At 40.6% G+C, this 144179-nt stretch overlaps 1 long non-coding RNA gene across 2 annotated transcripts; it reads right to left on the bottom strand.

The window, feature by feature from the left end:
- Positions 1–51837: 51837 nt before the first annotated feature.
- On the bottom strand, positions 51838–92209 carry LOC309861260. Of its 2 annotated transcripts, none has more exons than XR_014309830.1 (4): positions 92124–92209; positions 82156–82347; positions 77281–77420; positions 51838–51979 (listed from the first exon to the last, which is right to left on the bottom strand). It is a non-coding gene; the product is annotated as an uncharacterized lncRNA (long non-coding RNA). The 2 variants fall into 2 exon arrangements; XR_014309831.1 differs by having other exon boundaries at positions 77288–77420.
- Positions 92210–144179: the final 51970 nt, after the last annotated feature.

Below are 144179 nucleotides of genomic sequence, written 5' to 3'. Positions count from 1 at the left end.
TATGAATGCAAAAATTCTCAAGATATTAGCCAATAGGATCTAACAAAACATTATAAGGACCATTCACGAAAACCAGTTGGGATTTATTTCTGGGCTGCAAGCGTGGTTCAACATTCTCAAATCAATCAATGTGATACATCACATTAATACAAGAATGGACAAGAAATATATGATCCTCTTAATTGATGCAGAAAAAGCATTTGACAAAATATAGCATACTTTCTTGACTAAAGCTCTCCACAGTGTAGGGATAGAGAGGAAATACCTTAGCAACATAAAATCCAGCAGTGAAAAATCCACAAAGGATATCATTTTTAAAAAGATTTTATTTATTTATTTGACATGCAAAGATCACAGCTAGGCAAAGAAGCAGGCAAAGAGAGAGGAGGAAGCAGATTTGCCACTTAGCAGAGAGCCCAATGTGGGGCTTGATCCCAGGACCTGGGGATCATGGCCTGAGCTGAAGGCAGAGGCCCTAACCCACTGAGCCACCCAGGTGTCCCGGAATGTCATTCTTAATGGAGAAAAACTTAGACCTTTTTCCCTAAGGTCAGGAATATGACAGAGATACCCACACTTACACTGCTGTTCAACATGGAACTAGAAGTTATAGCCTCAGCAGTCAGACGAAATAAAATAAAACGCATTCCAACTGGCAAAGAAGAAATCAAACCTTAACTCTTCACAGATGGCATGATACATTATGTGAAAAATCCAAAACTACTAGAACTCATACAGGAAATCAGCAACATGGCAGAATATAATATCAGTGCACAGAAATCAGTTGCATTTCTATACACATATAATGATAGAGAAGAAAGAGAAATTAAGGAATAAATCCCACTTACAATTGAATCAAAACTCATAAGATACATAGGAATAAACATAACCAAAGAGGTACACGATCTGTATTCAAAAAACTGGAGAACACATATAAAAGAATTTGAGGAAGACACAAAGAAATGGAAAAATATCCATGCTCATGTACTGGAAGAATAAATACTTTTAAAATGTCCATGCTAGAAGTGCCTGGGTGGCTCAATGTGTTGAGCCTCTGCCTTTGGCTCAGGTCATGATCCCAGAGTCCTGGGACTGAGTCCCATATCAGGTTCTCTGCTCAGCAGAGAGCCTGTTTCCCCCTATCTCTGCCTGCCTTTCTGCCTACTTGTGATCTGTATCTGTCAAATAAAATTAAAAAAAAAAAAAAAGTTCATGCTACCAGAGAAATCTGCACATTCAGGGCACTCCTTATAAAAATACCATAGACATTTTTCACAGACCTGGCAGCACAAATAATCCAAAGACAGTATGGAACAAGAAAAGACCCAAATAGTGAGAAGAATGTTGAAGAAGTAAACCAAAGCTGGTGGCATCACAATGCCTAACTTCAAGCTATAATCATCAAAACACAAATATGAAACATCTATTTATTTTATTAGAAAACACTGAAGGTTACAAGTTACATCTCCAATTTTTACTTATTTATTTATTTTTTATGAAATGTGCATTATTTTCTTTGCATTATAAACTAGGAATGTAAAAGCCTAGCCATTCCGCTTTACGTGAAGCTAGAATTTGTGTCCCTTCCTATTTAAATCTGAGCTCATAAACATTAAGTCCAGAGCAATTTATCTTAATCTATAATATTTAGGAAATTTAGCACAGAGACTGATTTATTAAATATTAATATTTAATATTAACAAATAAATAATCATAGTATTTATATATATATTTTTACAAAATGTTGTTATATATATGTATATATATATATATATATACATATACATATATATATATAATTTATTTACTCAAGAGAGATACTGAGAGAACACAGCAGGGAGAGGGACTGAAGGGGAGGGAGAGGGACAAGCAGACTCTCTGCTATGTGGAAAACCTGATTCTGGGCTAGATCCCAGGACTCTGAGATTGTGGCCTGAGCTAAAGTAGGACACATAGTGAACTGAGTCATGCAGGCACCCATGATTATTTAAGTAGATGTAAAAAAAAAATTGTCAAAGTACAGCATCTATTATTGATAAAAACCCTCAACAAAGAAGATTCATAGAGAATATGACTTAGCATAATTAATAGAAATCATCTATTAAAAGCTACAGCTAATATCACTCTCAATGGAGAAAACTGGGAGATTTTCCTCTCTAGTTAAGAATAATATACAGATATCCACTCTTATCGCTATTATTTGGCATAATACTGGAAGTAATAGTCATAACAATTAGAAAACAAAAAGAAATAAAATAAAGGCATGCAATTCATCCAGAAAGAAGCAAAATTTTCACTATTGGCAAATGAAATTTTATATATATTCCACAAGTAGTTGGTGAAAAACTCCATCAAATAGTGACTAGAACTGATGAACAAAATCAGTAGAATGACAGGATGGAAAATCAGTGTGCAAAAATCTGTTGCATTTATATACACCAATGATGAAGCAGCAGAGAGAGAAATTAAGGAATAAATCTCATTTACAATTGTACTCAAATTAATAAAATACATATGAATAAATCTAATGAGATGTGAAACATCTGTACTCTGAAAACTATAAAACACTGATGAAACTGAAGCTGAAACAAATAAATGGAAAGACATTCCATGCTCATGGATGGCAAAAGCAAAGACTGTTAAAATGACTATACTATGCAAAGCAATTTACATATATTTTAATGCAATCTCTATCAAAATGCCAACAGAATTTTTCACAGAGCTAGAAAAGAAAAAACCCTAAACTGTTTTGGGAACAAAAATACTTCCCTAAGATCCACTTTCCTAAACTGAAAAAATTGCTTATGATCTTATCTAATATATTACTGTAATGATTAAATGTGATAATTCATATAAAGTGTTTATTACCATTTCCAGTGTAAAAGAAATATTTATTAAGTTAGTAGCTTTTATTACTATAATGATGATCACCTGGGAATGCACTTTTTAAAATTTATTTATTTTTTTCAGTGTAACAGTTTTCATTGTTTTTGCACCACAGCCAGTGCTCCATGCAATCCATGCCCTCTATAATACCACCCCCTGGTTCCCCCTACCTCCCACCCCCCGCCCCTTCAAAACCTTCAGATTGTTTTGCAGAGTCTATAGTCTCTCATGGTTCACCTCCCCTTCCAATTTCCCTCAACTCCTTTCTCCTCTCCATCTCCCTTTGTCCTCCATGCTATTTGATATACTCCACAAATAAGTGAAACCATATGATAATTGACTCTGCTTGACTTATTTCACTCAGCATAATCTCTTCCAGTCCCACCCATGTTGATATAATACTTGGGTATCCATCCTTTCTAATGGAGGCATAGTACTCCACAGTGTATATGGACCACATCTTCCTTATCTATTTGTCCGTTGAAGAGCATCTTGGTTCTTTCCACAATTTGGTGACCATGGCCATTGCTGCTATAAACATTGGGGTACAGATGGCCCTTCTTTTCACTTCATCTGTATCTTTAGGGCAAATACCCAGGAGTGCAATGGTAGGGTCATAGGGAAGCTCTATTTTTAATTTCTTGAGGAATCTCCACACTGTTCTCCAACGTGGCCACACCAACTTGCATTCCCACCAACAGTGGAAGAGGGTTCCCCTTTCTCCACATCCCCGCCAACACATGTTGTTCCCTGTGTTGCTAATTTTGGCTATTCTAAATGGTGTAAGGTGGTATCTCAATGAGGTTTTAATTTGAAACTCCCGGATGGCTAGTGATGATGAACATTTTTTCATGTGTCTGATAGCCATTTGTATTTCTTCTTTGTAGAAGTGTCTGTTCATATCTTCTGCTCACTTTGTGACATGATTATCTGTTTTGTGTGTGATGAGTTTGAAAACATCTTTATAGATCCTGGATATCAACCATTTGTGTGTACTGTCATTTGCAAATATCTTCTCCCATTCCATGGGTTGCCTCTTCGTCTTGTTGACTGTTTCCTTTGCTGTGCAGAAGTTTTTGATCTTGATGAAGTCCCAAAAGTTCATTTTAGCTTTTGTTTCCTTTGCCTTTAGAGACATATCTTGAAAGAAGTTTCTGTGACTGATATCGAAGAGGTTACTGCCTGTATTCTCCTCTAGCGTTCTGATGGATTTCTGTCTCATGTTGAGGTGTTTTATCCATTTTGAGAATATCTTTGTGTACCGTGTAAGATAATGGCTGAGTTTCATTCTTCTACATATAGCTTTCCAGTTTTCCCAGCACCATTTATTGAAGAGACTGTCTTTTTTCCACTCTATATTTTTTCCTGTTTTGTCAAAGATTATTTGACCATATAGTTGAAGGTCCATATCTGGGCTCTCCACTCTGTTCCACTGGTCTATGTGTTTGCCTTTATGCCATACCATGATGTCTCAGTGATCACAGCTTTGTAGTAAAGCTTAAAATCAGGTAACATGATGCCCCCTGTCTTATTTTTTGTTTTTTCAACATTTCCTTAGCAATTCGGTGTCTCTTATGGTTCATAATACCATTACAATCTACAACTTGTGAAAGTTTTTTTTTTTTCTCCTGCCTGATTTGGATTTGTTTTATTTCTTTTTGTTGTCTGAATTCTGTGACTAGGAAATCCAGTAACGTGTTAAATTAAAAAAAAAAAAAAAGTGGTGAGAGTGGACATGTGCATCTTGTTCCTGACCTTAGGAGAACAATTCTCAGTTGTTTCCCCATTACGATGATGGCAGCTCTGCTTCATTTTTTGATTGTTTATTTGTTTGTTTTTGTTTTTGTTTTCAAGAAGTTCTATTTTATATTGATTAATGTTCCCTCTAAACCTACTAGGTTAACTGTTTTTATCATGCATAGACGTAGTACTTTGTCATTTTTTTCGTTTGTTGAAATGATGATATGGATCTTATCCTTTCTTTTATGATAAGCTGGACCATGTTGATTGATTTGTGAATATTGAAACACACTTAAAACCCAGAAAACATTTTCCAGTGATGGTAGTGAATATTTTTTAAGGTATTGTTAAACTTGCTAGTATTTTACTTGGTTTCTTTCTTTGCTTTTATTTTTATTTTAATTTTTCTAAATTTATGCTCATCAGGGATATTGGCCTCTAGTTCTCTTTTTTAGTACTGTTTTTATCTGTTGTTGTTGTTGTTGTTGTTGTTTTTTAATCTGGGTTATTTTTGCCTCATAGAACAAATTTGGAAGTTTTCCTTTCTCTTCTATTTTTTTGAGAATATTTTTAGGAGAATTGGTATTAACTCTTCTTTTTTTTTTTTTTTAATTACCTGTGAGACCATCTGGCCCTGGACTTTTATTTTATTTTATTTGAATTACTGTTTAAATTATTACCTGATAGTTAGTCCGTTCAAGATTTCTACTTCTTCCTGTTTCAGTTTTGCTGCTCTATAACTTTATAGGAATTTATTCATTTCTTTTTAGGTTGTCCAATTTATTTGCATGTACTTTTTCATAATTTTCTCTTGTAATTGTATTTCTGTTCTGTTGGTAGTTGTTTCCTGATAAGTCTGGCTAGAGATTTATCAATGTTATTGTTTTTTTTGTTTTGTTTTGTTTTTTCATATAAGCTGTCTTGGTTTCAATAATGTGTTCTATTTTTCTTTGTTTGTTTCTTTGTTTGTTTATATATAGTTTATCCTTACTCTTTCTATACTTGTTCTGGATTGGGTTTTCTTTATTTTTCTTTCCCTAGTTCCTTAAGGTGTAAAGTCAGTTTGTTTATTGAAGGTTTCTCACTCTTTTTAAAGTAGGCTGGATTGCTATAAACTTCCCACTTAACACCCCTTTTGCTTCATCCCAGACTTTTTTTTTAAGATTTTATTTATTTATTTGATGGACAGAGGTCACAAGTTTGCAGAGAGGTAGGCAGGGGAGGAGGGAAGCAGACTTCCTGCTGAGCACAGAGCCTGATGTGAGGTTCAATCCAAGGACCCTAAGAAAATGACCTGGGCTGAAGGCAGAGGCTTATCCCACTGAGCCATGCAGGCGCCGCCCCCCCACCCAGATGATTTTGACTGTAATATTTTCATTTTTCCACATACTCTTATTTGTTTTCCCAGTTGTCCCTTCATTGCTTATAAGCATGTTATGTAACCTTGATGTGTTTGTGGTATTTCTAGAATTTTTCTCCTGATGCACTTACAATTTCATACAACTATGTTCAGTTAAGATGCATGATATGACTTGGATCTTTTTTAATTCATCAAAACTCGTTTTGTGGTCTAATATAGAATCTATTCTGGAGAATGTTTCATGTGCATTTGAAAATAATGTGTATTATGCTGTTTTAGGATGGAAAGTTCTAAATACATTTGTTAAATCCTCCCATTCCAGTGTGTCATTGGAGGTATTGTTTCTTTGTTCTTCTGTTCAGAAAATCTGTACACGGATGCAAGAGGGGTGTTAAAGTCCTATACTTTATTGTTATATTATTATTTTATATTAATAATATATACTATACTATTGTACTATTATTATCAATTTAAATATTATATGCATTTGGGTGCTTCTGTGTTAGATGCATAAATATTTATAATTGTTATACCTTTCTTTTTTTAAATTTTTAAATTTTTTTAATTTATTTTCAGCATAACAGTATTCATTATTTTTTCACCACGCCCAGTGCTCCATGCAATCCGTGCCCTCTATAATACCCACTACCTGGTACCCCAACCTCCCACACCCCCGCCACTTCAAACCCCTCAGATTGTTTTTTAGAGTCCATAATCTCTCTTGGTTCACCTCCCCTTCCAATTGTTATACCTTTCTGTTGGATTTTCCTGTTTATGATTTTATACAGTCAGTCCTCATTAATTGTTACAGTTTTTGTTTTAAAGTTTAGTTTCTCCAATATAAATATTGACACTCCAGCTTTCTTTTGGCATATATCTATATCTATATATCTATACCTATATCTGTCTATCTATCTATCTATCTATCTATCTATCTCTCTACTTGCCATATCTTTTTATCCATTCATCATTTGATGGACATTTGGGCTCTTTCCACATTTTGGCATTCTTCACAATGCTGCTATAAACATCAGAGTGCCCAACTGAGCCACCCAGGCGTCCCTTCAATCTGTATTTTTATATATATTGAGTAAGGACCTAGTAGTGCAATGACTGATTCAAAAGGTGGTTCTAGGGGCCTTGGATGGCTCAGTGGGTTAAATCCTCTGTCTCCAGCTCAGGTCATGATTCCAGGGTCCTGGGATCTCTCTGCTCAGCAGGAGCCTGCTTCCTCCTCTCTCTCTCTGCCTGCGTCTCTGCCTACTTATGTTCTCTGTCTGTCGAATAAATAAAATCTTTAAGAAAACAAAACAAAACAAAAATAAATAAATAAATAAAAGGTGGTTCTATGTTTAACTTTTTGAAAAACCTCCATCCTCTTCTCCAGAGTGGCTGCAAAAGTTTGAATTCCCAACAAAAGTGTAAGAAGTTTTTCCTTTCTCTACATCCTTGCCAACAATTGTTTCCTGTGTCTTTAATTTTATCATTATGGCCAGTGTGATGTGCTATCTCATCATGGTTTTACTTATTTATTTATTTATTTGACAGACAGAGATCACAAATAGAGAGAGAAAGAGGAGGAAGCAGGCTCCCCGCAAAGTAGAACGCCTGATGTGGGGCTCGATGCCAGGATCCCAGGATCATGATCTGAGCCAAAGGTAGAGGCTTTAACCCACTGAGCCACCCAAGTGCCCTTCATCATTGTTTTTATTTGTATTTGTCTCATGATGAGTGATTTCAACCATCTTTTCATGTCTTTTAGGCATCTGAGTGTCTTTTATAGAAATCTGTCTATTAAAGTTTTGTGGCCATTACTTAACTGGATTATTCGATTTTTGGATGTTGAGTTGTAAGTTCTTTAAAAATTTGGATACTAACCTTTTCTCAGATAAGTAATTTGCTAGTATCTTTTCCCATTGAATAGTCTGCTTCTTAGTTTGGTAGTTGTTTCCTTTGTTGTGCAGAATCATTTTATCTTAGTGGAGTCCCAATAGTTCATTTTTGTTTGTTTTCCTTGCCTCCATATATGTTTCTAGTAAGATGTTGCTACTGTGAAAGTCAAATTGGTGACTAACTGTGTTCCTCTCCAGGATTTTGATGAATTCCTATCTCACATTGGGATTTTTCATCCATTTTGAATTTATTTTTGTGTCTGGTGTGAGAAAGTGGTTCAATTTCATTCTTCTTCATGTTGCTGTCCTATTTTCCAAACACCATTTGTTGACGAGACTGTCTTTCCTCCAGTGGATATTCTTTCTTGCTTTTTTGAGGATTTAGTTGACCATACAGTTTGGGTTCATTTCTAAGTTTTCTACTGTGGTCCATTTATCTATGTGTCTGTTTTTTTAATTTTTTTTCTAATACTATAGTTTCTTGATGACTACAGCTTTGTAATATATCTTGAAGTCTAGAATAATGATATCTTCAGCTTTCCTTTTCTTTTTTAGGATTGGTTTGGCTATTCAGGGTCTTTTGTTGTTCCACGCAATTCTTAGGAGTGTTTGTTCTAGCTCTGTGATAAAAACTAGTGGTATTTTGATAAGGATTATATTAAATGTGTAGATTGCCTTGAGAGGTAAACAACTCCCAAAAAGAAACCAAAATGTCTTCATATTTGCAAGGATGAAGTCACACTTTCACTATTTGCAGAGGACATGACACTTTATGTATAAATCCCAATAACATACCAAAAAAAAATGCTAGAACTAATACATGAATTCAGAAAGTTGCAGGATATAAAAACAATATACAGAAATGTGTTGTCTTTCTATACACCATTTATGCAGCAGTATAAATGGAAATCATAGAATTCATTCAATTTACAATTGTCCCTCAAACAATAAGATACCTAAGAATAAACCTAACCAAAGGGGAAAATTCCTATAATCTGCAGAAAAACAAACACTTATGAAGGAAATCGAAGAAAACTCACACAGAAATGGAAAAAACATCCCATGCTTAAGGTTTGGAAGAGCACTGGGTATGGTGCATAAACAATGACTTTTGGAACACTGAAAATAAATTTTAAAAAAGTAAATTAAAAAAAAAAGTAAGGATAAACATTGCTTAAATGTCTATACTACCCAAAGCAATCTAGTGATTTGATATATGGTTACCATGAAGTTTGTATATGATGACTTCTATATAGTCTAATGCAGTTGGTGCACATTTAAATTTTAACCCATTCTTCTAACTTCTCCACATTTTAGGTACATGTTATATTCTGTAGCATTTTTTTCTTTTGTTAACTTATTGACTGTTTTTAAAAGATATTCCTGTTTACCGTTTGTGTGTTTCCTACTGAAATACTGTCACTTTTGGTCTCTCCTTTCCACTCAAAGATTCTCTTTTATTATATCACGCAGAGTTGGTTTAATGATCATGAACTCCTTTAGTTTTTGATGTTTGTTGTTTGTTGTTGTTGTTTGGTCTGGGAAATTCTTAATTTCTTCTTCTATTCTGAATGATACCTTGCTGGGTATCAGCAGAGATTTTTTCCTTTCAGCACTGTAAATATATCATGCCACTACTTTCTGGCTTGCATACTTTCTATTAAAAAATATCCTGCTGGGGCACCTGGGTGGTTCAGTGGGTTAAAGCCTCTGTCTTCAGCTCAAGTCATGATCTCAGGGTCTTGGGATTGATCCCTGAGAGCATGATTTGAGCTGAAGACAGAGGTTTTAACCCACTGAACCACCCAGGCACCCCAGCAGATTTTTTAATAGAAAGTATGCAAGCTCTCTGCTCAGAACAAACCCTGCTTCCTCCTCTCTCTCTGCTTGCCTCTCTTCCTACTTGTGGTCTCTTTCTGTCAAATAAATTTTTTAAAAATCTCCTGATGTTTTCCCTTGTAGGATAATGACTTCTTTCATTTCGGTGCTTTCACCTTTTCTTTCTTTATCACAATATTTTGTCATTTTAAATACAATATGTCTTGGTTTAGTCTAATTTTTTATGATTCTGTTGGGAATGCTTTGTCTCCTGGACCTGGATATCTGTTTTCTTCCCCCAGACTAGGGGTATTTTAATCTATTTTCTATTTGAAAACATTTTCTGCTCCCTTTTCTCTCTCTTCTTCTTCCGGGACTCCTATAATACAAATGTTACTACGTCACTGAATTTCCTAAGTATATTCTTGTTTTACATAATTCTTTTCTTTCTCTTTTGTTCAGTTTGACAACATCCATTACTCTTCCTCTAGGCCACTTATTTGTTCTGCTGCATCTTCCACCTTACTGTTCAGTCAAGGGTGTTTCTCATTTTGTTTATGCTATATTTTTTCTTATTTCTGTGTGAAGGATCTCACTGATGTCTTAACTCCTTTACAGGTCCACTGAGTATCCTTATGTTCATTGTTTTAAATTCTCTATCAGGCATATTACTTATTCTTCTTTTGCTGAGATCACTAGCCATGGATTTGTCTTGTTCTTTAATTTGAGATCAATTTCTCTGTCTCCTCACTTATTCTGCCTGTCTCTGTTTCTCTGTGTTAAGAAAGTCAATTATGTCTCCCCCTCTTGAAAGTAGTGACTTTATGATAAAGAGTTCCTGTACTGCCTTGCAGTGCAATGTTGCCTGCTCATTAGAATTTGACACTTCAGGAGAGTAACATATATGTGTTGCTTATTGACTTTTATTGTGTTAGTCACTTTTTCTTTCAGAGCAATTATCTGCACTGACTCTTTGCCTTTTGTCCACTGTACCAGCTTTCTGAATTATTAGTGGGATCCAGGCAGATCACGTCCAAGGGAGTGTGCCTGCCAGGGAATGTTGGAGCAGGGGTTAGCACAATTTGCCCTCGGCCACCCGTCTTATGCCTGATCCCCCAAAGTATTGCAGCAGTTGGGAGTGGGAGTTGAATGGCTGTGTAACTGAGGATAAAAAGATTGATATGACATGTGACTTCAGTTTGGGGCATGTGGTTGGGCATGGTGCAGTGGCAGCTTTACCTGGCAGCTGGGAACAGAATGTGATGGGAGCTCAGAGAGAATGACTAGGCACAGCATGTGAGAGTGAGCATAGAAGGTTCCTGCCACTCTGCACCTGGTAGCTGGGCACAGCAAATGGTTATGGTGGCTCAGTGCATCCTATGGCGGGGTGTAGAATATGGCAACATGTGTGCACCTTAAGAAGAATGTGACTTAGAGAACAGCTATGCATCTGGCCACTGGGCAGATCATTCAAGGCTCTGATAGAGTTTTCCCAGAGCCCAGTACCTATATTAGAAGACTTGTAGTGACCAAGTCCTCATATGAACTATTGGATATGGTACACAGCTGGCAGGCTAGGTAGGAAATGTTTCCTAACTCGTGAAGATGACTCTGTGTTTTTCCTGAGTAGCGCAGGAAAAAATGATGACTGCTGTCTCACTTGTTTAAATAGAAACCATTTAAATCAACTTGAATGCTATGCATTTAAATCATCTTTATGTATGTAGTGTACACTAATACAATTTTTTCTAACATAGTGAAAAACTCTATTATCAGTTGTAAAATAGAATATAATGTAGATCCATTTACAAAAACATTTAGTAACAATTTTTGCTTGAGTTATCACATAATGTGAACAATTTAAGAGCTTATGTGAAAATATTTTTCAATTTTATGATTATATGATCCAATTTTTTTAATTTATTTTTTTTCCGTGTTCCAAAACTCATTGTTTATGCACCACACCAAGTGATCCCTGCAATATGTGCCTTCCTTAATACCCACTACTAGACTTACCCATCCCCTGACTCCCTTCCATCCAAAACCCTAAGTACGTTTCTCAGAGTCCACAGTTTCTCGTGGTTTGTGTCCCCATCCAATTTCTCCAATTAATGTTTTCTATCCTTCTCCTAATGTTTTAATGTTATTGTCTTGTCTTTCTCCTAATGTTAATCCTTATGTTCCACAGTTAAGAAAAGACATATGATAATTGACTTTCTCGACTTGACTTATTTCACTCAACATAATCTCCTCCAGTTCTGTCTGTATGGGTACAAAAGTTGGGCCTTCATCCTTTCTGATGGAAGCATAATACTCCATAGTATATATGGACCACATCTTCCTTATCCATCCATCAGTTGAAGGGCATCTTTGTTCTTTCCACAGTTTGACGACTATGGCCATTGCTGCTATGAACACTGGGATACAGATGGATGGAGACAAGATGGCGGGGAAGTAGAAGGCACTGTTTCAACTGGTCCCCTAGAATAAGATGATTATCTAACAAGGAACTCTGATCACCCATGAAATCAGCCTGAGATTAGAATTATACACTTCTGCATCTCTACAGGAGCAAAAGACACCAGTGGACAGCTAAAGCAGAGTGAGAACATCGGACTGATATCAGAAGATAAACAAAAGGGAGAGGGAACCACCAGAAGTGACCCAATGGAAAGTAATATCCTAGTACGAGAATGCCCAGTGATTGGAGACCAGAATTAACTTGGAGTCTGGTTGAAAGGACTAAAAAAAGAACAGAAGATTTTAAGGGGAAATTGGTGGAATCAGGAGGTTAGGGAGGGGGCTTAAACCCACAGACCCAGGATAGCCACCACTGGCTATGAGTCAGAGAGGGTGTGGTGAAGAAGTCAGACATTGTTCCCTGAGCTACTGGAGTATGTGAGAGTGTCTGTGTAGCAGCACACATGAAAAAGTCTGGTGTGGACGCCAGTGCGCACTCTCTAGAACCACAGCCTTTTGCACTCTGCACATGTGCTGTGCTACTACGGTCTGAGTCATGCCCTCCCTGAGTCACACCCTCCCCTGAGAGAGGTCAGCGCAGGTGCTAACTTGTGCTCTCTAAGACCATACAGATTTATATGCATCAACTGAGAGGGCCACGTGGTTCTCCTCTCTTCTTTTATTGATGCATTATATCAGTGATTGATTTGTCAATTTTGAACAGTGTTGCAACACAGGATAAATCGCACCTGGTTATGGTGGTTAATCTTTCTAATGTACTGTTAGATCCTATTAGCTAGGATCTTGTTGAGAAATTTGGAATCCATTTTCATCAGGGATATTGGTCTAAAATCCTCCATTTTTAGGGTCTTTTCATGGTTTGGGAATCAGGTTAATGCTGGGTTCAGAGAAAGAGTCTGGAAGTTATCCTTTGGTTTATAATTTTTGAAACAGGTTCAGGAAAATACATTATCATATAAAGATATATAATTTTTATATATCTAAAATATATAAATATTATGTATATATTTATATATAAGTATTTATTTTATTTATTTATATATATTTATTTATTTATTTATATACACACATTTATGTGTATATGTATATATACATATATTTATATTTATATACATATTTATATGTATATGTATATTTATTTATATGTATATAAATATACATATTTATTTATATGTATATATTTATATACAAGTACATATTTATAATATACTATAAATTACAATATTAAGTATAAATATTATAATATTTAAAATACTATTTATATATTATATAAATATAAATTATATAAATATTATATAAATATATATATGAATTTATAAATATTTATATATAAATTATATAAATATTATATAAATATATAAATTATATAAATTTATATTTATATATATATTATATAATATATATATAATTTATATATGAATTTTTATATATAATTTATATATAAATATAATTTACATATAAATTATATATCTTATTTATACATATATATTTATATATAAATTATATAAATATTGTATAAAATATATAAATTATATAAATTTATATATTTAAATATATATAATATAATATAATTTATATATGATTTATATATAAATATAATTTATATATGATTTATATATAATTTATAAAATAATAAATTATCATATAGAGAATAAGTACAATATTTATTCTTTGAATTTTTGGTAGAATTCCTCTGGGAACCCATCAGGTCCTTGGCTCTTGTTTTTTAGGAGGTTTTGATTACTGCTTCAATCTCATTACTAGATACTCCTCTATTCAGGTGGTCAATTTCTTCATGATTCAGTCTTAGAAGCTTATAGGTTTTCAGGAATATATCCATTTTTTCTAGGGTGCTTAACTTATTGGCATATAACTGTTGATAAATATTCCTGATGATCTTACTGATTCTTTTTTTTTTTATTCAGGTATAATTAACATATATATTTATATTAGTTTCAGGTGTACAGTATGATGATCAACAATTTTATGCATTACTTAGTGCTCAGTACAATAAGAATACTCTTTTTTTTTTGGGGGGGGGAGGCTTGCCAAGAATCTGGGAGGAACCAATGGTTGTCTTGGTTTTCCCTTAGGCCTGACTCTTTCTTTATTTTTTTTATTTTATTTTTTTAATTTTTTCAATTTATTTATTTTCAGGAAAACAGTTTTTATTATTTTTTCACCACACCCAGTGCTCCATACAATCCGTGCCCTTTATAATACCCACCACTTGGTACCCCAACCTCCCATCCCCCGCCACTTCAAACCCCTCAGATTGTTTTTCAGAGACAATAGTCTCTTGTGATTCACCTCCCCTTCCAATTTACCCCAATTCCCTTCTCCTCTCTAACACCCATTTTCCTCCATGATATTTGTTATGCTCCACAAATAAGTGAAACCGTAGGATAATTGAATCTCTCTGCTTGACCTATTTCACTCAGTATAATCTTTTCCATTCTTTCAAAGAATCAGCCTCTAGTTTCATTCATGTGTTCTACTGTATCTCTTGTTTCTATCTCATTGATCTCTACTCTAATCTTGATTATTTCACTTGTGCATAGAATCGGCTTAATTTGTTGTTGATTTTCCAGTTCTCTAAAGTGTAAAGAGAGTTGGTGTATTCAGGATTTTTCAGTTTATGTTAGTGAGGCTTGGATGGCTATGTATTTTTCTTAGGACTGACTTTGTCATATCTCATGGGTTTTGAACTAATGTGTCTTCCTTCTCATTGAGTGCCTTGAATTGCTTAAGTTCTTTGATTTCCTGGTTGATCCAAGCATTATTGTTCATGATGGTCTTTAGTTTCCAAGAATTTAAATTCCTTACAAACTTTTTCTTGTGGATGAGTTCCAGTTTTAAAAAACTGTGGCTTGAGAAAATGAGGGAATAAACTCAGTCTTTTGCTATAGTTGAGCCCTGATTTGTGACTCAGTATGTGGTGAATTGTGATGAAAGTTTCATGTGCAATTGAGAAGAATGAGTATTCCTTTGTTTTAGGTTGGAATGATTTGTATATATCTATGAGGTCCATCTCATCCACTGTGTCATTGAAAGCTCTTGTTTCTTTGATGATTTTCTGCTTTAGGTGATATGCCTATTGCTGAGGGTGGCTTGCTAATATCTCCTATAATTAATGTATTCTTATCAATATAACTCTTTAATTGTATTAACTGTTGTGTTATGTAGTTGGCTGCTTCATTTTTAGCTCCTAAATGTTTACAATTATTTGATATTCTTGGTGGATAGACACTTTAATAATGATGTACTGTCCTTCTGTATCTCTAACTATAGTCATTAGCTAAATACCTAATTTATTTGATATGAGAATTGCTATCACAGCTTTCTTTTGAGGCCCGTTGCCAAGAAAGATGGTTCTCCATCCCTTTAATTTCAGTCTGGATGTATCCTTTGGCCAAAAATGTGTCTTTTTTAGATAGCATATGGAAAGGTCTATTGTTTTATCAATTTTGCAACCCGTGCTGTTTTATGGGAGCATTTAGGCCAGTCTCATTGATAGTGATTATTGAAACATACCATTTCTTTGACATCATGTTGCCTGTGAAGTCTTTGTTTTTATACTTTGTCTATGTAAATTTCTGTTATATGTCACTCTTGGGTTATTTCTTCTTTTGTAAAACCCTCCTTAATATTTCTTGAAGTGCCCACTTGGTGGTCACATACCCTTTTAAAACTTGCACATCTTGGAAGCTCATTATCACACTATCCATTCTGAATGTCAACCTTGATGGATAAAGTATTCTTGGCTGCATGTTCTTCTCGTTTAGTGGCCTGAATATATCTTGCCAGCCCTTCCTGTCTTGCCAGGTTTCTATGGACAGGCCTGAAGTTATTCTGATGGTCTTTCCTCTGTAGGTAAGAAATCACTTATCCATTGGTACCACTAGGATCTCTTGTCTGAAATTATAACTCATGAATTACACAATGAAGTGTCTCAAGGTGTTTCTAGACTCAATGATCCTGGGGGGTGTCCTTACTGCCTCTAAGACACAAACACTTGTTCCAATCCTCAGATTGGGAAATTTTCTTTCTTTCTTTTTAAGATTTTTTTTCTTTTTTTAAATGAATTTTTTTCAGCATAACAGTATTCATTATTTTTGCACCACACCCAGTGCTCCATGCAATCCGTTCCCTCTATAATACCCACCACCTGGTACCCCGACCTCCCACCCCCGCCCCTTCAAATACCTCAGATTGATTTTCAGAGTCCATAGTCTCTCATGGTTCACCTCCTCTTCCAATTTCCCCCAACTTCCTTCTCCTCTCTAACTCCCCATGTCCTCCATGCTATTGTTATGCTCCACAAATAAGTGAAACCATATGATAATTGACTCACTCTGCTTGACTTATTTCACTCAACATAATCTCTTCCAGTCCCGTCCATGTTGCTACAAAAGTTGGGTATTCATCCTTTCTGATGGAGGCATAATTCTCCACAGTGTATATGGACCATATCTTCCTTATCCATTCATCCGTTGAAGGGCATCTTGGTTCTTTCCACAGTTTGGCAACCGTGGCCATTGCTGCTATAAACATTGGGGTATAGATGGCCCTTCTTTTCACTGCATCTGTGTCTTTGTGGTAAATACCCAGGAGTGCAATTGCAGGGTCATAGAGAAGTTCTATTTTTAATTTGAGGAATCTCCACACTGTTCTCTCCAAAGTGGCTGCACCAACTTGCATTCCCACAAACAGTGTAAGAGGGTTCCCCTTTCTCCACATCCCCTCCAACACATGTTGTTTCATGTCATGCTAATTTTGGCCATTCTAACTGGTGTATGATGATATCTCAATGTGGTTTTAATTTGAAACTCCCTGAGAGCTAGTGATGATGAATATTTTTTCATGTGTCTCACAGCCATTTGTATGTCTTCATTGGCGAAGTGTCTGTTCATATCTTCTGCCCATTTTTTGATATGCTTGTCTGTTTTGTGTGTGTTGAGTTTGAGGAGTTCCTTATAGACACTGGATATCAACCTTTAGTCTGTACAGTCATTTGCAAATATCTTCTCCCATTCTATGGATTCCCTTTTTGTTTTGTTGACTGTTTCTTTTGTTGTGCAGAAGCTTTTGATGTTGATGATGTCCCAAAAGTTCATTTTCGCTTTTGTTTCCTTTGCCTTTGGAGACATATCTTGAAAGAAGTTGCTGTGGCTGGTATCAAAGAGATTACTGCCTATGTTCTCCTCTAGGATTCTGACGGATTCCTGTCTCACGTTGAGGTCTTTTATCCATTTTCAGTTTATCTTTGTGTGCAGTGTAAGAGAATTCTCTAGTTTCAATCTTCTACATATAACTCACCAGTTTTCTCAACACCATTTATTGAAGAGACTGTCTTTTTTCAACTGTATATTTTTTTCCGGGTTTGTCAAAGATTATTTGACCATAGAGTTGAGGGTCCATATCTGGGACCTCTACTCTGTTCCCCGGGTCTATGTGTCTGTTTTTAGGCCAGTACCATGCTGTCTTGGTGATCACAGCTTTGCAGTAAAGCTTGAAATCAGGAAACGTGATGTACCCTGTTTTATGTTAGTTTTTCAACATTTCCTTAGAGATTCGGGGTCTCTTCTGATTCCACACACATTTTTGGATTATTTGTTCCAGCTCTTTGAAGAATACCCGTGGAATTTTGATTGGAATGCCATTAAAAGTATACATTGCTCTGGGCAATATAGACATTTTAACAATGTTTATTCTTTTGATCCAAGAAGGAATGGTCTTCCATTTTTTGTATCTTCTTCAATTTCTTTCATGACTTTTCTGTAGTTCTTTGAGTACAGATCCTTTACCTCTTTGGTTAGGTTTATTCCCAGGTATCTTATGGTTCTTGATGCTATAGTCAATGGAAGCTATTCTCTAAATTTCATTTCTGTATTTTCATTGTTAGTGTACAAGAAAGCCACTGATTTCTGTAAATTGACTTTGTATCCTGCCACATTGCTGAATTGTTGTATGAATTCTAGTAGATTGGGGGTAGGTCTTTTGGGTTTTCCATATAAAGAATCATGTCATCTGCAAAGAGAGAGAGTTTGACTTCTTCATTACCAATTTGGATACCTTTTATTTCTCTTTGTTGTCTGATTGCTGTTGATAGGACTACTAATACTATGTGGAACAAGATTGGTGAGAGTGGGCATCCTTGTCGTGTTCCTGATCTCAATGGGAAGGCTGCAAGCTTTTTCCCATTGAAGATGATATTTTCTGTGGGTCTTTCATAGATAGATTTGATGAAGTTCTGGAATGTTCCCTCTATCCCCATACTTTGAAGCATTATAATCAGGAACGGATGCTGGATTTTGTCAAATGCTTTTTCTGCATCAATTGAGAGGACCATGTGGTTCTTCTCTCTTCCTTATTAATTTGTTCTATCACATTGATTGATTTGTGAATGTTGAACCATCCTTGTTGCCCAGGAATGAATCCCACCTGTTCATGGTGGATACTCTTTTTAATGTCCTATTGGACCCTGTTTGCTAGGATCTTGTTGAGAATCTTAGCATCCATATTCATCAGTGATATTGGTCTGAAATTCTCCTTTTCAGTAGGGTCTTTGCCTGGTTTGGGGATCAGGGAAATGCTGGCTTCATAGAAAGAGTCTGGAAGTTTTCCTTCTGCTTTCATTTTTTGAAAGAGTTTCAGGAGAATAGGAGTTATTTCTTCTTTGAAAGTTTGGTAGAATTCCCCAGGGAATCGGTCAGATCCTGGGCTCTTGTTTTTGGGAGGTTTTTGATCACTGCTTCAATCTCGTTACTAGACACTGGTCTATTCAGGTTGTCAATTTCTTCCTGGTTCAATTTCAGAAATTCATAGTATTTCAGGAATGCATCCATTTCATCTAGGTTGCTTAGATTATTGGTATATAACTGTTGATAATAACTTCTGATGATTATTTCTATTTCTTTGGTATTCATTGTGATCAATCCCTTTTCATTCATAATCTTATGAATTTGAGCTTTCTCTCTTTTCTTTTGGATTACTGTGTCCACTGGTTTATCAATATTATTGTTTCTTTTTAAAAAAACTACTTCTAGTTTCATTGATACATTCTACTGTATCTCTGGTTTCTACCTCATTGATCTCAGCTCTAATCTTTATGTTTTCCCTTCTTTTGTGTGGAGTGGTTTGATTTGTCGGTGATTCTCCATTTCTTTAAGGTATAGAGAGAGCTGGTGTGTTCTGGATTTTTCAATTTTTTTGAGGAAGGTTTGGTTGGCTATGTATTTCCCCCTTGGGACCGTCTTTGCTGTATCTCATAGGTTTTAGACCGAAGTGTCTTCATTGTCATTGGTTTCCATGAATTGTTTCAGTTCTTCCTTGATTTCCTGGTTGATTCAAGCACTCTTAAGCAAGGTGGTCTTTAGTTTCCAAGTCTTTGTGTTCCTTCTGAACTTTTCTTGTGATTGATCTCCACTTTCAAAGCATTGTGATCTGAAAATATGCAGGGAATAATCTCAGTCTTTTGGTATCAGTTGAGTCCTGATTTGTGATCCAGTATGTGGTGTATTCTGGAGAAGGTTCCATGTGCACTTGAGAAGAATGAGTATTCTGTACTTTTAGGGTGGAATGTTCTGTATATATCTATGAGGTCCATCTGGTCCAATGTGTCATTCAATGCTCTTGTTTCTTTATTGATTTTCTGCTTCCATGATCTGTCTATTTCTGAGAGAGGCATGTTAAGATATCCAACATTAGTGTATTCATATCAACATGACTCTTTATTTTGATTAACAGTTTTCTTATGTAATTGGCTGCCCCCATATTGGGGGCATAGATATTTACAATTGTTAGATCATCTTGGTGGATAGTCCCTTTAAGAATGATGTATTTTCCTTCTGTATCTTTGACTACAGTTTTTAGTTTAAAATCTAATTTGTCTGATATGAGAATCACTACCCCGACCTTCTTTTGAGGCCCATTGGAATGAAAGATGCTTCTCCATCCCTTCACTTTCAGTCTTGTTGTATCATTAGGTTCAAAATGGGTCTCTTGTAGACAGCATATGGATAAGACCTCTCGTTTTATCCATTCAGCCACCCTGTGCCATTTTATGGGCACATTTAGGCCATTCACATTGAGAGAAACTATTGATAAATATGTATTTATTGACATCGTGTTACCTTTGAAGACTTTCTTCCTGTAGATTGTCTGTATATTTCTGTTCAATATTATTCTTAGGCTTTTTCTTCTTTTATAGAACCCCCCTCAATATTTCCTGCAGTGTATACTTGGTCGTTGCATGGTCTTTTAAGCCTTTCCGATCTTGGAGACTCTTTATCTCTCCATCCATTTTGAATGTCAGTCTTGCTGGATAAAGTATTCATGGCTGCATGTTCTTCTTATTCATTGCTCTGAATATATCTTGACAGCCCTTTCTGGCTTGCCAGGTCTCTGTGGACAGGTCTGACGTTATTCTGATGGGCTTTCCTCTGTATGTAAGGGGCTTATTTGTCCTAGCTGCTTTCAAGAGGTTCTGCCTACAATTATAATTCTTCATTCTTACTATTGGGTGTCTCCAGGACTTTCGAGAATCTGTAATCTTCGGGGGAAACTGTTCAGCCACTAGTACATGAGTGCTGGTTCTATTCATGAGATTCATAAAATTTTCAAGAAGGACTTGTGCCACTATATCTTCTAGAATTCTTTCTTTTTCCTCCCCTTCAGGGATTCCAATAATTCTGATGTTGGAACGTTTCATTGTATCACTTATTTCCCTGATTCTGTTTTCATGGCTTCTAAGCTGTTTGTTCTAGGCTTCCTCCTAATCTTTTCTCTCTATCTGTCTGTACTTCAGATCACTAAATTCTATCTTCTGTGTCAGTTACCCTAGCTTTGAGAGAGTATAGATTAGATTGGAACTCATTGAAAGCATTGTGAAGCTCATGCCTGGTAGCTTTCAGCTCCTCCCTAACACTGAAAACATGATCTCTGGTCGTTTTCAGTTTGGCCCTAATCAATTCCATTTGGTCACCCATGGCTTTCTCTAACCTCACTATTGCTTGGATAATTTTTAGCCTGAATTCTCTTTTGCACATATTGTCTATGGTGATAGCTGTTAGCTCTGTTGCAGAAGACCCATAACTCTGTATTTTTCTTCTGTTGAGCATTCCTCCTCCTAGTCATTTTGGTGAGAGATGGCTGAATGGGTACAGCTGGATGTATCGACCGTGGTGCAGTAAAAGTGCACCCTGGAATGCTTCTGATGTTCCCCACCCGAATATGAGAAAAAAGAAAAGAAAAAGAAAAAAAGAGAGACTGAGACAGGAACGAAAAGTGAGGTAAAAGAGAAGGTTCAGCCCAAATGGTCCCCGAGGTAAGATTTATGAAGTATACAAACAAAAAGAGACAAATAAAAGACTGAGAAAAGTATATGACAACAGAAAAAAATATATATTTGTAAATAAAGTAAGAACCTCGTCATAAAGAACCCCAAGTGTAAGATTTATATACTATCAGGACACACACAAAAACACAGAAACACTGGTGGAAGAAAACGGTGGAAGAGTGGTTATAAATTCTCAGTGTGGGTGAGGAAGGTTGTTTTTATTCTTCCTGGATGTATCTTGATATCTTTGTTTAATGACTCAACTTTCCTAAGATTAAGGGGGGATTAAGAATTGGTTTACGGGGCGCCTGGTTGGCTCAGTGGGTTAAGCCACTGCCTTTGGCTCAGGTCATGATCTCAGGGTCCTGGGATCTAGTCCCTCATCTGGCTCTCTGCTCAGTGGGGAGCCTGCTTCCTCTTCTCTCTCTCTCTCTCTGCCTGCCTCTCTGCCAACTTGTGATCTCTGTCTGTCAAATAAAATAAAAAAATCTTATAAAATAAATGAATTGGTTTACCTATAGGGGTAGCATTAATTGGGGAAGGGGATTACCTTGAAGTTTAACTCTATATGAATATTAGAAAATAAAAATTAAATAAAGGAATAAACTAGACTAAACTAAAATTTAAAAAAAAAGAAATTTAAAAGGTAAAAATGCAAAAGGAAAACACAGGTGTATGTATCAAAATGTTCAGTTTACAAGGTTATTATGGAATTTGATGTACTGGACATCTCACTGTGATGGTAAACAGGTTAAAAACTATCTATATAATAATAAAACATTATCTATATAAAAAATGAGCCAGAATAGTGGGAACGAATTAATAATAAAAATTGTCCTATGAAGTAGTGGAGGTTGTTCTCTTGTCATCTTTTTTTTTTTTTTTCCTTTCTTGTTTGGTTTTTTGGGGGAAGGGCCTGCCAAGTGGGTTTTCAGTCAATGATGTTTTTGAGTTAAGTCCTCCTGCTGCCCTCAAGGGGGTGGGCTCTGAGGAAACTGGTTTTTTCAGGCTTTTTTCTCTGAAGGCTTTTTTATTTGTTCACTTTGTTTTTCTCCCTTGCCTTGACCGCTTTTGATGATTTTTGTAGGTTTAGAGGAAAGCAAACTGCACCCTGGCATCCCTCTCAGAGACAAGCCTCAGTCTGGCTGCAGAGCCCAATAAATATTCCCTTGGCTGCTGGCAGAGCAGGTTCCCAATCATGGTCTCTGGGGACTCAGGATTTTTTGCTTGTACCCAAAACCATGGCAGCGGAGGCTGTCTGTGCAGTTCCAGACTGCCAGAGAGGTTCCAAGCAGAGATTGCACAATGAGATTTTCCCGCTGGCCCAGGCTGGAAGTGCCTAGTCTTTCTGGGTCCTAGAGCACCTCTCTCAGGGAAGGGTGCGGGGTGTGACTCGGACTCTGGTGGCATGGCAGGGCACTCGCGTGGGGACTGCAAAAGGCTGTGCTTCTGTTGGCTGACAAGGCTCCCAGCCCCTCATGGGAGCCGGGCCCCATGCGCTCTCAGGCACACTGTTGGTTCAGGGACCAAGACCTGGTTTCTCTGCACTCTCTCTGGCTCTGTGCCAGGGGTGGCTGTCCTGGGTCTGGGGACCTAAGCCCCTGTCTCTAATACCCCAATTCCCACATTTTACCCCTGGTGATCCTTTGCTCTTTTTGAGTGCTTTCTACCAGACTCGGGAGATAATGCTGGTCCCCAGATGCAGGGCACTCTCGTATTGGGATATTTCTTTCCAATGAGTCCCCTCTGGTGGCTCCCTCCCCCTTTTGTTTATCTTCTGATATCAGTCCGACTTTCCCACTCCGCATTACCTGCCAACTGGTGTCTTCTGATCCAGTAGAGATCCAGACATGTATAATTCTGATCTCAGGCTGATTTCGTGGGTGATCTGAGTTCTTTGGAAGGTAATCGGCTCACTTTAGGGTATAAATTGAAAGGGCGCCTCCTCCTACTTCCCTGCCATCTTGTCTCCAACCTCTCTTTTTAAGATTTTATTTATTTATTTGACAGACAGAAATCACAAGTAAGCAGAGAGAGAGTGAGGAATGGAAGCAGGCTCCCTGCTCAGCAGAGAGCTTGATGCGGGACTTGATCCCAGAACCCTGGATCTTGACCTGAGCTGAAGTCAGAGGCTTTATCACACTGAGCCACCCAGGCAACACTGGGTAAAGTTTAATCTAGAATTTGTTTGACTATATCTTCTAGTTTTATTTCTTTCTCCACAACTGCCCCCCCCCGGGATCTCAATAATTCTGATGTAGGAATTATTGACATTTCATGATGTAATTATAGCATGATGTATCTCCCTAGTTCTATTTTCATGGCTTCTAAGCTGTTTGTTCCAGGCCTCCTCCTGATCCTTTTTCTTTATCAGTTTGTGTTCTAGATCACTAATTTTTTAAAGATTTTATTTATTTATTTATTTGACAGAGATCACAAGTAGGCAGAGAGGCAGCCAAAGACAGAGAGGGGGGAAGCAGGCTCTCCACTGAGCAGAGGGCCCAATGCAGAGCTCAATTCCAGTACCCTGGGATCCTGACCTGAGCCAAAGGCAGAGGCTTTAACCCACTGAGCCAGTGAGACGCCCCATAGATCACTAATTTTATCTTCTGCTTCAGGTACTCAGGTTGTTAGAGTATTTAGATTAGATAGGATCTCATTGATAGCATTTTTTAACTTCTTCCAGATTAGCTCTCACTTCTGTTCTCAGATATTCTATGTTGTTCACAGTTGCACTAATGATCTTCTCCAACCAAACCATTGCCTGTATAATTGTTACCCTGAGTTCCCTTTCTAACATGTTATGTATGACCATATCCAGTAGTTCTCTGGCGGGCCATGGTCTCTGAATTTTTCCTCTGTTGGGGTCCCTCCTCATAGTCATTTTGGTGAGAGGTGGTTTAGAGAATGTATAGCTGAATATACCAACCATAGTCCAGGTAAGGAAAGTCCTGGAAAATTTCAGAGCAGTTACAAGTCACCTCCAAAAAGAAAGAAACAGAGAAAAAAATGCGGGAAAGAGGAAAAAAAGAGAGAGGGGGAGAAAAAAAAAACAGCCAAAATGATCCCCAAAAGAAAGATTTATAAGGAAAAAAAAAAAAAACGTAAAAAAACGACAAAAGTGAAAGATAAGGAAAAAAAAAAAAAAGAAAAAAAAAACTCAGCCAAAATGAAGATTTATATAGTACCAGAATAAAAACAAATACACAGAAACACTGACAGAAGAATAAGATGGGAAGGTGATTATAAATCCTCAATGTGAATGATGAAGGATATTTCAGTTCTTCCTGAACTTCCTTCTTATTTTTTTAATGACTCAAATTTACAGAGATAAAGGGAAATTAAAACTTGTTTATCTATAGAGTAGTATTGAATAGGGAAATAGGATTACTGTGAAGCCCATATACATAGGTATTTTTTTTTAATTTTTTCAAATTATTTCTTTTCAGAAAAACAGAATTCATTATTTTTTAACAACACCCAGTGTCCATGCAATCTGTGCCCTCTATAATACCCACAACCTGGCACCCCAACCTCCCACATCCCTGCATCAAACCCATCAGATTGTTTTTCAGAGTCCATAGTCTCTCATGATTCACCTCCCCTTCCAATTTACCCCAACTCCCTTCTCTCTAACACCCCTTGTCCTCCATGATATTTGTTATGATCCACAAATAAGTGAAACCATATGATAACTGACTCTCTCTGCGTGACTGATTTCACTCAGCATAATCTCTACCAGTCCCGTCCATGTTGCTACAAAAGTTGGGTATTCATCCTTTCTGATGGAGGCATAATACTCCATAGTGTATATGGACCACATCTTCCTTATCCATTCGTCCGTTGAAGGGCATCTTGGTTTATTCCATAGTTTGGCGACCGTGGCCATAGCTGCTATAAACATTGGGGTACAGATGGCCCTTCTTTTCACATCTGTATCTTTGGGGTAAATACCCAGGAGTGCAATTGCAGGGTCATAGGTAAGCTCTATTTTTAATTTCTTGAGGAAACTCCAGACTGTTCTCCAAAGAGGCTGCACCATCTTACATTCCCACCAAAAGTGGAAGAGGGTCCCCCTTTCTCCAGGACCTCTCCAGAACATGTTGTTTCCTGTTTTGTTAATTTTGGCCATTCTAACTGGTATAAGGTGATATATCAATGTGGTTTTAGTTTGAATCTCCCTGAGGGCTAATAATAATGAACATTTTTTATGTGTCTGATAGCCATTTGTATGTCTTCATTGGAGAAGTGTCTGTTCATATCTTCTTCCCATTTTTTGATATGTTTACCTGTTTCGTGTGTGTTGAGTTTGAGTTCATTATAGATCCTGGATATCAACCTTTTGTCTGTATTGTCATTTGCAAGTATCTTCTCCCATTCCGTGGGTAGCCTCTTTGTTTTTTTGACTGTTTCCTTTGCTGTGCAGAAGCTTTTGATTTTGATGAAGTCCCAAAAGTTTGTTTTTGCTTTTGTTTCCTTTGCGTTTGGAGACATATCTTGAAAGAAGTTGCTGAGGCTGATATCAAAGAGATTACTGCCTATGTTCGCCTCTAGGATTCCGATGGATACCTGTCTCACATTGAGGTCTTTTATCTATTTCAAGTTTATCTTTGAGTATGGTGTAAAAGAATGGTCGAGTTTCATTCTTCTACATATAGCTGTCCAGTTTTCCCAGCACCATTTATTGAAGAGACTGTCTTTTTTCCACTGTATATTTTTTCCTGTTTTGTCGAAGATTAATTGACCATAGAGTTGAGGGTCCATATCGGGGCTTTCTACTCTGTTCCACTGGTCTATGTGTCTGTTTTTATTCCAGTACCATGTTGTCTTGGTGATCACAGCTTTGTAATAAAGCTCAACATCAAGTAACGTGATGCCCCCAGCTTTATTTTTGTTTTTCAACATTTCGTTAGCGATTCGGGGTCTCTTCTGATTCTGTACAAATATTTGGATTATTTGCTCCAGCTCTTTGAAGCATACCAGTGGAATTTTTGTCGGAATGGCATTAAAAGTATACATTGCTCTAGGCAGTATAGACATTTTAACAATGTTTATTCTTCCGATCCAAGAGCATGGAATGGTCTTCCATCTTTTTGTGTCTTCTTCAATTTCTTTCATGAGTGTTCTGTAGTTCCTCGAGTACAGATCCTTTACCTCTTTGGTTAGGTTTATTCCCAGGTATCTTATGGTTCTTGGTGCTAGAGTAAATGGAATCGATTCTCTAATTCTCTTTCTGTATTTTCATTGTTAGTGTATAAGAAAGCCACTGATTTCTGCACATTGACATTGTATCCAGCCACGTTACTGAAGTGCTGTATGAGTTCTAGTAGTTTGGGGGTGGAGTCTTTTGGATTTAACATATAAATAATCATGTCATCTGCGAAGAGAGAGAGTTTTACTCCTTCATTACCAATTTGGATACCTTTTTTTTCTCTTTGTTGTCTGATTGCTGTTGCTAGGATTTCTAATACTATGTTGAACAAGAGTGGTGAAAGTGGGCATCCTTGTCTTGTTCCTGATCTCTAAGGGAAGGCTGAAAGCTTTTTCCCATTGAGGATGATATTTGCTGTGGGTCTTTTATAGATAGATTTGATGAGGTTCAGGAATGTTCCCTCTATCCCTATATTTTGAAGCATTTTAATCAGAAACGGATGCTGGATTTTGTCAAATGTCTTTTCTGCATCAATTGAGAGGACCATGTGGTTCTTCTCTCTTCTCATATTAATTTGTTGTATCACATTGATTGATTTGCAAATGTTGAACCATCCTTGTAGCCCAGGGATTAATCCCACCTGATCATGGTGGATAATCTTTTTAATGCGCTGTTGGATCCGGTTTGCTAAGATCTTGTTGAGAATCGTAGCATCCATATTAATCAGTGATATTGGTCTAAAATTCTCCTTTTTGGTAGGGTCTTTGCCTGGTTTGGGGATCAGGTAAATCTGGCTTCATAGAAAGAGTCTGAAAGTTTTCCTTCTGCTTCAATTTTTTGAAACAGCTTCAGGAGAATAAGTCTTATTTCTCCTTTGAAGGTTTAGTAGAATTCCCCAGAGAATCTGTCAGGTCCTGGGCAATTGTTTTTTGGGAGGTTTTTGATCACTGCTTCAATCTCGTTTTTAGATATCATTATATTCAGGTTGTCGATTTCTTCCTGGTTCAATTTTGGTAGATTATATTTTTCCAGCAATGCATCCATTTTATCTAGTTTGCTAAGCTTACTGACATATAACTGTTGATAATAACTTCTGATGACTGTTTCTACTTCCTTGGTGTTAGTTGTGATCTCTCCCTTTTCATTCATAATTTAATGAATTTGGGCGCTCTCTCTTTTCTTTTGGATTAGTGTGGCCAATGGTTTATCGATCTTATTGATTCTTTCAGAAAACCCGCTTCTAGTTTCCTTGATACGTTCTCCTGTATCTCTGGTTTCTACCTGATTGATCCCAGCTGTAATCTTGATGATTTCCCTTCTTATGTGTGGAATTGGTTTGATTTGTTTTTCATTCTCTAGTTCTATAAGGTGTAGAGACAGCTGGTATGTTCTGGATTTTTCAATTTTTTTGAGAGAGGCTTGGATGGCTATGTATTCCCCCTTAGGACCGCCTTTGATGTATCCCATAGGTTTTGGACCAAAGTGTCTTCATTGTCATTGGTTTCCATGAATTTTTTTCAGTTCTTCTTTGATCTCCTGGTTGATCCAAGCATTCTTAAGCAAGGTGGTCTTTAGCTTCCAGGTGTTTGAGTTCCTTCTGAACTTTTCCTTGTGATTGAGGTCCACTTTCAAAGCATTGTGATCTGAGAATATGCAAGGAATCATCTCAGTCTTTTGGTATCAGTTGAGTCCTGATCTGTGTCCCAGTATGTGGTCTATTCTGGAGAAGGTTCTATGTGCACTTGAGAAGAATGAGTATTCTGTAGTTTTAGGGTGGAATGTTCTGTATATATCTATGAGGTCCATCTGGTCCAATGTTTCATTCAATGCTCTTGTTTCTTTATTGATTTTCTGCTTCGAGGATCTGTCTAATTCTGAGAGAGGCGTGTTAAGATCTCCTATGATTAGTGTATTCATATCAATATGACTCTTTATCTTGATTAACAGTTTTCTTAAGTAATTGGCTGCTCCCATATTGGGAGCATAGATATTTACAATTGTTAGATCATCTTGGTGGATAGTCCCTTTAAGGATTATGTAGGGTCCTTTTGTATCTCTGACTACAGTCTTAATTTGAAGTCTAATTTATCTGATATGAGAATCGCTACCCCAACCTTCTTTTGAGGCCCATTGGCATGAAAGATGCTTCTCTATCCCTTCACTTTCAGTCTGCGTGTATCTTCCGGTTCAAAATGGGTCTCTTGTAGACAGCATATGGATGGGTCCTTTCATTTTATCCAATCTGCAACCTTATGGCATTTTATGGGTGCATTTAGGCCATTCACATTGAGTGTGATTATTGATAGATACGTTTTTATTGACATCGAGTAACCCCTGAAGTCTTTCTTTCTGTAGACTGTCTCTATATTTCTGTTTAATGCCGTTCTTGGGATTTTTCTTCTTTTATAAAACCCCCCTTAATATTTCCTGCAGTGTCGGCCCAGTGGTTGCATAGTCTTTTAAGCCTTGCCGGTCTTGAAAACTCTTTATCTCTCCATCCATTTTGAATATCAGTCTTGATGGATAAAGTATTCTTGGCTGCATGTTCTTCTCATTTAGTGCCCTGAATATATCTTGCCAGCCTTTTCTGGTTGCCAGGTCTCTGTGGACAGGTGTGATGTTATTCTGATGGGCTTCCCTCTGTAAGTAAGGAGCCTCTTTGCCCTGGTGGCTTTCAAGAGATTATACCTACAAGTATAATTTCTCAATTTGACTATCAGGTGTCATTATGTTTTTTTGGAAAGTATAATCTTTGGTTGAGACCGTTCAGCCTCTAGTACATGAACGCTGGTTCCATTCACGAGATTGGGTAAATTTTCATGAATGACTTGTTCCACTATATCTTCTAAACTTCTCTCTTTCTCCTCCCCTTCAGGGATTCCAATAATTCTGACATTGTAATGCTTCATGGCATCATTTATTTCCCTGATTCTGTTTTCATGGTTTCTAAGCTGTTTGTTTCAGGTTTCCTCCTGATCCTTTCTCTCTATCTATTTGTCTTCCAGATCACTAATTCTATCTTCTCTCTCAGTTACCCTAGCTTTGAGAGAGTTTAGTTTAGATTGGAACTCATTTTGAGCATTGTGAACCTCCTCCCTGGTAGCTTTAAGCTCCTACCTAATATTGTGAACATCTTGTGTGGTCGTTTTCAGTTTGGCCCTAATCAATTCTGTTTGGTCATCCATGGCTTTCTCCAACCTAGCTATTGCCTGGAAAATTGTTAGCCTGAATTTTCTTTCCTACATATTGTCTATGTTGATAGCTGTTAGCTCTGTTGCAGAAGGTCCATCCTCTGTGTTTTTCTTCTGTTGGGCATTCCTCCTCCTAGTCATTTTGGTGAGAGATGACTGAACAGATGTTGCTGGATGTATCAACTGTGGTGGAGTCAAGGTGCAGCCTGGAACACTTCTGAGCAATCAGGATTCCCCAGCTAAACGAGAGACAAAAGAAAAGAAAAAGAAAAAAAAAAAGAAGAAAAAAAAAGAGATAGAGAGACAGGAAAGAAAGGGAAGATGAAAAAGAAGGTTCAGCCCAGATGGGCCCCAAGGTAAGATTTATAAAGTAGACAAACAAAAAGTGATAAAAAGACTGATACAAGTATATGACAAGAGAAAAAATGTATATATATATGCAAATAAAGAAAGAATTTCATCAAAAAGAACCACAAGTGTAAAATTTATATGCTATCAGGACAAACACAAAAATACAGAGAAACACTGGTGGAAGAAAATGGGAGAGTTCTTATAAATCCTCGTGTGCGAGGAAGGTTGTTTTGATTCTTCCTGAATTTATCTTGATATCTTTGTTAAAGGACTCAACTTTCCTAAGATAAAGGGGATTAAAAATTTGTTTACCGGGGGAGGAGTCAAGATGGCGGAGAAGTAGCAAGCTGAGACTGCTTCAGCTAGCCGGAGATCAGCTAGATAGCTTATCTAAAGATTGCAAACAAGCAGACCGAAGAGAAGAAGAACAGCAATTCTGGAAACAGAAAAACAACTGCTTTCTGAAAGGTGTTTTCTTTTTTTAAAAAAAAAATTTTTTTCTTTTCTTTTTTTTTTCTTTCTTTCTTTTTAAACCTCTTTTTATCCCCTTTCTCCCCACTCACGATTTTGGATCTCTTCTAATTTAGTTAAAACATATTTTTCTGGGGTTGTTGCCACCCTTTTAGTATTTTACTTGCCCCTTCATTTACTCTTATCTGGCCAAAATGACAAGACGTAAAAATTCAACGCAAAAAAAAGAACAAGAGGCAGTACCGAAGGCTAGGGACCTAATCAATACAGACATCGGTAATATGTCAGATCTAGAGTTCAGAATGACAATTCTCAAGGTTCTAGCCGGGCTCAAAAAAGGCATGGAAGATATTAGAGAAACCCTCTCGAGAGATATAAAAGCCCTTTCTGGAGAAATAAAAGAACTAAAATCTAACCAAGTTGAAATCAAAAAAGCTATTAATGAGGTGCAATCAAAAATGGAGGCTCTGGGCGCCTGGGTGGCTCAGTGGTTAAGCCGCTGCCTTCGGCTCAGGTCATGGTCTCAGGGTCCTGGGATCGAGTCCCGCATCGGGCTCTCTGCTCAGCAGGGAGCCTGCTTCCCTCTCTCTTTCTCTGCCTGCCTCTCCGACTACTTGTGATTTCTCTCTGTCAAATAAATAAATAAAAATCTTAAAAAAAAAAAATGGAGGCTCTAACTGCTAGGATAAATGAGGCAGAAGAAAGAATTAGTGATATAGAAGACCAAATGACAGAGAATAAAGAAGCTGAGCAAAAGAGGGACAAACAGCTACTGGACCACGAGGGGAGAATTCGAGAGATAAGTGACACCATAAGATGAAACAACATTAGAATAATTGGGATTCCAGAAGAAGAAGAAAGAGAGAGGGGAGCAGAAGGTATACTGGAGAGAATTATTGGGGAGAATTTCCCCAATATGGCAAAGGGAACGAGCATCAAAATTCAGGAGGTTCAGAGAACGCCCCTCAAAATCAATAAGAATAGGCCCACACCCCGTCACCTAATAATAAAATTTACAAGTCTCAGTGACAAAGAGAAAATCCTGAAAGCAGCCCGGGAAAAGAAGTCTGTAACATACAATGGTAAAAATATTAGATTGGCAGCTGACTTATCCACAGAGACCTGGCAGGCCAGAAAGAGTTGGCATGATATTTTTAGAGCACTAAACGAGAAAAACATGCAGCCCAGAATACTATATCCAGCTAGGCTATCATTGAAAATAGAAGGAGAGATTAAAAGCTTCCAGGACAAACAAACAAAAGCCCAGGGCCAGATGGCTTCCCGGGGGAATTCTACCAAACATTTAAAGAAGAACTAATTCCTATTCTCCTGAAACTGTTCCAAAAAATAGAAATGGAAGGAAAACTTCCAAACTCATTTTATGAGGCCAGCATCACCTTGATCCCAAAACCAGATAAGGATCCCACCAAAAAAGAGAGCTATAGACCGATATCCTTGATGAACACAGATGCGAAAATACTCAACAAAATACTAGCCAATAGGATTCAACAGTACATTAAAAAGATTATTCACCACGACCAAGTGGGATTTATTCCAGGGCTGCAAGGTTGGTTCAACATCCGCAAATCAGTCAATGTGATAGAACACATCAATAAAAGAAAGAACAAGAACCATATGATACTCTCAATAGATGCTGAAAAAGCATTTGACAAAGTACAGCATCCCTTCCTGATCAAAACTCTTCAAAGTGTAGGGATAGAGGGCACATACCTCAATATCATCAAAGCCATCTATGAAAAACCCACCGCAAATATCATTCTCAATGGAGAAAAACTGAAAGCTTTTCCACTAAGGTCAGGAACACGGCAGGGATGTCCATTATCACCACTGCTATTCAACATAGTACTAGAGGTCCTAGCCTCAGCAATCAGACAACAAAAGGAAATTAAAGGCATCCAAATCGGCAAAGAAGAAGTCAAATTATCACTCTTCACAGATGAAATGATACTATATGTGGAAAACCCAAAAGACTCCACTCCAAAACTGCTAGAACTTATACAGGAATTCAGTAAAGTGTCAGGATATAAAATCAATGCACAGAAATCAGTTGCATTTCTCTACACCAACAGCAAGACAGAAGAAAGAGATATTAAGGAGTCAATCCCATTTACAATTGCATCCAAAACCATAAGATACCTAGGAATAAACCTAACCAAAGAGACACAGAATCTATACTCAGAAAACTATAAAGTACTCATGAAAGAAATTGAGGAAGACACAAAGAAATGGAAAAATGTTCCATGCTCCTGGATTGGAAGAATAAATATTGTGAAAATGTCTATGCTACCTAAAGCAATCTACACATTTAATGCAATTCCTATCAAAGTACCATCCATCTTTTTCAAAGAAATGGAACAAATAATTCTAAAATTTATATGGAACCAGAAAAGACCTCGAATAGCCAAAGGGATATTGAAAAAGAAAGCCAACGTTGGTGGCATCACAATTCCGGACTTCAAGCTCAATTACAAAGCTGTCATCATCAAGACAGCATGGTACTGGCACAAAAACAGACACATAGATCAATGGAACAGAATAGAGAGCCCAGAAATAGACCCTCAAATCTATGGTCAACTCATCTTCGACAAAGCAGGAAAGAATGTCCAATGGAAAAAAGACAGCCTCTTCAATAAATGGTGCTGGGAAAATTGGACAGCCACATGCAGAAAAATGAAATTGGACCATTTCCTTACACCACACACAAAAATAGACTCAAAATGGATGAAGGACCTCAATGTGCGAAAGGAATCCATCAAAATCCTTGAGGAGAACACAGGCAGCAACCTCTTCGACCTCTGCCGCAGCAACATCTTCCTAGGAACAACGCAAAAGGCAAGGGAAGCAAGGGCAAAAATGAACTATTGGGATTTCATCAAGATCAAAAGCTTTTGCACAGCAAAGGAAACAGTTAACAAAATCAAAAGACAACTGACAGAATGGGAGAAGATATTTGCAAACGACATATCAGATAAAGGACTAGTGTCCAGAATCTATAAAGAACTTAGCAAACTCAACACCCAAAGAACAAATAATCCAATCAAGAAATGGGCAGAGGACATGAACAGACATTTCTGCAAAGAAGACATCCAGATGGCCAACAGACACATGAAAAAGTGCTCCATATCACTAGGCATCAGGGAAATACAAATCAAAACCACAATGAGATATCACCTCACACCAGTTAGAATGGCTAAAATCAACAAGTCAGGAAATGACAAATGCTGGCGAGGATGTGGAGAAAGGGGAACCCTCCTACACTGTTGGTGGGAACGCAAGCTGGTGCAGCCACTCTGGAAAACAGCATGGAGGTTCCTCAGAATGTTGAAAATAGAACTGCCCTATGACCCAGCAATTGCACTATTGGGTATTTACCCTAAAAATACAAATGTAGTGATCCAAAGGGGCACATGCACCCGAATGTTTATAGCAGCAATGTCCACAATAGCCAAACTATGGAAAGAACCTAGATGTCCATCCACAGATGAATGGATCAAGAAGATGTGGTATATATACACAATGGAATACTATGCAGCCATCAAAAGAAATGAAGTCTTGCCATTTGCGACAACATGGATGGAACTAGAGCGTATCATGCTTAGCGAAATAAGTCAAGCAGAGAAAGACAACTATCATATGATCTCCCTGATATGAGGAAGTGGTGATGCAACATGGAGGCTTAAGTGGGTAGGAGAAGAATAAATGAAACAAGATGGGATTGGGAGGGAGACAAACCATAAGTGACTCTTAATCTCACAAAACAAACTGAGGGTTGCTGGGGGGAGGGGGTTTTGGAGAAGGGGGTGGGATTATGGACATTGGGGAGGGTATGTGCTTTGTTGAGTGCTGTGAAGTGTGTAAACCTGGTGATTCACAGACCTGTACCCCTGGGGATAAAAATATATGTTTATAAAAAATAAAAAGTTAAAAAAAAAATTTGTTTACCTATAGGGGTAGTATTGATTGGGGGAAGGGGATTACTTTGAATTTTAACTCTATATGAATATTAGAGGATAAAAATAAAAAGGAATCAACTAGACTAAACTAAAATAAAATTTTAAAAAAGGAATTCAAAAAATAAAAATGCAAATGAAAAACATAGGTGTATGTATCAAAAAGTTCAAGTTAGAAAGTATTATGAAATTTGGTGTACTGTACAACTCGCTGTGATGGTAAATATGTTTAAAAAATTACCTATGTGTTAAAAAGAAAAAAATGAACCAGAATAGTGGGAACGAGTGAACAATACAAGTTTTCCTATGAAGTAGTAGTTGTTCTCTTGTAGTCCTTTTTTGTTTTTTCCTCTTTTTTTTTTCTTTCTTGGTTTGTTTTCTGGGGGAGGGGCCTGCTATGTGGGTTGTCAGTCAATAATGTTTCCTGAGTTAAGTCCTCACGCCCCCCTCAAGGAGGTGGGCTCTGAAGAAACTGGTTTTTCGGGCTTTTGTTCTCTGGTGGTTTTTATACTTGTTCACTTTTTTTTTCTCTCACCTTGACCGCCTTTGATGGTTTTTGTAGTTTTAGAGGAAAACAAACCACACCCTGATCTCCCTCTCAGAGAGAAGCCTCAGTCTGGGTGTAGAGCCTAAATAAGTCCCCCCTTGGCCCCTGGCAGAGCAGGTTCCAAGTTGTAGTCCCAAAGCCAAGGCAGTGTCAGCTGTCTGGGAGCTCCCGACTGCCAGAGAGGTTCCAAGCAGCAATCGCACACTGAGATTTTGCCACTGGCCTGGGCTGGGAGTGCTCGGCTTGTGTGCACCTCTTTCAGAGGCGGCTATGGGTTGTGTGCACATCTCGGGCACTGAGAATGGGGCGCTGGTCTGTAAGCCAGGCTGGGCTTTTTCGCACCTCTGTCAGGGGCGAGTTTTGGGCACAGGGCTTAGGCTTTGAAACAATGGCAGGGGTCAGAGAACGCCTTTGTAACTCAGGGGAGCATGAGGGACATGCACCTGTATCTCAATCTTTGTGGTAGGGCTCGCGCTTTCTGCCAACCGGCGTGGCTCCCATCCCCTCACAGGAACTAGAACCCACGCATTCTCTGCAAATTAGGGACCAAGAGCTTGTTTCTCCGCGGCACTCTCTCTGCCTCAGTGCCAGGGGAGGCTGTCCTGGGACCGGGGACTTAAGCCCCTATCCTAGCCGCCCCGATTCCCACAATCTCCCCCACAATCCTTTGCTCTTTTGGAGTGCTTTCAACCAGTCTCCAAGTTAATGCTGATCCCCAGACGCAGGGCACTCTCACTCTTATTGGGGTATTACTTTCCATCTGGTCACCTCTTGTGGCTCCCTTCCCCTTTTGTTTATCTTCTGATATCAGTCCACCATTCCCACTCAGCTTTACCTGCCCACTGACGTCTTATGCCCCTGTAGAGATCCAGACATGTATAATTCTGATCTCAGGCTGATTTCATGGGTGATCGGAGTTCTTTGGTAGGTAATCAGCTCACTTTGGGGTACGGGCTGAAAAGGCACCTCCTCCTACTCCCCCACCATCTTGTCCCCCTATTCTCCATAGGTACATTTAAAAAAAAGAAAAAGAAAAAGAAAAAGAAACACAGGAATATGTATGAAAAAAGTTCTAGTTAAAAAGTTATTATGGAATATGGTATATTATACCTCTAGTTGTAATGGTAAAAGTCAGTTGAAAAAATTATAAGCAATAATCTTGAGAACAAATATTAAAAAATTGTTTCTATGAAATATATAGGTTTTAGGGCAATACTGGAAGCTTAATGTATAGTTTCACCCTGGTGTTGTTGTTTTAGTTTTATGGGGACACTGAGGTGGTTGTCCTCTTGTTCTCCTAGCTTGTCTTCTGGGGGAAGAACCTGCCATATTGTTTTTCTGTCAATCTTTAGGGCTGATTCACCCTGCCCCCTATCAAAGGGCTTGGCTCTGTGGAAACCGGTTTTTCAGGCTTTTGTTCTCTGGAGGTTTTTGTTTTTTGGTGGCTTTTTGCTGTTTTTCTTAGGTTTAGTGGAAAGTAAACTGTCTGCACTCAGAAATCTGCCTTGGAAAGAAGCCTCAGTCTTCTCCCCTCTGGTTGGTCCAGAACACACGGACTCCCCTTCTGCAAATCTGCTGAACACCACAATATCTCACAGGTATCGTGCACTCCCAGCCACTGTCTCAGTGGTTGTCTGGGGCTCTCACTTGTCTCTACACCCCCGTGCCACTAAAACCTTGAATGATATTGATCCAGAGAGCCTGATTCTGGTTACTGCCATTGCCAATACTTCTGTCTGGATTCCAGACCCATACCAGGTGCACTGACACACAGTGGCCATGCAGGTCCTGAAACGGTGCAAGCCACGGTATCCTGACTGGAGTCCATGATTGGTTCCCTCAGGTGTGGGCTGGGTGTGCTCAGACCCCATGACTTTGCAGGTCTCAGAAGGGTGTGGGCCTAGAAACCACTAGCTGTCACCACATCAGGATCTCTCATGTGTGGGTGGTAGTGTGCCCAGCCTGAGAGGTGGTGTAAGCAGTGGAAAGCCAGGGGCTCAGAGATGACAGACTGGAGGCCCTGTCGAATTATTTCTGGCACGGGTAGTCTGGCATGGGTGCCAGTGGTGACTGTCCTGGGACCATGGGCTTAGGCCCTTGCTCATGACTGCCCGATTCCACCAGTTGCTCCTTAAGATCTTTTGCTCTTTTTTATTGCTTTTAACCAGGCTCCAAGTAAATGCTGGTCCCCAATGACACTGCAATTTTGTATTGGTGTATTACTCTCCAATATGTTGCTTCTGGTGGCTCCCTTCCCCTTATGTTTATCCTCCAATATCAGTCTGAGCTTTCCCACTCTGCTTTACCTCTCCACTGGTATGTTATGCCCCATAGACATCCAGAAGTGTATAATCTTACATCTCAGGCTGATTCAATGGATGTTCAGAGTGTTCTGCTAGAAATTTAGCTTACTTTAGGGGACTAGCTGAAACAGGGTCTCCTACTTCTCTACCATCTTGCCCCTCCTCCCACTTGAAATTATTTTAAACATCAGTTCTTTTAGAACGTCTCTTGTAGGAGGTCCTTGGACTGCTTAGAGAACACTCTGATGTTAGAAAGCTGGGAAAAAAAAATCAACCCTTATTAATTCATTAATATGTGTGGTGCACTATGATGTGGGTTTACACACATTATTTCATGTAATATTTACAACCACATTGAGACCTTAAATGTTAGAAAGTAAGGGAATGTAGTATAAATGCATGACATTGAGCTTTCCATTGCCAAAGCAACTATTAGAAGCCATCAATCTTGAATAAACAAATTGCCAGCTTTCTGATAAAACCATTAGCTAAACAACTATAAAAGGAACAAAACTGCCCCTTGAGGTCCCCCATTTAGAAGGCCCTGAGTAACTTAAACAACTGGTCACTTGACTGACCCCACATTTCACTTATCCTTACTTACATCCATCTTTTTAATTTCCTAGTAAATAGTAAACCCAGACTACCTATGTACTTTACACTTAACTCCAAAAAATCAGAGCCTTACCCCACACACTCCTCATTGTATGTATGTGTTAGACATAGAGGATACTGGAATTGAGAATGTGTTCTGGGTCTGTTAGTAAGGAATTAGAATTTTAAACTGATAGTGACATGCATATGACTAGAGAACACCAAATATAAGTTTGTAGGGACTTCCCAAAATGACCTTGCCTAAGGCCATGCAACAAGGATGTTGGGATTACAAACACACTGAAATACTATGTAATGTTGAATTTTAATATATTAAGGAATATCTATTGAATGTACACTGTCATATAATAATATTTTATATTGACAATTCAACAAATTAAGATGGAGTTCCACAAATACAAAATATATAATTGTTGAAGGTAGTAAAATACAAAGGTGTTGGTTTATATGATGGAGGGTATGATCTTGGCTTAGATGAGTTAATCAGGGAACTTAAAGAAGGGAAGAGAAGCAAGAGAATACAAGACATTAATCAAAAGAAGACATGATATGGAGCATAACAAAAAGCATGGAGGACATGGAGAGTTAGAGAGAAGGGGGTTGGGGTAAATTGGAAGGGGAGGTGAATCATGAGAGACTATGGACTCTGAAAAACAATCTGAGGGGTTTGAAGTGGCGGGGGGGATGGGAGGTTGGGGTATCAGGTGGGGGGTATTATAGAGGGCACGGATTTCATGGAGCACTGGGTGTGGTGAAAAAATAATGATACTGTTATGCTGAAAATAAATAAATTTTAAAATTTTTTTTAAAAAATAAAAAAAAATTAAAAAATAAAAAAAAAATGAAATTGATCTGTGAAAAAAAGACATGATATGGAGTAAAAAACAATGTGAGATAAATTGTTGAACAAAATATTTTAATATAAATTGTTAGTGTAGATTTGGGGGCAATACCTGGTTTAAATTTTATTTTAATTGGTAATATTAAATAATATAAATCTAAAATATTTTCAAAATAAATTTAAATTTTAAAAACTGTGAAATTGCTCAAACTTAAAACTTCTCACTATCAAGGTCTTTTTTTTAAAATTTCCAGTTGTAGACTCAATATTTACTTTATAGTAAGACTTTACATTGCCCTGCAGCATACTGCAGTACCTTCTAATACCAAGTTTCAATCCCCTCCTCATGATTATTTTTCTACAAAATATAATATCATTTATGGATCCTAGAGAATACAAAATATAAGCAGGAAATGCTAGATCATTTTGTAGGATCAAATGAACCTTAATATTTTAATTTAACAATTCTTTTCAATTCATTAAGATTGGAAACCTCATATAACATGAGGATATTTCCAGCATAATATGAGCTCTAGTGCTGTTTTATTATTATTAGTCAACTTTGTTTTGCTTGCCTGTGTCTTTTGCTGGTACATCCCACACATGTTTTGAGATCCATTTAAAAAGCCAAATTCCTCTTCAAATATACTGGATCACTTCCTATTCATGAATGAATTTCCCCTACATCTATCTTCTTTAATCTTAATGTGTTTTAAAAATCATATTTAATATATCCCAGTACTGAATTGATAAAAACTATTATGTGACTTTATAGATTTAATTTTGTCAATATTCCTTTTATAAATTATAGCCTGAATGAATAATACTCTTTGTTGTTGTCTTTCAGACATGGTATTTCACAATCTTACCCATGGTGTGTATTTCCAATAATTAAAAAAAAAAAAGCCACATCGTTCAATTTTATAGAAAATTGGCATGTAGAGTCTTAGAGGAGTTATATAATCTGCCTGAAAACTTACAGGATAAGCTTTTAAACCCAGGACTGTTTGACTCAAGAATCATGATCAGCAGCAATATTCCAGGGGGTGAGCTCTAACAGTATTGGTCACTGGTAGACCAGAATGATGAGACGTATACATAACCCATTCCAAAATACCATGGACATATAAACTGAGAAAAAACTTACCTATGAAATAATGTCACACTGACAGGGGTTTAGCAACCAAGTGATTCCAATACACTCCCTCACAGAGTTTTTATGAAAACTACATTAGATATTTCATGGAAAGTGCTTTGAACCTCCTCTGCAAAAGTCAGAACTATATAAATCTGTCACTCATTTTTTGTTGTTGTTAAAATGAAGTTATCTTTATTTTATCACTATTTATTATTATCAACATAGGGATTCGGGGACTGTAGTGTCAATGATTGGTCACATAAAGGTAATTAAGAGCATGGCTTGTTTATATATTTTTAGAGCCCATGGTGAAATGAAAAGGTAGAGTAACTTGTTCTAAAAATAGTAAAAAGCAAGTGGCATTTAAAGTATTAATACATAAACACTTTTCCCCATTTTTTCTTATTTCTCAGTCATTTTTATTTTTTTATTCTTTTAAAGATTTTATTTATTTATTTGACAGAGAGAGATCACAAATAGGCAGAGAGGCAGGCAGAAAGAGAGGAGGAAGCAGGCCCCCTGCTGAGAGAGCCCGATGCGGGATTCGATCCCAGGACCCTGAGATCCTGACCTGAGCCGAAGGCAGCGGCTTAACCCACCGAGCCACCCAGGCGCCCCTTTCAGTCATTTTTAATACATTTGTTGTTGAATGTCCTTAAGGATAAATTTAAACTTTAAGTTTTTAACATGAATCTCACTGTTTATCTTAATATTGTGGAGAAATATTTTTTCATAGTTACAGTAAATCTGTTTCTATTTTTTAAGTTTTAATTTCAGTTAGTGAATATACAGTGTTATATTATTTCAGGTGTATAATATCATAATTCGAAAAGTCCATACATCACTTGGTGTTCTTTACAAATGCATTCTTTAATTCTGATTACCTATTTCACTCACCTCATCCAACACACCCACCTCCCAAATAGTAGCCATCAGTTTGTTTTCTATAATTAAGAATCTTCTCTTGGCTTGTTTTTCTATCTCTCTATTCTTCTTTATTTTTTTCTTTTTAAGTTCCACATAAGTGTGAAATCATAGGCTATTTGGATTTCTCTGACTTATTTTGCTTAGTATAATAGTCTTTAGTTTCACCCATGTAATTGTATTTTTTTAAGATTTTTTTTTAAGATCACAAGTAGGAAGAGAGGCAGACAGAGAGAGGGAGGGGGAAGCAGGCTCCCTGCTGAGCAGAGAGCCCAATATGGGGCTTGATCCCAGGACCCTGAGATCATGACCTGAGCCAAAGGCAGAGGCTTTAACACACTGAGCCACCCAGGCGCCCCACACCCATGTAATTGTAAATGGTATGATTTCATTCTTTTAATGTCAAGTAATATTCCATTATATATTCATTAATCAATTCATGGACATATGGACACTTGGGATGTTTCATATCTTAGCTATTGCAAATAATGTGGCTATAAAAGTAGGGGTGCCTATATCCATTTGAATTAATATCTTTGTATTTTTTGGGTAACTACCCAATAGTGTGATTGCTCTATAAGAGGATAGATCTATTTTTAACTTTTTGAGGAACCTCCATACTCTTTTCCAGAGTGGTTGCACTTGTTTGCATTCCTAGCAACAGTGCAAAAGGACACGTTTTTCTGCACGTCCTCAACAGCACCAGTTTTGTGTGTGTGTGTTGTTGATTTTAACCATTCTGACAGCTGTGAAGTGATATCACATATTAGTTTTAATTTTCATTTCCTTTTTGATGAGTGATGTTGAACATCCTACCATATATCTGTTGGTCATCTTGATGTTTTCTGTGGACAAATGTCTATTCATGTCTTTTGCCCATTTTTAAATTGGATTACTTGTGTTTTTTGTTTTGTTTTGTTTTCTAAGTTCTTTATATATTTTAGACATTAACCCTTCATCAGATTATTTGTAAATATCTTCTCACATTCCAAAAGTTGACTTTTAATTTTGTTGGTTGTTTTCTTTGCTGTGAAAATGTTTTTAATTTTGATGTAGTCACAATAGTTTTGTCCTGTTATTTTTTTTAAAGATTTTATTTATTTGACAGACAGAGATCACAAGTAGGCAGAGAGGAAGGCAGAAAGAGAGGAAGGGAAGCAGGCTCCCTGCTGAGCAGATAGCCTGATGCAGGTCTTGATTCCAGGGTCCTGGGATGACCTGATCCTAAGGCAGAGGCTTTAACCCACTGAGCCACCCAGGGGCCACTTGTCTTGTTATTTTAGAAAATTTTAATCATTATATTATCTCATTCTATTTTATTTTTCTTTCATCCAAATTTACATTTACATTCCAGTTATTAACATATAGTGTAACATTTGTTTCAGGTAGAGAATTTAGTGATTTATCACTTACATACAACACTCAGTGCCCAACACAACAACTGTCTTCCTTAATATACATCACTTATTAAATCCATCCCCTGCCCACCTTCCATCCAGTAATCATCTGTTTGATTTCTGTAGTTAAGTCTGTTTCTTGGTTTGCTTCTCTTTTTCCCCTATAGGCATTTGTTTTCTTTCTCAAATTCCACACATGAGTGAAATCATGTGGCATTTGTCTTTCCCTGATGGACTAATTTTGTTTAGCATAATACTATCTAGCTTCATCCAGGACATTACAAATGACAAGATTTCATTTTTTATGTCTGAGTAATATTCCACTACAATATTCCATTGCATTCCTATATATATATAGGAATGTATATGTATATATACATACCATATGTTCCTTATCCATTCATAAGTTGATTGACACATTCTTGCCATAATTTAGCTCTTGTTGATAGTGGTAATATAAATATCAGGATGCATGTATACATTTCAATTAGAATTTTTGTATATTTGGGTAAATACCTAGTAGTGTAATTGTTGAATCAGAGGGTAGTTCTATGGCTAATATTTTGAGCAACTTCCATACAGTTTTGAAGTGGGTTCACAGTTTGCATTACCATTAACAGTTAAGAGGATTTTCTTTTCTCCACAGGCTTTCCAACAAAAGTTATTTCCTGTGTTGTTAATATACCTATTATGTCAGGCGAGAAGGGATATCTCATTGTATTTTTGATTTGTAATTCCCTGATAATCAGTGATGTTCGGCATCTTTTCCATCTTTAGGACTTCTTTAGAAAAATGTCTATTTATGTCTTCTTCCCATTTTTAAATGCACTGTTTGTTTCGGGGGCATTGATATTGATAGTTTCTTTACATGTTTAGGTTATTAACCCTTTCTCAGGCATGTAGTTTGAAAATATCTTCTGCCATTCTAAAGAGCATCTTGTAGTTTCGTTGATTATTCCTTTTGCTGTGCAGAATATTTTCATTTTGATGAGGTCCCAATAATTTATTTTTGCCTTTGTTTCCTTTCCATAAGGAGACATAGGATTTGCTAGGGTTGCTGTCTAAAACGTTACTGACTGTACTATCCTCTAGGATTTTGATGGTTTCCTGTCTCAAATTTAGGTCAGTTCTCCATATTTTTCCCCTCACTTTTTAAATTTAAATTTGATTAGCCAAGTTATAGTACATCATTTTTTTTTAATATACTGTTCAGTAATTTATTGTTTCAGCATAATACTCAGTGTTCAGAGTGCCTGGGTGGCTCAGTGGGTTAAGCCTCTGCCTTTGGCTCAGGTCATGTTCTCAGGGTCCTGTGATCAAGCACCACATTGGGTTCTTTGCTCGGCAGGGAGACTGCTTCTTTCCCCACCCGCCGCCTGATTCTCTGCCTACTTGTGATTTATGTTAAATAAATAAAATCTTTAAAAAAATATATTCAGGGCTCATCATATCATGTGCCCTCTCTAATGCCAACATCTAGTTACCACATCCCTCCAACCACCTACCTTTCAAAATACTTAGTTTGATTCCTGGAATCAAAATTTTCATATGGTTTGCCTCACTATCTGATTTCTTACCACCCAGGTTCCTGCCTCACCCCTATTGTCCTCTGCACTATACTTTATGTACCACATATGAGTGAAACCATATGATAATTGTTTTTCTGATTGACATTTCACTTACACAATCCCCTCCAGTTCCATCCCTGTTGATGTAAATGTTAGATAGGCATTGTTTTGATGGCTGTGTAATATTCCATTTTATATATAATCCACATATTTTTTTATCTATTCATCCATTGAAGGACATCTTGACTCCTTACACAGTTTGGCTGTTGTGGAGATTGCTGCCATGAACATTGGGGTTCATATGCCCTTTCTTTTAAATACCCAATAGTACAATTTTGGGGTAAATACCCAATAGTACAATTTCTTTCTCATAAGGTAGTTTGATTTTTAACATCTTGAGCAACCTTCATAATGTTTTCCAGAGTTGCTGTACCAGCTTGCATTCCCACCAACAGTGTAAGAGTGTTCCCCTTTCTCCACTTCCTCACCAACATTTTTTGTTCCATGACTTGTTAATTTTTGTCATTCTAACTGGTAAGTTTGTGTCTCATTGTGATTTTGATTTGTATTTCCCTCATGGCTAATGATACAGAGTATTTTTTCATGTGTTTTTTGGTCATTTGTATGTCTTTTCTGGAGAAGAGTCTTTTCATGTCATCTGGCCATTTTCTTTAAATTAAATTTATTTATTTTCAGCATAACAGTATTCATTATTTTTTCACCACACCCAGTGCTTCATGCCATCCGTTCCCTCTATAATAGCCCCCATCTGGTACCCCAACCTCCCACCTCCCCGCCACTTCAAACCCCTCAGATTGTTTTTCAGAGTCCATAATCTCTCATGATTCACCTCCTCTTCCAATTTCCCCCAACTCCCTTCTCCTCTCTAACTCCCCATGTCCTCCATGCTATTTGTTATGGCCATTTTTTGACTGGATTATTTTTTGAGTGTTGAGTTTGAGAAGTTCATTATAGACTTGGATACCAGCCCTTTATCTGATATGTTATTTGCAAATGTCTTCTCCCGTTCTGTTGGTTGCCTTTTAGTTTTGTTGATTGTTTCCTTTGCCATGCAAGAAACTTTTTTATCTTGATGAAGTCTCAATAGTTCATATTTGCTTTTGTTTCACTTGCCTTTAGAGACTTATCTTGCAAGAAGTTGCTTTTTTCAAATTTGAAGAGTGTACTTCCTGTGTTCTCCTCTAGAGTTTTGTTAGATTTCTGTCTCACAATGAAATTGTTCATCAATTTTATTTATCTGTGTATGGTGTAAGAGAATTTTCCAGTTTCATTCTTCTCCATGTGGCTGTACAATTTACCCAGCACCATTTATTGAAAAGACTGCTTTCTGTTTATTTGGTTGGTTTTGTTTACATTGGATAATCTCTTCTACTTTGTCGAAGATTTGGCTATAGAGTTGATGGTCCATTTCCGGGCACTCTGTTCTGTTCCATTGATCTGTGTGTCTGTGTTTGTGCCAGTAACAACAAGTGCCAGCCTTGGTCACTATAGCTTTGTAATATAGTGATGTCTGGAATAGCGATGCCTCCAGTTTTGCTTGTTCTTTCTATTTTTCTTTTAAAGATTTTATTTATTTATTTGAGAGACAGAGATTACAAGTAGGCAGAGAGGCAGTCAAAGAGAGAAGGGGGGAAGCAGGCTCCTTGCTGAGCAAAGAGCCCAATGTGTGGCTTTATCTCAAGACCCTGAGATCTTGACCTGAGCTGAAGGCAGAGGCTTAACACACTGAACCACCAGGCATCCCCCAGCTTTTCTTTCTCAAGATTGCTTTGTCTCTTTGGAGTCTTTTGTTGTGCCATACAAATTTTAGTATTGTTCTACTTCTGAGAAAAATGCTTGTGGTGTTTTGATAGTGATTGCATTAAATGTGTATTATGCTTTGTGTATAAAAGATTAAATATTTTTTTCTCCTAATCCATTTTCTCAGAGTATAGAAATTTTACCTTTTGTTGAGGTTTATTCCTAGGTACCTTACAGTTTTGGGTGCAATATTTTTAATTATAATTTTTATGTACTTTTCACAGTAAGGTATTGTCAATCAAGTGAAATTTGTGAAAAAAGTACTCCAATATCTGATGCATGTACTTATGGCTCCTAAGAATTCCTAAGCTGGGTTAATGGGGTCATTTTATGAATCCCATACTTCAAAATGACTTGAGTCCAGTGAAATCTCATTAAGATTAAATTATTTCAGGGATACTAAATGGTTTTCTTTTTCTCTTTTTTCTCTTTCTTTCTTTCTTTTTTTATGTTTATTTAGCCAACATATAGTACATCAGATTTCTGATGTAGTGATCAGCGATTCATTAGTTGTTCAGAGCACTGAACACTCAGTGCTCATCACTACATGTGCCCTTCTTAATACCCATCACCAAGCTACTAAATCCCCTACCATCCTCCCTTCTGTAACCCTCAGTTTGTTCCCAGGAGTCCAGACTCTCTCATGATTTGTCTCACTCTCTGATTTCCTCCCATTCAGTTTTCCCTCCTTTCTCCTATGGTCCTTAATGCTACTCTTTCTATTCCATATATGAATGAAACCATATGATAACTGTCTTTCTCTGCTTGACTAGTTTCACTTAGCGTAATATCTCCATTTCACCCATGTCAATGCAAAAGGTAAATACTCATCCTTTCTGTTGGCTGAGTAATATTCCATTATATATATGTACCATATATTTATTCATTCATCTGTTGAAGAACATCTATGTTTTGGATGCAATTTAAAATCAGATTGATTCTGGTTTTTTTTTCTACCATTTAATTTTTGTATAAAAATGAAAAAGATTTCTCTATGTTGATTTTGTACCATGTGACTTTACTCAATATTTTACTTTTGTTAATGGGCAGAAGACATGAATAGACATTTTTCCAAAGAAGACATAGAGATGCATAAGAGACACATAAAAAGATGTTCAACATCACTTATCATCAGTGAAAGAAAAATCAAAACTGCATTGAGATATCATTTCATACCTGTCAAAATGGCTAAAAACAACAGGAAAAAAAAAACAGATGTTGAAAAAGATATGGAGGAAGAGGAACCATCTTACATTGATGATGAGAATGCATAGTGGAGCTGCCACTATCAGAAATAGTATGAAGTTTCCTCAAAAAGTTAAAAATGAAACTATCCTATTTATGGCCCAACAATTGCACTACTAGATATTTACCCAGAAGATTAAAAAAAAAATACGGTTTTGAAGGAACACATACAACCTGATATATATTGCAGCATTATCAACTATACCCTAATTATGGAAAGAGTCTAAATGCCCATCAGTTGATGAATTGGTAAAGATATCACATATACATACAATGGAATTTTACTCAGCCATAAAAAAGGATGAGATTTTTGTCATTTATGAAGGTGTTGATGGAGCTCCAGTGTATTAAGCCAAGAAAATAAGTCATTCAGAGAAAGAAAATACCATATTTGCAATTCAATAAGCAAAACAGATAAATATAGGGAAAGAACACAAGCAAAAAAGAAAAAAGACAGAGGGTTGGTGAAAGGGAGGTGGGTGCAGGGATGAGTGATGGGGATTAAAGAGGGCACTGAATATTTACAAGCAAGTTATGAATTATCAAATTTTACCTCAGAAATTAATCTTACACCTTATTTTAAATAAAAACCTGAAACATAAAAAGGAATAATTTCATAGTGTATAAAAGTCTAAGTATTTTTTTTTTAATTTGAATGCTTTATTTAATTCTAGTTTCTTCTTGTTTACAGTGTTCTTGAGAAAAGTCAAATGTAATATCTTCGTGTGTAATTTGTTTTAGTTTGTTTTTGTCTGGCTGTTTTCAAGGTTTCTTTCTTTATCCTTGAATATCTGTAGTTTGATAATGATGTGCATAAATGTAACTATTCTGGTATTTATTCTGCTGGTGTTTTCTGAGATTTCTGGATCTGTGATTTGAAACATTAATTTAGAAAATTCTCAGTCATAGTTTTTTTTTTTTTTCAAATATATTTTTTTCTTTTTTTGCTTTCTCATATTCTCATATTCCCATTATGCTATTATTCATTTTTTGTAGTTGCCACACCATCCTTGGATTTTCTGTTCTATTTTTAAAATCTGTCTTGTTTGCTTCGAATTTTTGACAATTCCTATAATATATTCTCTAGCTTAGAGATTCTTTTCTCAGATGGTTCCAGTCTGCAAATAAGACAATTAAAAATATTTTTTTCTGAGACTATGATCTAGGAGACAAGATGGCCCGGAAGTAAGAGGAGGTGCCTTTCAACCTGTACCCTAAAGTGAGCTGATTACCTTCCAAAGAACTCTGATCACCCACGAGATCACCTGAGATCACAATTATACACGTCTAATCTCTACCAGAGCAGAAGACGCCAGTGGGCAGGTAATGCGGAGTGGGAAAGTCGGACTGATATCAGAAGATAAACAAAAGGGGAAGGGAGCCACCAGAGGCGAAGAACTGGAAAGTAATATCCCAATAGGAGAGTGCACTGCATCTGGGGACCAGCATTAACTCGGGAGTCTAGTAGAAAGAACTCAAAAAGAGCAAAGGATCACGGGGGGGGGGGGCGTGGGAATTGGGGTGTTAGAGACAGGCGCTTAAGTCCCCAGACCCAGGACAGCCACCCCTGGCACAGAGCAAGAGAGAGTGCAGAGAAACCAGGTCTTGGTCCCCGAACCAACAGTGTGCCTGAGAGCGCATGGGGCCCGGCTCCCATGAGGGGCTGGGAGCCTCCTCAGCCAACAGAAGCACAGCCTTTTTGCAGTCCCCACGTGAGTGCCCTGCCATGCCATCAGAGTCTCAGTCCTGTCCCGCACTCTTTCCTGAGTGAGGGGTTCTAGGACCCAGAAAGACTAGGCACTCACAGCCCAGGGCAGCGTGAAAATCTCAGTGTGCAATCTCTGCTTGGAACCTCTCTGGCAGTCTGAAACTGCCCAGACAGCATCCTCTGCCATGGTTTTTGGTACATGCAAAAAATCCTGAGTCTCCAGGGACCACGACTGGGAACCTGCTCTGCCAGCGGCCAAGAGGGCATTTATTTGGGCTCTGCAGCCAGACTGAGGCTTGTCTCTGAGAGGGATGCCAGGGTGCAGTTTGCTTTCCTCTAAACCCACAAAAACCATCAAAAGCAGTCAAGGCAAGAGAGAAAAACAAACCTGAACAAATATAAAAACCTCCAGAGGACAAAAGCCTGAAAAAACCAGTTTCCTCAGAGGCCACCCCCTTGAGGGGGGTGGGAGGACTTAACTCAGAGAACATCACTGATTGAAAACCCAAGTGGCAGGCCCCTCCCCCAGAAACCAACCATGAAATAAAAAAAAAGAAAGAGGACAATAGAACAACTACCACTACTTCATAGGACATATACCCTATGCTGTACCTTTCATCCCCAAGACTTACTCAACCCACAATGGGAAGACTGTGTCTCATACACCCCTTCACCTATTTCTTCCAAGCCCCCCTCAACTACCTTCTGATAACCATCTCTTTCTTATCTATAGTGACATTCTGATTGTGCTTTGTATTTGTTTATTCATTTGTTTTGCTTTTCAGAATCTAGCCAGAAGTGAAATCCTATAATGTTTGTCCTTCCTGTCTTACCTATTTCACTTTAGTGTATGCCCTCTGGGTCCATCAATGATCCAAAGACATAAATCCCATCCTATTCTAAGGCTGAGTAATTTTACATTTCCTCTAGGTTGCTTACCTTATTGGCATATAGTTGTTGGTCATAATATCTGATGGTTGTTCTTATTTCCTTGATGTTAGTCATGATCTCTCCCCTTTTGTTCATAAATTTTATTAATTTGGGAACACTCTCTCTCCTTTTGGAATAGTTTGGCCAGTGATTTATCAATCTTCTTAAGTCTTTTAAAGAACCAGCTGCTAGTTTCATTATGTGTTCTGTATCACTAGTTCCTAACTCATTGATCTCTGCTTTAATCTTTATTATTTCCCTGTCTTTGTGTGGCAGCAAAGGCATGCTGCTTGGCCCATGAGAAAGGTAGGCCAGGAATCCCAGAGGGAAGGGGCACCGGAGCATACTGGTCTCACCCACAAACACCCCCATGGCTCACTAGAGAGACTCAGGCCAACGCTCATGTAGGCCATCAGGTATTTCTTCACACCTACAGGTGGAAAGATAAAGGTATCAGGGGAACTGATACCAGCTCCCTGCCTTGGAACAACACTGAGGTCCTTTGGGGAAACCCTGGGAATCCACAGAGAGCCTGTGTTGTGGCATCCTCCTCCTGCCCTCACTGGGGACTATCGCCCACCCAGCATAACCACAGACCCTCCCATCCACTCTACCCTCAGAGTCAATGAAACAGCAGGCTCTCTTCCAGATGAAGAGCAGAGGTGCCAAAACACAACATCATGGGTCTTGCCATTCCTCCAGAATCTCTGTGAGAACAGATGGGGAAAGTCCCCAGCATCTGAGGAAGATATGCACCGTTTGGACTCTTGAATATTTTAATTTTGTCATTTTCCAGTGGCTTCTACCTTGCGTTTCCCCTTGCAGTACTACTGAAAATGTCAAAATAATTGTTCCTCCCAGAATACAAGTCAGCCATCAGATCTACCCAGAAATTAGGCCCTAAGTACCATCTAGATGGGATGTCCTCAAATCTTCTTAGTGGGATGCAATCCGAAGGCTCAACTAGCTTGGATGACCCAGGAACTAGGAAACTTCCACCTTCCAGGGGAAGAAGGGACCTGAAGCAGGGATGGTAGGGAAACACACTTGGATCATTGGTGTTTTCCTGTTAGAATGACGGCAGAAAAGAGATGGAGAATTTTCAATTAAGATTCATAACAAAGGAAGCATTGCTAAGAGAGCCACACTGAAACTAGAGTGTGAAGGACAATCAGGAAGGAAATCATAGGCCCATTTCCTGTTTCAAGTATCTGAGCACCATAAACTTTTGACTCCTGGCACAAGGACCTGCTCATTGGGAATCCACCACAACCTGGTACACATCCTTCTTCTCTGGACTGAAAGAGAGACAAAGTAACGTCTGTTAGCTGCCAGCACTCATCATCATTCTTTCAAAACAAGTGCCTGTGCTTTTCCCTCATGAACCTGTACTCCCTGCTCAAAATCAGTAGTACACCTGATTTCTTTCCACGTTGTGTCTCCCAGATGATGGTCGTAAATCCCCAAACAGAAGTGTCCTTTTTTGCTTCTTTCTTTCCCAGCACCCAATTCTTGACTGACACGATGATGTACCAATGCAAAGGGCCATGTGAGGCTATTTGTACATCGTCGGGTCATGGCAAACATCAGAGAAAACATTAAAATTCTGAAGTTCATCTCACCTTAAATTCAGATTCCTGAAATTGATGTGTTCCCAGTTTGGTCTTTTCGGAAAATTTCTTTCCAAAGAACCAGCCTTGGGTGTCGGAATTGAAATGTCTATTTTGACAGAATGTCAGAAATCCATGCAATTCCCTCTATCATAGTCTATAAGGTATTCTAAATAGCTATACTGTTTTTTTCCACACCACCACCACCAAGAAAAACCTCGCCAAGTTGTAAACTCTAATTAACTGTTATCTGACATTTGCCAAAGTGACAGAGATTACTTGATATTGTTTAAAACGTAATTCCTTAAAAGTACATATGCTCATAAGATCATTGAGAAATTTTTTCCGAAACTGTCCAGAAAAATGATTGATTTAGATATCAATTGGATAAAATTGTTACCTGAAGTGGCTTGACAATTGTATTGTCATGTATAAATATGTGCTGTTACTCGGGGTTTTGTTTTCCTCCCATAGTATTATGTTGCATAAATCATAAAATATTTTTATTTACGTTTCATTTTATTAATGTGTTTATTTATCATGTAAGAATTGTACTCACTTCTTTGCCAGAGACCTAGAGCTCACAAGTAGGCAGAGCAGCAGGCTGAGGCAGCAAGAGAAGCAGGCTCTCCTTCCCTGAGCAGGGAGCTCGACTTGGGCTGGATCCCAGGGCCTGGACCTGAAACAAAAGCAACTGCTTAAGCGACTGAGAAACCTAGGTACCCCAGGTAGAAACTATTTTAAAGAGATCACGTTATATTTGCTGCCTGAAAATGCCTATATCCCCTGGGATTTTGTGAAGGAGTTCAGAATTGTCACTTTCCAAGAGACCACACAGCAGTGGCCACTCCTGCAGGGACTTACAATGGTTGTGGCCCCCAGCATGCCAAGCTCCAGGGAGTACAAGGATAAGGGGTGAAGCCAGCAGAGAGATTTTGGGTCCAAATACTCCAGAGTGCACAGACTGACCTTGGCATCCAAGAAAGGCCTGCCCAGATGTCACCTGCCTCATCCTCTGTGTCCATGTAAGGACACCTCGCATGCATGCCATGAATGCAGGCCCCGGAAGCGCCATCCAGTGGTCAAGACAACCCACTGTCCACAATGGGCGACCCTCCCTGCAGACCGGAAATTGAGGATGGGTGGGAGGCAAGATGGAGGTCAGTGCACTAAGGGCCTTTAAAATCAGACACTCACGGGAATCCAGTGTTTTCAAAGAGTATCTCTCTGTCTTCTGCAGAAAGGGCACCTTGGGATCCAAATTAATGCAACTCACTGGAAAATGACAGACATATGTTTGCATCCTTATCTCGAGGCTCAGGCAGTCCGCCTCACAGACAATATTAGTAACTGTCACCCGTGGCTCCAAGGGGCTCCTGGAAGGAAAACAAGCTTTTCCTGGGGAGGAGAGCCACGCAGGAAGTACTTTTTTTTTTTTTAACATATTTTACTTATTTGACACAGCAGGCATGACTTGGGTAAGGGCCAGAGGGAGAACACCCCCCCCCCCGAGCAGGGAGCCTGATGCTAGGTTTGATACCTGGACTCCAAGAGCAGTACCTGAGCCAAAGGCCAATACTTAACCCCCTGAGCCACCCAAGAACTCCTAGAGAGACTTTGTGAAACAATGTCATATAAATAGGAGTTTTACAGAGTAGCAGATGTAAAATGAACATTTAAGTTTCCTATGTGCCCTCGGGAGTATCTTTTTTTAATTAAAAAAATTAGTTATTTAACATACAGTGCATCTTTGCTTTCTGCAGTAGAATTCAGGGACTCATCACTTATATCCACCACTCAGAGCTGATCACAAGAAGTGCCTTTTTCAATGCCCATCAACCATTGACCCCTCCCCAACCCACTTCCCTCCATGATCCCACAGTGTGCAGGAATGCCTTCACTCTGAGAGTTCTGTCATGACCCATCACCATGGTGACCTGATGACATGCACCCATCCTTCCTTTTCAACTGCCACTCTGTTAGCTGAGCCCCTTGCAGTTTGGTGAACAGGTGTAAAGGTCCCCACGATGGGAAATCTCAACTTCTGTTTTACAGGTATGTGCCTATCGATTTTCTGAATTCTCTTCTCTCAGATTGGCTGTCTCACTTTTACAGAGACTGGGTTCTTCTCTTCGGGTTTTCCTTTCCACTCTCTGATTTCTCCTCCTGGTTCAATGCCTGTATTTGTTAGTTTTTCTGTGTTATTTCAGTGTGATTTCTTGGTGAAGCTGTCTTCCTTAAATAACTTCTATGTTCAGAAAACCATACTATTTCTGAATGCCAATTTCAGACACAGTCATACAGTGAACACACACAGGTCACATGCCACTCTGTTGTCCCTGGATCAAGAGAACCTTGGTGTGACCCAGGCCACACATTTGAGGGAGAGGAATTGCCTGTCACTTCTTCTCAATGGAGATGACAAAATCAGAGAGGAACAGGCAGCAGTCAAAATGCAGCTGTTTTTAGAAAGAGAGACACTGGAAGATATCGGGGTGTTTTCATGGGTTGATGTAGAGGGTTTAGTGGGCCATCTGCATGATGCTTGGGAGTGGATGGAAATGGACTGTGACAGCGGGTGGGTGGAAAGAACACTTGGCAGCTGAACAGTGGACTGTCTGTTGGTCTCAAAGATACTGCTGGGCTGGGTTCTCAAGGTCCAGCCTATGGAGGGAGACAGGAAACTGTAGGTTTAGTAGGCAGTCTCCTAAACCTACAGTCTCCAGAGGAGATCAAGAGACCTGCGAGTAGACACAGGATGTTGGGGAGGAATGAGAGAGTAAGGAGGAAATCACTCCAGCCAGGGTACCCTTACTTCCATCCAGGCTCCTCAGAACAGTCCTCACATCAAGAGTAGTCCATTCAGCATCATACATGTCCTTCCTTAAACCAACCATTCTTAGCCCAGATGGCCACCTCCATGTTAACTCTTACCATGAACTGCTCCTCAGGATTGGCCAGCTGGAGGCAAATTAATTCTTGGCAGGGTCATAGTGTGATAGTTGGGAGTGGAATGATCTGGAGTTTGAATCAGCTAGGGAGCCAAGCAGAACACCAGTAGCAGTGGGGATCCACTGACCTTCAGGAAGGCCGTGGGTGACAGTGCTGACCTTGCAAACAGGTGGGGGAACATGGCCAATGCTACACATTCCTGGTTCTTCACTAGGGCTCCATTTGGAAGAAACTGTTTCATTTTTTTACGTCAGGGCCCCAAACACAGAGGTGACTGAGGACTGAGTCTGGTCTCATGGCACTCGGTCTCCCCTAAAGAAACACTGGCAAAGGGGAATTTGAGATTATGAGGGCAGCTCTTGGTTCAGAAGTTCAGAGTGTTTTCTCAGGGGTACTGGGTGGTTGTCAGGGGCTTAGGGATCTCCATCCACAGGGAAACAACAGCATTCCTGTCCCAGATCCATCCCTCATCAGGGTGGCAACTCTCAACAGTCCCTTTACCATACTACATGTCAGTGCCTTCCACTGTGAAATGGGGCTTCCAGCCTGTTTCCACTCCCATTGGTGCTGTTGTGGGGAGGACAGAAGAAAGGGACAAGGATTCTCTGTTGGCTATAAAGCAAAGTTCTCATGTGAAGGATAAAGAGGGGGCTTCCATCCTTCCGTGCAGTGGAGCCATACCAAGTCCCACGTCTGGATTCACCCATAGTCAGTCATCTAGATGATTCCTTAGGCAGTATGTTACTCAACACCTACAGAGCAACTGGGAAGCATCTCGCTCTTTCCTATGTCCCAGGAGCTCCTTGTGGTAAATTACTTGGGACACCCTGACGGCACACTAATGTCTAGGCCAGAGGACAGGGAAACCGGGCACAGAGGGCTCTCAGGGATGCTCTTGGGTAGGTGTGGCTGCTCAATGGGATGTAAACCCAGGCCTACAGGCATGCTTACTGCGCTCGGCTGCATTTCTGTAATGTCTATGCTAAATACAAGCAATTCCCCACAGAACCTGTGGTGTGGGAGGGGGCGGAATTCAGAGCACAGCACATGGTGACATCTTCCTAAGTCCCACCTGGAGGGAGCAATGCCTGCTGGGCAGCTGGTGAGTAGGGGGAGGAGATGGTTGGGCTAGAAGTAAAGAATGTCAAATCCCAGGTGCCTGGGTGGCTCAGTGGGTTAAAGCCTCTGCCTTCAGCTCGGGTCATAATCTCAGGTTCCTGGGATCGAGGCCCACATCGGGCTCTCTGCTCAGCAGGAGGCCTGCTTCCTCCGCTCTCTGCCTGCCTCTCTGCCTAGTTGTGATCTCTATCTGTCAAATAAATAAATAAAAATCTTAAAAAAAAAAGAATGTCGAATCCCCCTATGGTCTTCTGACAACAAGATGCCAACACGGTGCTCTATTTCTATGTGTCACCCAGCAATCTCTGTGGAGCATCCCCATGAGAATGTGGAGGCACCCACAACCATGCCAGCCTCTTCACAGCCACCCAAGAGGAACGTCCGGTTCTTCCTCCAGGATCAGGTCTACCCCATCAGAGACACCCAGGAAGGTACCTTGGATATTGACTCATTACATTGATTGGAGACACACTTTTCTACTCAGTAACACAGACATAACCAAAGCTTTCAAAACTCCGAGACACAATTTCCTATGATTTCACTGGTAGCAGTTTCCCTCTATGCTGTCCGTCACCATTAAATCCAGAAGTCAAGATGGAATTCTGATTCATACTGGATCCAAGAGACACAGGAAAAAAGTGTCTACTAGCTGAAGGGATGGATCTTAGGTCTTTTTGGAAAACAGGTCCATATAGCTCTATCCAGGAAACATGGTTCTTAGATGTGTAGGAAGGAAGAGACTATGTTTTCCACCAGTAACACTGAACATAACAATGGAATAGAATACGAAGGTTTCACGACCCCCCCCCCATCCACTTCCGTCCATTAGACACATCTTACATGAGTGTGCTAGGTACCTTCAAAAGAACAAAACGACCTCACATTTGGGGAACTAAAGTACCCAGTACATTCCATGTGTTTACCATTCTACAAATTGAGCAAATGCATTCTGTGATGTCTTCTCATTCTGGAAACAGAAATCTGTGCACGAATGTCTAAGACAGCTGGGTTCCCAATAGCCATAAACAGGCACAGCCCCCAAATCCATCATGGGAGGAAAAGACACATTAAATGGCATACATATGCATCATGGAGTGCTATTCAGGCATAAGAAGAAACAAAAGTTTCCAATATTTTAGGAAATAGATGGGCCTTGGAAACCTAACATACATTTTGAGAGTATGCACACAAGGAAAGAGGTACGTTACATGATCCCAGGCTTTGAGGACACTAGGGTAGGGACATTCGTAGACCCAGAAAATGGAAAGTACTTTACAGGGAGGAAAGGGGGAGGGCCGGTCATGTTGTCATGGGTACAGAGGTTCCATGAGATAGGATGGCAAAGTTTTCCATGTAGATGGCAGTTCTGTCTACAAAGCATCAGGCATGTGAGCAGTGTCACTGAACATACGAACATACATGTACTAACAAATACAACCATCAATATTACTTAGATTCCATCACAAAAAAAAAAAAAAACACTACTCCAAGGCAATAGAGAACTGATAGTGTCACAGCAGAGATGCAGGGAAGACAGCTGAACTGGCTCCATGACCAGGTGAAGAAGTGGCAAGCTGGCTTGGCTTACAGTGGGCAGGAGGGTTCAGGGGATTACACACTGAAACCCAGTGTGCTTTGAGTGTTTCCCAGATTGACCCTTATGCTCAGGTCAAAACCCACTGATCACCACCCCCCCCATTTGAAAGCCAAGGACCCGTTTTTCTTTTCCATCCTTCTCCCCTCCTCTGTGTTTCTATGTACATCAAGGACGTTGGCCCAGCAGCAGTCAGGCCTTGCTTGGTCACTCTCACATCCATTCACTCTGGCCCCCCATACACATCAAGCAGAGTTAACTCCCGAGTCATTCTTGAGTAGTGAAGCCAATGTCTTGACAGCTCTTCTGTGTTCTCGTAGATCCTGTAGAGGGCCAGTCCAATGACCTTTTTAGGGACTGGACAGAGGAAGGTTCCCCAACTCTCTCTGAGGTAAGCTCACCTCTCTTTCTCAGAGACTGAAATGTTCCTTCCTTGATTTATTCTATCAATGGAGGATGAAAATCTGGTACTTTACCTCCCAGGGGAAAGGGGCAGCAGTCTCCCCTCATGGAGAAATGCTGGGTCCAACCTCTTACAAACAGTGGACCCAAAAAGGGTGATGACACAGCTTAGCCTCAGTTACAATCTCAATGGGATCAAACAATTTCTTCAGAAGAAAAGTTTTCTACTTGAAAAAGAATGTTCTGTTGATCAGAATCGACTTCAGAGATCTGCCAAGAAAAGCTCCAAAATCATTCCAAGTGTCCTCTTTAATGCGGGTTGGGGGACATGGACTCAACCACGGGACCTCATCCAATTAACTGCCTGAAGTCCTCCCCAAACCAAAGAGCTGGCCCAACAGCGTACAGCCCAACAGGATGCCAATGCTGGGATCCTCACTGTGTTTTCTTTTTTCCCAATCACAGGTAGATGCTGGGAGGAATGACAGCTGTACATATTTAAGAGCATCGGGCTCTGGGAAGAAATCTAGAATACAAAGAATCCTGCCCTTGATTCTGGGTTCCAACAAGGAATGGGAGTTGGGAGATACTGACTGAGACTGTCCAGTGAGGCATGCTCACCACGTTGTACAGGGCCTGGAAGAACTAGTACCTATGGAAGGGTGATTTGTGGGCATTTGGATGAAAACCCTGTGTGTGTGGCTGCATGGTTGTGTGTCTGTCTGTGTCTATGTGTTATGCTTGTGAACATAAATGTGTGCCTTTCTCAGGAGATCTTTTTCACACTTTCATCACATTCAAAGTGTCACCCTGACAAAACACTCTCATCACCCTGGCACACTCTACATACTCCTTCCCCTGCTCACCATACATGTACCTGGAGTATGTTTCTGTTTGCTTTTCTGAGATGGCCATGGCTCAGAGATAAATGATCCAAACCCTTGACCTCCTACTTGGAAAGCCAAGATTTGAGCTCAGGTTTCAATATGAAAGTTGCTCTGGGATACACACCTGTGTTAGTCCCTAAGCCAGGGGTCATGATGTACCATAGGTGCTAGTTAGAAAAGGGGCACCAGCATCTGTGCATACAGCCAAAAACCTAGATTCTATAAAGGTTCCCGAAAAGACCCATCATGACACAGTGGCTTCCAAGGTCACAGAAGCTGGGGCAAGGATAGAAGTCCATGTTAAAGATTACAGCCTGGTCCCTGGACTCAAGGGCACAGAGAAAAGCCACATCCTCGTGCTCAAGCCAATAATGCTGGAAAGTGTGTGGACCCATGGAGGACAGAATAGGGCAGCATTAGTCATAGCCAGTCTCAATGTGTACACACGACCAATGGCAGAAAAGGATAACAGAGGGAATTTGGTGTGCTTGATAAGATTTCTGTAAGCCTCAGGAAGGATCAAATTCTCTAAGCACACACTCACACACCACTGGCAAATAGGAAATCAAGGTCAAGCTTGGTTGGAAGCTTTGGACCCAACACTCCTAGGGAAAATCTCCTGCAAAGCCGGCCTACAGAGTGTCATCACACACTCCAAGAGTCCTTTGTGTAAGGAACTTCCCACTGGTCAGAACACCTGGGAAGGTTTGGACATCCACTGTCTTCATTGGAAACACACACATGGAACAGCTCAAGAATAGTGGAAGGAATATATCAAACTCATCAATGGTGCCAGCTGTTTATGTAAGCTATGATGTCAGTTTTCTCCATCATTGTACATGGGATTTTCTGAAGACAAATGATTAGTGAAGCAAACCACTAGGCTTCTTTTCTGAGGGTTGAATTCAGCCTGGCAAGCAAAGCTGCTTTTTATGCCATGCAAAATCTTAGAGACGTGATGCATACAGTCATATTATATGGGGATCTTGGGCCCAGAACTGATGTCCAAAGAAGCAGTGGGTGACACCTTAGTGGCACGTAAGTCAGGAGAGGTTATGAGACTTTGTCCTTACACAGAAGCCAGGTTAACTTTCACATGTATTGGACTGACTATTTGACTTTGATAGGGCTTGTTTTGGCTAGAAAGACAAAAACCTTCTCATTTCCTTCCTGCTCCTCTCGCATCCCTTCCTCTCTGCACTGAGGAGAAGGTCCAGCAGCAGTGAGGTCTGTACCTCCTATGCAGGCACACACATACACACACACTCGCCTCCTGTCTTCATCCATCCAAACACCCAACCTAATTCCTGAGCAGCCACACCAGAGTCCTCACAGTGCCTCTGTATCCTCCTAAATCCCCCCGAGGACCTGATGGAAGAGCTACCCATTTTGAGGGCAGAGGAATTAACACCAACTCTCCCTCAGGTAAACCCATTTTTCTTCAAGATTTTATTTATTTGAAAGAGAAAAATACAGAGTCAGAGAGAGAGAGACAGACAGACAGACAGAGCATGATAGTGAAAGCAGGGGGAGTAGCAGAGGGAGAGAAAAAAGCAGCCTCCTTTTTTGAGCAGGGTGACCAATGTGGATCTCCATTCCATTCAATATCTGTACCACTCGGTTTCCTCAGTAAAGTCATTTTGTGCTTCTGAGGGACAACCAGTGTTTGATTTTTCTTTCCATGAATATCTGAGCATGTAGATGCCAGACAGAAGAGACAATTTCCTTGGTGCTGAGAGCCTGCAGTGAGTTTATTTCAGTAAGGGACACCATATTTAGAGGGGCACTGAGAAAAGACCATCACCATTCCTTAAGCAATGGATGGTCATGAGCATTTTTCACCAGGTCATTCTGTCTATGGAAAATAGCTTTGATTTGATTTTCTGAAGAAAATATACTTGGAAGATTTGACATTCCAAGCCAGAGCCTTTTCTGGAGGTCATTTTCTCCTTCTCTGGATCATAAAATCAATGACTGCATTGCTATTTGGCTTGCTTCCTTCACCAAGAGCACATTGATGAGTGCACATGGTGTGCACAGGATGCTGGGATCCTCACCGGCTTTCCCTTTCTCCAACTGCAGGAGGCAGCAACTGGAAATGGACCATGTACATATTCTCCCACCAGTCACTTTTGGGGGACAGATCTAGCTGAAGAACAAGGTAGGGCTTTTTCTCCTCATTTTGTCTGGAGGGCTTTCTCCATTCTGAGTTCCTGCTCAGAACGGAGGCTGGGGTGGACTGAACAAATGGAGTGTCCTGTAGAAAACCAGGACCCTGTGCAAAAGTCCCTGCAAGCCAGTAGGTCATTCAGGTGGTGTGCTTGGTGCGTCTGAGGGTTGGGGCTTGTTTTTGCGTGGGTTTATGTAATGGGACTGGGCCTGTGGGTGTGGTGAGTGCATGTGTTTCATCAGAAGACGTCTCCCACTTAATGGAGTTTAGGATATGGGTCAAAGTTTCAAAGCCAAACTTCCTTCATTCCCACTGCACACGCCCACCTAGGACACCACATTCCTCACTGACCACAGATACACATGGAGGTTTGCTTAGGATTCCCTTTCTTCAAACAGGGATGGGGAGAAAGGAATGGGCACACATCTGTCCTAGCTGGGGACATTTATCAGACAGGGTCAAAACACAAAAGAATCAGAACCTACTTTAGTCTACCAAAACATCATCACCAGCCTTACAAAAATGCTCACATCTTGAATGCACAGAGAAGGCTCACTGGCAAATGGCAACTGCGAGGAAAGCCTCATCATTAGCTTAGCACCCGATAAAATTTCCTGACAATCTGCTACATGGCCAGGTGAGCGAGTACCCTTCTCTTGCCTGGCCTCTGCTATCTCATGAAATTGCTAGTTCCTGATTGAGGATGGGTTGGGGGGGGCCTCCTTGGAAACTGAGTGGGTTTGAGTCCCGCTGACTCAAAGGACACACCCACATACCACAAGAAAGGAAGACTGGGAAGAATAAGCACTTTGAGGATGGGGACTATCTTGGAATGCACAGATGTCAGGACATAGAAATCCTGTGTCTTTGGTTTTCCTGACCATGCATGTCACAGGAACAAATAGAAACCTCTAGGGTACTTTGCTTCATTGAATGAAACCCTGCCACACAGTGTTCTTCTGAAGAAATACAATCTCCTAGAAGAGATGAGAGATAGGGACGAGCCTCACAGGCTGATCCTGGCAAAGAAACAGTCTTGACAATGACCACAACATGGTCGCTGGTTGGAGGAACTTGCCTGTCAGTACAACAGAGCATGCACATTAGTGTTTACCCTCCTTCGTTTGAGGAGATCACCCTGATTCAATTCCCTGTAGATAAAGTTCAGAGTCAATGTTTCTCTCTCCATCCCGGCTCCTTGTACTGACCATTCTTGATGAAGCAGCAGCTTGCTCAGTCCATAATCATGTAACCCAATGTCTCCATACACTCCCATGTATGCTGGCCCCAAGCTATACTCAATGAGCTCTTCCTTCCAAGCCCCACCAGTGGACTGAACATTCTGTGCATCTCTCCCTAGATTCGCTGGATGGACAGGAATGTGAACATTCCACAGAAATGACAGAGGAAGACACCCCATTTTTTATCAGAGTGGTATGTCAGCCTTTCTTTGTGGGAGACACAAAATTCTTCTGGCTTTTTTGATCAAAGTCACATACAAAAATCTCAGCATACACAATTTACAAGGTAGGGAGAAGTCTGATTAAGAGTCTGTTAACATCAAAAGAAATGAAATCTTGCCATTTGCGACAACATGGATGGAACTAGAGCGAATCATGCTTAGTGAAATAAGTCAAGCAGAGAAAGACAACTATCATATGATCTCCCTGATATGAGGAAGTGGTGATGCAACATGGAGGCTTAAGTGGGTAGGAGAAGAATAAATGAAACAAGATGGGATTGGGAGGGAGACAAACCATAAGTGACTCTTAATCTCACAAAACAAACTGAGGGTTGATGGGGGGAGGGGGTTTGGGAGAAGAGGGTGGGATTATGGACATTGGGGAGGGTATGTGCTTTGGTGAGTGCTGTGAAGTGTGTAAACCTGGTGATTCACAGACCTGTACCCCTGGGGATAAAAATATATGTTTATAAAAAATAAAAATTAAAAAAAAAAGAGTCTGTTAACAAATGTTACCTAATCCCAAAGACATTGTAGGGAGGCGAGGCAACTCCAGCAGGATCATCTACCATCTGTAGGGCAGTGAGTTTTGGTACGGGTAGCAGCTATTTCTCATTGCCACCTATTTTCTCCAGTGGGACCGAGAACGTGGAACCTGTAAGAAGACTGGGCCCATTTGTGCATGACTCATTTTGCTCTCTTCATACTTTGGGGCTCACAGGCCTCTAGCACACTTCCCTAGCTTCCCCAGGAAGGAGGGGTCCTTTGCACATTGCAAAGTGGTGAAAGAGAACCTCAAACCTCAAATCTCCTATCCCCCAGAGAACAAAAGAGTCATTCAAACAGGACAACGCATGATTTGATGATCATACTGTATTCTTTCCTGAAATCACAGGTGTCCCAGCTGGAAGGGGTGGGTGATAAGTATTCTGTACTCAAGAGTCATACATTTGTTTGAAACAACCTGGAAAAGGGGAAAGGTGGGGCTTCCTCACCCATGATGAAACCGCCCTGATTCCAGGTCCTGAGGGATTGAGAATAAGGGCCATAGTAACAGAAGAGTATTTTCTGGGGAAAGACTCGTGGCCTCATGGCCCTGTCCCCAGAAACTATGCTGCCATCTTTAGGTGGTGCAGGTTTGGGTGCAGGGAGTAGGTGTGCTTTTGAGATGGACTTATTTCACAGCTACTCCATGCCCTGTAGCTCCAATAGGAGGCAGAGTTACTATTCACATCCTTGCTCCTCTTCAGGACCTTTCTTCCTCCATCCAGGAAGGGCCAACTGCAGCTTTGTCTATACTGATTAACTCCCCACCACCACACACTTGTCCACACGTGCACACCAAGCAAAGCTCCCTGAGCCCCGTGGGTGTCCAGACACTCTCTGTGTGTATCTACCTAGATGCCCTGGCTAGCCTGTGCAACGGCCTTGATGTGGACAGCACAGAAGGAAAGGCCCCATTTTTCACCAAGGTGGTAAATTAGCCTTTCTTCATGTGAGGTACAGCATCCTTTGATTCTCTTATACTCGAAATCAGATCCAAACACCTCAGCACGTACAATGTCCTTGGTGGAGAGATTATTGAGGGATAGTCTGTTACCCATGGATACCCTATTCCAAAGACCCTGCAGGAAACAGCATGTTCTGTTACAGTCCACAGGGTAGTGAGCTTTTTCATGGATACTACTTACACTGCCTTGGCACCTATTTTGTCCAATGGACCCAGGGCGTGCAATCTCTAGGTACATTTAATATTACTGCCCATGGCCCTGTCCATCACCAAGAGAAAAAAAGAACTGCACACAGGACAAATCATGATTTAATATCCATAATATTTTCTTTGCTGAAATCACAGGTGGCCTTGCTGGAAACGGAGAGTGGTAAGTATGCTGTATTCTAGAGTTACTCATTGGTTTGAAGCAACCTGGACAATGGGCAAGGTGGGGCTTCATTGCAGGCTCCATCTTGAGAGCCACCTAGAATCCAGATCCTGCAACAAGGATACTAAAGGTCATGTTCCAGACCGTGATCTGAGGCCTCATGACCCTGCCCCCTGAAGCTACTGTGCTGGTCTTAGGTGCTGTAGGATTGGGTGCTGGGTAGGAGGTGTGTTTACATGGGAACCCATGTGCTGTGATTCTCAAAGTTGGCTTTTGTGTCAGTTGGGTGAATGGTATGTTCTCATACGTGTCTGTTCCCTTCCACATGGCAATTAATGGTGTCCACTTTCTCAGGGAAGTGTCCCATAACCATCACGTCATGAACGTCCACACACATGAAAACTCTTCAACACCTACAATTTGAATAGGTGTTCATTTTCTTTTAAGATTTCATCTACTTATTTGATAGACAGAGATCACAAATAAGCAGAGAGGCAGGCAGAGAGAGAGGAAGGGAAGCAGGCTCCCTGCTGAGCAGAGAGCCTGAAGCGAGGCTCAATCCCAGGACATTAGGACCATGACCTGGGCCGAAAGTGGAGGCTGAACCCACTGAGCCACCCAGGCACCCCTCTAATAGGTGTCCTTTCCTTGCAAATATACATCAATTCTTCTAGAAAACAGATCCCATCGCTAACTAGGAAGGGGGAAACTGTGCCCCAAAGACCGAAGTCTGTCTTTTCCAATCCCTTTTACTGAGTCAGTGTCCATGGGTCTCTGATGTCATATTACATCACGGGAATGAATGGTCACAGTACCCCTCTCTTGCCACTTCACTCACACACACGTCTCTGCATCAGAGTACCCATGATGCATCTTCCCAACCTCATTGGAAGCACTGAGTGCTGGGACAGACTCCTTCCTTCTGCAGACAGCTTCTGGGGCAGCCTCATGCAACAGCCCATTCAGGGAAGACCCTGACAAAGGAGCAGTGGCCAGGAATAGATGGGGCCAATTCACTCCGTGTTTCTCCATGGAGATCTACCATTTCCCTGCAGATACGCTGCCTAAGAATTAAACTGGCCTTCTCCCATGGGAAATCACACACCAACCACTTGCCCTAGCTGGGGCTTTCTGAGGTAGGCCCAAAAGGTGTCCTATCAAAGGAGAAACGAGGTTGTCTTCAGGGACTGAGCATCACTGTGGGGACCTGGGCACCTTCCATGAAGGAACGAGGGTTGCTCTGTGCATTGCAAAGTGGTGAAAGAGAACCTCAAACCTCAACAGGTGTGATAGGACAATCACCACCCATTTCACTAGCCATCTGTCCATGCAAGAGGGGCTTGTTTTATTCAGAAGGTTTGGGCCTATAGACAAGTCAAGGGAGGTCCATGCCTGGGAATGGAAACAGCCAAGTCAGGGTTTCAAGGTTCTTTGGCAGCAAACAAGACTTTCTCTTGGTGAGAAACACGTGTTTGAAAAGAATCTGATTTTCTGACATCTCTTCTCCTCACTTGCATGTGCGGGATCCACGAGAGTAACTTTTGCTGCTCTCTGAGGACACTCTACAGGCTCTTCCCGGGTTGCTGCACCATTCTGCATTCCACTAGTTGCATACAAAGTCTCAAATTTTCGGCATCCTTCCAACATGGGTTTTGGGCTTGAATTTTCTGGGATTGGGTTCTCACTATCCTAACAGACAATGCCACAGCTCAGTGTCCTTTGGACTGGCATTGCCCTAATGATGCCTTATATTGAGCATCTTTTCATAAGTGTCTCCAATCTGTGGGCTGCCTTTTCATTCTGTTTGCTGTTTTAGAAGGGGATGCTTTTTCTAGGCAGTCCTCTTGACAAGCATCGTGATGCCAACAAGAGTGCATTTCTTTGGGCATTTCTATTTTACTCCCACGTGCCCCTTCCTATTTGTAGGCCAGCACCATCCTGTTAGCTCAGGGGAGCAATCCATTGTATTGGAAGGTCAGCTTCTAGGGACCCACCACCTACTTCTTCATATTCAGATACGTTTTGACTCCTTGTGTTCTTTGTTGTTCCATATCTATTCTAGCAGTTTCTCTGTTTTGAGAGCACCACATTGTGCTTTTGGTCAGTGCAGTACTGAATCTGTTCCCACTTATTCTAGAACCTAGGGATTCACCTTAATCTCTTAGGGTCCAACGGCCTCCAACATTGCCTGGTGGGTGTGCATGAGCCTGGGAACGTCTTACGTATCAACGGTCCTGTTAGGCCAGCCACTAAGGCTGGAGAAATATGCTGGAGAGCAGGGCTTGTCTCTTGCTCCTGGTTGGTTTCTAATTCTGAGCTAACCAGGAAAGAGTCAGTCTACAATCCGTTTTACAAAGTTATTTGTTATCTCAATGAACTATAGGGAAAGCATCCAGGAAGAATGTCCAGTTGCTCACTCCCACTAGTCACATGTCAAGAGTCCCATAAGGACTGGAGTTTTAGATGGTTGCATTGGGAGGGGACAGCAGTCATGGGCATGTAGAACTGACACTGAGGTGACTGCTGCATCATCCTGGTCTCATTAGAAGTGATGAAGCTCCAATCCCTGTCTCCTTGAAGACCTCTGGCTCCACCAGCCCCATGGACATTTGACAGCAGAGCAAAAGGCTCAGACAAATGCTGCATGGCCCATAGACATCTCAATAGAACTGGGATGAATGGGTGAGGCAGTCTCTCTCATAACAGCATTGTTCCTGTTTCAGTTCTTACAGATTTGGGAATAGACAGCACTGACAATTCCAGCAGTGAGGATGAATTCTCTTCAGGTAGGGAACAGCACAGAGGAAGGGAACAGTGGGACAGGGCACCTGGGAACAGGGTGTTGCCCCTGGTGCTCTGGAGAAAGAAGAAGATGGATAAAAAACTGCCAAGGAAGGGATGCATTGGCAACAGGCCTGATTTTCTCATTTCATAGTTTCTGAATGAAAGGAACAGACATTGTGACCACAGGCCTTTAGGGTAGGCTGTGTTTGTCATCACCACTCAACTCCTTGGGCAGCTATTTTAAGGACCTTTCTCATCAAACCTGCTCTTCCCTCCCTTTGCTGCTGCCACATGTCAAAGTTTGGTCTCTTTACTCATGGCCTCTCAAGAATGGTGCACAATAGTTTCTGGGTCTTTCTTGGCACGGGCCCAGACCTGGTCGTTGTCATGACTTTGCAGAACCAACCACCCTCTCCTGTGCAAGAGAACCACGAAACTAGGTTCTATTGAGAGCCAGGATGTGGAAGACAGGTAAACTCTCTCCCTCATAACGTCTACTACCAAACCTTCCTGGTTCTGTCCAAGCTACTGTACCTTCAAGGGGACTCCCAGAGCTGGCAAGGTAAAGCAAACTTCCCCTGGGTTCACTACACAGGTTCCCATGATCCATAGCTTCTGCCAGCCTTCACACCCCAGCTGAGTCTTACCTGTGTATATGTTCCCAAAGAAAGACGCCCCCATGAAGCTGCCCTGGAGACACAGTCATGGGCCAGGGTCTTCCAAACCTGTGTTAATGGGTTCCTGGGCCTGCTTCACACACTTGCTGTCCCACCTGCACCATGCAGAGATCAAGCGACCAAGGCCAGGGAGGACTCAGAGCTGGGGCCACACCCAACTGAGGGCAGAACTATCATACCCAGAGCAGCAGGCCATAAATCGTCAGCTCCACTAACTCCCCAGCTCCACTAACTCTCCTTTATCCTCTCTCAAAGCCACCCCAGCATCCTCGTTGCTCTCTGACCCAGAGGAGGATTCCACGGAAGAAAACGATTCTGAAGAAAGGATCCACACTGCGCCTATAATTCATCCCACCTCCATCTCTTGGGATTCCTGTCTCATCTTGTCCATAAGCACCTCCTCCATGCTTTGACGATGCCCACCCTGGAGGCCCTACTCTCTGGCAGACATTCAGGCTTTGCATCTGAACTGCTGCATGATATCCGTGGGCAGCCCTCATCACCCCGTACCTAACATTACCCTGACCCCTCACCGCTGAATCTGGGAAGCAGCACTGGACAGAAGAGCAGTGAGTACAGCTGAGAGTTGGCGGGGCAGAAGTCGCCCTGCTGGAGGGGCTTCAGGAAGGGAGGCTGGGCCTGGGTGTCCCCACTTGGTTCTCCGCTGCCAGGGAATCTGTGCTCATGCCCTATTCTCCTCTTGCTTTCAGCTCTCAAGAAGCTTACCTTCTGTGGACTTGACAGAAACAACAAGGGAAACAGAAGAGAAGGACCTGGGAATGGGGTGAGTTGGGCAGGAAGAGGGGCAGGCAAACATGGGCACATGCTCTACTTTATTGCCCTGAATTTGTTGTGGGCATCTTGGGAAACAACACAAAATCCAGGGTGCTGCCCTGGCTTCTGACAACAAAGAGGAGATTAGAGGAAGGTCACAGTACCTGCAGGCAGTAGGAAGCCTGAGAACATCCCATGGGGAACCTCCACCTGATCCATTCAACTCCCTGTGGTTGTTGGGCACTGTCGTCCAGGAGCCGCTGCTCTTGGAGGGAGGGCACTGGATGCCTGGAGGTACTGGACCCCAGGCATCCCAGGCACTGTGCTCCTCTGGAAAAGAGCCCCTTCCCACAGTGACCCCTCACTCTGCACAACCCAAGCCTTGCCCTCCTACCCTGCAAAACTCAGCAGATGGCTTGCTCCCAAACAACACTTGTCGAGAAGAGATAGTGGTGGGGTGGCCCCATCTCCCACTTCAGACATCTGAGAAATGAGCAAAAAAGACAGACCCCAGGCTCATAGGAGTTGGACAGCTCACCCCTCCCAGCGCTGTATCATTGTGGGCATGGAGTAGGCAACAGTATCTGGCTTAGTCATATATGCTGGCCACTCCTGTAATACCTGACCAACACCTCCAATCCCCCAAGCCTCCAAAACAACTCAGGGGAGGTAGACGGTCTCCTCATGGCACCATTTCACTATGTGAGTTTGATATTCTAGAGACTCACCTCAATCTCTAAATCCACAGGGAAGACCCATCAGGGAAAGGCCACACTGCCTGTTTCCACCTTGTCCACCACCTCCAGCCAGTGTGGGGCCCATGCAAACTCACTTCCCATGGGAGTCAGGAACATGCCTTCTCTGTCATGCCACCTTCAACACTCGTGTGGGCAAAGGCTCCCCCCACAGAGAAGGGAATGTCGAGAGCTCTCAGAGCGGCTGGAGAAGTGACAGCCTGGCAGGAGGAGGACCTGGCAATAATGGATGAAGATGGTCAGGGAAGGGGCCTGAGTGACCCTGGGAGTGTAGCCTTCATTCAGCCCCAGGGGGCCCATGGGAAACTTCCCTTTCTTCATGTCACACATGGGTCCTGCAGGGAAACCTTCACCTCAATACCTCAGAAGACATGTCCCACAAAGGCCCACAGGCCTCTGGTAAGACTTGCCCCAGGCACATGCCACTTGCTATCTCATACCACTCCACCATCTGTCTCCACAGCTGCACTACAGGACAGTCTGCCCACGACCCCAAGGCACCAGTGTCTCCAGAGGTGCTCAGACAAAGGGGGCCAGGAGGGCCCTGGGGCCCCTCTTGTGACTTCAGTTTGGGCCTGGAGGAAGACTCAGCGTTAAAGCACAAGACAACACACCTGCAGGAATGGCTCTCTTGCACCCGAGCCCCACAGACCAAAGAGAACACTTCTTTGCAGCCCTCCAGGAGACGTCAATGGATCCCCAAGGATGAGACAAGAGGACCCTCTGAGTTGGCCACCACACCCACAGTTGGCTGCCCAAGCCCTGCTGATGACTGACACTTGGAACAGGAAGCAATTATTTAGGCCTACAACAGTCCATTGTCTAGTGAGACTGGGCCTCCTTGGGACTGGGTGGAACAGCAGTCTTCCCGTCATTTCCCCTATCTGCTGCAGGGACTGCTCCTCCTCCCACTGACCCCTCCAGTCCCTATCAACCATGCAGAGCATGACAGATGCAGGAAGAAGTGTGATTTCCAGGGCCCCTTGACCACCATGAAATTGACGTGAGGGGCAGCAGCCACCCCAGCTGTATTCCCCCAGGGTGCCACCCCTGAACCACCCTGTCGCTTTCACACACAGGACCATGACCAATGCTGGGATCAACACTCAGTCTGTGTGTTCTGCAGCAGCAACAGGTGTAGGGAGGAGAGGCTGTCCCTAAACTGAGCTCCACCTCTGGATCAGCCAGACACCACAGCAGAGGAACTGGGACACCAAGCACCAGGCTGCACCTCGGGGAAAACATGAGCTTCAAGGTCAGCAATGCTGGACACCTAGGGTGTACAGAAATGGGATCCAACATTCCTTTGGTGGGAATGCAAGCTGGTGCAGCCAATTTGGAGAACAGTGTGGATATTCCTTAAGAAATTAAAAATAGAGCTTCCCTATGACCCTACAATTGCACTACAAGGTATTTACCCAAAAGATACAGATGTAGTGAAAAGAACGGCCATCTGTACCCCAATGTTCATAGCAGCAATGGCCAACATTCCTTAGAAAGCACATTGAAGTATTGCACGTTTTGCTCTACCTGAGGCCTCCAAGTCCAAAGGTCTCAGGAACCATTTCTTCTCCCACAGCAACCCTAATCTATCTCCCCAGGTTCAAGAAGAATCTCTTCTCCTTGTAACGGGGCATCATTGAAAACATGGGTGATTTGACCAAGGCTTGGACAGGGCTGTCCTATTGAGAGAGCTAGACAGAGACTCAGATGGGACCAAAGGGCTTTAAGAAACTAAAGCCGACTTTTGGAAAACTTACAGCCACCAAACCCCTTGGGAATGTTGGCCTGACCCCTTGCTTACAGACTTCCTCAATGCCTCACCAGGAGCTTAAAGAATATCACACTCTGGCAGGTGTACGAACCTTGGATATATCGGACACTTCAGGAAGAGGAATGTGCCCAAATCCACAGGTATCACCTGCATATCTGATGGCAAGCCTTCCCTTGGGTGCTGGCCTGGAGAGACAATGATCAGAGATTCCTCAAAAAAGTCCCAGTGATGCAGAGTCTAAGTAATCACCATCATTGATCACTAGGCTTGCTAAGCTTAAGTCAATAATTGCACCACGTGGGTTAAAGCAGGACTTGCTTTCCAAGGACATGAGCCCTGAGCTGGCTGTCTCTGGAAAGGAGCATTCTTTTGAAGAGGAAGCATAGACTTCAAAAACCCACCTATTTGGACGTTCAAATCTAACTCTGGTGGCCTTTCCATATGTGTTGCTTACCTAAGCAAGACAATTTGAGGTCATCTTCAGAAACATTTCCATATTAGCTCATGGACAGGCAATCCTCTTGCTTCTTATTCTGTGGGGATACCAGGACCCCATGAACTCAGGTCTAATTCAACAACTGGAACATGCGGTTGATTCCACTACGACTGTATAACTCAACTAGCACCTTGACCAATTGGATGAGGCTGAGATGAGGAACTCATTCCTTCAAAGCCAGAGAACATACACCACTCCACAGGGTTCTCTGGGGACATATGGAGACAATGAAGGACCCAGCTGTCCCTGTAACTGGAGTGGAGGGTGCACTTGGGAAGGCCTTGATCTGCCAGAGAAGTTTTCTCCCGCTCACTGGAGACTACTACTAACAAGGATATTCATACGAGACCCCAAAATAAAAAGGGCTTCCTGGAATGGTTTCTTCCCTCCTGATACTACTGATCTAGTACAATGGCAAACAAATGCTTTAGTTAAGCATCCAACTGCCCTCCTGAGAATATGAACCTCCCAATTCACACGGTGATGGCCCCTGACTCTAAGGACTTGACATCAACTCCAGAGCATCACAGAGAATAAAGGCCACCAAACGATGACAGGAGGCTGATTCATCATGTACCAGCTTACGTTTTGAAATATGCCTGAACTGACGCTGGAAACCAGCCCAACTTTAAACCCAGCCACCCTTAGGCCTGGACCCGACCACTCTACACCTATGGCTCCTAACTTTTGAAAAGTTCTTAAGTTGACCAGACTTAAGATGCCCCCACGAAAATGCAGAGGACAGGTGCTTTAGTAATGGCAACAGTTTCATGGAAAGGGGCTACAAAAAACCAGGTATGCTATCATCAATCGAACTCAGACTGCTGAGTCCAAAGCCTGTCAGCAAACATGTCTGCCCCCAAATCAGAGGTCCTACTGCCCACCAGTTGGTTGTAATTGGCAAAAATCTTACAAGTATTTATCCTGACTCCAACAGACCTTCTTTGTCCTCTATGCCCATGAAGCAATTGACAGAAAAGGCTCTTCTTCCCAAGCCGTAACCCGCCAACCCATCATGGGCCTGAAATGATTGTACATCCATCCCAAGAGTGGCCCTCCAAAACCCAGGAGCCCTTGAAAGCCTGACTGCAGTTCAAGGAAACTCAGGATTAGATAAGCGCCCCTAGCTGAGACAAATGGCCTTGAAGCTCTAACCTGTGCCCATGGATTCCCCAAGCTCCATATGCCACTGGACACTTGGGGTGAGCCCAGGTGCATGGACTTATTATGAAAACCATCATCGACCCAGCCAACCTTCGCCATTTCAAGCAACAGTGCACGTGTGCTCTGTTTCATTGACATGGTTACCTAATATCCATCTTTGCTCCTCTTTGGGACTGGAGGATGTTGTGTGGCATGGGGAAGTCCTTACAGAGTACACAGTCAAGGCCGTACATGTCAGCTTCCATAGGATTTCTCAATGAAATAAGGGAATGATCCCAATGCATGAAGCAGTTCTACAAAACACAAAGACTTTAGATGTTGTAGCTTCTGCACAAGGTGGAGCTTGTGCCAATCTAAAGACAAAATGATGTTGTTTACATTACCCACTACCACAAAGAGATTTATGGGTTCCTAACTGATACCACTGCTCAAATCTGCACTTCCAAGGATCCCTCTCCTTAAGTACTGGATCAACTCTTGGCCTGGAGGATCATTCTCACCCACTATCAAAGGACTCGTCATGGGTATTTTCATTCTCTTTCTTCTTCTAACCCTGTTGTGTTGTTCCCCACCCATCTCGGCTGTCTCTGCAGGTGGTTCCAGGAACACTTCACTGCAGTAACTTCCAAAGGACAGATGGTCCTTTCCACTCAACAGGATCCAATATAAACCTCCCCTGCATGCAGCGGCCTCTTCATTTTACAACTCTGACACAGAGAGACCCCCAAACTGACCAGGAATGACCCACAGGTAGGGAGAGCTCTATGTCCCTATTCAGCAGGAAGAAGTTACAGAAGATGAGACCATCCTCCTTCAACAACCTTAATGACAGAAGGGTCTAAACTGTTCAGGGGCACACGAGGAGGGAGGAGAAAGCCAGCTGAGCACCAAGCAGGAGCTGACACACAACAAAGCCCCCACCCCGAACATGTGATATGAGTGACAGTCCTCAGGTGCTCTCACTGCCCTAAAATAAGGAAAGGAAAAAACAGATTCTCCACAAATAGAGATCAAAACCCTGCAAGACCAGAGTCTCCCTCAGTTTATAAAAGTCCTCATGATTCTCAAGGAAGAGGCTTTATTAACAAGAGGCTAGCTACCATCCAGAGACCCGTAAACTCTGTTTCCTGAATCCCTGACATCCCCCTCCCTTTCATCACACTGAGGAAGGCTGAGGCAGAAAGAAATGTCAATAAAACGGAATTTCTATTCAAACATGCCGTCCCTTGAGAAGGACTTGTGAGAGGAGGAAAGTAACATTCCTCCAGGAAGCTCCCAACTATCTTTCTATTAATGCCTTCCTAGAAGGAAAAACTACCTTAATTTGACAATAGCAAAGCCTCCTGTATCATGTGCGTCCTCTGCCCTACTGCAACGTTCTTGCAAAACCTCCCTTTTGCCTGACTACCCCAACCCCATCATAGACAGAGTCGGCCTCCCATCATGAACCCAGTATAGTACAGAAATATGAATAGTTTTATTTCTGGCCTGAAATGCACCTCAGGTCAAAACATTGCCTCAGTGCCTATAAAAGTCACTGTCTTGAACACGATGCACCGATATAGTTTGAAACTCAAACATCTAAAATTTAATCAGCAGTTCACATGGATGTGAGGCTACCATGTAGAAAGATCTATCTGAATTCCGGAAAGTAACATGGCACCCAACTACAAGTGGCATGCAGAGGTTGATGCAGAGACAATCCCTGAAGGAAGGGACTGGAATTTGTATGTTGAGTCAGGAAGGGAGGAACATGAGTTATCAGTCCTTCCACCCCCCCCCCCCCTGTTTTGGCCATTAGCAGAGGGTTCACCCTGCACAGGAAAATGGCCAATGCTGGGGCACAGGAGGGAGGTTTCTCACATATCTTACCTCATTCCATGTGTGTTATGTCCTGGGAAGAGAAACCTTGTATTTACAGACAATATGGAAGAACCTTCAGCCATGTGTCCCCAGTTCAAATGACATCAGAACTCGTTCATCCTGGATTACACCACACACATCTCCCCAGTGTGGAAGAGGCTTTGGTTGCGACTCTAACCTCGGGAGACACGAGAGAACTCACCCTTCTGAGGAAAGTAGACGTGATACACATGGGGGAAACAATTCTAGGCCAGGGCTCACCTCTGCACACAGCAAAATCACAGGAGAGGCACCTTAGCGATGTAACAAGGGTGGGAGACCCTTAATTCAGAGAGCTCTGTTCCTATTCTTCCCCATGACCTCACATGGGTTAGAAGCCATGTGGTGGCATTGTTGTACCAGAGCTCACAGCAACATGCATCCCTTCGAGGACATGGGCACATTGTCACAGACAGAAACTGGTTGAATCTATCTTCAAGGGAAAGCATTTAGTACAGACATACCCTTAGCCAGCATCTGAGGATCCACAGCAGTGGGAACATGTGGTCAACATGGAAGAGCTGTTAGATACAGCTCTCACATTTGGAGACACCTGACAACTCAGAGCAGGGCAACCTGTGTCTGTCATTACTGGGGTCCTGTCTGTACCTAGAGTGCCCACCTTTCTCACCACCACAAAAATTAGAGAGTACAAACCGTGTGTCTCTAATCACTGTGGCAGAGCCTTCTCTCAGATGTGGTCACTTTCTCAACACCAGAGAATTCACACATGGAGAGCCACTAGCGCTGTGTCTTGGTGGAAGATTCAGCTGGGGCTCAGGCCTGAGCTCCTGCTACCATCTCAGAGAGCGGGTCATCCCTCATTAAGGAGAAAAGGTGCAGGGACCTCCGGGGACACCCTGCATCGTTGCTGCTGCTGAATGCTGATGAAATCCATGTGGGAATCCCATTCTTCATGGAGCCAACACGTGAAGGACCTGGGAGGATTCACACAGAAGAAAATCCTCTTGGAGAGATGAGGAAAGGAATGTTCTCAGGTGTCCCTTCTTCCTTAGCCAACAAAGACACCCTCACACTGAAAAAACACTGATCCCAATAAAATGGGGGGAAATTCTTACCCAGACACTCACATCAGAAAATCACTCGGCAAATACCTCCAAAGGGATTTCTTAGGGTGAAAATGAGATACAAACTTAGACACTGACAATTTTTCACTACAAACACATACAACTGCGTCACATTCTGAGGGATGCTGAATACAATATTGCAGTAACCAATAGCTAGAAATAAATAAAATCTGCTCCCATCCATCAGTACTTGCATAAAGGCCAGTATCACTGAAACAGAGGGGTCTCACAACCATGCACACTGTGCCAATTAAGAACGGGGGACTTTTCCTTTACTAGCAACTGACACTGGTACTGTCTCTTGGTAGGAAATTTGACACATATATACACTGACTGGGATCCATGAGAACATCAATTGAAGGATTAACTTAGAATATTAGAGCAAAAGGTGATTTATGTATGTTCATGAAAACATTAATCTATCAATGTATGGAGATTGCAAGGATGAATGGCAAAAAGACTCAACAAACACATGGTTTGTGATCTACCTCTCATGTGTCCTTAATTTTACTAATATTGTCCTCATAAATTGGAAAGGATTCATAAATTAATTACATGCTTAGAAATATTCCTAATTTCATTACTTATTTGAGAGTGAAAGAGCTGGAGAGGGAGCAAGAACAGTCCGAGTTGGGCAGCAGAGAAGAGGGAGAGAAAGCAGGCTTCACATTGAGAAGGGTGCCCAATGCAGGGCCTGATCATCCAGGATCCAGGGATCCTGACCTCATCCAAAGTCAGATGCTTAATCAACTGTGACACCCAGGGACTTGCAAATTAATTTCATCTTTTACAATGGTGCTATTTTTGAAGAATTGTGTATATCAGGACAGGAATTAAACTCTACTGTTCAGATTGAGGCAGTGAGGGCTTCCTCCCCGTCTATGAGAATCTGGTAGCCAACTGCTTTTCTCCACCACCAAGAATAGCTCCTTATCTCTTGGCCTGAGAAGGTGTAAGATCACTGCCGATATGGAAACAGTCCCTGATTTAGATTGAGAACAGGAGGGGATACGTATGCTCCCTTCCATAAACACAAAGCACATCCAGGAATGCCTATATGGTTCTTTTATTTAAGGGACACTTGATTTTTGCTCAAGTCCTGATATCAGGGTTGTCAGATCAAGCCTCTGACATGTATCATGCTCTGCACCACAGGTGGAGAATATGTTAGGGTCTCTCTCTCCCTCCATACCTCCCCTTCCAAACTTGGCTACCAGAAGTTCCACGATGTCAATGCCAGACCAAAGGAGGAGCGTGTAGGACAAGAGGTGACCCAGACGACAATCACCAACTATTGGCAAGAGACTAAATAAACTTCCTGCTGCTCCCAGAACCAAACAGAAGACTTGCAGAAACCCTATTACAACTGCATTTCACATGACCATCTTAGCAATACTTACTTCTCCTAGAATCTTCATATTAGAAATATGTTCTCATTCATCTACCCTGAGTCTTCAGTGATATTAATTCCTACAGAAGCTGTGCAAACACTCTACCTCCTCATGTCCTTTCTACTCTATGTGAGTGACCTTCTTACTGATCCTCTTGATTTTGGCTGAGATTATGATCCCCGGATTGTGAGATCAAGCCCTGTGTCATGCTCTGCAAAGCGTGTGGAACCTGTCCAGTATTTCTCTCTCTCTCTCTCTCTCTCTCTCTCTATCTCTCTCGTTCCTCCCCTTCTAAAGAAAAAAAAAAAAGGCTCGTCCACTCAGAGATCCATTTGTAAAGATTCCCGATATTCTTTACTCAGTTTACTGGCCCTAAAAAGAATGTGTTGACAGAAAACACTATTTTGGAGAGAATGTCTATTTATAAGACAACCCTGCAATAACTCAGGATTCTGCTAACAGAAGCAAACTGTAGTTCAGATGTTTTGTTTGGGGCAGGGACTTGCAGAACCTTCTCCATACGTGCCACTAAGTAATTTTCTCCAAGAAAGAAACCCTAGATATTCTAGTTAAGTGTACATCTCCAATTTAATCGAAAAGAAAAGGGTATCTTTCCCTCTGGAAGAAAGACAGAAGCCAGCAAAAGAGGCACCCACGTCACGCCATGAACCTCAACCCAGGCAGTAGTTTCAGAACCAGGACAACTTACTGCTTACATGCCATCCACCATGGAGACGACAGGGGTCACACTCCTGTACATGTTGCACTTGAATCTGCACTGAAGAGACAGAGGCCAGACACATTGGATGTTGCCAAGGAGGCCAAGTCACCTTAGCCTCGAAGCACCACCTGTAAAAGCAGAGAGAGCATTTAGGTGAGGTGTCAGGACCCATACTCGGGAAGACATAATGTCATACAAAACTGAAAGCATGTTCCTCCCTTCCAGCAGAGAGCCCAAGAGCAAAGAGACCAAAACCACAAGATCCTGAAATCTGTGAAAGAATTAGCATTGCTTCTGGCAGATCTTCAAATAATATATGCATGGTAAATTGGCTACCAGGAGTTCCATAATATCTATGCCAGTCCCAAGCAGGAGGATGTAGGCCAAGAGATGGCCCAGAGGTCAATCACCATTTGCAACTAGTGACGAGAGTCTAAGTAAAGTTCCTGCTGCTCTGAGAACCTGAACTGAAGATCTGCAGAAACCCTATTTCAACTGCATTTTGCATGACCGTCCTAGGGTTCCTTACTTCTTCTTAAATCTTTTTTCACCTTTGACATGCGTTCTCATTAATCTACCCTGTAACTTCAATGACACAGAACACCCATAGAAGATGTGCACATACTCTACCTTCTCAATGTCTTTTCTACTCTATGTGAGTGACTCTGTTAGTCTTTCTCTTTTCACAACTCTATTTGGCTGAAATGAGCCTCTGGTCTTTCCTTTCTAAGACATGCCTCTCATGGACCCTGGAACTCAAAAATAAATAAATAAATAAATAAATAAATAAATAAATAAATAAATCAACAACTAATCACCACCCAATATGACCCAAAGGGCCAGCCCTCCAGCAACTAGCTTCTAGAGGATTCTGGGACAATTTGGGGTATAGTTCTGATAGGATTTTCCCAATAAGAAAACACTGCCAGCCTCCAAACTTGATTGCAAACTAAATAGAATCAGAGCTTCACGGGACCCATTGTGAGGCAAAGAAATGCCTGGTGGTGGTGGCAGTGGGTGCCAGTCCACGTGGCTGATGGATTTCAGTTCAACGGATTTGAGATAGTTTCTTAGATGAAAGAAGGCAGCCACAAGCACACTTGGTTCATTAGCATCTATTCTAAATAAGCCTGGCAGGCATAATGATGGACCATTTCATAAAGATTTTGAAACCCTGCTGTGCTGGAACTTTTCATGAGGAATATCTAGAGTGAAATTTCAGTAGTGTCCAAGCCAAAGCCAAGTGTGATGCTCCCATCAGACTTGACTGCAATACCTGTCGATTTGGGTTGATTCCTCTTCTTGAGGTCCCCCAAATATCCTGAGGTTCCTATACCTGCCAACAAGTAACTTTCCCTACTCATCTGGCAAGGCTCCTGGGCACTGTGCCATTGAGGTGTGAAGCTGCTATTGCAAAGGGGCTCCACAAATCCACCCTTAATTCCTAAAAATTGTCTGGTCATTATCTGACTCTATACACGTTACTCTCAAATTGGACATTTAGCTCAATCCCTCGATAAAATAACCAATGTTTCCAGCAGTGTCCTGTTACAAGAAAAAGTCACTTGTGCTGACTGAACCTATGCCAATAATCCTATGTACCTTGGAAGAGAGAATTCTCCCTGAGAGCTTCTGAATGATGGAGGACTCAGGGAGGGAGAGAAGTTAAATGCTCCCATTTGCTCACACAGAAATATTTCATCACATTTCTGTAGATCATGGATACTTTTAGATACAGAAATACAGATACATGGATACAGATACAGATACATAGGCACTTTCCCTCATTATGGAAGAAGAAACATTAAATAACCAGCAATGTTTCAAACAAGAGTCACAAAGGTAGACTCATCTTATCTTCCTCAACTCACTCTGTCCCCCCCACCCTTAGTAATTCTTGTTCGGCTTGAATGCAGCTTTTCCATGAGTTCTGCAAATCTGTACCCCATTGAATTTGAGGATTTTCATGATCAGACACTAAGACCCCATGAGACACATCACCATGTAAAGTCATAGGCATATAGTGGTAGAGTAGTAATGAAAGGCCTGTGGACACACGCTTAATGAGATATATTTTCACCAAACATTGAAGGCAAGACATAGCATGGAGGTAGAGAGACCACAAGACCTGCATCCTGGTCCCTATAGCATGGCGTGTCCATGAGTTTCCATATCTCCAAGCTGAACACACTCATGTCTTCTGAGATAAGGGTTCTGCTTCTAGAATTTTCTCCCAAGGAGAAAACCAGAGGGGTTGTAAAGGATTTGCAACAGTGTTCATGGAGGCTTCCTGGATGACGGTGAAACCCTGCAGCCAAACATGTTGCCTGAGGCCCACAAAACTGTTCAGTGCCCACTTTGAATCCACCATGGTCATGCAGGTCTAGCCCTTTCTTCCCCGGTTGCACAGCACATCCTCTCCTGGTGTCCACCAGGCCACTCAGCCTCTGTGTTCCATGTCCTTGATGGATCTCTTTGGAAGATGGTAACCTGCATAGGGGTGGAAGGAGCAAATATACTCCTTCCCACCCTTTCTCCCTCCTTGCACCCATCCAAGGTTTGTGCAGGGGGAGCAGAGCTGCAGGGACATGCAGATAAATTTCTTGTTCTGTGGAGCTTCCAAGAATCCCCTTGCCCAGAGCCTGAGCCTTAGCACTTAGCAGGATATTTTGGTCTATAACCCCACCACCCACCCCAGCCATGTGGCAGCATTCCCTCCATCCAACGCCTAAGTGCTGACCTAGGCACTCAAAAGGAGACTGGATTAGGAGACACACACACTGTACCCAGGTGCCTGACTGTGCTCCACACCACACCTTATCCTTCAGGGTTGTGGTGATGTCAGAATTCCCGCTGTGTGCTTTTTGCCATGAGACATGCCAACCCTCCAATGTGTCAGAGAACAGAGCCGGATTTCAGGCCCCCTGTGATCTGGCTGGCTGATGCGACTGCCTGGGCCTTCCCACCTCCTTCCCTGCCTCCAGTCCTTTCCTATGAGCATCTGCCTAGGCCTTTCAATTCTGGCTCTGCTCTGGTGCCCCAGGCCCTGGTTGCAGGCCATCAACAGGTAGTTGAGGGGCCACAGACTCTGGCTTGCTGGCCCTGTGCCCCCCTCAACCCAACCACCATGTTGACCAATGTGGATCAAAGTGCCAGATAGGACTGCAGCCCCTGCCTTCCTGCTCAACCTCAGAGGGCACATCTGAAGCAAGTCACGTCAGATCCAAATACCTGCTCCCAGCCCCCTCCCCACCAGGCAAATAACACTTAGGCACATATGTATAGGGAAGCCAACATATTCTTAAAATTTTATTTATTTATTTATTTGATAGACACAGATCACAAGTAGGCAGAGAGGTAGGCAGAGAGAGAGAGGGGGAAGTGGGCTCCCCGCTGAGCAGAGAGCCCAACACGGGACTCGATCCCAGGACCCTGAGATCACGACCTGAGCCAAAAGCAGAGGCCCAACCCACTGAGCCACCCAGGTGCCCAGGGAAGCCAACATATTCTTCATCCAACATTGCATATCACTCAGCCTCTCATGGTATGCAGGGTGGTCAGAGGAGGATTCAGCACAACAGAACAAACAACATGAGTAGTGAGCAAATGTGTTTCTCCTGGGGCAGCAACATTGCAAGATACCCTGCAGTAGGCCTGGTTATCAGCCTACCTGTGCTCCAGTAAGAGCCCTGCTCTGACATTGATGAGCAAGCCACAGACCAAAAGTACCTCTGCAGGTAAATGGGCCCAAATATATCTTGGATCATTTCATTTTATTGTTTTGATTTTGCTCCAAAGTCCAGGGAGATATCTCTGGGGCATGGATGGGGCTCTCCATTCAAGAACACAGGATGTTAATGAGCCATATGTTCCCCTAAACACAACTCCTGGGATAGGCCCAGTCAAGCTTCTACCCATGGGTTACTGTGTGACCTCAGCAGGACCAAAGCACAGCCTGCTCCCGGGATGTGCAGAGAACAGGGATGCAGTCCCTGTGCCTCACATTTGGAAGCCAGAACTCTAAGGGAACTATGCAAGTGGGCTGTTTGTAGCACAGAAACTGGCAGGCATCATGCCTCCCTGAAAGCCACCCAGGCTCCTGGAAGCCTTTCAGTGGCTGATCTGCATTCCAGATCGCCCCTGTCCTGTTCTGACATTGACCTAACCTGGAACCTCTGTGGTCCCTCCAAGGTCGCTGGCATAAGAAAGGGCCTAGCGTAGTTGGGGTAGCCCTGGGAAGGGAAACCACTGAGGCAAATCCCAAAATGAGGCTGGAGGACATATCAGGGGCTCACTGATATGAAAATCCAAAGGAGATTGCTTTGGAAACAGGGAGCCCAGAGTCTGTGGAGGGTGTTTACATCACTGCCTCAACAGCTCTGTCCCTGTCGAATGACTGAATCTGTCTGTGCCTCACACCTTCCATAGAAGTGGGCGTCACAGCACTTTGTACCCCAGGATTTGGAGAGGAGAAACCAAGACAATGAACAATAAAATCACCTCAACAGTGGTTGGAAGAGAAGCAGCATCCATGAAGACATATTTTCCTATGATAGCTTGGTAGAAAAGGTTGTTTTGGAACCCCTGGCTCAGCTGGTCATGTCGTTTTGAACATCAGAGAAAAAGAACCTGGCTTCATGGAGCCTCCCTCCAACATGGTGACTCAGATCCACCCTGACTAAGTTATACAACCTCCTCTCCAGGGACATTCCTGCCAATCTGGTAAATATCGGGCTGTGTAGACACACTACCCTGCAAACTCTGCCCCAGGAAGCTGTGGACCCAGCAAGTTTGTGGCTCCCAGTTGGGCCTAGCTGTCCTCCCCGTGTCACCAGGACAGTGGACCTGGGCCTCTGGCCTTACCTCACTTCTCAGTGGTGATGATAGTGGCCTCTAGGAGTTCCTCAGCCCTGCCTCATCTTGGTCATCAGTCTGAAGATGTATGCTGACACTGGGTCCAGCTAAGTGGCTGTGAATTGCCTCAACATGGCACCCATCTCCACTGTGGTGAAAGTGCTGGTGTTGCTGTTGGCCAGCAGTAGATAATCTGATACCCTGTGGGTGGGACAGGAGGGCCACACATCAGTCTCATCACCCCCTCGGACCCCACATTCCCGCCACCCTACCACCACCACTCTGCCGTGTTTCCACCACGTCCTTCCTCCTCTGCCAGCATCTGAGAGGAATGTCACAGCCGCAGTGGCAGATGGAGCCTCTGAGTGCTGGGACCCCATGACTCTCGTTCACCTTCATCCATCCCACCACCAATATGTGGAAACAGTTTCATCTTTAGTGTTCAATACTTACATAAAACACCAGTACTCTTCATATCAGCAATTTAAAACCTCCCCCCCCAAAAAAACAAGTTCCAAAACCAGATGCATTTCTTGGTAAATTTTACCATTCAGGGAAGGATTCATAGCAGTCATTTGCCCACTTTTCCAAAAACTGGAAGAGAAAGTTTCTAAACTCATTTGCTGAGGCCAACATAACCCTAATGCAAAAATAAATGAGGATTCCCCAGGAAAGAGTCTTACAGTCCAATATCCCTGGTGACCATAGAAGCAAAAATGTTCAACAAAATACTAGCAACTCAAGTTCACCAATATTCTGAGAAAATCATATACTATGATCAAGTGGGATCTTTCAGGAATGCAATCATGCTTTACAGTTGCACATAGATCAAAGTGATACAGCACATTAAGAAAATAAAGAATAAAAATGATGTGATCATCTTGAGATGCAGGGAAGCATTTGACATACTTTAATAACCATTTGCAATCAAAATTCTCAATAGTGTGTGTAGACCAGGAACATATCTCAAAACCGAAAAGGCCATATATTGGGTGCCTGGGTGGTTCAGTGGGTTAAAGCCTCTGCCTTAAGCTCAGGTCATTATCCCAGGGTCCTGGATTGAGCCCTGCATCAGGCTCTCTGCTCAGCAGGAAGCCTGCTTCCTCCTCTCTCTGCCTCTCTGCCTACTTGTGATATATATATATATCAAATAAATAAATAAAATCTTTTATATAAAAAGGCCATATATGACAACCACACAGATTACGTCACATCTGATAGTGAAAAGTTTTAGCTGTTTCTATTTCCTCTAAGATCGCCTAGGTTAGGAACATTGCCGATATTTCCTTGCCACTTTTGCTGAACACAATATTGAAAATCCAAGGCAGAACAATTATGCAAGAAGGTAATCAGAAGGCATCAAAACTGGAAAGAAATAAGTAAAATGGTCACTACTTTCAGATGATATAGAATATAAGGAAAACCTCAAAAAAGCCAGTGAAAAATTGTTCAAACTATGACTAAATTCAGTAAAGGGGCAGGATACAATATCAGTACCCCAAAATCTGCTGTGTTTCAATATGCTAATAACAAATCATCAGATAATCAATTAGGAAGATCATCTCACCTGAAGTTATATGAAAAAGAATGAAACACCCAGGAATATACTTCACCAAGAGGTAAAATCCTGTATGATGAAAACGACAAGACGGGAAGGAAAGAAACTGAAGGCAACACACATAAACCAAGAGACCGCATATTCACGGGTGAGAAAAATTAGTAATGGTAAAATGTCCATACTTCTCTAAGCCATCTACAGTTTCATTGCAATTCTTGTCAAAATTCTAAGGACATTTTTCACAGAAAGAGAAGAAAGATTCTAAAAATTTGTATGATGCCACAAAAGACTCTGAATATCAGAGCAACCTAGAGAAAGAAGAACCACACTAAAGGCATCGTGCTTGCTCATTTCAGACTAATGACAAAGGTAGAGTAATCAAAACAAACTATCATTGTCATAATAACAGACACACACATCACCAGAAGATAGGAGAGAGCCCAGAAGTAAACACACACACCTATGGTCCAGGACTTTTTGACAAAGGAGCCAAGAATAAACAAGGGGGAAAAATAGCCTCTGTCATCAATGGTGCTGGGAACCCTGGAGAGCCACATGCAAAAGAACAAAACTGCACCATTCTCTTACACCATACACAAAAATTAACTCAAAATGTGTCAAACGATTGAATATAAGTCCTGGAATATAAAACCTGTAGCAGAAAACACAGGGTTTGGAAAGGTCCTTGGTGAGAGGTCTTGGTAGTGGTGCTTTTAAGCAGATACCAAAGGAAAAATAAACAAAGAAGCAAAGTGTGGCCCTACATCTAACTATAAAACATCCAAACAACAAAGGAAACCATCAACAAAATAAAACGGTAACCTAAGGTAATACATTTGTAAATTATATATCCGGTAAGGGGGTAATATTCAAAATATAAAGAACTCATGCAACTGAACAATAAAACAAAGCAAAACCCACAAAAGCACCCAAAACAACAAAAACCCCACAAGTTATCTAGCGTATCAGGAGAAGTTCCAAATAGACATTTTTCTAAAGAAGACATACAGATGGTCTACAGGAACATGAAAAGATGCTCAACATTAATCATCAGAGAAATGCAAATCAAACCAGAATGAGGCCCTACTTCACACCTGTCAGAAGAGCCATTATCATAAACAGAAGAAATAGCAAGTTTTGGTAAAGATGTGGAGTAGAGGAAAACTCTAGTGCACCATTACGGGGAGTATATATGGGTGCAGTCACTACAGAAAACATTACAGAAGTTCCTTAAAAATGAGAAATAGAGCAACCAAAGGAGCCACCAATTTCCTTTCTGGGTATTTATCTGAAGGGAATGAAAACACTCATTCACAAAGGCATATTCACCCCTGTGTACACTGCAGGATTATTTACAACAGTGAAAATAAAGAACCAACCTAAATGCCATCAATGGTTGAATGAATAAAGAAATTGTGGGGGTAAACACAGTGGAATACTACTCATCCATAATAAAGGATGAAATATTTTGATTTACAACATGGTGGTCCTTGAAGGCATTATGCTAAGTAAAATAGGCCAGACAGAGAGACAAATACTAGAGATCACTTACATGTAGAACTTTAAAGCAAACAAAACAAAAACAAAAATTTGAGCTCACAGACAGAACAGATGTAGGCTGGCAGAAGTTTGAAATTGGGAGGTGGGAGAAATGGGTGAAGGTGTCAAAAGGAAAAAAGAAAACAAACCCAAATATAGCATCTTTTTTTTTTTTCAATTAAGTAATCTGTACCCCCAACATGACTCAAACTCATAACCTGGAGATCAAGAGTCACACACTCCACCAACCCCCCCAGCCAGGGTCCTGGAATTGTCATATCTTCCCATACACAATGTATGGAGAAAGGGGAAACTAATTTAATCTAGGGTATTTTGAGGGCTAGGTATTTTTTGGTAAATGTACAAATGAAAGAACACATTCTTCAGGGTCACACACTCAAGACTGTATCTAGTTCTAATATATATCATGACAGTGAGAAAGCAACTTGCCTTTTTAATTTAATTATTTATTTGAAAGACAGAGGGGGGGACATAATAAGGGGGAGGGACAGAGGGAGATGGAGAACAAGACTCCCCACTGAGCAGGGAGTCTGAACTGGGGTTTGATCCCAGGAACCTGGGATTATGTCCTGAGCCAAAGGCAAGCTTCAACAACTGAACCACTGCGGTGCCCCTACTTAACCTTTTTTTCTGCCTGTTTCTCCGCCTCTGAGGATATTATGAATATTTGCTTTTAGAACAGCTTCTATTTTTAATTTAATAATAGGTTTTAGATTTGAATGAAATAGAGGTCACTTAGAATAATACTTATGACAGTAAGCCCTCAAAAATGTTTTTAAATATCTTATTCTGGGGGTACCTGGGTGGCACAGTCAGTTAAGCAGCTGACTCTTTTTTTATAAACTTATATTTGTATCCCCAGGGGTACAGGTCTGTGAATCGCCAGGTTCACACACTTCACAGCACTCACCAAAGCACATACCCTCCCCAATGTCCATAACCCTACCCCTTTATCCCAACCCCCTTCCCTAAGCATCTGACTCTTGATTTGGACTCAAATCAAGTTCCCAACTTCTAGGAGAGAGCCCCACATCAGGCTCCACACAGCAGGTACACTGCTGGAGGATTCCCTCTCTCCCTCTGACCCTCCCCTATCTAGCATATGCTTGTGCATGCAATCTGTTTCTGTCTCTACAATAAATAAATATGTCTTTAAAAATCTTATCTTGAACATTTGGTGGTTGCATAACCATTTTCATAATCGGGCATTATCTCCTAATTTACAAAGCACTCTTATACATACTTTCTTATTGGAGTCAGGATATGGTCTTGGGAGAAGAATTTACTGTGTTTATTTATACAGGAAAATAAAGAAAACCAGATTTAGAGCAGGGCTGTGCTTTGCTCATGACTGCAGAGCTAACAGATGATCTTCTGATTTTCAGTACAATGGAGGAAGAAAAGAAAAAATCCAGACACTGTAACAAGAGCCAATGAAGGGCAGTAGAAACTGATAAGGGAATCAATGCAGTAAGACGATGCAAGCAATATTTATAAATACTTACCCACACAGCAGTGAAGCAACTAAATATGTAGAGCATATATGAACAGAACTAAAAGAAGCAATATGCACTAATACCATAGGGAAATTTAATACCTCACAGTTCTCTCAATGATACACCATCCAGACAGAAGAAAACAAAGGAAACATCAGCCTCAGAAAACCCATTACTTAGATGGACTTGACAGATACACACAGAAGCCTCCGTCCAAAAGCAGCACATGCAATGCACTCCTCTCAAGTGAACGTTGATCATTCTTCACCATAGGTCATATGTGAGGCCACAAGACAAGTCAATAAACTCCAGAAGCCTAAGATTTTCCCAAATAATGAGTGAAACCAAATCGACCATCTTTTCCAAACACAGTGGTATAGAACTAGAAATCAATTACAAGAAGAAAACTGGAAATTCATAAACACAGAGACTGAGCAACATGCTACTGAACAACCAATTGAATTCATGGGCAAACTGAAATAGTATCACAGAAATACTTTGAGGCAAATGAAAAAATAATACAATCAAACAAAAGTTATGGAATGCAGTAAAATGGGTTCAAAAATGGGGCACCCGATTAGTCAGTGGAGTGCTGTGACTCTTGATCTTGTGGTTTTGTGTTTCAACCCTACGCTGGGCATAGAGATATCTTTATTTTTTGAAGATGCCATTTATTTATTTGACACAGAGGGAGAGAGAGAAGAGACTGAGCAAAGTGTAAGGAGCAGCAGGCAGTAGAAGAGGGAAAAAGTGGTTCCCCGTGCTGAACAGAGAGCTGAGGCAGCGCTCAATTCCAGGACCCTAAATTCATGACCTGAGCCAATGTCCAATGCCTAACAGAATGAGCCACACAGGAACCCCTTAGAGCTAACTTAAAAAAAAAAAGTGGTTCTAAGAAGGAAGTTTATAGTGATACAGGCCTAACTCAAGAAACAAGAAACATCTTTAATAAACAACCTAATTGATACCTCAAGGAAACATAAAAAGAACGATTGAAATCCAAAGTTAGTAGAACAAAGGAAGGAACATATCAGAACTGAAATAAGTGAAATACAGACTAAAAAGTCAACAGAAAGATAAAAAGAAAAAAAAAAGAAAAGAAAAAGAACAGATAAAAAAAGATCTGTTTTTTTGAAAAGAACAAAGCTGACAGAGTCTCAGCCAGACTGAAGCTAACAAAAAAGAAAGAGGGCTCATCATCAGAAATGAAAGAGATGTTCCCTGATACTGTAAATATGCAAAGGCTCATAAGAAAGCTCTATGAACAATTACACCCCAACAAGCTGGATAATCCAAAAGAAAAAGGACACATTCCCAGAAACATACAACCTGCCAAGACTGAATCCTCAAGAAACAGAAATTCTGAACAAACTAATGACCAGTAGGGAGATTAAATAAGAAACCAAATATTTCCAACAAGCAAAAGTCCAGGACCCCATGGTTTCACCAGTGAATTCTATGAATCATCCACAGAAATAAATGAATACCAATCCTTCTCAAACTTCCAGGAAAACAAGAGGAAGGAATGTTCTCCACCTCATTTTATGATGCCAGAATGGCCCTTATTGAAACCTCCCATTGTGTCCCCAAGAAAATGTCAGACTAATATAGAACATAGACATAAATATCATCGCACAAATCATACTAATGTGCCGCATTCACAAAATGAAAGATCAGCATCATAGGACCATCTCAAAATATGCAGAAAAAGTATTTGATAGTGCTGCTACCAAATCACTGCCCCCCCCCATCTGTGTTTCTGCTGCCTGGCTGGTCCCCACACCCAGTACCACAGCCACCCCACTGTGCCATCCCCCCACTGCCACCCTGCTGCGCCCCACACCCCCACCGCTGTCCCCTCCACACCCCACTGCTGACAGGCCGCTGTGACCAGCACTGCCACCCTCCACCCTGCTACGCCACAGCAGTGCCCCTTTGTCCCATAACAGCTAACCCTCTCCATAGCTGCCCTGCTGCCCTGTGCTTGCAACTGATGCCCTGCTCTGTCACCCCCAGTGCCCATACCACTCCCTTGTGCACCCCAGGACACTGCCACCTTGCTGCGGCACTCTCCAGTGCTTCTACCACTCTGGTGCCTGTGTTTCCAACACCACCACCACTGCTACCATAGTCACCCTGCTGCTCCTGCCCATCTCCACCACCCTGCCCTGCCCCCAAGCCATGCCATGCCATTGCCAGGCAGCTGCTGCCCCGCTGGTCCCTCCCAACCACATCCAGGCCAATCTCTCCCCACTTTGCCTCCTATCTGCTGCCATCCAACTGCACTTCCTTAAGTCACTGCCTTTCCCAAGTCACTGCTGTCTCACTACCCCACACTGCCATTTCTTCACTGCATACTGTCCTCTTGCTGCTGCAGCTATGCAGAGCTCCTGCCCTGCCCACACAGATATTAACCTTATGCCCTTGCCCTGCTGGTCCCACTGAACACCCTCGAAATGCTACCACCTGTTGTCCCCCCATCCCTGCTCCAGTACCTCCAGATTCCCTCCCCATTGACCTACTGCTGCCGCCCCACTCATCCCAGCCTTCTCCCAATGCTGCTACTTCCTGGGTGCCCCCGCCTCGTGACCCTGCCATCCGCAGCACACCCCTCATTCTGTCCACATTACCACCGCTACTGTTGCTAAGCTACTGCCCTGTGCCCCAGGCCACTGCTGACCTTCACTGTCCAGTCCACACTGACATGCATTAAGGCCCTACCCCGCCCTTCATGCCCTTCCTGTACAGTTGCTGTGCCACTGCCTCCCCGTTGGTTGCGTCCCCCCCTTCTCCCCATGCCAGCACCCGCCTGCCACCCCACATGCACCTGTGCAGCCATGCTGTCCCACCCAGCCCACCACCATGCTCATTAGTGTCCTGCTGCCCCACCACATTGCTGCTACCATCCCTCTGTGCTCTCCTTGCACCTCTACCCTGTCGGGTACCCCATACCCCCACTACCAATTCCCTTCCTTCACTGTCATTGCCCCTTTACCGCCACCCTGCTTCTGATCTGCTGCCACCCTGTGTCCCACTCTTGCCCTATGTCCTGCTGCTGCCCTGTGTCCCATTGCTGCTGGTCTTCTTAGCTCAGCCCTATGCAGCCCTGCCCTTTGACTTGCATGCCTGCCCCACCTGCCAGGCTGCCCCCGTGCTGTTCCAGCCACCCCTCCCTGTAGCTACTACCTAGTGCAACCCTGCCCCCCACTCTGGAGCCTTCCCAATTCCCTACCCCTGTTGACACACTGCTGCCACCCCGTGAGTCCTACTCCACCTTCCCCGCACTGGAACCACCAGGCTTCCCCCACAACATGAGTGCTCCCACCACGCTGCACCCCCGTCCACAGCGTCCCCACTTACAACCACCATGTCCTCTCCGCTGCTATCCTGGGTCCCCGCTGCTTAGGCTATCAGTGGTGCCTCCCTGTAAACATGCACCAAGCCCACCAAAGCCAGGCCTTTGCTCACTGCCTGACCCACCACACCATGATATTGGTGTCCCGCTTATACCCAGCTAGTCCTGCCCAGGCCCAAGCGACACTACCGCCTAGCTACTCCCCTCCCCCAATCCAATGCCTCCTGTCTGCCAAGTGTGTGGCTGCCCAGCAGGTCCACCACATGCCGGACTGCTACCAGCTTGCTGCCCCCCAAAAATGCACCCATGCCACTCTGCTGTGCCCCCCGCAGGCCCCCTTACTGCTGCACTACCTCTGTCCTGTGCCCATGGCCTCTGCTGTGCTTCACTGCCCCACATTGTTGGCATGCACTATGAGCAGGCCCAGTAAGCCATCCAAGCTGTCGCTGTGTTGCTCCTCAGGGCTGGTCCCACACTCCCTACACTGCCCTGCCGCCTATATTCCATCCCCCCACATGTGCCACATGGCTGCCCCACTCGGGTGTCACACAGCTTCCCCTTACCTCAAGAAGCTTCCCCTCCCTTTTCCAGTGCTGCCTGGTGACACCACCACTCCCTCCCCCGCTGGCCCCGCCCCCTGAGTGTTCTACCCTCTATGCCACCTCCTTGCCCCCATGGAGCTGGGCAGCCTTGCCCACCATGACACTGATGCCCCGCTGATACCAAGCTGGTCCCTCCCCTCCACCTGCCATGACCAAGTATCTTCTTCCCCCTCCTCCTGCTCCATTGCCTCACTGTGGCCACCGGTATTACTGCTTCGCATGCCCGCCCTCCTGCCCCCCTCATGCTGCCATCATCTTGCTGCCCCCCACATGTACCCTTACCATCCTGCTGTACCCCCCCCCACAACCCTCTTTACTACTGCTGCCACCGCTCCACTGTTGCCCTGTGTCCCAGCCTCTACTGTGCTTCGGTGCCCCGCCCCCTTGACGTGAACAAAGGGCCTGCCCACCCCGCTTGCCCCACTGCTGCTACCCCACCCCCATGACGTGCACTATGGGCCCGCCCTCCACGCCTGCCCCACTGATGCTGCCGATCCCCTTGATATGTATGATGGTCCCTCACAGCCAGCCCTCCTAACTACTCTTACCCCAAACCCCTTTGACATGCACGATGAGCCCGCCAACCACGCCCTCCTTACTGTTGCTGCCCCACCTCCTTGACCTGTACAATGGGCCTGCCCACCACATCCTCCTAAATTTGATGCCCTGCCCCCTTGACGTGAAGACGGACCCGCCCACCAACACCCTCCTAACTAATGCTGCCCCGCCCCCTTGACCCTCACGATGGCCCCGCCCACCACACCCACCCCGCTGCTGCTGCCCCACCCCCTTGACGTGCACAATGCGCCCGCCCACCACACCTGCCTAATTGTTGCCGCCCCACCCAATTGACCTGCAGGATGGCCCCGCCCAACCACGCCCTCCCTGCTGCTATTTGCCCGCCCCCTGACGTGTACCAGGGGCACGCCACCACGCCATCCTAACTGCTGCTGCACTGCTGCCTGGGGCTGCTCCCACCCTCTCACAGCCTCTGCCGCCGCCTAGATTCCACCTATCCTCCACAGGTGCCACACAGCTCCCACTCCTCCCAGTGCTACTACTGCCTGCCCCCATCCCTGCCTCTGATGAATCCTGCTCCCTCCCCTGTGATCCCGTCCCCCTTCCTCAGTGTTATCTCCTGGCTGCCAACTGCTCACGCCCATGCAGCCCCACCCACCGTGCCACGAACTTGACGTCCCACTGACTCCAGGCTGGTCCCGCCTCCCCCCACACGCCAGGACTGCCTAACGGCTTCCCCCTCCCCCTTTCCATTGCCTCCCCGCTGCCAGGTGTATTACCACAATACTTCCACCGTGAATATCTGCTCCCCTCCCCTCACAGCTCACATTGCTACCACCACATGCACCCCTGCCACCCTGCTGTACCCCTCACACTGCCCGCCTTACCTCAGCTGCCGTGGCTCTGTGGCTGCCCTGTGCCCCCGGTCTCTGCCGAGCTTCGGCTCCCCGCCTCCTTGACATGCAGGATGATCCCGCCCACCACGCTCGCCTAACTACTGCTGCCCCACCCTGTTGACGTGCACTCTGAACCCGCCCACCGGGCCCTCCTAACTGCTGCTGCCCCGCCCCCATGACGTGCACAGTGGGCCCGCCCACTATGCCCTAATAACCGTTGCAGCCCAGCCCCTTTGATGTGCGCTGTGGGCCCGCACACCATGCTAGCCTAACTGCTGCTGCCCCGCCCCCATGACATCCACTCTGAGCCCGCCCAACACGCCCTCCTAACTGCTGATGCCCCGCCCCCTTGACGTGCACTCTGAGCCCTCCCACCAAGCCCTCCTAACTGCTGCTGCCCCGCCGCCATGACCTGCACTCTGGGTCTGCCCACCACGCCCACCCTGCTGCTTTGCTGCAGAGCCGCTACCTCTGGGCTGGTCCCACCCCCACTCCCGGTTGCTGCTGCATAGATTCCACCCACCCCCGACAGTCACTGCAGGGCTGCCCCACTTGGCTGTCACACAGCACCCACACCACGGGCCCTCCACTGCTCCCTGTGCCACGACCGCCTGGCTGTCCCCTCACCTGCCTCTTGTGACCCCTGCTACCTCCCCCATGGGTTCCACCCCCCAACCATAGGGTCATCATCTGGATGCCACCTCCTCCCGCTTGGGCAGCCCAGAGGCCTCACTTACTACCCCATGCTGTAATGGTCCCATTGCCCCACTGAGTTGCCCTTGATTCCCGCTGCCACACCCCGCCTCCCACAGCTGCCACACCCCGCCCCCCACAGCTACCACACCCCAGGGTCTTGCTGTCCTGCTGCACATCCCCCCATCGCCACTGCAGCCCTCCCCAACTACTCTCCACGTCTCCCCTTATTGCCACACTGACCCCGCCCCCGTCCCTGCCCCACCACCCGCTGGCCTGATGCTGCTGCCAGTGATTACAAGGCAACTTCCCCTTCCTTGGCTGCCCTGCTGCTGCTGCCTTGCCCCGCTACAATGAGACCGCCATCCTGCTGGTCCTGCCCGCCCCCACCATTAACCCCCACTCCAGTACTGTCCTGCTTCACACCCCCCACTCTGCTGCTGACCCACTGTGCCCTGCCAACACCGATACCCCCCACTGCACCTCCCCAATGCCGCCGTGACTGTGACCCAGTGACATTGCTTCCCCGCTGCTCCCCCCATTGCCCCTGCTGCCTCACAGCACCCCTCTGGTTTCTGCCTCCCCTCCATGCTGCTGCTTCCCACCCCACCACTGTCAAATCCCCCATGCAGGCCCTCAGTACCATCCTACAGCTGCCGGGGGCTGCCTGGCTGTTCTGACATTACTGGCGTGCCCTGGAAATAATCAGTGGAAGACCGGCCGTAAGAGAATTTCTGCATAGGGACTGGCACCAGGTGTGTTCTGGAAGTGGGTTGGTGGTCTAAGCAAGGGGGTAAATCCCAAGAAGGAAAATAGCATAATTATGTTACCTGTTAAAATAGCCTAAAGAGCTAAATTTAAAGTGCTTTTAATGTCTCCTTCTTTTCAATACAGTGACTTTAGTCATCATATTGTGCACCTGAAAATTATATAATCTCAAGTTAGCTAACTGGAATGAAAACTAAAACTGTAAAAAAGATAAATACAAATCTTTTAACATCATGCATCGATTGACATACAGACATTAAGGGAACAGTTTGCATAAAAAATGTGTATGTGTGTCTAGGTGCTCTTTCTCAACAAAAACTAGTCAAAATCATGGAAAAGATGAGTTTTATTTATCTTCAGAATCACTCACTGTTCTGGGATTTCATGTATAGTGTACATACCTATGAACAAGCTTTTCTCAAAAACTAAAAGAAAAAAAAAAAAAAAAGCTCCCAAGAACCAGCACTAGATGTTCACTGTAGAATTGCATGAACAGAAATGTCCTCATTAGCTTTGTAGTGTGAGAAGACCTTGGGTTATACTCATTAGAGAAATAAGTATCAAGTGAAATACATCATAAACAAGAACTTCTACCTTACCCCTTACCATAATGCTCACTGGGGAACTTAACACTTGATTTTATTTTTCTCTGATCACCAGAAAAATAAAAACTTAACAGCACACATAGCCCAGTGGCAATATTAAATTTATGCTTTGCTCTCTGAAACCTTGGGGCTGACTCTGTGATCATACATGTGTTACTGTTAGGATAAGATGTACATTAATTTAAGTATATGAATAAATTCACTCTCATTATGTTTTCCACTATGTTTTCATTATGTTTTCATCCTCATTATGTTTTCAAACATTTTCACTGACATAATTTCATGGGATCTTCATCACAATTGTGGGACTCGATCCCAGGCCCCTGGGATGATGACCTGAGCTGAAGGCAGAGGCTTTAACCCACTGAGCCACCCAGGCACCCTGGTACATTGGTTTTGTATCCTGCACATTGCTAATTTGCTGTATGAGTTCTAATAGTCTCGGTTTTCCATATAAAATATCATGTCATCTGACAAAAGAGAGAGTTTGACTTATTCTTTGCCGGTTTGAATACATTTTATTTCTCTTTGTTGTCTGATAGCTGTTGCAAAGACATTTAATACTATGTTGAACAGTAGTGGTGAGAGTGGGCATCCTTTCATGTCCCTGATCTCAAAGGGAAGGCTGTCAACTTTTCCCTGTTGATAATGATATTTGTTGTTGGTTTTTCATAGATAGATTTGATGAAGTTTAGGAATGTTTCCTCTATCCCTATACTTTGAATGGTTTTAACCAGAAATGGAAGCTGGATTTTGTCAAATGCTATTTCTGCATCAATTGAGAGGATAGGGTGGTTTTCCTCTTTTCTCTTATTGATTTGTTCTATCACAATGATTGATTTGCAGAAGTCAAATCGCCCCTGCATCCCAGGGATAAATCCTACCTGTTCATGGTGCATCCACCTCTCCACCTGTCAGATCCTATAAATTGAGATCTTGTTGAGAATCTTGGCATCTATATTCATCAGGGATATTGTTGGAAATTCTCCTCTTTGTTGGGGTCTTTCCCTGGTTTGGGGATCAGGGTAATTCTGGCTTCATAAAAAGCAGTTTCCCTGGAAAAATGTTGCTTGCAGTTTTAGTAGCACCATAGTGCAGAGAGAAGCTGGAGCTCCTATGACCCCTGAGACAGTGGCTGGGGCCATGCTCTGCCAGTGGAAGTTGGCAGAGGGGGAGTCTATGTGCTCTGGGCCACCCAGAGTGGAATAGACTGAGGCCTCTCTCTGAGGTGGAAGTCTGGGTACAGTTTGCTTTCCTCTAAACTTTCAAAGAACTGTCCTTTTTCTTGATAGCCATTATATTTGGAGAATCACTATGATTGTTCCCATACAGAGATCAAAAGACTAACTTTAATGAGTCTGGCTGGGGTCTCACCTCAATCAGCAACTACAGGAAATAAACCTGAACAGAGGGAAGCCCAGCTCAGGCAGCTCCTGGTTCTGATAAATGCTGCATGACTATCCCTTCTCATAGTATAAACATTTCATCTCTGTCTTCCACAGAGGAGTGTTTCATGCTCTCACAAACACCTGCTGAGATGTTAGAGGAAAGAAGCATACATTCTGCAGGCTAATGCCAGCAAAGGAAAGTGGACACTTGAAATAATTATCAAAATAATTCAAGTCCCCCCAAAAGATATTCAAGGACCAGCATGGCAGGAGTACTCTCTACCATGGTTGCTGTTCTTCGATTGCATTGCTTGGAGAATTCTTGACACAATTGTGAGTGGGCAGGAAATAGACTACAATTTAATCTCTGAAGGACACCAGTTCAGGAAAATAATTAGCTTTGTGTATTTAGCATCCATTTAAAACTACTGGAAGATATTTATTCTACACAGTAAGATCAGGCTGTATTCTATTTCTTCATATCATATTTGATCCATCAGCAGCACTATCACCATTCAGGGAGGGAGGTGGGATGGAGATCTAGGTCTCAGATGGCTTTGAAGTTACAGTAAACCAATTATCACACATCTACCCAGACATTAAAGAATGGAGTTATAGAAAGAGCAGGAATTTAGTATATTTTCAGTATTTCTTGGTCATTTATTAAAAGCCAAGCATGGCATCAAATTTAACCCTAAACGTTAGACTGTAAATTTGCTTTGGACCAAAAATGTAAATGCTTCCCCTAGAGTTCCACTCTGTTTCCACTGATGTGTTGATTCTAAATCCCACAAGACTGGAGCAAATGTCTCATTCACATTCGTATTCTCAGAAATTGGCACAGCTGTCCGTCATAATGCAGGTTCTCTGGAACGTTTACAGGATGAATGCTGGCATAAAACTTTGCGGGCCTACTGTGCAATGCCTTCTGTGATCTTGCCAAAGTCTCTTTTCTGAAGAAATCATTCTGCTTCGAAAGTTTCTAAGAAAAAGCTTCAGATGAGTTCTCTCCATTTTTATATTTGTGTTTTATGTGCATGGTCAATGAGCTTCTTTTGAAACAAAATGGAAAATACTCTTTTTTTTTTTTTTTAACTAAGCCTTGATTGTCCATAGAGAATGTTGCTGAGGCTATGAATGCCTCAGTAATCAGTGTTTTGCAGATGTCTGCTTTTAATTATTTTTAATAGGTCCCACAGCTCAGATGTGTGAGCTGTGTGACACTCACACCATTGCATAAATCTGAGAACCCACTGTTTGCCTCCAACCAACGTGTTGCATGATGGTGTCAGTCCAGAGGTTAGTGTCCCCCCAAGCACCTCACCAACAAACTGATAATGCACAAATAACCTCCATTAACAAGAATCTCTCAGGCCTCAGGTGTTTGGTTTTGGTTTTGTATTTTTTAATGTAAAATATGTAGCATAGGGAAGGTTCACAGTTGGAAGCCATTTCCTCAAGCCTTGAAGCCACCATCATGAAGAACTTGATCATATCATCGCTACCACATCCATCGTTGATGCAAGGCTTTGCAAGCATGAGCTGCTTTTGTTTTTAACACTTGCTCTACCAAACAGTACAAGCAAAATCACCCTGCAATAAAATAAACTCAAACAACATAGCCGCTATAATTCCCTGCATTCTTCTCATTAAGGACCTGAGCCTGCACAATGGCCAGTCTTTGCAGAATTGCTGCTACCTCTGGCAGTGGGAGGACAGTCTTCAAGTGCCCCTAGGAATGAACATGATACTGCCATTCACATTTTATTGGCCAAAGTAAATAACCAGGGGATTGCCATTTTCACTTGTTTCTAGAATACAAAAATTTGAAAATACTTTAATAAACAGCACTAAGGTATGTCGCAATTACAGCTGATAAATAAAAATTTCTCTTAAAAAAGACTTCATTCTGATATAGTCTAGCTGTATTAACCGTCTCTCAAACACATTTCTAAATAATATGCTGTACAAAATACAAGGAAAATATTTGTATTAGTGTTTTGTTTCTATTACTTTTTCTTGTATTTGCCACGATTTGTCTTGTTCACTGCCTGACATTTAAACCACTTGCCATAAGAAGATTCACCAAAGATCCTGTATTAGGGTCCCCCATTATGGTGGGTGGTGGTTTTTCTTCAAAAGAGATGTTTAAAATTTTTGATAGGCACTGCAAGTTCAAAAAAATAAATAGATAGTTATTATTATAGAAAATATGAAAAGATATTTCATTTAAAAAAATATGTGAAATCTGGATGAATCCTGGCAGTTGGCAGAACATAAAACCTCCCAGTCATCCAAACTAGTTCTTATCCTGTAAACTAGTCATAACCCGTATACAGGAATCCAGTCATTAAAAAGTAATTAATTAATTAAAAAGGAGAGCTACTCATTCACAAGCTGCATTATAATGGTGGACTGGAAAACAATTTGGAGATCTTTTGCTGATCATCCTCATTATAAATTAATCTCTATTCATGCTTGCCTTGACCTTCACACACAACTTGGTTATGTTCTGCATAACCAAGGCTACTATAATAGATATCCAGAGGTGAGGGTTAGCCCACCTGAACACTGGCAGAATATGCCTAGTCTAGAAGAAGCTTCAGGATTTCTCCTTCTTACTCCTGGTTGTAGCTCTGGAGTGAGAGCAATTGCAACGTTCCTTCACACTGCAGAATTCCAAGGGGCACAGCTTCGTCTTCAGATTATCTCCTTGATTTTTGTCCCCAGGGGATGCAGTGGCTTCCAGTAGTAGCTCATCTCTGGGTTGTCAGACCCATGCTTGCTTCCCTTCAATAAATTCTACTCATTGCAATGATTCCAGGGAATCCAGTTCTTTACTGGACCCTGATGGATACCACTTTGGAAATCGATGGATCATCCCTTTCTCCTTGTGTGTACTCATTTACTGAAAAATGTGTCAAATCAGGAATACAGTCACCAAAATACCAAACTGCTTCTGCTTTAAACAGAAAATATCCGAGCTATGAAAATGTAAAATCAGTTTCTGAATTCAACTCTCTTCCTCAACTTCTGGAAGCCAAGTCCTCAAACTTTATATCTTACAATAATTTCCAAGACTTCCTACTCTTGTGAAGGTCTATTGACCTGTTGTTGTCGTTGTTATTTTTATAAATTTGTCATAGTGTGAGGAGGTTTTATATCACATTTTGCTAGTTCCAGTTAGCTTGTTAATGGCCAAGTAAACCTGGACTTAGATTAATGATCTTCTACTGTCTATAGACTCCCATCTAGGCAATAAATGGTCTGTTTACTTTAATAAAACATGGTGAGTGTTTTTTTTTTTTCTCCTTTGAAGTGATATATTCTCTGCCAAGTATTATATTGTTGTCCTAAGCTTCAACCCATACTTCTCTTTTTGGGGTTTGTGGGTCATCTCAGACAAAAGACAACCACATTCCCCATGAGTTTCCAACTCCATCCTTGGGGTAGCAGAAAGTGAGCCCCAGAGGGATATGTCTTGGTGAGAGGAGTAGTACAGGATGGCTTCTGTCCATTTCTGCACTTCCTTCAGTTACACCAGCAATGACTTCATGATCTGAGGTCAAGATGGCAGCACTGTGATCCCTCTGAGCCACAGAAGGACTTACACTAAGTGCATAGCTCTTTCTATGCCAAGCTCAGCTCTAGCCACATAGGCTAGATGTGTGTCAAATTCTCAGACTTGGAAGCTATTTGTTAATAGCAGTATCACTTAGGGCCTCTGGGTGCAGATGGCAGACAGGACGAGATCGTTGGGGCCACTCTCTCTAAAGGATGTATTACTAGGGAGAGGGAGGAGATGGAGACACCTTTATGCTGTGATGCAGGGTAACGTGTGGGTCAAGAGAAAGGATGGCCAAAGGGCTTTGTAAGGAGCATCTTGAACTTATGCAGTTGCAAGGAAACCCCGGTCAGGCTGATGGGTGTTTTGAGCAAGTAAAATTTTAAAAGTCAAGAAACACAACTGGCGTATGATCCATACCCAATCAGTATGGATGAAATGCTAAACAAACCACCGGATGAGCAGACCTCTTTTAATGAAACCAATATGTTTACTAGCTATCATCACATGTTTGTTATGAAAGATTAGGCTATATGTAATTTGAAATGGACAAACAGAAAGCAAAAATGGCAGTCTTTTGCGTTGTATGCACTTTGGTGCTTTGTTCAGAGAGCTCCATCACTTGTCCCTCTTGACTTCTTCTCAAGGTGCAAACACATCCCTGGTCTCTATTCCTCTCACTTCAGCATCTCTGTGGTTGTGTCTGTGCTGAATACATAATTCAGCATATTCTCTCATTTATACTCTGGAAACATACACTCTTATTTATGGTGGGCTATTCAAAACTTACTGTGGATTTTACTGAGGAGATGAATGCAATTGTTTATATCACACATCCCACAATTAAAAAAAAAAGCACCTTAAAAATAACCATGACAATTTGTTTTCTCTCACAAGTACAGTATCAACCCTGATCAGAGACCTATCTACATTTTCTTCCCCTACTTCCTCCACCAGTATTTGGCCTCTTCTTAACAGATATCACTCAGATATTTATTTTGCTACACACAATGATTTGGTTGGTCCTTCCTGAGCTGCCACCCCATCATCACTATGTCCAAAACCGTCTTGATGAAATAAATGCCTGTGTTCATTATCTCTTCCCTCTTTTGAAGACAAGCGCCTGTTACATGAGTATGGGCCTCATGGCTCTACACCATTCTAAACCATTTTTTTTCTCAAATATACATAAAGCTTTGTCCCAGGGGACTACCAGTAGATAACATTTCCTCATATTATAAAAAAAAAAATCCACCTTTGCATGATATTTTGATTTCATGATATTTTCACTCCCTTTTCCACATAAAATATACTGTGGATATTATTCCAAGTCAGTTAATGGATAATGATGGATGATCTCTCTTTGTGTCAGTGCTAGATAATGGTTTGATTTCTTCTTTGCTGATTTGGATGGATTTAATTTCTTTTTGTTGTCTGATTGCTGATGGTAGGACTTCTAGTACTATGTTGAATAACAGTGAAAACAGTGGTGATAATGGACATCCTTGCCATGTTCCTGACCTTAGCAGAAAAACGCTCAATTTTTCTCCATTGAGAGTGATATTCGCTGTGGGTTTTTCAAAGATGACTTTGATGATATTGAGGTAGTTACCCTCTACCATTCCCCACACTTTGAAGAGTTTTGATCAAGAAAAGATGTTGTACGTTGTCAAATGCTTTTTCAGAATCTATTGAAAGTATCATATGGTTCATGTTTTTTCCTTTACTTATGTATTGTAATGCATTGATTGATTTGTGGATGTTGAACCATCCTGGCAGCCCTGGAATAAATCCCACTTGGTCGTGGTGACTAAACCTTTTAATGTATGCTTGGGTCCTATTGGCTCGTATTGCGTGGAGAATTTTCACATCTGTGTTCATCAAGGATACTGTGTAATTCTGTTTTTTGATGGGGTCTTTGTCTGGTTTTGGGATCAAGGTAATGCTGGTCTCATAAAATGGGTTTGGAAGTTTTCCTTCCATTTTGGCCGGGGGGGGGGACATTTTCAGGCGAATAGGTATTAATTCTTCTTTAAATGTTTGGTAGAATTTCCCTGGGAAGCCATCTGGCCCTGGACTCTTGCTGAGAGATTTTTGATGACTACTTCAATATCCTTACTGGTTATGGGTCAGTTCAGGTTTTTTTATTACTTCCTGGTTCAGTTGTTGTAGTTTATACATCCCTAGGAATGCATCCATTTCTTCCAGATACGTATATTTGCTTCCAGGACAAATATTTGCTCGTAATATGCTCTTATAATTGTTTGCATTTCTTTGGTGTTGCTTGTGATCTCTCCTCTTTCATTGAAGATTTTATTTATTTAGGTCCTTTCTCTTTCTTTTTGAAAAGTATGGCCAGGGTTTTATCAAACATATTAATTCTTCCAAAGAACTAGCTTTTAGTTTTGTTGATTCCATCTACTGTTTTTCTTTTTACTTTCTTTCTTTTTGTGTGTGTGTGTGGTTTCTATTTCATTGATTTCTGCTCTGATTTGTATTATTTCTATTCTCTGGCGGGGTTTAGGCTTTCTTTACTGTTCTTTCTCCAGCTCCTTTAAGTGTAGGGTTACGTTGTGTATTTGAGACCTTTCTTTTTTCTTGAAAAAGGCTTGAATCACTATATACTTTTCTCTCAGGACTGCCTTTGCTCTGTCCACAGATTTTGAACCATTGTGGGTTTTTTTTATTAATTTATTTTTTATTTATTTTCAGCATAACAGTATTCATTATTTTTCACCACACCCAGTGCTCCATGCAATCTATGCCCTCCATAATACCCACCCCCTGGTACCACAACCTCCCACCCCCTTGCCACTTCACACCCCTCGGATTTTTTTTCCAAAGTCCATGGTATCTCATGGTTCACCTCCTCTTCCAATTTCCCCCAACTTCCTTCTCTTCCCTAACACTGCATGTCCTCCATGCTATTTGTTATGATCCACACATAAGTGAAACCATATGATAATTGACTCTCTCTGCTTGACTTATTTCACTCAGCATAATCTCTTCCAGTCCCATCCATGTTGCTACAAAAGTTGGGTATTCATCCTTTCTGATGGAGGCATAATACTACATAGTGTATATGGACCACATCTTCCTTATCCATTCGTCCGTTGAAGCGCATCTTATTTCTTTCCACAGTTTGGCAACGGTGGTCATTGCTGCTAAAACATTGGTGTACAGATGGCCCTTTTTTTCACTACAACTGTATCTTTGGAGTAAATACCCAGGAGTGCAATGACAGGGTCGTAGGGAAGTTCTATTTTTAATTTCTTGAGGAATCTCCACACTCTTTCCAAAGAGGCTGCACCAACTTGCATTCCCACCAACAGTGTAAGAGCGTTCCCCTTTTCCACATCCCATCCAATACATGTTGTTTCCTGTCTTGTTAATTTTGGTCATTCTAACTGGTGTAAGGTGATATCTCAATGTGGTTTTAATTTGAATCTCCTTGATGGCTAGTGATGATGAATTTTTTTTCATGTGTCTGATAGCCATTTGTATGTCTTCATTGGATAAGAGTCTGTTCATATCTTCTGCCCATTTTTTGATAAGATTGTCTGTTTTGTGTGTGTTGAGATTGAGGAGTTCATTACAGATCCTGGATATCAACCTCTTGTCTGTACTGTCATTTGCAAATATCTTCTCCCATTTCGAGGGTTCCTCTTTGTTTTTTTGACTGTTTCCTTTGCTGTGCAAAAGGTTTTGATTTTTATGAAGTCCCAAAAGTTTATTTTCACTTTTCTTTCCTTTGCCTTTGGAGACATATCTTGAAAGAAGTTGCTGTGGCTGATATAGAAGAGATTACTGCCTATGTTCTCCTCTGGGATTCTGATGGGTTCCTGTCTCACGTTGAGGTCTTTTATCCATTTTGAGTTTATCTTTATGTATGGTGTAAGAGAATGGTCGAGTTTCATTCTTCTACTTATAGCTTCCCAGTTTTCCCAGAAACATTTATTGAGGAGACTGTCTTTTTTCTACTGTATATTTTTTCCTACTTTGTCAAAGATTATTTGCCAATAGAATTGAGGGTCTATATCTGGGCTCTCTACTCTGTTCCACTGGCCTATGTGTCTGATTTTATGCCAGTACCATGCTGTCTTGGTGATCACAGCTTTGTAATAAAGCTTGAAATCAGGTAACATGATGTCCCCAGTTTTATTTTTGTTTTTCAACATTTCCTTAGTGATACGGGTTCTCTTCTGATTCCATAAAAAAAAAAAATTTGGATTATTTGCTCCAGCTCTTTGAAGAATACTGGTGGAATTTTGATCGGAATGGCATTGAAAGTATAGATTGCTCCAGGCAGTATAGACATTTTAACAATGTTTATTCTTCTGATCCAAGAGCATGGAATGGTCTTCCATCTTTTTGTGTCTTCTTCAATTTGTTTTAGGAGTGTTATGTAGTTCCTCAAGTACAGATAATTTACCTCTTTGGTTAGGTTCATTCCCAGGCATCTTATGGCTTTTGGTACTATAGTAAATGGAATCGATTCTCTAATTTCCCTTTCTGTATTTTCATTGTTAGTGTAGAAGAAAGCCACTGATTTTTGTAAGTTGACTTTGTATCCTGCCACGTTACTGAATTGCTGTATGAATTCTAGTAGTTTGGGGGTGGAGTCTTTTGGGTTTTCCATATAAAGAATCATGTCATCTGCAAAGAGAGAGAGTTGGATTCTTCATTGCCAATTTGTATACCTTTTATTTCTCTTTGTTGTCTGATTGCTGTTGCTAGGACTTCTAATACTATGTTGAACAAGAGTGGTGAGAGTGGGCATCCTTGTCGTGTTCCTGATCTCAATGGGAAGGCTGCAAGCTTTTTCCCATTGAGGATGATATTTGCTGTGGGTCTTTCATAGATAGATATGATGAAGTTCAGGAATGATCCCACTATCCCTACACTTTGAAGTGTTTTAATCAGGAATGGATGATGGATTTTGTCAAATGCTTTTTCTGCATCGATTGTGTGGACAATTTGGTTCTTCTCTCTTCTCATATTAATTTGTTCTATCACGTTGATTGATTTGCGAATGTTGAACCATCCTTGTAGCCCAGGGATAAATCCCACCTGGTCATGGTGGATAATCTTTCAAATGTGCTGTTGGATCCTGTTTGCTAAGATCTTGTTTTCATTATCATTTGTTTCCATGAATTCTTTCAATTCTTTAATTTCCTGGTTGAGCCATTCATCCTTAAATAGGATGCACTTTAGCCTGCATGTGTTTGGGTTCTTTCCAACTTTCCCCTTGTTATTGAGTTCTACCTTCTGAGCACTGTAGTCTTAAAATATGTGTGGAATGACCCCAAACCTTTGGTACTGTTTGAGACTTGGTTTGTGACCCAGGATGTGATCTATTCTGGAGAATGTTCCATGTGCTCTAGAGAAGAATGTCTATTCTGTTACGTTGGGATGGAATGTTCTAAATATATCTGTGATGTCCATCTAGTCCAGTATGCCATTGAAGGCCTTTATTTCCTTGTTGAACTTTTGCTTGGATGATCTGTCCATTTCTGTGGGGGGAGTGTTAAAGTCCCCTACTATTATAGTATTACTGTTGATGTGTTTCTTTGATTGTGTTGTTAATTGGTTTATATAGTTCACAGCTCCCATGGTATAGATATTTTAAATTGTTAGATATTCTTGTAGGACATACCTGTTGATTATTATATAGTGTCCTTCCTCATCTCTTCTTATAGTCTTTGTCTTAAAAGCTAAATGATCTGATATACAGATTGCCTCTCCAGCTTTCTTCTGGTGTCTATTAGCATGGTAAGCTGCTTTCTATTCCCTCACTTTAAATATGGAGGTGTTTGTGGTGCTAAAATGAGTTTCTTGTAGATCACATATTGATGGGTTTTGCTTTTGTATTCATTCTAATATCCTGTGTCTTTTGATTGGGGCGTTCAGACCATTTACATTCAGGGTAACTATTGAAAGAGTACATTAAGCGTAATATTGAACGATATGAATTTAGTGCCATCGTATTGCCTGTAAGGTGACTGTTACTGTTATTGTCTCTGTTCCTTTCTGGTCTACTACTTATAGGCTCTCTCTTTGCTTAGAGGACCCATTTCAATATTTCCTGTAGGGCTGGTTTAGTGTGACAAATTCTTTTAGCTTTTTGTTTGTCCTGGGAGCTTTAGTCTCTCCTTCTATTTTCAATGATAGTGTAGCTGGATATAGTATTCTTAGCTGTATGTTTTCTTCATTTAGTGCTCTGAATATACCATACCAGTTCTTTCTGGCCTGCCATGTTCTGTGGGTAAGTCTGTTGCCAAAATTATATTTATATCATTGTATGCTACAGACTTCTTGTCCCAACCTCCTTTCAGGATTTTTCTCTTTGTCACTAAGACTTGTATTTCTACTACTAGATGACAGGGTGTGGTCTTATTTTTATTGATTTTGAGAGGGGTTCTCTGTGCCTCTTGGATTGGATGCTTGTTCCTTTTGCCATATTAAGGAATTTCTCTATTATAATTCTCTCCAATATGCTTTCTGTCCCCCTGTCTCTTCTTCTGGAAACAAAATTATTCTAATTTTATTTCTCTTATGGTATCACTTATCTCTCTAATTCTCCTCTCATAGCCCAGCACTTGTTTGTTTCTCATTTTTTCAGCTTCTTTATTCTCCATCACTTGTTCTTCTATACCACTAATTGTCTTTTCTGCCTCATTTATAATAGCAGTAAGAGGCTCCATTTTTTTGCACCTCATTAATAGGTTTCTTTAAAATTTCAGCTTCGTTAGATTTTAGTTCTTTTATTTCTCCAGGAAGAGCTTTTATTTCTCCAGATAAGGTTTCCCTAATATCTCCTATGCCTTTTTCGATCCCAGCTAGCACCTTGAGAATCTTCATTTTGAACTGTAGTCTGACATATTACCAATTCTATATTGATTAGGTCCATAGCCTTCAGTACTTCTTGTTCTTCATTTTTCTTGTTCTTTCTTTCTTTCTTTCTTTCTTTCTTTCTTTCTTTCTTTCTTTCTTTTTTGTTTTTGGTGAGATTTTCAGCCTTGTCATTTTATCTAGATAAGAATATATGAATGAGAGAATAAAATGCTGAAAGGTTGGAGGTGAACCATGAGAGACTATGGACTCTGAAAAACAATCTGAGGGTTTTGAATAGGTGGGGTATGGGAGGTTGGGGGAACCAGGTGGTGGGTATTAGAGATGGCACAGATTGCATGGAGCACTGGGTGTGGTGCAAAAACAATGAACACGGTTAGGCTGAAAAAATTAAACTAATTTAAAAAAATAAATAAAATAGACAAAAAAAAATGAGACCTGTATAATAACACTACTGATGTAGAGGTGAGTAAATGAGGGTCTGAAGTGGGTCACTCTCTTAAGACTGTAAACCAGTAAAAGTCATAGATAGCAATATTGTACCTCTAGGCATCATGTGGAAGATGCCTCTGAGATGAGCATGTGTTCTCAGAAAACTTAAAGACTGGCACAAGGAACCAAATAGTTATAATAAAGCATGACAAAAGCTACAGTGTGTTTTATTTAAGGTCTTAATGAGAACACATATAAGAACTCTCTAACCCAAGGAATGAGAACAGGAAAGACCCATCTAAACTGAAGCCTGATGCATCAAGTGTGATGATGGATGCTGTGATGAGAGGTCAAAATGTTTTGGGGAGAGGAAACAGTGTAAAAATCCTGAGGTGATGGAGAATAAGGATTGAGGAATGACATAACGTTCACTGAACCTGAAGGGGAGGATAATGAAAATGAGCACAGAGATTTAAGATAATAAAGTCCAGACGCTAGAGCAGCAGACCCCCTTCTTCTCTTACAGGTCTGTCCAGAAAGGTAGTGTCCGATCTACCTTCCAATGCCTCACCTACGGTAAAAAGTGCCTGAGAATCTGAATGGGCCACAACCTTATAGGCAGAACAATTCCAGGGAGAATTCATGGGAAACCTGCCTCTCTACTTCCATCCTTTTTTTTTTTCTCTTGATAATCCATAGCATACTATATTTCCTTTGAATAAAATCGATAATGGTTTTTGTAGGATAATTTTAGAGCAAAAAAAATAACATATAATGGTAAACAGAGGATGAGTTGTGGGAACAGGATGAACTTCCTAGGAGGTTGGATTAAGAGAGTGAATGGTGGATGGCCCTTTTTAAATGTCAGAGAGTGAGTGAAAAAGTTAAAGTGATATGAAGAATGCTTTTGAAAGGGGATGAGTAGAGGCAAGTCTTTCAAGGAGCAAGTCAATATTCTATAAGGCTACAGAAACTTTTGATGGACAACGTTTAAGAACAGAACAGCAGGGCGCCTGGGTGGCTCAGTGGGTTAAGCCGCTGCCTTCGGCTCAGGTCGTGATCTCAGGGTCCTGGGATCGAGTCCCGCATCGGGCTCTCTGCTCAGCGGGGAGCCTGCTTCCCTCTCTCTCTCTCTGCCTGCCTCTCCATCTACTTGTGATTTCTCTCTGTCAAATAAATACATAAAAAATCTTTAAAAAAAACAGCAAAGGAGAGAAAATAATTTACGGATAACATAGCAAAAATATGAGTACAGGTGAGAAAATCTGTCTACACCATCAAGGTAGAAAGTATAAATAAGAGTTCAGACAAGAACAAAATGTCACAGGAAACATGGAATGTACAAAGAAAATGAAATTAGGACTTATTTTTCACATATTAAAAATAAACAGTAAGACAAAAAGAATTCTTTAAAAAAGAAAATGATGTTACATAAAACAGAAATTATGTGTGCCAATGCCAATAAGTTAATCAAGAAGTTAAAATTTATGTTTTAATCTTTTATTTTTATTAACATATAATGTATTATTAGTCCCAGGGGTACGAGTGTGTGAATCGCCTAGTTTAGCCACTTCACAGCACTCACCATAACACATACCTTCCCGGAGAGAAGCTAAAAATTATTTTATGGGAAACATATCAACTCAAAAATCGCACAGAATGATTAAGGTGGAATGTGATATTTCTCTTGGGGTTGACATTTGATGGTTCTCCACTGAGTCTTTCAGCTCTTTAAACAAAAGGGATTCTAAAAAGCTTTTGGATTAAAGGTATATGACCAAAAGGGCAAAAGGTCAGCACAAGGAAAACTACCAATAATAATTACAAAGGAGAGAAGAAAGGCATTAGAACCCAGAAACCAGGAGCATAACTGAGTACTGATCAGAAGATTTACATAGATATGCTGCTTCTGCTAAGCAATGGTTGACAAGCTTAGCAGAAGGCATGATGCACTGGGCAAATGATGTGTCAGACATCCAAAAATGGCTGATTGTGAATTTCAGAGGAGATCTGAAAAAGGCCAAAATAGAGAGGTGGGAAAATTATTAGTTTATTCAAAAAATATGGCTTTGCTGTTGAAATACAATGATTCTTTCTGTAAAACTGGACCCAAAATAGATTTTGGCAAATAAGCTGCAAAAATAAGTGAGGATGTTATCTATCAAAGTGACCCACATCCTAATGTTCAATGGTTGGGGGAAGAAATAAATTAATGTAAAAAGGAGGAGGAGGCAAGTCTACATATACAGTCCTTTATTTTCCTGTGTGCTCTGTAGACCCTCTCAACAGAAAATAAATAACAAATCATAGAGAAGACAAAATGGAAATGATGTGAAGAAGAGATGCTATTGGAGGATAGTTAATAAGCCTAGGTGCCTTCTGCAGATAACTAATTTTGACAGTAGCGGACAGACCAAACATGAGAATATTTACAATCTATAAAGGCTTCTCCAGGAAAGCTTTAGCAAGAGTAACAGTGCCATCAAATAAGACAGAAGGAGAAGATATTGAAAACGTTAAAGTGCAGGTCAAGGTACTGGCAATGTTTGACTTGATTTAGAGAGGAAGAAGATGCAGAATGGCATTTGTGCAGTGAAAATAAGTGAACAGAAGATGGAAATAGCCAGAGGGAATTTGAACAATATTGGGAAGCAAGACACGTATACTTAAGCACTGCCAAGTGCCAATCTGTGTGTGCACATGACAGTTCCCACTATTGCATGCTGCTCCTTCATTAGGAGTCATTGAAAGTCCTCATGGCACAACAAATACAAGGAAACTTAATGGGATTTTTTGTACTTCTTATGAGAAAATGATCTATGTCAAGGCACTTCATCAGTCAGGGTTTTTGTCTTTAAAATACACGAAGGCAGAAGGTGGCCAAAACTGGGCCAGGTAGTGATGCACAGCAGAGTAGAAATGCATCCACTTTGACAGAAACAGACACCTCTGAAATCATGTTCAACCATCTCAGCTGCAGAGCCAAGCCACAGACCATCCCACCGGAATCTGTTTTCTTAAGTGTGCATCCTAAAGTGACAGTGAGAATTAGACAGGGTGATAGATGCAAAGTGCTCAAAGACTTCTGTAGACTTTAGTGGGGGTAAAATTTCAAAATCTAAAGACTCTCAAGGGGGGATGGGAAGACAACACTGAAATAGTAAAACAAAATTGAAGAATTTAAACGAAAGTTTTAGACATATTTCTAGGCAGATACTAGAAGTCACTGTGATACGGAGTATTCCACAGAACACAAAACCACAGAAAGCACCAAGCATGAGAAATGTGAGGAGACAACAGACAAGAGACAGCTTCTAGAGACACTCCTCTATAGGTTGTGGGTTGTGATATCTGCAATCAGTTTGGGGCACGAATTAAAGTGAATAGTACAGAGAGCAAACATGGTTGGGAAATGCTCTGCGGAGGATGGCAGAAGGGTAAAGCATTATTCATTCATTCATTCATTCATTCACTCACTCATTAATTCCCTCACAGATTCACAAGTATTTACTCTGCTAGTCATAGAGAAATAGTGGAGAGAACTGTTGAGAAAATAAATTATGTAGAAAAAGAGATGAAAAGCACCACACACATTTTATTATGATATGCCAGATGGTGATCATAGGGGAGTAAGAATCTATATCCAGAAATTTAAGGTTACCTGGGCTGGTTAAGTCAGTAGAACATGTTATTCTTGATCTCAGGGTCTTTAAGTTCACGGCCGGCCCTGGGTGTAAAGTTTACTTTAAAAAAGAAAAGGTGCTTATGCTTTTATACCAAGAAGAAGAAGAAGAAGAAGAAGAAGAAGAAGAAGAAGAAGAAGAAGAAGAAGGAGGAGGAGGAGGAGGAGGAGGAGGAGGAGGAGGAGGAGAAGGAAGAGGAGGAGGAGGAGAGGCTGGAGAGAAATTTGGGGCACTACATATAGGACATAGCATCATGTGAAACTCATGGTCTGATTTTCATAAATTTCAGAGAAGGATTTAGTTGGTCTGACTCAACCTGATTTGCCTTTGAGATGCTTTGAGAATCCACAATTCTTAACATTGAAGGTAGAGGAGGAGCAGAGATGTGTGTATTTAACAATGGTTAGCACTCCTTATCAATGTCTAAGGGACCAGCTTGTTATGAATAATGCAAAAATAAACTTTAAACTGTTTGTTTCATTTTCCGTTTTAAAATATCTTTGAAAGATATAAATCATGAAAGTTATAAGGGACTATTATTTACCATTGATCTATGAACTACATAAGAAATAGGACTTTTTCATATATATCCCTACCTACTGAGCTAGCACCCAGTATAGTGCACTGCACGGAAGTGGCCTTTTGTATTTGTGGAACTTCATAAAGGACCTGTTTATCCTTTAGTTACCCTGTTTGCTTAAGCCTTACCAATCACTTTGTAAAAATAATTTCACGGATATGCTTAGACTAATAAAATTATATCCCAGAGTGTCCTTTCAAACACATTAACAAGTGACAAGAGGGGGCTGACATAATATTGTCTCCACTCTTCCTCAAATAGAAATTTTAAGAAATATTTCTCAAAATTAAAAGAAAAATAGACAAGATAGTGACTGGTTGGCCTTGCAGCATAGATGAGTTAATCCAGTAAGTACCTCTTTAAGGATTTCTTTACAAAGCAGCATAACTAAACAAGAAAAAAATAAAACAAGTATTAGTGCAGTTAGAAAATACTTATGAGGTCAAAATGACATACAATTACTGTAGTTATAATGTTGCTATCACTCAGTAAGTGAATGAAGAAATTAGAGATAGTATGAGAAAGGAATCCATCAAAATCCTTGAGAAGAACACAGGAAGCAACCGCTTCGACCTCAGAGCAGCAACTTCATCCCAGAAACATCACCAAAAGCAAGGGAAGCAAGGTAAAAAAATGAACGATTGGGACTTTATAAAGATCAAAAGCTATTGCACGGCAAAGGAAATAGTCAACAAAACCAAAAGACAACTCGCAGAATGGGAGAATGTATTTGCAAATGACATCTCAGATGAAAGGTTAGTATCTAAAATCTATAAATAACATATCAAACTCAACACCCAAAGAACAAATAATCCAATCAAGAAATGGGCAGAGGACATAAACAGATATTTCTGCAAAGAAGACATCCAGATGGCCAACAGACACATGAAAAAGTTCTCCATATCACTCGGCATCAGGAAAATACAAATCAAAACCACAATGAGATACCACCTCACGCCAGTCAGATTGGTTAAAGTTAACAAGTTAGGAAATGAGAGGTGCTGGCAAGGATGTGGAGAAAGGGCAACCTTCTTAAATGGTTGGCGGGAATGCAAGCCGGTGCAACCACTCTGGAAAACAACATGGAGGTTCCTCAAAATGTTGAAAATAGAACTACCCTACAACCCAGCAATCACACTACTGTGTATTTACTCTAAAGACACACATATAGTGATCCAAAGGAGCATGTGCACCTGAATGTTTATAGCAGCAATGTCCACAGTAGCCAAACTGGAGACAACCTAGATGTCCATCAACAGATGAATGGATAAAGGAGATGTGAGATATATGTGTGTATATATATATATATATATATATATATATATATATATATATATATATATAAAATGCTATGCAGTCATCAAAAAAATGAAATCTTGCCATTTGCAATGACGTGTATAGAACTAGAGGATATTATTCTGAGTGAAATAAGTCAATCAGAGAAAGATAATTATAATATGATCTCCCTGATAAGAGGAAGTTGACAAGCAAGGTGAGGTCCATGGCGTGTAGGGAAGGAAAAAATGAAACAAGATGGGATATGGAGGGAGCCAAACCATAAGAGACTCAATATCACAAAATAAACTGAGGGGATTGGGGGTATGGGGGTATGGAGAGGGTGGTTGGGTTATGGACATTGGGGAATATGTGTGCTATGATGATTGATGTGAAGTGTATAAATCTGGTGATTCACAGACCTGCACCCCTGGGGCTAATAACACATTATATGTTAATAAAAATTAAAAATTAAAAAAAGAAATTAGAAATAGAGCACAATATTTATCACTTTCTGAAAATAACACAACAGAAAATTTTGCCAAGATTCTGAGCTTTATTATCTCTAACACTTTTTCTCCTGGTTACTTTTGTTCTGTCTACCGTACGTGACAAAGTTTGTTGCTATAGTTAAATCTAGTTTTTATTTTTGGTGCTGCTTCATGCTGCTGAGATGCACAAAGTCTAATGAGACAGTCTCTTTTGGCAAAATTCTTCTATCAGGGTACAGCCTATGCTTATTTCAGAGTGCTTTGTGAAAGTCTAAATGGCATCAAGAATGCTTAGTTTGTGCCTAGTGTTTTCAGGCAAAAATATTTATCACATATCTGGTAATTGTGTTATGGGGTAGAGAACTCCCCTTTTCACATTTATGTATTATTTCTATACAATATGTCATATACAATACTGGCTGTATATTGAAATTTTGGCTGGTAATTGCTGATACTTAATGGATATGATCTTCAAAAGACTTTATAATCTCATCTTCAAAAGACCTTATCTTTGATCATGGGCTTAACAACCCTGAATAAATTCAGCTTACATTTTCAAAGAATCTGTAGCTTAAGGATGGACCCAGACAAGTAAATTGCAATGTTTATTGCTTTAAAGTGGACTCTATAGGGAAGAAGGATAAATTTTATATATGTATATATATATATAAATAAATATAAATATACTCAGTGACATAAATATATGTCCATGTATTTAATTCAGAATATATATAATATATATTATATATATATATGAATTGCTATATATATATATATATATATATATATATATATAATTGAGATCAAATTTCAATACTTTCAAAACTTTCTCTATTAAATTGCTTTTCTGTTTCAAAAAAATAGTAATACATGCCTAAAAAATACAGTTTCAAACCTGGCATAATCAGGGTCTAAAGTGCTTTGAAGCCAAATCCGCCAGTATTGAAGAAAGATGTTCAGGCTTGGAGATAGGAATTAGCAAATGGCGTGTGGGGAAAAAAAAAGCAGAAAGTAATGATAATTCAGCTTTAAGCTGACATATTACTTTAATTCCCTTCTCCATGCATTTATGTATTCCAAACGATCATTAGAAAACATTCATGAGTCTCTTTCAAGACTCAATACACTCGTCCATCACTGTTTCATTAGACAACTAGAAATATGTTTTTCGGTAGTCTATCATGAATAATTCCATCCTAATTTTAAATCCTGTATTTTTTTTTAAATCAACTGCTAAGATTCAAGGTTAGTGAAAATCCAGATTCATATCAATATTTGTATGCCAAGGTGTGATGTAGCTGCCAACATTTAGTGCACCTGTAAACTACATCTCATATCAACTTTATAGAATTGTAGGGCTTAGACCAAGAAAGATTATGGTGTCGTGTGACCACAGATTGTATGCACACCTTTGAAGTATGATGACTGCTGTAATGTCATATTCAAACATGTTCATAAAAAGGGACAAAATGGTAATCATTGGAACTCTTAAGAGAATGGACATATTTCTCCTGAAATAGAAAAGATTAGATATATGTGGTCTCTTTATTCATGTATTTGAAAGATTTCACATGAAAAAAGGAATAGAAATATTATTTATGTTTCAAAAGGAAAGTGCTAGGATGAATGTGGAGGAGGCGTTAATAGGTTCTCATCTCAACATGAAAGATAATTATCTCTATTTTTTTCTTATTTGATTAAGATTTTATTTATTTATTTGACAGATAGAAATCACAAGTAGGCAGAGAGGCAGGCAGAGAGAGAGGAGGAAGCAGCCTCCCTGCTGAGCAGAAATCCTGATTCAGGGCTGGATCCCAGGACCCTAGGATCATAAACTGAGCCAAAAGCAGAGGCTTTTTTTTAAAATATGTATTTACTTTACAGACAGGGATCACAAGTAGGCAGAGAGGCAGGCAGAGAGAGAGGAGGAAGCAGGCTCCCCACTGAGCAGAGAGCCTGATGTGGGGATCGGATCCCAGGACCCTGGGATCATGGCCTAGGCCAAAAGCAGAAGCTTTAACCCAGTGAGCCACCAAGACGCCCCAAGACAACTTTCTAATAATAAATGTTAACGAAAAAATATACTGACATTTGTCAAAATGGTAAGGAAGACTTTTGTCAAAACTATTACAAAGGGGTAATTAAGCAGGGGGGAGATTAGGTTCAAATCCCAATAAAACAAAGACTGTTGGGATATTTATATACAAGAAGCAGAGTGAGGGGGTCAGTGGATGGAAATTTACCAAGAGGGCACAACAAGAACAGGGGATTCTTACTAAACTTATGTAATAGTATTCTTATAGAGGACAGAGAGAGGGATTAGATATAAATGATGGGTATGTGGAATCTGATCAGCTACCAAGTGTACTCTGTCAAGTAGACATCCATTAAGGGTGGGGATTCTTGATAAATTGGCTTAGCAGAATTCTTGCTAAATTGGAGCTTATGGGCACAGAGACCTAGTTGAGAAGAGGGCTCAAAAGAGCTTAACTCAAGTCTGGTCAGAGAGTCTTTGGCAATAATAGTTACACCAATTATAGTAATAACATTATCTTTTAAACAAGTGATGACATTGAGGCCTCTGGAGGTTGAAGTTCCCAAGGTCATTCACCTGGTGAGCTGAGATTCAAACTCAGAATACAAGAAACCTAGAGCTCCAATAGTCAACCATTCAGTTCTTCCACCTGTATCTTAGAAGAATCTGCTTTATAAGATGAAGAGCTTCTTCTCAGAGTTATTCTTCAGCTATAGGTTACTGAACCAATGATGCTAAAGAAGAATTCCTAAACATGGACAGGAATATAAGTCATTACTGAAGTCTAACTTTAAGTGCTCATAGTTTTGTGATTAGGATGATTGATTGCTTTCATTTTAAAACTGGACTAGAAGGAATCTCAAATTAGTCTAACATTTCTCCATATCCTTGCCAATACTTGTTATTTGTGGTCTTTAAAAAAAATAAAAGCCATTCTATTAAATGTGAGGTAATATCTTAAAAACACAGTGACTATAGTTAATAATTATTGTAACTATAGTTAACAATGTATTGCACATTTAAAAGTTGCTAAGAGGATAGACTTTAAGAGTTCTCATCACAAGAGTTCTCATAAAAAAGTATATTAACTTATTTTATTATGATGATTACTTCACAGTATGTTGTACAGATGAAACTAGTCAAATGTTATATGTAAGTCATTTCTATCTCAATAAAATAATACACTTCTGTATATACAAGCCTACAAAAAACTAGCATATCACCCTCTTTTATTTTTAAATGTCTATTTTTTCTTGTAAAAAGTGTTTTAATTTTTACAGAATTTTACAGAATTTTCTTTCTTTATTTAATTTAACAGAATTTAAATTTCATAATAATTTTCTACTTTTCACAGTAATTTTCACAGAAATGACAGGATTATTATTTTTTTAATCAACTGTAGTTGACACACAATGTTACATTAGTTTAAGGTGTAAAAAATAGTGATTTAACAGCTCTCCATTTGTTCTCTGCTCAGCACGAGTGGAGTCATGACCTGTCACCATATATTTTTTTTATTTATTTTCAGCATAACAGTATTCATTATTTTTCACCACACCCAATGCTCCATGCAATCCATGCCCTCCATAATACCCACCACCTGGTACCTCAACCTCCCACCACCCCCACCACTTCAAACCCCTCAGATTGTTTTTCAGATTCCATAGTCTCTCATGGTTCACCTCCCCTTCCAATTTCCCCCAATTCCTTTCTCCTCTCTAACTCCACTTCTTTTCCATGCTATTTGTTGTGATCCTCAAATAAGTGAAACCATATGACAATTGACTCTCTCTGCTTGACTTATTTTACTCAGCATAATCTCTTCTATGTTGCTACAAAAGTTGGGTATTCGTCCTTTCTGATGGAGGCATAATACTCCATAATGTATATGGACCACATCTTCCTTATCCATTCATCCGTTGAAAGGAATCTTGGTTCTTTCTACAGTTTGGCGACCGTGGCCATTGCTGCTATAAACATTGGAGTTCAGATGGCCCTTCTTTTCACTACATATAATATATTACAATACTGTTGACTATTTTCGTTATGCTATACCTTTCATCCCATCACTTATTCATTCTATACGTGGAAGACTGGACCTCCCACCCCCATCATTTTCTCTTCCCTTTGACAATCAGCAATTTGGTCTCTGTATATATGGGTATGTTTCTGTCCTTCTTTTTTTAACACCCTCATTTTAGAAGTGATAAAACATAAACTAAGAAACACAAGACAAATTATGCATGACACATGGTAAGCTCATGACAAAATAGATAATAGGTAATACCCCCCAAATCCTGGGTCTGAGACTGTGCTTCTCTATTATTTTTTAAGGATTAAACCATTCCCAAACATATTGTTGACTAGTTTTCCTTAAACACTATTATTTTTCATTCTTGCAGAAGGTCAGGAAAGTGCAGCATTGCCTAACACAACCAATACAAAGGATTCTTAACTTTTAGGATCCACAGAATCTGGTCTTTAACTGTCCTTGGAGTGGATGGCTTTTATTCAATGGTAGGGAAAAAAGTATCCTAAAGGATGTTTCCACTAAAGTATTATCAACCCTCTAAGTGATTCCAATATATTTGCAATTTAAAATATGATCTACTACTCCAAATGAGACTGGAAGAGAAGTTTCAGTTGGTATTACTGTAGTTTTTTTTAAAGATTTTATTTATTTATTTGATAGAGATTACAAGTAGGCAGAGAGAGAAGAGAAAGCAGGATCCCTGCTTAACAGAGAGCCTGATGCAGGGCTCAATCCCAGGATCCTGGGATCATGACCTGAGCCGAAGGCAGAGGCTTTAACTCACTGAGCCACTCAGGCGCCCCATGACTGTAGTTTTTAAAAGAAAAGAGCTCTTTGGGGATAGAAATATCTCTCACCTTGCAGAAGAGATGAAACAGCTCATCATCCTGCATACTCCCATGTCATTGATCCAGAAGCCTAAGAACTACAGGCACATTATTTTTTAAAATCACAACTGAATTTAGACATGTTGAGATTATTCCAGGCTTCATAAGTTCTTCTCAAATCCAACTCTACTTACACTATTCTATGCACATATGGAGATGTTTTTGTTCCAATCATCTGGGTCAATAGAAAACTGCTGGAGGCTCATCTACCATCTCCCAGGAAGGGAGCTCTGGTATGGATAACTGAACAATCACCATAGCAGACCTCTGCACAGGATACTGCTAAGTAACGTCTGCTTATGGCTGTTCACTTTCATGGATCAGTATTCAGAAAACTTGAATATCTGGGTTCAATTCAGAAGACAAAGTCTTCAGGCCTTCTTCTCCAATGTAAGCTATGGTAGTTTAGGAAGCTAATTCATTTAGGAAATCTTAGGGAAAAGAAACAACTAAGAATAACTATGATGAATTTCATTCTTCTTTATTTGATACATAACAAATAATGTATAATGTATAATGTATAATGTTTTGATAAAAATCCAAATATTTGCTGGTAATTTCACAGTGCAGGATTGAAGTAGACCAAAATAATTTGTAAAGTGCCTCCTGGAAGAATGGGAGCTAAATATTATTTTTAATTATACCTAAAATTATTCCTATTAACTTAAGCAACAACAATAATAATATTGAAGGGAATCTTTTACAACTTTGTGACCAAAGATTACAAGCTGGACTTTGAAAATACATGACTCATAGGAACGTGGGATAAAAATGATGCCTTTCCAGCCCAAGTGATGCACAACTTCAAAGCTGAAAAAGGAGCTTTGTTACCACCTCAGGGAAGGGGTTCTCAAAGGTAATGGATAAATAAGTCTAAACATTCCCTATGAGAAAACTGTTAATGTTTCTGGATTCAATACAGTGGTGGACTTTGTGCAGAGAGTGGAGAAATTAGAAAGTCACTCTAGCATGTGTTGTGCCTGAGTTTTCATGTCTGAGAGACCACCAAGGAGCCAAGCACTGATGCAATCGCACAAGGGTTTATTTGACAAGCTTAAGCTTGGGCCCAAGTATACCCAGCACAGTGCAGTAGGGACTTGGACCCCGATATTAGTTAAGGCAGGGGTATTTATGGGTTCCTATTACTAAAGCAGGGTGGGGGGGTCTCTGGAACTAAAGTAGGGTGGGGCTTCCTGTAACTAAAACAGGGTGGGGGATTACTAAAGCAGGCTGGGGGAAAGAGTAGCCCTTGGGCACAGGGGTCTGAGATGGCTGCCAGAGCTAAGATGGCTGTACTTATGCTAAGGTTAAACCTGAGGTGGGATGTTCTGGATTTCATCCCTGGGATGCAGGGTTGGTTCCGCACTTGCAAATTACTGTGATACAACGAATCAATAACAGAAGAGAGAAAAAACACATGGTCTTCTCAAATGATGCAGAAATAACATTTGACAAAGTACAGCATCTGTTTCTGATTAAAACCATTCAGAGTATAGGGATAGAAGGAAAATTCCTAAACTTCATCAAACCTATCTATGAAAAACCCAGAGCAAATATCATTCTCAATGGAGTAAAGCTGGCAGCCTTCCCTGAGATAAGGAACACAAAAAGGAGGCTCACTCTCACCACTATTGTTCAATATAGTGTTAAAAGTCCTAGCAACAGCAATCAGACAACAAAAAGAAGTAAAAAATATTCAAATTGGCAATAAAGAAGTCAAACACTCTTTCTTCACAGACAACATGATACTTTATATGGAAAACCCAAAAGACTCCACATGCAAACTACTAGAACTTATACAGCAATTCAGCAATGTGCAGTATACAAAACCAATCTATAGACATTGGTAGGTTTCCTATACATTAACATGAAAATATAGAAAGGTAAGTTGGAAAATCGATTACATTTACTATGGCATCAAAAACCATAAGATACCTGGGAATAAACCTAACCAAAGAGGTAAAGGATGTGCACTGGAGGTTCTCCCTGATTAAATCTCCCTGATGACTAGTAAAAATGAGCAGTTTTTTTTTCTCATGTTTGTTAGCATTTGTGTGTCTGCTTTGGAGAACTGTCTATTAATGTCTTCTGCCCATTTTAAAAAAAAATGTGATTATCTGTTTTTTGAGTTTTGAGGTTGAGGTGTTCTTTATAAATCTTTGATATCAGCCCCTTGTGTGTCGTGTCATTTGCAAATATATTTTCTCTTTCTGTAGGTTGCCTCTTTGTTTTGTTGACTGTTCTCTTTGCTGTGAGAATCTTTTGATCTCAATGAAGTCCCAAAACTTTATTTTCGCTTTTTTTTTCCTTTGCCATTAAAGACATGTCTTCAAAGAAGTTGCTGTTGCCCATGTAAAAGTGGTTAATATCTATGTTCTCCTCTCTGATTCTGATGAATTCCTGCCACACGTTGAGTTCTTTAACCCATTTTCAGTTTATCTTTGTGTATGGTTTGATAGCACGGTCAAGTGTCTTCTTTTAAACATAGATCTCCAATTTTCCCAGCAGCATTTATTGAAGAGGCTGTCTTTTCCCCACTAGATATTTTTTCCTGTTTTGTCAAAGATTATTTGACCATAGAGCTGTGGGTCCATTTCTGGACTCTCTACTCTGTTCCACTGGTTGATATGTCTGTTTTTGTGTCAGTACCATGCTGTCTTGATGATCACAGTTTTGTAGTAAAGCTTGAAATCAGGTAATGTGATACCCCCAGGTTTGTTTTTCTTTTTCAACATTTCCTTAGAAGTATGGTGTCTCTTCTGGCTTCCTACAAATTTTAGGATTGCTTATTCCAGAACTTTTAAAAATGCTGGTGGACATAGACTCTCTGCCAGGCAACCTGCTGAATGTTTCACAGACATTTTCTCATTTGCTTCTTGTAATGACCTTATGAAGTAGTTTCATACGAGAAAAGTAGCTTTGGCAATTTGATTTTTTTTTCATCTTTATCCACCATTACCTCTGAGTAATAAATGCAATATAAATACAAGTCTCTGAAAAAAAAAATGCTGGTGGAGTTTTGATCGGGATGGTATTGGAAATATAGATTGCTCTAGCCAGTACAGGCATTTTAACAATGTTTATTCTTCTGATCCATGAGCATAGAATGCTTTTCCAACTTTTCGTGTCTTCTTCAGTTTCTCTCATGAGTATTCTGTAGTTCCTCAAGTACAGATCCTTTACCTTTTTAGCTAGGTTTATTCCAAGGTATCTTATGGTTTTTGGTGCTATAGTAAATGGAACCAATTCTCTATGTTCCCCTTCTATATTTTCATTGTTGTGTATAAGAAACCAAATGATTTCTGTACATTGATTTTTTAAAAGATTTTATTCATTATTTGACAGATGGAGATCACAAGTAGGCAGAGAAGCAGGCAGAGAGAGAGGAGGAATCAGGGACCCTCCTTAGCAGAGAGTCCATTGTGGGACTCAATCCCAGGACCCTGGGATGATGACCTGAGCTGAAGGCAGGGGCTTTAACCCACTGAGCCACCCAGGCACCCGGTACATTGGTTTTCTATCCTGCAAATTGCTGATTTGCTGTATGAGTTCTAATAGTCTTGGTTTTTCGTATAAACTATCATGTCATCTGTAAAAACAGAGAGTTTGGCTTATTCTTTGCCAATTTGAATACATTTTATTTCTCTTTGCTTTCTGATTCCTGTTGCTAGGATATTTAATACTATGTTGAACAGTAGTGTTGAGAGCGGGCATCCTTTCATGTTCCTGATCTCAAAGGGAAGGCTTTCATCTTTTCCCCATTGAGAATGAGATTTATTGTGGGTTTTTCATACATAGATTTGATGAAGTTTAGGAATGCTTTCTCTATCCCTATACTCTGAATGGTTTTAATCAGAAACGGATGCTGGATTCTGTCAAATGCTATTTCTGCATCAATTGAGAGGACCAGGGGGTTTTCCTCTCTTCTCTTATTGATTTGTTCTATCATAATGATTGATTTTCAATTGTCGAAACATCCCTGCATCCCAGGGATAAATCCCACCTGTTTGTGGTGCATACTCCTCTCAATATACTGTCAGATCCTATTGTGATCTTGTTGAGAATCTTAGCATCTATACTTATCAGGGGTATTGGTCAGAAATTCTCCTCTTTGTTGGGGTCTTTGATTGGTTTGGGGATCCAAACCAGTAACTCTGGTAATTCTGGTAATTCTGGCTTCATAAAAAGCACTTTCCCTAGACAAATATTGCTTACAGCTTTAGTAGCACTGTGGTGCAGAGACAAGTTGGAGCTCCTATGACCCCTGAGACTGTGTCTGGGACTGTGCTCTGCCAGTGGAAGTTGGCAGAGGGGGAGTCTGTGTGCTCTGCACCACCCAGAGGGGAATAGACTGAGGCCTCTCTCTGAGGTGGAAGTCTTGGTACAGTTTTCTTTCTTCTAAACGTTCAAAGAACTGTCTTTCCTCTCAATAGCCATTATATTTGAAGAAACAATCTAATACAGGGACCAAAAGACTAACTTTAATGAGTCTGGTTGGGGTCTCAACTCAGTCAGAACCTCCAGGAAATAAACCTGAACAGAGGGAAGCCGAGCTCAGGCAGCTCCTGGTACTGATAAAGGCTGGATAACTGTCCATTCTCATAGTATAGACATTACATCTCTGTCTTCCACAGATGAGTGTTTACTGCTCTCAAAAACACCCACTGAGATGTTAGAGGAAAGAACCATACATTCTGACGATTGCAGGCTAACGTCAGCAAAGGAAAGAGGACACATGAAATAATTAGCAACATAATTCAAGTCCCCCAAAAGATATTCAAGGACCAACATGGCAGGAGTACTCTACCAGGTTGCTGTTCTTAGATTGCATTGCTTGGAGAATTCTTGACACAACTGTGAGTGGGCAGGAAATAGACTATATTTTAATCTCTGAAGAACACCAGTTCAGCAAAATAATTAGCTTTGTGTATTTATCATCCACTTTAAACTACTGGAAGTTGTTTATTCTCTGCAGTAAGATCAGGCTGTATTCTATTTCTTCATATCCCATTTGGTCCATAAGCAGCACTACCACCATTCAGGGAGGGAGGCGGGATGGAGATCTAGGTCTCAGATGGCTTTGAAGTTACCATAAACCAATTATCACACATTTACCCAGACATTAAAGAATGGAGTTTTAAGGAGGAGTCAAGATGGCGGAGAAGTAGCAGGCTGAGACTACTTCAGCTAGCCAGAGATCAGCTAGATAGCTTATCTAAAGATTGCAAACAACTGCAAATCCATTGGCAGATTGAAGAGAAGAAGAACAGCAATTCTGGAAACAGAAAAACAACCACTTTCTGAAAGGTAGGACTGGCGGAGAAGTGAATCCAAAGCGATGGGAAGATAGACCCCGGGAAGAGGGGCCGGCTACCGGCCAGTGGGGGAGCAATGGAGCACAAAATCAGGACTTTTAAAAGTCTGTTCCGCTTAGGGACATTGGTCCAGAGGCTAAACCGGGGCGAAGCCCACGTGGGGTCAGCGTGGACTCAGGTCCCACAGGGTCACAGAAGGATCAGGGGTATCTAGTGTCGCAGAGCTTACGGATATTGGAACGGGAAAGCCGGCTACAGAGACAGAGCTGACAGTAAGCTCACAGCTCTGTGTTACCTTTAACCAGCCACAGGCTCGGTGAGCTCAGAGCATGGCCGGAGGTCAGGCAGACGGGAGTAACTGGGCACTGTTCTCTGAGGGCACACTAAGGAGTGGGGCCCCCGGGCTCTCGGCTCCTCCGTGCCGGAGACCAGGAGGCCGCCACTTGTATTCCCGTTCTCCGGAACTCTATGGAAAATGCTCAGGGAACAAAAGCTCCCGAAAGCAAACCCGAGCGGATTACTCAGTCCAGCCCCTGGTAAGGGCAGTGCAATTCCGCCTGGGGCAAAGACACTTGAGAATCACTACACAAGGCCCCTCCCCAAGAAAATCAACAAGAAATCCAGCCAAGACCAAGTTCACCTACCAAGGAGTGCAGTTTCAATACCAAGGAGAGCAGCAGAATTCCAGAGGAGGAGAAAGCAAAGCACGGAACTCATGGCTTTCTCCCTGTGATTTTTGTTTTCTTTTCATTTTTTTTTTCCCTGTGATGTTTTTAGTCTTGCAGTTAATTTAATTTTTTTCTTTTTCATTTTTTTCTCTTCTGCTAAGATTTTTTTAAACTTTTATCCTTTTCTTTCTTAACGTTCTTAACTAGTTTATCTAATATATATATTGTTTCCTTTTTTTTTGTTTGTTTTAAATATCTTATGTTTTATTAGTCAATTATACCTCAAGAAAACAGATACCATGAAGTCCAAGGGAAGGATTTTCACAGACAAAGGCAGGTTGGATTCCTCACCCACCGTTTTATATTTTTCTTTATTCGTTTTCCTTTTTTAAATTCTTTTCTTTTTTTTCTCTTTTTTTCTCTTATCTTTCTTTCTTTCTTTCTTTCTTTCTTTCTTTCTTTCTTTTTGAACCTCTTTTTATCCCCCTTTTCCCCCCTCACGATTTGGGATCTCTTCTAATTTGATTAAACCATATTTTCCTGGGGTTGTTTGCACACTTTTAGTATTTTACTTACTCTTTCATATACTCTTATCTGGACAAAATGACAGAACCGAAAAATTCAACACAAAAAAAAAGAACAAGAGGCAGTACCGAAGGCTAGGGACCTAATCAATACAGACATTGGTAATATGTCAGATCTAGAGTTCAGAATGACAATTCTCAAGGTTCTAGCCGGGCTCAAAAAAGGCATGGAAGATATTAGAGAAACCCTCTCGGGAGATATAAAAGCCCTTTCTCGAGAAATAAAAGAACTAAAATCTAACCAAGTTGAAATTAAAAAAGCTATTAATGAGTTGCAATCAAAAATGGAGGCTCTCACTGCTAGGATAAATGAGGCAGAAAAAAGAATTAGCAATATAGAAGACCAAATGACAGAGAATAAAGAAGCTGAGCAAAAGAGGGACCAACAGCTACTGGACCACGAGGGGAGAATTCAAGAGATAAGTGACACCATAAGACGAAACAAAATTAGAATAATTGGGATTCCAGAAGAAGAAGAAAGAGAGAAGGGATCAGTAGGTATACTGGAGAGAATTATTGGGGAGAATTTCCCCAATATGGCAAAGGGAACGAGCATCAAAATTCATGAGGTTCAGTGAATGCCCCTCAAAATCAATAAGAATAGGCCCACACCCCGTCACCTAATAGTAAAATTTACAAATCTTAGTGACAAAGAGAAAATCCTGAAAGCAGCCCGGGAAAAGAGGTCTGTAACATACAATGGTAAAAATATTAGATTGGCAGCTGACTATCCACAGAGACCTGGAAGGCCAGAAAGTGGTGGCCTGATATTTTCAGAGCACTAAACAAGAAATCATGCAGCCAAGAATACTATATCAGGCTAGGCTATCATTGAAAATAGAAGGAGAGATTAAAAGCTTCCAGGACAAACAAAAACTGAAAGAATTTGCAAACACCAAACCAACTCTACATAAAATATTGAAAGGGGTCCTCTAAGCAAAGACAGCCTACAAGTGGTGGATCAGTAAGGAAGAGAGACAATATACAGTAACAGTCACCTTAATAGGCAATACAAAGGCACTATATTCATATCTCTCAATAGTTACCCTGAATGTTAATGGGCTAAATACATCAATCAAAAGACACAGGGTATCAGAATGGATAAAAAAAAAAAAACATCTATATGTTGCCTCCAAGAAACTCATTTTAAGCCCGAAGACACCCCCATATTTAAAGTGAGGAGGTGGAAAAGAATTTACCATGCTAATGGACATCAGAAGAAAGCAGGAGTGGCAATCCTTATATCAGATCAATTATATTTTAAGCCAAAGACTATAATAAGAGATGAGGAAGGACACTATATCATACTCAAAGGGTCTGTCCAACAAGAAGATCTAACAATTTAAAATATCTATGCCCCCAAGTTGGGAGGAGCCAACTATATAAACCAATTAATAACAAAATCAAAGAAACACATCAACAATAATACAATTATAGTAGGGGACATTAACACTCCCCTCACTGAAATGGACAGATCATCCAACGAAAAGATCAGCAAGGAAATGAAGGCCTTAAACGACACACTGGACCAGATGGACATCACAGATATATTCAGAACATTTCATCCCAAAGCAACAGAATACACATTCTTCTCTAGTGCACATGGAACATTCTCCAGAATAGGTCACATCCTCAGTCCTAAATCAGGACTCAACCGGTATCAAAAGATTGGGATCATTCTCTGCATATTTTCAAACCACAATGCTCTGAAGCTAGAACTCAACCACAAGAGGAAATTTGGAAAGAACCCAAATACATGGAGACTAAACAGCATCCTTCTAAAGAATGAATGGGTCAACCGGGAAATTAAAGAACAATTGGAAAAAAAATGGTAATGAAAATACAACAGTTCAAAATCTGTGGGACACAACAAAGGCATTCCTGAGAGGAAAATATATAGCGGTACAAGCCTTCCTCAAGAAACAAGAAAGGTCTCAGGTACACAACCTAAGATTACACCTAAAGGAGCTGGAGAAAGAACAAGAAAGAAACCCTAAGCCCAGTAGGAGAAGATAAATCATAAAGATCAGAGCAGAAATCAATGAAATAGAAACCAAAAAGACAATAGAGCAAATCAACGAAACTAGGAGCTGGTTCTTTGAAAGAATTAATAAAATTGATAAACCCCTGGCCAGACTTATCAAAAAGAAAAGAGAAAGGACCCAAATAAATAAAATCATGAATGAAAGAGGAGAGATCACAACTAACACCAAAGATACACAAACTATTATAAGAACATACTATGAGCAACTCCACGCCAACAAATTTGACAATCTGGAAGAAATGGATGCATTCCTAGAAACATATAAACTACCACAACTGAACCAGGAAGAATTAGAAATACTGAACAGACCCGTAACCAGTAAGGAGATTGAAACAGTCATTAAAAATCTCCAAACAAACAAAAGCCCAGGGCCAGACGGCTTCCCGTGGGAATTCTACCAAACATTTAAAGAAGAACTAATTCCTATTCTCCTGAAACTGTTCCAAAAAATAGAAATGGAAGGAAAACTTCCAAACTCATTTTATGAGGCCAGCATCACCTTGATCCCAAAACCAGACAAGGATCCCATCACAAAAGAGAGCTATAGACCAATATCCTTGATGAACACAGATGCGAAAATTCTCACCAAAATACTAGCCAGGATTCAAGAGTACTTTAAAAGGATTATTCACCACGACCAAGTGGGATTTATTCCAGGGCTGCAAGGTTGGTTCAACATCCACAAATCAGTCAATGTGATACAACACATCAATAAAAGAAAGAACAAAAACCATATGATACTCTCAATAGATGCTGAGAAAGCATTTGACAAAGTACAGCATCCCTTGCTGATCAAAACTCTTCAAAGTGCAAGGATAGAGGGCACATACCTCAATATAATAAAAGCCATCTATGAAAAACCCACCGCAAATATCATTCTCAATGGAGAAAAATTTAAAGCTTTTCCACTAAGGTCAGGAACACGGCAGGGATGTCCATTATCACCACTGCTATTCAACATAGTACTAGAAGTCCTAGCCTCAGCAATCAGACAACAAAAGGAAATTAAAGGCATCCAAATCGGTAAAGAAGAAGTCAAATTATCACTCTTCGCAGATGATATGATACCATATGTGGAAATCCCAAAAGACTCCACCCCAAAACTGCTAGAACTTATACAAGAATTCAGTAAAGTGTCAGGATATAAAATCAATGCACAGAAATCAGTTGCATTTCTCTACACCAACAACAAGACAGAAGAAAGAGAAATTAAGGGGTCCATCCCATTTACAATTGCACCCCAAAACATAAGATACCTAGGAATAAACCTAACCAAAGAGGCACAGAATCTATACTCAGAAAACTATAAAGTACTCGTGAAGGAAATTGAGGAAGACACAAAGAAATGGGAAAATGTTCCATGCTCCTGGATTGGAAGAATAAGTATTGTGAAAATGTCTATGCTACCTAAAGCAATCTACACATTTAATGTAATTCCTATCAAAGTACCATCCATCTTTTTCAAAGAAATGGAACAAATAATTCTAAAATTTATATGGAACCAGAAAAGACCTCGAATAGCCAAAGAGATGTTGAAAAAGAAAGCCAAAGTTGGTGGCATCACAATTCCGGAGTTCAAGCTCAATTACAAAGCTGTCATCATCAAGACAGCATGGTACTGGCACAAAAACAGACACATAGATCAATGGAACAGAATAGAGAGCCCTTAGACAAAGCAGGAAAGAATGTCCAATGGAAAAAGACAGTCTCTTCAATAAATGGTGTTGGGAAAATTGGACAGCCACATGCAGAAAAATGAAATTGGATCATTTCCTTACACCACACACGAGAATAGACTCAAAATGGATGAAGGACCTCAATGTGCGAAAAGAATCCATCCAAATCCTTGAGGAGAACACAGGTAGCAACCTCTTCAACCTCAGCCGCAGCAACATCTTCCTAGGAACATCGCCAAAGGCAAGGGAAGCAAGGGCAAAAATGAACTATTGGGGTTTCATAAAGATCAAAAGCTTTTGCACAGAAAAGGAAACAGTTAAAAAAATCAAAAGACAACTGACAGAATGGGAGAAGATATTTGCAAATGACATATCAGATAAAGGACTAGTTTCCAAAATCTATAAAGAACTTAGCAAACTCAACACCCAACGAACAAATAATCCAATCAAGAAATGGGCAGAGGACATGAACAGACATTTCTGCGAAGAAGACATCCAGATGGCCAACAGACACATGGAAAAGTGTTCCATATCACTCGGCATCAGGGAAATACAAATCAAAACCACAATGAGATATCACCTCACAGCAGTCAGAATGGCTAAAATCAACCAGTCAGGAAATGACAGATGCTGGTGAGGATGTGGAGAAAGGGGAACCCTCCTCCACTGTTGGTGGGAATGAAAGCTGGTGCAACCACTCTGGAAAACAGCATGGTGGTTCCTCAAAATGTTGAAAATAGAACTGCCCTATGACCCAGCAATTGCACTACTGGGTATTAATCCTAAAGATACAAACGTAGTGATCCAAAGGGGCATGTGCTCCCGAATGTTTATAGCAGCAATGTCCACAACAGCCAAACTATGGAAAGAAGCTAGATGTCCATCAACAGATGAGTGGATAAAGAAGATGTGATATATATACACAATGGAATACTATGCAGCCATCAAAATAAATGAAATCTTGCCATTTGCGACAACATCGATGGAACTAGAGCGTATCATGCTTAGCGAAATAAGTCAAGCGGAGAAAGACAACTATCATATGATCTTCCTGATATGAGGAAGTGGTGATGCAACATGGAGGCTTAAGTGGGTAGGAGAAGAATCAATGAAACAAGATGGGATCGGGAGGGAGACAAACCATAAGTGACTCTTAATCTCACAAAAGAAAATGAGGGTTGCTGGGGGGAGGGGGGTTGGGAGAAGGGGGTGCGGTTATGGACATTGGAGAGGGTATGTGCTTTGGTGAGTGCTGTGAAGTGTGTAAACTTGGCGATTCACAGACCTGTACCCCTGGGGATAAAATATATGTTTATAATAAATAAAAATTAAAAAAAAAGATTATAGATTCCACAAAAAGTCAAGGCACCTGATAGTCAAATAGAGGAATCATAAAAGTAGGTATAATCTCTTGAAAGCTGCTAGGATAATAAGGCTCCTTACTTACAGAGGAAAGCCCATCAGAATAAGGTCAGACCTGTCCACAGAGACCTGGCACACCAGAAAGGGCTGGTAAGACATATTGAGGGCATTAAATGAGAAGAACATGCAGCCAAGAATACTTTATCCAGCAAGACTGACATTCAAAATGGATGGAGAGATTAAGAGTTTCTGAGACTGGCAAGGCTTAAAATACTATGCAACCACTAAGCTGACACTGCAGGATATATTAAAGGGGGTTCTAAAAAAAAGGAAAAAATCCCAAGAATAGCATTGAAGAGAAATATAGAGACAATCTACTGAAAGCTAGACTTCAAAGGTAACACGATGTCAATAAAAATGTATCTATCAATAAATAGTCTCAATGTGAATCGCTTAATGTGCCCCCCAAAAGGCACAGGATTGCAGATTGGAAAAAACGACAGGGTCATCCATATGTTGTCTATAACAGACCCATTTTGAACCTAAAGATACACCCAGACTGAAAGTGAAGGGATGAAGAAGCATCTTTCATGCCCATGGGCCTCTAAAGAAGGCTGGGGTAGTGATTATCATATCAGATAAATTAGATTTTGAACTAAAGACTGTAGTCAGAGATACAAGAACACTACATCATTCTTAAAGGGACTATCCACCAAGATGATCTAACAACTGTAAATATCTATGCCCCCAATATGGAGCAGCCAATTACATAAGAAAACTATTAATCAAGATAAAGAGTCATATTGATATGAATACATTAATAGTAGGAGATCTTATCACACCTCTCTCAGAAATAGACAAATCATCGAAGCAGAAAATCAATAAAAAAACAAGAGCATTGAATGACACACTGGACCAAATGGACCTCATAGATATATACAGAACATTCCACCCTAAAACAACAGAATACACAGTCTCCTCAAGTGCACATGGACCTTCTCAAGAATAGACCATATATTGGGTCACAAATCAGGACTCCACCGATACCAAAAAACTGAGATTATTCCCTGCATATTCTCAGATGAAAATGCTTTGAAAATGGAGCTCAAATACAAGAAAAAGTTCAGAAGGAACTCAAACACCTGGAAGCTAAAGACCACCTTGTTTAAGAATGCTTGGATCAACCAGGAGATCAAAGAAGAACTGAAACAATTCATGCAAACCAACTAGAATGAGGATAATTCAGTCGAAAACGTATGGGATACAGCAAATCGGTCCTAAGGGGGAAATACATAGCCATCCAAGCCTCTCTCAAAAAATTGAAAAATCCAGAACACAGGAGCAGTCTCTACACCTTAAAGAACTGGAGAATCAACAACAAATCAAACCAACTCCACACATAAGAAGGGGAATCATCAAGATTAGAGCTGAGATCAATGAGCTAGAAACCAGAGTTATAGTAGAATGTATCAATGAAACTAGGACCTCATTTTTTGAAAGAATCAATAAGATTGATATACCATTGGCCACACTAATCCAAAAGAAAAGAGAGAAAGCCCCAATTCATAAAATTATGAATGAAAATGGAAGGAACACAACTGACACCAAGGAAGTAGAAACAATCATCAGAAGTTATTATCAACAGTGCTATGCCAATAAGCTAAGCAACCTAGATTAAATGGATGCATTCCTGGAAAACTATAAACTCCCAAAATTGAACCAGGAAGAAATCGACAACCTGAATAGACTGATATCTAGTAATGAGATTGAAGAAGTGATCAAAAACCTCCCAAAGAACAATAGCCCAGGACCTGACGGATTCCCTGGGGAATACTAACAAACTTTTGAAGAAGAAATAACACCTATTCTCCTGAAGCTGTTTCAAAAAATTGAAGCAGAAGGAAAACTTCCAGACACTTTCTATGAAGCAAGCATTACCCTGATCACCAAACCAAGCAAAGACCCTACCAAAAAGGAGAATTTCAAACCAATATCTCTGATGGATATGGATGCTAATATTCTCAACAAAATCCTAGCCAACAATTCCAACAGTACATTAAAAAGATTATTCACCATGACCAGGCGGGATTCATCCCTGGGCTTCAAGGATGGTTCAACATTCGCAAATCAATCAATGTGATAGAATAAATCAATAAGAGAAGAGAGAAGAACCAAATGGTCCTCTCAATTGATGCAGAAAAAAACATGTGACAAAATCCAGCTTCCATTCCTGATTAAAACGCTTCCAATTTAGGGATAGAGGGAACATTCCTGATCTTCATCAAATCTATCTATGAAAGACCCACAACAAATACCCTCAATGGGAAAGAGCTTACAGCCTTCCCGTTGAGATCAGTAGCATGACCAGGAGGCCACTCTCACCATTCTTGTTCAACATAGTACTAGAAGTCCTAGCAACAGCAATCAGACAACAAAGAGAAATAAAAGGTATCCAAATTGGAAAGGAAGAAGCCAAACTCTCTCTCTTCATAGATGATATGATTTTTTTTATATGGAAAACCTAAAAGACTCCACCCCCAAACTACTCGAACTCATATAGCAATTTAGTAACGTGGCAGGATTCAAAGTCAACTTACAGATATCAGTGGCTTTCTTCTACACTAACAATGAAAATACAGAAAGGGAAATTATAGAATCTATTCCACTTACTATAGCACCAAGAAACATAAGATACCTGTGAATAAACCTAACGAAAGAGGTAAAGGAATTGTACTCGAGGAACTACAGAACACACATGAAAGAAATTGAAGAAGACACAAAAATATGGAAGACAATTCCATGCTCTTGGATCAGAAGAATAAACATTGTTAAAATGTCTATACTGCCTGGAGCAATCTATACTTTTAATGCCATTCCAATCAAAATTTAATCAGTATTCTTCCAAGAGCTGGAGCAAATAATCCAAAAATTAGTATGGAATAAGAGGAGACCCCAAATCGCTAAGGAAATGTTGAAAAAACAAAAATAAAAATGGGGGCATCATGCTACCTGATTTCAAGCTTTACTACAAAGCTGTGATCACCAATACAGCATGGTACTGGTATAAAAACAGACACATAGACCAGTGCAAGAGAGTAGAGAGTCCAGATATGAACACTCAACTCTATGGTCAATTAATCTTCAACAAAACAGGAAAAAATATACAGTGGAAAAAAGACAGTCTCTTCAGTAAATGGTTCTGGGAAAACTGGGCAGCTATATGTAGAAGAATGAAACTCGAACATTCTCTTACACCGTACACAAAGATAAACTCAAAATGGATAAAAGACCACAACATGAGACAGGAATCCATCAGAATCCTAGAGGGTAACATAGGTAGTAATTAATCTCTTCCATATAAGCCACAGCAAGTTCTTTCAATATATGTCTCCAAAGGCAAAGGAAACAAAAGCGAAAATAAGCTTTTGGAACTTCCTCAAAATCAAAGCTTTTGCACAGCAAAAGAAACAGTCAAGAAAACAAAGAGGCAACCCACGGCATGGGAGAAGATATTTGCAAATGACAGTACAGACAAAAGGTTGATATCCAGGATCTATAAAGAACTCCTCAAACTCAAAACACACAAAACAGACAGTCATATCAAAAAAATATCAGAAGATATGAACAGACACTTCTTCAATGAAGACATACAAATGGCTAGCAGACATATGAAAAAATGTTCAACATCACCAGCCATCAGTGAGATTAAAATTAAAGCCACATTGAGATATCACCTTACACCAGTTAGAATGTCCAAAATTAACAAGACAGGAAACAACATGTGTTGGAGGGGATGTGGAGAAAGGAGAACCCTCCTACACTGTTGTTGGGTATGCAAGTTGGTGCAGCCTCTTTGGAGAACAGTGTGGAGATTCCTCAAGAAATTAAAGATAGAACTTCCTTATGACCCTGCTATTGCACTCCTGGGTATTTACCCCAAAGATACAGATGTCGTGAAAAGAAGGGCCATCTGTACCCCAATGTTTATAGCACCAATGGCCACGGTCGCCAAGCTGTGGAAAGAACCAAGATTCCCTTCATGGACGAATGGATAAGGAAGATGTGGTCCATATACACTATGGAGTATTATGCCTCCATCAGAAAGGATGAATACCCAACTTTTGTAGCAACATGGACGGGAATTGGAAGAGTGAAATAAGTCAAGCAAAGAGAGTCAATTATCATATGGTTTCACTTATTTGTGGAGCATAACAAATAGCATGGAGGATATAGGGTGTTAGGGAGGAGAAGGGAGTTGGGGGGTATTAGAAGGGGAGGTGAACCATGAGACTCTATGGACTCTAACAAACAATCCAAGAGGTTTGAAGTGGCAGGGGTGTGGGAGGTTGGGTTACCAGGTGGTGGGTATTATAGAGGGCACGGATTGCACGGAGCACTGGGTGTGGTTAAAAATAATTAATATTTTTATGCTGAAAATAAATAAAAAATAAATTAAAAAAATGTTTGTTCCATGATTACGAAAGACATGTGGAGGGTAGAGGGAAAGCCTGTGTCACTCTATACATTTTTAATTTAATATAAGCATACATAAATGTCAAAGCAATAGACTATCACACATTGAATTCTCTTGTTTGCTTTCCTCCCACTTGGTGGATTTGGACATTTTCACCTCTAACCTCCAACCAAATAGAATTTTTTTTTATCATGAATTTTTTTTATCATAAATTATATGCCAGACTCCATGCACATAATACTCATATCATCACCCTCAATTACTTTCCATATTATATCTTATCATTTGCTGAATGATTTTTTGATTCATATCCTTTACTCGATCTAAGCATTTTTTTTTTAAATTTTCACATTTACAGAAGGTTATCCCTGCCATATCCAATCTAAAATAAGAGCTATCCTCCACAATATCACTGTCTATTATGCTATATTATCCTTCAGTTTTCCTCAAAGAATATTAAAACATGACATTATATAAACATTTTTTTCACTAAGGAATAGGTATTCTTTATTTCTAACACAATTACTCTAGGTTAGGAATATGAGAATGTATATGCAAAAGGAAATGATGGCTAGAAAAACAATGACAAAAACAACTGATATTTTATGTGAATCTATAATTTTAAGTTTCAATACCAGCCCCCAAATTTGTTACATCTTTCAGTGTTGCATCTGACTTTATTGAGTCTGTTCTTTCAGTTTTGTAGTTGCTCAAGCCATGGTAATGGCAGACAAGATGAGCTAAGAATGCGTTCTCAAACATTGTTCTTCTATCAGATTCCAGATTACAAATACCTGTTTAAACCAGCAGAGATGACAGCCACTTGTTCATCAACAGCCATGGGAGAACACTGTACTTGTTTGAAGAACTCAGTCAGACATGCACTAAGACTCAAGATTTGTGAGTTACATAATTGAGATCAGAAATGAAATAGGCAAAAGTATTGACCTCAGGTTAATGATGCAATTCCTCCTTGGGGCGCCTGGGTGGCACGGTATGTTAAAGCCTCTGCCTTCGGCTCGGGTCATGATCCCAGGGTCCTGGGATCGAGTCCTGCATTGGTCTCTCTGCTCGGTGGGAAGCCTGCTTCCTCCTCTCTCTCTGTCTGCCTCTCTGCCTCCTTGTGATTTCTGTCTGTCAAATAAACAAATAAATCTTTTAAAAAAATCATGCAATTCCTCATACCTGCTACCTTGTTTAAGGCTTGATATATATATATATATCATTTGCTGAATGATTTTATATATATATAATGATTATATATATATATATATAATATGTGTGTATATATATATATAATATATAGAATATAAATATATATGTTTATATAGAAATATAATATATAGTATATAAATATATATTTATATAGAAATATATGAATATATAAATATATCATAATATAATAAAATAATTATGATATATTTATATATTATGTGTGTATAATATGTATATTATGTATGTATAATATGTATATGATATACATATTATATATGTATGTATACATATATATGATAGATTTCCTTTTATACATATATAAATTTTCTTTTATACATATGTATAGATTTTATACGTATACATGAATTATTTTATACATATATAGATTTTATTTTATACATATACATTTTATACATATATACATTATATATATTATTTATATTATATATTCATATGTTTATAATATTTATATAAATATTTATTTATATAAATATTTATATTTAATATTTATATACATATTTATATAAACATAAATATATAAATATACATATTTATGACATAAATATATATTTATGTTTATATAAATATGCATGTAAATATTAAATATAATATATTTACATAAATATATATTATACATTTTATACATATATATATGTATCCATTCAGGCCTCCTTATCATACTCTGCTCTCCAATGATACACAGAGAAGGCAGTCTGGCTCACAGACTCCAGGGAATTATATACATACCATAAACCCTGTGGGCCTTGTGAATAGGCTGGCCATTGATTCAGGTTATGACATGGAAAATAAGACTTTCATAAAGATGATAGCAATGAACTTCAAATGACTATGACAGCACCATACTCTGGCTTGCAGCAGTTACTCTGTTCTTATTTTCAGAATAACTGTTATCACCAGAAAAACTCATTTGCATAGTGATCAATGCACACTCTATAAAACCAAACTTCCTGGATTTGATGCTGGGTGAATAACTATAGGGAGATTATGCAATTTTTCTTTGCTTCAGTTACTCATTTCAAAATGGGAATAATAATAATACATATCTCAGTGCTATTACAGAATTATGTTAGCAAACGCAATGTGCTGAGAATTGTGTCTGAGGTATAAGAAACTTCAACAAATGTGAGCTCTTATTAATATCACCTTATAAGAAACGGATAGCATCCTTTATCAAAAGGCTGACTTTTAATGTTGAACTCTCAGAAAGTGTTCATTTTTTGTTAACACTTCAGGATATGAAGTGCTAGCAATTAATTTAGAGTTTACAATCTTCCCAGGCTGATTGACATCTCATAATATCTAAAGTCCATTTGTGTTTTGCCAGTGCATAATATGCACATATCAAAAACTTTCAGTTGTAGACCAGCTTAGTAACTTTCTCATTTCTTATACACCTTGCCCACATAAACTGGAACGTCTCCAAACCATCTTAAAATGTGGTAATACACAGACTATAGAAGAGAGAGAGAAAGGGAGAGAGGGTATTAGTTATATAGTAGAGACAAGAATAAAACTAAGGAATGTCATTAAGAGATAACAGAGCTGTGAGAAATACGAACTTTATGAAGACTCCAATTAGAAGAGAAAATTCAGATTCATAGTCCATCTATCCTGCAGTGCAGTTTGCTCTAAATTCTATTGTATACTATACTGGTTGTACTATGAACAGTTCTTGGGGCACTTGGGTGACTCAGCTGGTTAAACACGAGATTCCTGATTGAGCCTCATAATCCTGAGATGGAATCCTGCATTCATCTCCATGCTTAAGATTCTCTCTTTCCATCTCCCTGTGCCCCTCGCCTCTAAAAAAAGAAAATTATTAAACATCTATTTCAAAGTATTGTGTGGGGAGACAGTTTTCTATGCTATGTAAGAGTCAAGAAGTATTGTTAATGCTATTTTTATGGAGGTCATTAATGGCTCATTGTCCAAAATTATCCTCTTAAAACAACCAACATACTTACTTCTAAAGTATTCTCTCCTTCCTAACTTCATATAAGTACATATAGAGACCAAATAGCTTAATGACACACCTGCTTACTTTACAGCTTTATCTAAGCCTGACTTTAATAATTACAAAGATTTTTTTTTTTATCCCAAAACCAGACAAGGATCCCACCAAAAAAGAGAGCTATAGACCGATATCCTTGATGAACACAGATGCGAAAATACTCAACAAAATACTAGCCAATAGGATTCAACAGTACATTAAAAAGATTATTCACCACGACCAAGTGGGATTTATTCCAGGGCTGCAAGGTTGGTTCAACATCCACAAATCAGTCAATGTGATACAAAGATTTTTTTTTTATACAAACAGTAAAATATTTGAAAGAGTCAATTATCAGTCTCATAACAACTTGGTTACAGTGAAGGGTAGAGTATAATTTCCCCAATCTAGAAACGGAGCCCTGGATATATAGGGTGAGGGTCAGGAAGGTGCTAGGACAACTGGCTGCTAGTGTTTTACTGACTGCTGCTTAGAATTCCTGACACCAATAACATCTCCTTAATAAAAGCATAAGCTCCACAAATTAATGAAACAAGAGGTGAAGGGAGTTGAGGGAAATTGGAAGGGGAGATGAACCACGGAGACTAGGGGCTCTGAAAAACAATCTGAGGGTTTTGAAGGGGCAGGGGCGTGGGAGGTTGGGGAACCACGTGGTGGGTATTAGAGAGGGTACGGATTGCATGGAGAAATGGGTGTGGTGCAAAAACAATGAATACTGTTACGCTGAAAATAAATAATAATTAAAAAAAAAAAGGAGAAGCAAAACCCAGGTCTAAAAAGATGCATGAAATCAAGAGAACTATGGTCAAAAACCATGTCTGCTCTTAAGAAATGATATCAGAAGCAAAAGCTTCTGCACAACAAAGGAAAGAGTCAAGAAAACAGAGGCAACACATGGAATGGGAGAAGATATTTGCAAATGACAGTACAGACAAAATGTTGATATCCAGGATCTATAATGAACTCCTCAAACTCAACCAACATACATGAAACAGGCAAACATATCAAACAATGGGCAGAAGATATGAACAGACACTTCTCCAATCAAGACATACAAATGGCTAGAAGACACATGAAAAAAATGTTCATCATCACCAGCCCTCAGGCAGAATCAAATTAAAACTACATTGAGATATCAACTTACACCATTTAGAATGGCCAAAATTAACAAGACAGAAAACAACATGTGTTGGAGAGGATGTGGAGAAAGGGGAACCCTCTTACACTGTTGGTGGGAATGCAAGTTGGTGCAGCCTCTTTGGAGAGTAGTGTGGAGATTCCTCAAGAAATTAAAAATAGAACTTCCCTATGACCCTGCCATTGCACTCCTGGGTATTTACCCCAAAGATACAGATGTCGTGAAAAGAAGGGCCATCTGTACCCCAATGCTTATAGCACCAATGGCCACGGTCGCCAAGCTGTGGAAAGAACCAAGATGCCCTTCAACGGACGAATGGATAAGGAAGATGTGGTCCATATACACTATGGAATATTCTGCCTTCATCAGAAAGGATGAATACCCAACTTTTGTAGCAACATGGACGGGACTGGAAGAGATTAAGTGAAATAAGTGAAATAAGTCAAGCAAAGAGAGTCAATTATCATATGGTTTCACTTATTTGTGGAGCATAACAAATATCATGGAGGACAAGGGGTGTTAGAGAGAAGGGAGTTGGGGTAAATTGGAAAGGGAGGTGAATCATGAGATACTATGGACTCTGGAAAACAATCTGAGGCATTTGAAGTGGCGGGGGGGTGGGAGGTTGGGGTACCAGGTGGTGGGTATCATAGAGGGCACGGATTGCATGGAGCACTGGGTGTGGTGAAAAAATAATAAATACTGTTTTTCTGAAAATAAATTAATTTAAAAAATGGTTAAAAATGATATCAGCCTGTTATATACACACTTGCACCCTTTGTTATGTACATAATTCTTATAAAATTGTGACGTTTGGAACTCCATTTGGTGGACTAGCTTATCTTCAGGAAGGGTCAGCTTGAATCAAATGGTCACATCTTTTTACTGTACTTCTAGTAATTTGCCCTAAGTGCTACTACATACATGCATTCTTATGCATTGGCAACACTGTTAAGATTCAGTCCCTCTAATTTAAATAGTTACAAATTGTTTAGAAGGATTATATTAATATATATGAAATAAGATCAGAATGTTTAAAATAAACACACAAATTGTGATAACACTTATTACTTGTACTCCATGACTTCATAAAAGCAGCAAGTCTGTGTGACCTGGAGAATACAGGGAACAGCACACCAGGTAGCTGCTCTGAAGGAGTAGACCTAGAGTCTGATTCAGAACTCACATCCTGTCCAGGATAGCTTGCCTCATAACTTCTCTATAGCCACTTTTGATCATTACTATTGGCCCATCACTGCCATATGCTGCTTATTTTTTCCTTTCCAAATGGAAATATGTCCAAGTATTTTAATGTCCCTGTACTATCATAGGGTATGCGGTGGACATGTAATTTGCCTTTTTAGTTCTTAAATATGTAAATCAAGAGCAACCATGGTCTGACCTGATATAGAATATCATAAGATTAACATGTTGATCTTATATGTTGACTTTTGTTTCCTTTTTTTAAGATTTTTTTTAAATTTATTTGACAGAGAGAGAGAAATCACAAGTAGGCAGAGAGGCAGGCAGAGAGAGAGGAGGAAGCAGGCTCCCCACTGAGCAGAGAGCCCGATGCGTGACTCGATCCCAGGACCCTGAGATCATGACCTGAGCCAAAGGCAGAGGCTTTAACCCTCTGAGCCACCCAGGCTCCCCACTGACTTTTGTTTCTTGAGGAGGATATGAGTAAATTTTGCAGGCCTATTTGCTGGGCAAAAGAGTGGAAAGTCAATATTTGTGACAAGCAGAGTAAACTGCGGTAGACTTTATACATTTTCAAAATGTTAGCTGTTCCACTTTTTGGAAATACATCCTAATTCTATGAAATCAGGCTTGGCCATGGGATTTTTTCTGTGAAAAGGCATCTTTTTCATGTAATAAGAACACGTCACAGCACTTCAGTTTTGACAGTTTACTGATATCAAGATTCACCAAGTGGCTTGCTTTGTCTAGAGGAATGTGAAATGATATGAAGTGTTACACTTAGAGGAAAAGCTTTAACAACCATTTTGTTTAATGTGACTTCCACAAGAAAAATGTCATTGTCACAGGTTAGACTGCTCTCTGAATTGGAGGTCAGCACTGAGATTATGTAGAGAATCACAGAGCTACTGATATTAGGGCAGCACAAGTGAGAATTTTTTTTGTTGTTGTTGTAAACTACTTAGATCTAGGAATTGTGTCTGACTCAACTATGACATATACAAAGCAGACTAATACAGCGTGATTGAATTTGGTGGTAGGAAAGACATATCCTCATATAACAGTTGCAGCTATGAGTAAACAATGCTGCAAAATGTTTTAGGGGAGCATTAAAGAGGTAAACCTGAGTAGAACAGAATTGTTACAAAGTAATGAGTTATGAGCATTTTAAGTATGTCTTATTCGGGTAATGGGAAATCTGAAAACACATCACTGGACTTTAGATTTGGTCTGGCAATTATGATGGACTTTTAGGCTTTCAGTCAGGGGCTCATAAGATAAAAACCAATGTAATTATCTCTCTTGGCTGTTAATTATAACCAGAAAAATTGGATGAGAAAGCAACAGAAATCCTGAGAAAGCTAAAAAAAAAAAAAAAAAAAAAAAGGCTATAGCTGTCATTTGATTATGGTTGAAATGTGGTCCATAACTGTGGACTAGGAAGAAGGTGAAGAACAAAATAATTCATTATAAGTAAAACTATGAAGTTCTCTATATTTACAGAATATAGTGAATAAATAAGAGGATTTAGTCAAACATATCTTTATAGCTTTATATTTGAGGGGCTGGGACAATGGAAACCCCATTAGCAGAGACAGGTAAATTAGAAAAAAAAGTCTAATTCTGAGTGGAAACTTATATTTGGAGTAAATATCTTTTTTTTTAATTTTTTGTAATAAATCATTTAATGAAAAGTTGGACCAGAGAGAGATCAGTTCCCATGATAGAAATTTTTGAGTTGTCCTCATAGAGATTATCACTGAAGCCAAGAAAATGAATGAGTCTTCTTCAATGAAACAGAGAAGAATAAAAGAAGGCTAAGAAAGAAGTTATGGTTAGGCGGTTGGATGGAGAGAAGTTAGAGAATCAAGAAGTGAGAAATGAACTTATACTAGACATAGGAATTTTCAAACTGTTACCTTATCCCCCCAAAGGTAGTTTATTTAGGATTAATTGAAGCATGGAAAGGCAAGAATAGAGAGGATAGGGAAAGTTCATTTGGAACATCAGTTCTCATGGTCTAACCAAAGAGCTGTTTACTGGTGAAAAATTGAGATTTATGAAGTTTAAGGATATCATACAATAAACATTGAAAATCAAAAGTTCTCAGGAAAGAGAAAAGGGAGAAGTATAGCAAGAATCAGGGTATTTGAAGAAGAGAAATGGATGGGCTGGGGGACACAGGTGGGGAGATTAAGTAGCCTCTAGGTGGGATAAGTGCTTTTGCTTTATTAGCCTTGGTGAGCTGGTGTGAAAATAAGAAAAATAGCTATCATGTTTGGTTCCTCACTATGTGTGTGACAAGTATTATGTCATTTAATACACCAAATAACTTCATTGGGTAAGTGTTGTTTATTATAATCCCCATTACGAGGAAGAAACAAGACCATAAAAAGTAAGAAGAATTAACGTAGTTCACTAATAAGTGACAGAAATGGGAGTCAAACTCATGAATTTGGGTTCAGAATCAGTATCCTAAACCACTACACTTAGAATGGAAGTTATCAGTGTTGAATTTGTACCAAAGAAAAGTAGGTGTGGCCATTATAACAAGGAAATTGAGGGTACTAGCAGCATTTTAAACAAAATGTCATTAGATGCCTATATCCCTTCTAGTTCCTACCATTTCAAATACTGGAACATTTCACAATAGGATAAATATTTTTGAAAATTCAGTAAGTGATTTAGCTTAACTCCTCATCATTTATGATTCACCTGTAGTATTTCATTTGGTTCTTAGAGCAAACTATGTAAAATGTAGTATGGACTTTTTTTTTTCAACCAGTGAGATAAACCTAAGAGGAGAGGAGGAAGAAGTTGATTTTGTCAAAGTCACTCTGGACAGAATCTGGCAGAGATGGAGCTCACACCTATGCAATCCCTTCACTTTATCCCATCAAACTTGATGTTCTTCCTACTTTGCTAAATAATTTCTACCAAGCACCTATTCTTTTGAAAATAACAGCATTTATACACACATAGCATTTGATAAAGTCCTCTAAGTTTCTCTTAATATTCCTGAAGAAGGCATAACATAAGAATTAGAGATATGGGGGCACCTGGGTGGCTCAGATGGTTTAGTATCTCCTCCGGTCAGGATACCAGGTCCTGGGATCAAGTCCCGCGTGGGGCTCTGTGTTCAGCAGGGAGCCTGCTTCTCCCTCTCCTTCTGCTACTCCCCTTGTTTATGCTCTCTCACTGTCTCTGTCAATTAATAAATAAAATATTTAGAAAATAATCAGAGAAATCTAACTCTCCAAGAGGCAGGCCTCCCTGTGTGGAGGTTGAGAAAATCCAGGACATTCCACCTCAGATTTAGCCTTAGCATAAGTACAGCCACCGGAGCTCCGGCAGCCATCTCAGACCCCTGTGCCCAAGAGTTGAAATTCCCAGCCTGCTTTAGTAACCCCCCACCCTGTTTCAGTTACAGGAAAACCCACCCTTCCTTGGTTCCAGACACCCTCACCCTGCTTTGGATCCAGAAAAAGCACCCTGCTTTAGTAACAGGAATTCACACATACCCCTGCCTTAACTAAGCTTGGGGTCCAAGTCCCTACTCCACTGTGCTGGGTATACTTGGGCCCAAGCTTAAGCTTGTCAAAAAAACCCTCAGGTGATTGCATCAGTGCTTGGCTCCTTGGTGGTCTCTTGGACACGAAAACTCAGGCACAACACATGCTAGAGTGACTTTCTGATTTCTCCACTCTCTGTACAAAGTCCATTGACTGTATTGAATCCAGAAACAATAGCAGTTTTTTCATAGGGAATGCTTCAGACTTATTTCTCCAAATTATTTTTGTTTACTTCAATCCTGCACTGTGAAATTACCAGCAAATATTTGTATTTTCATCAAAACTTTATACATTATTTGTTATGTGTCAAATAAAGAAAAATGAAATTCATCACTGTTATTCTTAGTTGTTTCTTTTCCCTAAGATTACCTAAATGACTCAGCTTCCTAAACTACCATAGTTTATTTTGGAAAAGAATGCCTGAAGACTTTGTATTCTGAATTGAACTCAGATATTCAGGTTTCCTGAATACTGATCCATGAAAGTGAACTTCCATAAGCAGACGTTACATAGAAGTATCCTGTGCAGAGTTCTGCAATGCTGATTGTTCAGTTATCCATACTGTTGCTCCCTTCCTGGGAAATGGTAGATGATGGTAAATTGCAGGTATCTTGGAAGCACTTAAAAGGTTAGTAATACTTTAGAGGAAACATCCTTCAGGTTACTTTTTTCACTATCATTAAATAAAAGCCATCCACTCCAAGGACAGTTAAAGACCAGATTCTGTGGATCCTAAAAGTTAAGAATCCTTTGTATTGGTTGTGTTAGGCAATGCTGAACTCTCCTGAACTTCTGCAAGAATGAAAAAAAAAAAAAAACAGTGTTTAAGAGAAACTAGTCAACAAGGTGTTTGGGTATGGTTTAATCCTTAAAAAATAATAGAGAAGCACAGTCTCAGACCCAGGATTTGGGGAGATTACGTATTATCTGTTTTTTCACAAACCTACCGTGTGATCATGCGTAATTCGTCTTGTGTTTCTTAGTTTATGTTTTATCACTGGTAAAATGAGGGTGTTAAAAAAGGGGCAGAAACAGACCCATATATACAGAGAACAAATTGCTGATTGTCAAATGGAAGAGAAAATGATGGTGAGTGGGAGGTCCAGTCTTCCACCTATAGAATGAATAAGTCATGGGATGAAAGATCTAGCATGAAGAAAATAGTCAACAGTATTGTAATACATTCTATGGTGACAGGTCATGACTCCACTCTTGGTGAGCAGAGAACAAAGGAGAGCTGCTAAATCACTATTTTGTACACCTGAAACTAATGTAACATTGTGTGCCAAATACAGTTGATTAAAAAATAATCTTGTCATTCCTGTGAAAATACTGTGAAAATTGAAAATTACTGTGAAATTTAAATTCTGTTAAATTAAATAAATAAAGAAAATTCTGTGAAAACTAGAACACTTTTCACAAGAAAAAATAGACATTTAAAAATAAAATAAGGGTGTTATGCTATTTTTTGTAGGCTT

The sequence above is a fragment of the Mustela nivalis genome, assembly GCF_964662115.1.
Source record: "Mustela nivalis genome assembly, chromosome: 3".
NCBI lineage: Eukaryota > Metazoa > Chordata > Mammalia > Carnivora > Mustelidae > Mustela > Mustela nivalis.
The sequence above is the reverse complement of the archived record's forward strand: the minus strand, read 5'-3'. Positions and strand labels throughout refer to the sequence as shown.